The sequence below is a fragment of the Jaculus jaculus genome, chromosome 3 (genome assembly GCF_020740685.1).
Source record: "Jaculus jaculus isolate mJacJac1 chromosome 3, mJacJac1.mat.Y.cur, whole genome shotgun sequence".
NCBI classification, from domain to species: Eukaryota; Metazoa; Chordata; class Mammalia; order Rodentia; family Dipodidae; genus Jaculus; species Jaculus jaculus.
Genome location: NC_059104.1, coordinates 58312 through 163150, shown reverse-complemented (window position 1 = coordinate 163150; position 104839 = coordinate 58312). Strand labels below are relative to the sequence as shown.

The 104839-nt window shown below is 41.0% G+C and overlaps 2 protein-coding genes across 8 annotated transcripts; both read left to right on the top strand.

Annotated features, from left to right (window-relative positions):
• Window positions 1-9193: 9193 nt before the first annotated feature.
• Window positions 9194-52433, top strand: Cdc16 (cell division cycle 16). 3 transcript variants are annotated; one of them, XR_006636316.1, is made up of 20 exons: window positions 9194-9379; window positions 10750-10804; window positions 10894-10991; window positions 14748-14786; window positions 15665-15805; window positions 17662-17821; window positions 19145-19236; window positions 19719-19852; window positions 20684-20763; window positions 23911-23960; window positions 25146-25219; window positions 26334-26459; window positions 31446-31598; window positions 32994-33057; window positions 37277-37338; window positions 39032-39167; window positions 41698-41788; window positions 43848-44141; window positions 44228-44326; window positions 52283-52433. XR_006636316.1 is itself a non-coding variant. In XM_045146278.1 (19 exons), exons 1-18 carry the CDS (start codon window positions 9332-9334, stop codon window positions 44105-44107), a joined length of 1863 nt encoding a protein of 620 aa, XP_045002213.1. In that variant the 5' UTR covers window positions 9194-9331; the 3' UTR covers window positions 44108-44141; window positions 44228-44336. The 3 variants fall into 3 exon arrangements, 2 of the variants coding, with proteins under 2 accessions (XP_045002213.1, XP_004663487.1); XM_045146278.1 differs by lacking the exon at window positions 52283-52433 and having other exon boundaries at window positions 44228-44336; XM_004663430.3 differs by lacking the exon at window positions 52283-52433 and having other exon boundaries at window positions 43848-44336.
• A 315-nt stretch (window positions 52434-52748) lies between these two features.
• Window positions 52749-78078, top strand: Upf3a (UPF3A regulator of nonsense mediated mRNA decay). 5 transcript variants are annotated; one of them, XR_006636245.1, is made up of 9 exons: window positions 52749-52969; window positions 53213-53319; window positions 54172-54278; window positions 65156-65254; window positions 65378-65488; window positions 69890-69945; window positions 70036-70191; window positions 70803-70930; window positions 77501-77615. XR_006636245.1 is itself a non-coding variant. In XM_004663379.3 (8 exons), the coding sequence occupies exons 1-8, from the start codon at window positions 52769-52771 to the stop codon at window positions 77654-77656; spliced, it is 993 nt and encodes a 330-aa protein (XP_004663436.3). In that variant the 5' UTR covers window positions 52749-52768; the 3' UTR covers window positions 77657-78078. The 5 variants fall into 5 exon arrangements, 2 of the variants coding, with proteins under 2 accessions (XP_004663436.3, XP_045001600.1); XM_004663379.3 differs by lacking the exon at window positions 70803-70930 and having other exon boundaries at window positions 77501-78078; XR_006636246.1 differs by lacking the exons at window positions 69890-69945; window positions 70803-70930 and having other exon boundaries at window positions 69999-70191.
• The last annotated feature ends 26761 nt before the right edge of the window (window positions 78079-104839 follow it).

The following is a 104839-nucleotide window of genomic DNA, read 5'->3' as shown; positions in this document are numbered from 1 at the left end:
AGCTCTAATCTGTGTGAGGCTCTGGGAACCTTTGGCAGCCTGGTTACTGTGTTTCAGCCAGCCCAATAGTAGATAACATCACAGCACAGAGTCTCTGCACAGAAGTGACTGGGATGGATTGCCATGATATAAGCTTTTCTCTCAGACTTGTTAGCAAGGACTACTAATTTCCATAATGACAAATGCAACTGATTATAGTATTCAACACTCAGTATACATTTTAATTATAAGAATACATCAAGCATTATTCTAAGCAATTTATATAAATCATCCTGCAGATTTTTACACATATATACATTATTAAGCATGAGCTATTATTGTCCCCATTATACATAATACAGATAGGAAAAATGGAAATGAGGAACAGAGGTCTGAAAACTTGCTAACTCACTGATAAGATCAATCTTCATCAAGATAGCTTAACTCTGGGGCTCCACTTTTACCAGATACTATATGTTACTGGCCTCAGGTATGACCTCATGGTACAGTTCTGAGTTTTTCTTACTGCTTTGTTGGCCTTCTCTCTTCTTTCTATGCTACATTTTGGAGGTCTTTCCTCCTCACCTCATAGTTAATATCCAGTAGGTGTGGATGAGTTACTCAGCTAAAGTCTACAGCATTAGAAGAGGGAGATGCTCCTAGTAGGCTGATGAAGTTATTTCTCCGGAAGAAAACTGTTTTTTCTCTGATCTAGCCACACTCTTACCCTTTCATAAGTAAGATGTGCTGATGAAGTAAGGCAGGTCTGAATAACAACCCTCCAATCTCTGACCCTGGGAACATGGTAGTGCATGTAGCAAAATGGACTTTGTATGAGTGACCAAGTTAAACTTTGTTTGTTTGTTTGTTGGTAAAGTCTCCCTCTATCCTAGGCTAACCTTGAATTCACTATATAGTCTTGAACTTGTCTTGAACTAACAGCAATCCTCCTACCTCAGTCTCTGGAGTGCTGGGATTAAAAGTATACACCACCATGCCTGGCCAAGTTAAAGACTCTGAGCAGGAAATTATCCTGGATTAGTTGCATGAGTACCACCACAGAACCACAAAGATTCTTATGCATGAACAAAAGAGGCCAGACTACCAGAGTTAGTGAGATCTGTTGCTTTATAGACAGAAGAAGGGACTATAAGAAAAAAAAGTGGTACTTTCAGAAATCTAAAAAGGTAAGGGCCTGGATCCCTCATGGCCTCCACAAGGAAAATTGTCCTACTCATACCTGGAAAGCCTACTGAGGCAATTATAGCTAGTGATGAGAGATTAGGAAACAAAATTAGAACTCCAAGAAGTTTAAATGCTTAAGGTGGTTTAACTTATAGAGAAAATTGTTTTTATTTTCCTCTCTCCAAGTTGTACCCCAGTATTTGCTCTCAAGGACCATAAAGAGTACAGGGAAAGTAAAGATAATAAGCAGACCAATAAAATGGGTGTTTCTTGAAGAAGATGTGGGATTCTGCTAAAAGGAAAAGAGGAACATGTAAGCCCAACTTGAGGAGCTCAACTTTTTCTGGAAAAAATGGTCCCTGTATCATGCCAGTTTCTCTGTAAAAACATGAAGGAAAATAAATGCAGGCAAGAGAGAAAGGAGATTCCAGGAGAGACTGATTCATTACAAGGAATTGACTCATATAATTATAGAGGCTGAAAAGTTGGAGACCTTAGGCTGAGTGTGGTGGTCCACACCTTTAATCCCAGCACTCCAGAGGCAGAGGTAGGAGGATCACCATGAGTTTGAGGCCACCTTAAAACTACATAGTGAAATCCAGGTCAGCCTGAGCTAGGGTGAGACTCTACCTCAAAAATCCAAATGAATAAATATTTCAGTTAGGAACACAGGCCATAAGAGAGAACCCGCCTTGGCATAATTACAATTTAGTATATGATCTAGTTTTATCCACAATGGCTGCAGTGCCCCCTACTGCTTCTCTAATATTGCATATCAACCATGTGAGTTAGTCTTTGGGTCAGCCTACTAAAGAACCAACCAGGTCTCCCTTTATATACCTGAGACTGATGACAAAATCCATCCCAATAAACTATTAAGGACTTGTTGCTTGCTAACCTCTCTTCCCTATGATCTCGGCTGCCTAAACATGCATGTAAGTCTGTCCCTCTCCTTCTCAGCAAGAAGGAGAGAGTACTTCTCTAGGTCTGGATATTTCCCTGCTTGCCTTCTACCTGCATCTAGCTTTGGGGTGGCTTCTCACTTTGAGTATATGTATGATTTTTCTTTAATCTCTGAATCTTTCACTATTTCTTTTATTTGAAGGGGAAGGGTAAATATGACCTCTATTCCCTCTCTTGCTCCTAGGCGAATTGATTGTGTTTTTTGTTTTTTCTTTGTTTATGTTTCAACTAAATAGTGAATAAGAGTCTCTCCTCTCTCACAGCCTGCTAGGGGAAGACTCCTGTTACCTGTTTGGGTACTCTTCTGTTCAGTCTACACATGTATTCTGTTTCTAGATACATTTTAACTTTGTTATGTTTTTCTCTAAACTGGATCTAGCATATATGTTGTAGTAAATTCCTTGACTTTCCATACTACTCATATTTCAGGTATCTGAATTTCCCAGTCTATGCTTTGGTGCATTCCCTCTATTATCCTCCCTTAAGCTTTGAGTCCATCACTACTTAATCTCTTAACTTTCTCCTATGTGGAGGCACATATGTTCTTACGCTTTGCTCCCACCAGACTATGTGTTTCTTCTAAATTATTTGGCATGGGCTTCTAGGTCTTGTCTTCCACATGTGTATATAACAGCTCCAGTCTTTTCCTAGATACTAATTTCCCCTACATAAACCTCAAAATTCATAAATTTTACCTAAATAAACAATAAGTTCATAATTATTACTTGAGTCTGTTTTTATCAATTATTTGTTAAATAGTATAGGAATTTGGGGCAGGAGAGATGGCTTAATGGTTAAGGCACTTGCCTGTAAAGCCAAAGGACCCAAGTTTAATTCCCCAGGACCCATGTAAGCCAGATGCACAAGAGGACATATGCATCTGGAGTTCATTTGCAGTAGCCAAAGGCCCTGGTGCACCCAGTATCTCTCCCTTTCTACCTGCCTATGACTCTCTCTCTCTCTCTCAGAAATAAATAAAAATTTAAAAATGACCTGAAAGTTGGGGTTCACAGGCCTGAGGTACCCCTCCTGAACCTCAAAATCCTGCATCACCAGAAGAGCTAATCTTGATTGTCAACTTGACTAGATTTAGAATCACCATGGAAACACACCCCTGGTTATGTCTAGGAGGATGTGTCTAGAAAAACTTAACTAAGGAGGGGAAGACTACCTTGAATATGGGCAACAGCATTCTGTAGGCTGAGGCCTGGGTTAATAAAAAGGAGAAAATGTGCTGAGCACCAATATTCATTGTTTTTTGCTACTTGACTACAGATACAATATGACCAGGCTCCTCAAAGTCCTTTTGCCATCCTTCCCTTCCATGATGGACTATGTCCCTTCAAATTGTAAGTCAAAATAAACCTTTCCTACCATAAATTGCTTATTGTCAGATATTTGGGCGCAGCAACAAGAAAACTAATACAAGAACTGATGGTACAATTTCTAGCCCAAGCTAAAGTCTAAGTTCAAAGCAGGAAGACACTGATATTTTACCTCAGATAGTCAGCACTGAGTGAACTCTCTGCCTTTTTATTCTGTTCAGCCCTTTAAGGGATTGGATAAGAAGGTCCACTCACTATGGTGAGGCTTTCTGCTTTACTCATTCCACTGATTCAAATGTTAATCTCATCCAGAAACATGTCCCCAGATATACCTGGGTGGGATTTGGCCAAATATCTGATCACTCACTGGTCTAGTCCTTGAGCATTACAGTCACTCAGGCAAGCTATAAAGGATAGATTTGAACTGCAATATAACCCAGCATAATCCAATGGGTTAAAGAGGAAATATTTTAAATCAATAAGAAGAATAAAGTGGAAGGCCAGGCATGGTAACTGATGCTTATAAATGTTGGTGAAGGAACATATCTAGATCTAAAGTATGCCAGTGAGTGAAGCTAGTTGCAGAATGACATATTGCACCATGTCACTTTTTTTTAAAAAAGGAGATATTTGTAATTATGAACATATACAAAGTACTGAAAGGAAGGAGAAAATGTGCTTGATAAATTGCAAGCACTGTGTTTGGGAAGACAAGGAAAAATGGGAACTTCATAGTCTGTACTGTTCTTAGAATCTTTGGAGAGAGATCATTCATAGGAAATTCATATAATACACAAACAATAGAGAACAAGTGAGACAGATAGGGGCACTTTTATTCTATATTATAAGGGTACATTTGTACTTTATATTGTAGAAAGGAATATGCATGTACACACTGTAAATATCTCAGCACATACACTCTGATGGTGATTTGTTCTGTGTAAATCTATAACTCAGGTGTCTCACCAGGAGGAATTCAAGGCTCAGGGCTTTTGATTATGAAAACCCAGCTGTGCAGAGAAACAATAACAAAGGGAATATACAGGAATCTTAAGGAGAGAAGCACCTAAAGAATTTCAGAGACAAGCTAACTACCTGACCAAAGGGCAAGAATAACTTTGGAAGAATTGACTGCCTTTGTTTCTACTCCCTGTAAAGCCTGCTGGTTGGAGATGAGATGCAGGCAGAGTATTAGAGTTAATCTCTAGTGTCTCAGATTGCTGGCTCTCTGAATAAAACATAACTTTAATCTAACCACTCAGGAGACAGAGGTACCTCTGACTGCTGAGATTAAAGATATGTCACCATGCTTAGCTGCAGAAATTTTTAAATTGAGAAAATTTTTTCTAAATAAACCTGTCGTGATGCTCACACAAGTGCAATAGTGGCACATAGCCATGGTGGGAAATCAACTGCTCTTGATTTGGCTAACTGATCTGCTCAGTGGAATTGGATCCATAGCTAGAGCTGGGAAACAAGTCAGAATCATATCCAAAATGAGCCCACTCTCCATTATCAAACTACCACCAATAGTGGGCTACAAGAGGGCCTACACCTATTAAATTCTCTATTTTTTTTTTAAAAAAAGGTTTATCCCATTTATCTGGTGCTAACTTTATTCTCCATTGGAGAATCTGCTTATCTTTTTCAGACAGACAAAGATCCTAAGGAAAGAACCACCCCATCATACCTCAAAAGGGTCCCAGCTGAAACTAAGAATAATTGGTGAAACAAGCAAGGGTGCTGTTTTCTTGGTGAACCTGGCACCAGCACAAGGGTGAAGGAGATCTACGCAGAGAACAATAAACTCCTACCAAATCAGATATCCAGAGACACAAAGGCTCCCAACAATGATTGCTGAAGCAGATCCAAAATGAACCCATGGCTCAGGGAAATTCTGTGGAAGAGGGGCCAGAAAGAATGTCAGAGCCATACATTGGGTCATGATATGCAGACACATTTCTCCTACCCATAACTGTGGGCTAACTCCTCAATTCATAACCCATATACCTCAACAAGGAGGGGCCAGGGGATTAGGGTAGGACATGGACGAGGCTAACAATGGTACCAACCTGACTGTATTCACTGAGTATAAAACTAATTAACAAAAAAATTATTTATTTGCAAACAGAGAGATAGAGAAAAGACAGAGTGGGCACACCAGGGCCTCCAGCTGCTGCAAAAGAGCTACAGGTACATGTAACACTTTGTGCATCTGGCTTTATGGAGGTACTGGGGAATTGAATGTGGGTTATCAGGTTTTGAAGGCAAGCACCTTAACCACTGAGCAATCTCACCAGCCCTTAATTGAGAACTTTAATAAATGAATATACAGCAATTTCATCGTGGTCCCATCCATCCATTTATCCCCTATTTTTTTCTGTCCACTTTCCCTTACTCCCCATCCCCTGATGACTCTTCCCTTTCAAGGTAGTCCTTCCTTTGTGTTGTTGCCTCCTTTCTTTTACTTCCTTTCACCTCCCATGTGAAAATGTTGATGTCCTCAGAATAGTGCTGGTCTTGTGGGAGTATTGGTAACCACTGCGGGGTCATGAATGCACCATTCAGTTAATGTTGGGAGGACAGTACCCCAAAGTATGCCTTACATACCCTGTGGCTCCTACATTCTTTTCATCACCCTCTTTCATAATGTTCCCTGAACCTTGGAGAACATGACATAGTAGAAAGCTCCTCTTGTATTCAGTTCTAGACATCCACTTATCTTATACCTTAATGAGTTTTGAGGCTTGTCAGTGTCTACCACCATCTCCATAGGATTGGTTCTCTGCTAACAGTGAGAGAAGCACTCACATTCTTTCCACAACTACCTCTGCAATCTTTCCTGAGCTCTGGCAGATGTAATAGAGATGACTCTTCCAATGCTAAGCCCTGAGCCTTCTCGTCATTTTTATGAATCTTCAGTCTCCCCAGTCACTGCCATCTTTAAAAGGAAGGTTTTCTAACCAACAATGAGAACAGCATTAATGAAAGGGCTTAGACATATATACTTAAAAGGCTATTTTGATAAGAGACAGAAATAGGCTAGGCTGTTTAGGGGTGACATATCCCAAAAGTGAATAGCTTTCTCTTGGCTAAGTGCAGGAATTGTCCTTGGGCCTACAGGAAAAATCTAGGTCATTATACTACTACAGGTCAGAAACATCAGAAGAATCTGACACTTTCTTATCTCTGGCCCTTAGGGAGTCCTTCTATTCTCTTCCTAGAGAATTCCAAAATTCCTGACTCAACTCTTGGCATCAAGAGTAAAATGGCTAAACCGCCACATAACCATAGGGATCATAACAAACATGCAAACTTGGTCTTCCCCATGTAGCCACTCCCCATAAAAACCCAGATTTGAGTCTTGAGGTGGGCTTCTCAAACCCCCTCTTTCCTAGGAAAAAGCCCCACCTTTCTTCCTTCTCTTATGTTCTAGGATTAACCCCCCTTTTCTTCTTCCTCCTAAAGTTTTTAAAAATTAATTTATTTGCAAGCAGAGAGAGAGAGAGAGAGAGAGACAGACAGACAGAGAGAGAGAGAGAGAGAGAGAGAGAGAGAGAGAGAGGACATGCTAGGACCTCTATCCACTGCAAACCAACTCCAACAGATGTATGTGACACTTTTTATACCTGGCTTTACATGGGTAGTGGGGAATTGAACTCTGGTCATTACGTTTTGTAGGCAAGTGCCTTAACTGCCGAGCCATCTCTCCAGCACTCTTCCTAAACTTTTAAGCTATAATAAAATATTTCTGAACCTTATCCTCTGGTCTGTGAATTTTACTCTTCAAATTCCTAGGACAAGGATCTAGTAACACCCCAAATTTTGGTGCATTGGCATACAAGGAACCCAAAATTCCTATAACATTTTGATGATCATAACACCTCTGTTTAGTTGGACAGTGGAAGCTTCCCTCTGGAGTCTATGTCCTTTCAAGCCATAAGTTTTGATTGTCAGTGACCAGAATAGATTCTCTTCCACTGAGTAGGGCCTCTTACCCAATCAGAGAGCGGTTGATTACCCCAACTTATTGTGTCATTGGATACTTCGTGCCTGAATGGTTTATTTTGTAGCTTGCAGGATCTACTGCTTGTTCAAACTGTAGATGGTTTTTCTCTCTTGGCAGTTCACATAGCACTATGAATACAACTGTAGCCTATAGTGTCTTCAGCAGTAAAGTCCTAACACCTGATTCTGCTGGTTCTGGTGAGTGACCAAGCACTTTGGCAATAACTACAACAGAATTTTTGAGTGCTGCCATGTTTTTCTTTTTTGTTTGTTTGTTTGTTTGTTTAGGGAGGGTCTCATTCTAAGCCAGGCTGACCTGGAACTCACTCTGGAATCCAGTTTGGCCTGGAATTCACAGCTATCCTTCTAACGTAGCCTCCAGAGAGTGCTGGGATTGAGGCAGGGTTGTTGGAGTCCTGAGAGGGATTAGATGTCCATAAAGATGCAGGAAACTCTAGCCCTGTCGATCCTAAGTTTGGGCTCTGGTCCAAGTTATTAAAGAATAAAAAACACAGACCAAGAGAAGGGTAAATTATGAGATTTATTTTTGGGAGGGAGAGTTAGGATCCAGAGGGAAGGCAAGCAGAAAAGCCCAAGTTAAAAGAAGTTCTCTTCCTTCCCAGCCAGGCTGGAAAGGGGGAGGGGAGATGGAGAAAATCTCCCTCACATAGAGAGATCTCAGGGAAAAAGCCTCTGAGCAACTGGTTTAGACACATGAAATGCAAGCAGGAAAACACACAGGCTAAAGGAAATTCTCCCCACTCCCAGCAGTGCTGGAAGAAGATTGCCCCCATATAGGGAAAGAGCCAAGAGCTTATTAAAGTCACAGAGAACCAAGAGGGCTTAGGGGAAGGGAGGGGAGGAGGAGACACCAAGAGACATTACACACATGGCTCAGACCAATGTATATGAATCAAATATCCTATTAGGATGAGCCTCATCATCAGACTCCAGTGTGTGAGAGACCTGACTGGTTGGTGAGCTCACAGGTGTGCTAAGCTGAGAAAGAAGTAAGAAGCTATTACCGAGCTTTTGCTTGCAACCATCTTGGATGAGACTGAATCAGACCCTGATTCTAGTCCTTCCAGGTGAGGCAAAGTGGCATCCATGTTCCTGTGGGATAGTCCCTAGCTAACTATCTACCAAAAAAACGCTATCTTGCTCCTAATCCGTATAAATATTACAGGTGTGAACCACCTTGCCTGGCTGAGTGCTGTCATACTTTATGGTAAGTTTCATGATCTGTATAGTCCTTTTTGTGTTTGCTTACTCTTTTCAGGCTTTTATAAGAATAATACCTCCTTTAAAAACGGCAATACACATGCATGGAGCGAAATTCACAAAGCACAAGTAGAAGCCTACGTGGTAGCACAAGCTAGTATTTACAGCACCCAGAAAGTGGAAAGATCGTTATAAGTTCGAAGTCAGCCTAGTCCATATAATGTTTCCCAGGCCAGCCAGGGTTACATTTTTTGAGAACCTGTTTCTCAAAATAACAGGAAAAAAAAAAAAAAAGGAAGTATCTATTGCTCCTCTCCTTCTAACATTCAAGCTTCCAGATTCCCTTCCAGAATGAATTACATAATGCTAGCAGTCCAACCCGGGCACCACCAGAAAAGATGCACGCCCACCGCTGACACCCTGGGAACACCACGGAACCTGTGGCTTCGGAGCAGCGCGCCGCGCCGGAGAAGACACTTTGGCTGAAGACTTCCGGGGCGGGGTCTGCCAGGGCGGAAGTGCTGTGTGGCGCGCGGGGTCCCGGCGGAGTCGTGATCACCTGGCCCCTGTCTGTGTCCCTGGTCCAGCGGGGTACCTGGAGGTGCGCGGGTGGTAGAGACAGTGGCGGATGCAGGGCGTGACGCGCGGCCATGAACCTGGAGCCGCTTCGGAAGCGCGTCCGGCAGTACCTGGACCAGGTGAGTGGCGGGATGTTCGGACGCAGCTGGCCTCGGGTGTAGGGCTCGGGCTGTGGTCTGGGTCGCGCGTGGCCAGGGGAAGTGGACAAGGTAGGAGAGCTGCAGTTTGGCCTTGGAATCTGACAGGGCAGTAGGACGCTTCTGAGGGGATCGATTATGCTTCTTATTTGGCTGAATACGGTAAAGATATAAACACGCCGTCAAGACTTACTTAAACGTCCGATAGAACGTATGCAACCTCTGCACTACTCTCGAGTGGACAGCAAGGAGTGTTCAAGACGAGTTTCTGGATTCCACGTCAGTGTGATGTCGTTTAGCTTTTGTTACAATGCTGTTCTCTCAGTAAATAAGAAGCGGAGAAAAGCGGAAACAAACATTCTCAATACCCAGTATTCGGAACTGATGCAAAGTGATGTAGCGTCAGATGTTGTCAGCACGCTGGAGGGCTAGTTGATTGAATTAAATGCATTTGATTACTTTTTATTTGGCACTGTCATGCAGAGAGCGGGGATGAGCCTGGTTTTCATCCTGGGCACGCTGGTTCTGAGCAGATTTGCAGGTCCTTAAGCATTCCATCCTGCCCAACTGCTCTGGTTGTATCCTGAAGAATGGATGTAATAATTAGGGCTTGACACTAGTCAGGACAAACTTTTGAGTGGCTTACTGTTGTCAGCTTCATTTTTGTTAAGACTTGGCTAGAGGAGGAGACAATGTATATGTTGTGGGTTTTAATATGAAGTATTTGAATATAGTGCTGTCTCCTGAATTCCACATTAATTGCTTATTCAAAGTGCCATAAATGCCACTACTAGAAGTGCTCATGACTAGATACTGCAGAAGTTATTTACTGTTATAGATTCTTGCTGGTACATTTTTGTCAGTGTATGCATTCTTTAAATTTTCCACTATGAACTGTATATAAAAAAATATAACCCACAGGCTGGAGAGATGGCTTAGTGGTTAAGGCAATTTCCTGAGCAACCTAAGGACCCAGGTTCGATTCCCCAGTACCTATCTAAGCCATATGCACATGGTGGTACATGCATCTGGAGTTTGTTTACAGTGGCTAGAGGCCCTGTTGTGTCCATTCTCCCCTCTCTCTCTCAATCTAATAAATAAATAAATAAAATTAAAAAGCAAAAAAAAAAAAACCAACCCTAACCTTACTGTAATACAGCAGTGTATCATTGAACCAGAACTCACCCTTGCCAAACTATAAGATCAGTCATTGATAGACCCCTTAATACATGTCAAAACTTTCTGCAGTGAGATATCGATTTGTTATATGGCTTTATAATAGTAGATTTCTGTCTAGAAGTGTGGGAACAACAGTGCAATCACCACTTGATTTTTTTTTTTTTTTTTTGTAGCAACAATATCAAAGTGCTCTGTTTTGGGCAGACAAAGTAGCTTCTCTTTCTCATGGTGAGTGACAAATGCTAACTTTTTTGTCTAAGTAATCTTTACAAATCTTTCAGTGAATCTCTGACTGCTTTTGTAATTTTGCCCTTCAGAGGAACCTCAGGACATTTATTGGTTGGCTCAGTGTCTTTACCTCACAGCGCAGTATCACAGAGCAGCCCATGCGCTTCGGTCACGCAAATTGGACAAAGTGAGTATAGGAATTTTGTGACATTCAGAGCTTCCTAAATTGTACCAAAAAATTGTTAGAGTCTTATTTTAGGTGTATGTTGTATTTGTGTGTTAAAGTTCTTTAAAAGAATTACATTTTTCTTGAATATGAAGACAAAGTTTCTTATTTCCAATCTCTGACATTGTTTTCCCTTACTTGATCATCTTATCTAGTCATTAAGTTCTCAGTATTGTGTGTTGTAATTAATGCTGGTCTTGAGAGCTTAGGCTCAGGTGATCCTCCTGCCTCATCTTCCTAATAGCTGGCATTACAGGAGCATGCCGCCATGCCAGAATTGAAAATTGTGTTGGTAGCTCTGAAACCATTAGCATTCCATCCCATCTCCCTTGACACACAAGCTATTCTTTCAGTCTAACTTTATGGTTGAACTATGTATTAATTACTTTTCCCTTGTTGCAACAAAATACCTTGGGGGGGGGAGCAACTTAAGAAAAGGAGGGTTTGTTTATTATGGATCATTGTTGGAGGTTATAGTCCACCATACCAGGGAAATCATGGCAGCAAGAACTTGAGGCAGCTTGCCATATTCTATCTGCAGGGAGCAGATGAAGATGAATGCTGATAGTCTTTTTCTCCTGCACATACCTGTGTATGTGATGTAGGTGTGTATATGTATGTTTATATTAGTTTAGAGGCCAGAGGTTGATAATCAGATTTTTTTCTCAGTCACTCTTCACTTTATATTTTTGAGAAGGGTCTCTTTTACTCACCCTGCAGCTCACCAATTCAGCTAGACTAGTTAGGCAGTTAGCCCCAGGGATCCTCCTGTCTCTGCTTCCTAAGGGCTGAGATTTTAAGCCCACATTACCATACCTAGCATTTATGTGGGTGTGTGGGGTCTGAACTTAGGTCATGTTTGTGTGGCAGTTTACCAAATGTACCATCCCCTCAGCATTGTTTTCTTCTTTTCACTTAACTCAAGGTCCAAGCCCATGCACTGGTGCCATCCATATTCAGAGTAGGTCTTTCTACCATAACCCAATCTAGAAGTTTCCTCACAGACATGCCCAGTGTCCTAGATGATACTAGATACTGCCAAGTTGACCATCAACATTAACCATTACAGAGCCTTTTTCCTTTTTTCTTACTCTTTTTCCTCCCACCATGACTGAGTACAAACTTAACACGAGGGAAGTGCGGTGGTTTGATTCAGGTAGCACCCATAAACTTAGGTGTTCTGAATGCTAGGTCCCCAGCGGATGGAAATTTGGGAATTAAAACCTCCTGGAGGCAGTATATTGTTGGGGGCAGGCTTAGGGGTGTTATAGCCACTTTCCTCTTGCTAGTGTTTGGCACACACTCCTGTTGCTGTTGTCCATCTGATGTTGGCCAGGTGGTGATGTTTACCCTGTGCTCTCATGCTATCATTTTCCCCTGCCATCGTGGAGCTTCCCCTCAAGTCTTTAAGCCAAAATACCAAAATAAACCTTCCCCTCCCCCCATAAGCTGTTGTTGGTCAGGTGTTTCCTGCCAGCAATGTGAACCTGACTACAACAGTAAAAAAAAAAAAAGTGGGGTCATTGCTGTTCGACACCTGACTATGTGGCTTGTGACCTTTTGGAACTGATTTGTGGGAGGAATATGAATGATTTGAAACCTTGGCCTAAGAGATGCATTGTAGTGCTGTAAGTACAGCTTGACGGACTTTTCTGGTCAGAGTTGAAAGACTTGAATGCAATAAGAACTGTGGACTCTGAGGTTTGGCTTGTGAGGATGAGAAAGAGCTTTGCTTAGGTTGGGCTAGAAATAGTTTGCATGAGAAGCTTGCTGCATTCTGCTTGCCTGTGTCCTGGGAACTTGTATAGAGTTGCATTGCATAGAAATGGATTGTTGTGAACACAGGGATATGACACAGAAAGAAATTAAATCTTTGGGCTGAAACTTCTGCCCATTCAGCTGCAATTGTTTGAGAGATTACAACCTTTGAGATTGGGCCAGCTGACCTGCATTGGGACACCAGGAAGAATGGAGACCCTTTGTTGGGGTCTGAATGCTAGAGGAGTGTACTGTTTTTCAAAGTCTGCTTTATCCCCTACTGTATTAACAAATTGGTAGCCCACCTGGTATTATGGAGTATACCAAATGCAGGAAAGAGAGGATCATTGAATTTGCAACACAGTTTTGTATTTTGGAAATGGCCATGGGCAATGTGAAGCAGGCTTGTTGGATTACCTGCATGGAGGCCCAGTGGAGCCATGAGGATGAACTATGGGTTGCAGTGGAGACCCAGTGGAGATGCTAGGACTATGAGATGGCTGCCAAGGAGAGCTTTTAGTACCAGATGAACTTTCCTGGGACTGTGAATAGCCTAGCTGGAGGGGCGGAATGGGAACTCCAGAGATTTGTTGCTGATTAGAATTATCGAGTTGGAGACTTGTTACTGACTAGAGTTGTTGGACTTGGAGCTACAGAATTTGATGTTCACCCTGTTTAACTCTTGCATTAGTTGAATATTTTTTTGCTATGCTCAGTGCTATCTTTTGCAGTATGAATGTTTATTCTGTGCCTTTTTTTTTTTTTTTTTTGTATTATGGCTCCATTAAAAGACGGACTACAAGGGTATTTGAACGTCATTGGGATTGATAAAAACTATGGGGATTTAGCCGGGTGTGGTGGCACATGCCTTTAATCCCAGCACTTGGGAGGCAGAGGTAGGTGGATTGCCATGAGTTCGAGGCCACCCTGAGACTACATAGTGAATTCCAGGTCAGCCTTGGCTAGAGTGAAATCCTACCTCAAAAAAAAACAAAACCTATAGGGACTTTTAATGCATTGGATTTTACATCATATATAGTTATCAGTTTATGGGGGACGGGGTGGAATGTGATGGTTTGATTCAAATGTACCCTATAAACTTAGGTGTTCTGAATGGTAGATCCCCAGCTGATGGAAATTTGGGAATAAAAGCCTCCTGGAGGGAGTGTATTGTTGGGGGCGGGCTTAGGGGTGTATTAGCCAATTTACTGTTGCTAGTGTTTGGCACATTCTCCTGTTGCTGTTGTCCATCTGATATTGGCCAGGAGGACATGTTCACTCTCTGCTCACATGCCATTATTTTCTCCTGCTATCATGGAGCTTTCCTTCGAGTCTGTAAGCCAAAATAAGTCCTCCTCCCCTTCCTTTTTTCCCCATAAGCTGCTCTTGGTCAGGTGTTTGCTGCCAGCAATGTGAACCTCCCTGCAACATGAGGTGTTCCTAAAACACTGTAATTATGTCATCCACCTAGTGATTTCCCTCTGCCTATAGAATAAAATCAATTGTATTCATGGGTTCCTGAGATCCACCAGTAATAGCAAGACATACATCCTATCCTCTAGTTGTGTTGAGTATCTTTCAGTTTCTGGACATGCAACAAATATTTACATTGAACTCCTCTGCCTGTTCAGCTTTTTGCTAACTTGCACATGCTCCTTTCCTCTCATGCTGGTCTTCTACTGATGCTATTTACAACATAAAAATAAATATAATGTATTATACTATGCTTATGGTTTCTTACTGTAACCTTCTGAGGTAAGTCCTTATCTCTGAATTCTTAGTGCCTGGTCAACAGATTCTTGGTGAATATAAGCTAAAGAGACTTTTTTTCTTTAAAAGGAAAATTATGAAAATGGCTGCTTTTTTACTGTTATAGTTGTAAAATGAAGGTGCATATTACTTTATGCATTATATGTACATGTTACATGGGATTGACTTTTTGACTAATTTCTTCTCTAGTTGTATGAAGCTTGCCGTTACCTTGCAGCTAGATGCCATGTAAGTGTATTTAGCTTTTTATTTTGGTGAATGTTTGATTGTGTGAAACTTGTGCAACCCTTGTGAGTGTATGGCAGTTTTGGCCCTCAAGCCTGGAGCTTGGCTAGTTATTTAGTATTTCATAAGGAATGTCTTTTTCTTTAGTATTATTTGCTAATAAAATATTTATCCTTCCTTTATAAAAAGCTGATATGCATGAATGAAGTTTGTACTTTAGACATTTAAACAAAGGATTGGATAAAATATTTATTATTCTTGCGTTAGAGAGATGGCTTAGTAGTTAAGGCGCTTGCCTGCAAAGCCAGAGGACTCAGGTTTGACTCCCCAGGACCCACATAAGTCTGGTACACAAGGTGTCTGGAGTTTGTTTGCAGTGGCTGGAGGCCCTGGTGTGCCTATTCTCTCTCTCTCTTCCAGTCTGTTTCTCTCTCTCAAATAAATAAGTCAAAACAAAATATTGATTATCTTTTAAAAATCTTGGGGTCTCAAATTAAAAAGTAAAAAAATAAACTGGGTGTGGTGGTACACACCTGTAATCCTAGCACTTGGGAGGTGAGGGCAGAAGGATTAGAAGTTCAAGGTCATCCTTGGCTACATTGCAAGCTTGAGGACAGCTTGGGCTATATGAGTCCCTGTCTTAAAATTATTTTTAAAAATTAGAAGCTAAATATCCAGAAGTCACCTGCCGGGTGTGAAGGTGCATGCCTTTATTCCCAGCACTTGGGAGGCAAAGGTAAGAGGATTGCCATGGGTTCAAGGCCACCCTGAGACTCCATAGTGAATTCTAGGTCAGCCTGAGTTAGAGTGACCCTACCTTGAAAAACCAAGAAAAAAAGCTAGAAGTCTTGTGGCTGATGGTTCTTTTGTTTTCTACCTAGTATGCTGCAAAGGAGCACCAGCAGGCTCTTGATATTCTTGATATGGAGGAACCAATCAACAGAAGGCTCTTTGAAAAATACTTGAAGGAAGAAAGTGGCTTGAAAGACTCTTCCACTGACTGGGAAATGTCAGAGTCCTCAGTAAGTAATATTGCTAGCATGCTTTAGTAATATCAATGTTAGAAATACCCACATTACATGGCAAAAATAAATTACCTTCTTTTTATGTATCTTGTATTCAGATAAGTATGGTTGCCCATATACTTACTCACCATGTTGACTTGCTCAACAAATGAGACATTTTTGATTGAGCTTCAGTTGGAAGCCCCAGTGATGTCTTTTGAGGCTGCATCACTTCTCAAACTCAATACTTTCATCTATACACAATAGGTGGAACTATCTTGCCCTTCTTTCTGTGTTTTGGACCTACCCAAAGAGATCTTTATTTGTTTAAATTATTTCTAGGAGAGTGGTTAATTTTAGTGTTACTTATTTGATAGCACATTGTTGTATTGTTTGGTGTGTTTCAATTTACCTACTTACATACATATCTCTGTGAATTTGCAATAGAGATATGTAACTTAATGTATCCATAGGTTACTGAATTGTTATTCTTTTTTGTGTTTTTTTTTTTTTTTTTTTTTTTGAGGTAGGGTCTCATTCTAACCCAGGCTGACCTGGAACTCACTCTGTAATCTCAGGCTGGCCTTGAACACACAGCAATCCTCCTACCTCCACCTGTGCTGGGGTTAAAGGTATGTGTCACCATACCCAGCATGGATTGTTATTCTCTTTAGCATTTTATTGAGATATAATTCACACACCATGCAGTCAGTTAGCCCATTTAAAGTGTACAGTCCAGTGGTTTTTAGTATATGATAGAACTATGCAACCGTCACCATGACAGATCTTAAAACATTTTTATTGGCCAGGTGTGGTGGCACACGCCTTTAATCCCAGTACTTGGGAGGCAGAGGTAGGAGGATTGCCATGAGTTCGAGGCCACTCTGAGACTCCATAGTGAATTCCAGGTCAGCCTGGGCTAGAGTGAGACCCTACCTCAAACAAACAAACAAACAAAAAAAAAACCAGACATTTTTATTATTCATGAGAACTTGTTCTCCTTGTCTGTTACTGGCAAATCTACATGTCTTGCCATTTATTGTTTATAAAATGAGGGAGCTGGTACTTGGTTACTCTTTTTTACCTTAAAAATTTAGGAATATTACAAGATGTCTTTTCCCCTTTTTATATGTGTGTGTGTGTCAGAGAGAGAGAGAATATATTGAAGCACCCAGGCCTCCAGCCACTGTGTCATCTTGTATGTCTGGCTTATGTGGGGTCTGGGGTGTCAAACATGGGTCCTTAGGCTTTGTAGGCAAGTGCCTTAACCACTGAACCATCTATCCAGCCCTGTTTCCCCCTTTTCACAGGTAAGGAAAGTAAATTAAGTCCCAGTCAGGTTAAATCATCATCCAGAAAAATATGTAAGTGTCAGGTTCAGAATTTGAACTCTGGTCTCTGGGTTTCTCCTAGCCACATTCCTGATCTGTGACCAGAAGCTCCCTTGCTGCCAGTGTCTAATATTCACTAAGACCTCTCATTGAGTAAAGATTTGTTGAAATAAACTCATCAGAATCCAAAGAATGTAGACTAAAGCATTTATTTAATTTTTGAGATCAACTCACCAGATATCTCAGGCTAGTGTCAGACTCAATGTCACTCAGACTGACCTCAAACTCACAATCTTTCTCACTCAGCCTCCCAAGTGCTGGCATTACAGAAGTGAGCCACCATTCCTGCTGAGATTAAAGGTTTGCCTTGCTATTGTGTCTTTGTTAATTTAAACTGCTAACAGTTGGGCTGGGCTCAACTGTCTCATAGTAAGAACATCTCAGACATAGTAAGAGCATCCCAGCATTTTGATTATATTTATCTTTTGATCAAAAAAAAGTTTAAAATTTTTACTTAATATATGACTTATATTTTCTCAACAGATAAAGAGTTCTATTTGTCTTCTACGAGGGAAAATCTATGATGCACTAGATAACCGGACCTTAGCTACCTACAGCTACAAAGAGGCTTTGAAGCTTGACGTCTACTGTTTTGAAGCATTTGATCTTTTGACATCACACCACATGTTGACTGCACAAGAAGGTTGGGAGATTAACCTGATCTCTGCCTTTTTTAAAAAATATTTTTATTCATTAAACATGGTGAAACTTCAACTTACCCTCTTTTCTGAAATCTGTGTAATCAAGAGCAGGATACGTGCAGGCTTAGACCTACTAATTTCTGTACTGTTTTCAAATGTGAATTACATTGCAAAGCACAGTGTTGTGCAGTGCTTTTTGCCAACATAATTCTTAGGGGTTGTGAAGCCATGAAATCCATTATTAGAAGCAATTTGAGGTAGTGTTAAACCAAGATTTAGAATCAGGTTCAGTGATTCTCATCCTAATCAAACATTAAATCTCCAGGACTTTTGTGTTCAGTTTCCAACTTCAAACCAGTTCAATCATCTTTTCTAGAGGTGAGTCCCTGAGATCAGATGGCTTAAAGCTGTCAGATGATTTGAATGTATCCCAGGCACTAAGAACCACTGACAAGGTTTGTTGCCAGTGAAGTGGAGTAGGTAATCAAGAGAACTGAGGAAGGCTGAGGAGATGCCTCAATAGTTCAATGCACTTGCTTGCAAAACCTGCCAACTTAGGTTCAGTTCCCTAGCCACCCACATTAAGCTAGATGGGCATTTGTTTGTAGCAGCAAGAAACCCTGTTGCACCCATACACAAACACATGCACACAAATAAGTAAAAGAGAGAAGATGAAGTTGTAGTAATGGGGTTCAAACATATTTTAGACTAACACAGTGCTCTTAACTATTGGGGTCATTGACAGTGTCAACACTTTGCCATGATTTTAGAACAGAAAGAGTGGTGGGAAATTGCTGCTGGCGTCTAGCAGTGGAGGCTGAAGACCCTAACCAACCCCTTCTGTGCACAAGACATTTTCTTTCTTTCTTTTTTTTTTTTAATTTTTATGTATTTATTTGACAGACAGAAAGAGGGAGAGAAAGAGAATGGGCGCTCCAGGGCCTCCAGCCAGTGCAGATGAACTCCAGACACATGCGCCACCTTGTACATCTGGCTAACGTGGGTCCTGGAGAATTGAACCAGGGTCCTTTGGCTTTGCAGGCAAACACCTTAACTGCTATGCCATCCCTGTAGCCACACATGACATGAGTGATTCATACTATGTCCCTAGCATCAGGCATGTAGTTTTATTTTGTCTGGGTGATAGGAATTCTCTGGAGGCCTCTTGGCCCAAACCTCCCACTGGGAACCCCAGGTTAACATTCAATATTTTCATCCATTGTTTTCCCCTGAATTGATTTATTTATGGGAGGGTATTTTTAGGTGCCATTTTTCCCCCATAAATATTATAAGGACTTTCTTTTATTTCTCTCACCATTTTTAAGAAAAAGAACTTCTCGACTCACTGCCTCTTGGCAATCTTGGTGCTGAGGAGCAGGAATTGCTACGGTTTCTATTTGAGAACAAGTTAAAAAAGGTAAGGAAAGGCTCAGCTAGTTTTTGTTTTATGCAAACATCTTATTTTTTTTATTAAATTTTCCTATATTCTTTTATTAAATAAAAAAAATCTTTAAATTAATTTAGCACATGTGCAAGAGTAGTTAGATTATTTAGGTATATGAAATGATTTCTAAAAAATACTCCTAAAATATCTGTACTCACAAATATTCCTTATACTAAAAGATTGAATAACCAAATAAATGGGGTGATAATGTATGAAAATGAATTTTTTCACATGGTCCCATAACTTCTATGTGAATTATTTCCTATCATGGAATTTATGGTGAAATTTAAAGGAAAAACTTACTGTTAGGAGAGTTAATGGAACTTGAAGTTGATGAAGTCACCAGGGGTTAACTTGTGTCCAAATGTTTTCAGCACTTGGCCAAAACATGGATTGAGTCCATCTTTTGCTGTTACTGCTTGTTGAGTATATGTTTGAATTTCTCTGTGTTTCAGTACAATAAGCCTAGTGAAACTGCCATCCCTGAGTCTATAGATGGGTTGCAAGAGAATCTGGATGTAGTAGTGTCTTTAGCTGAGAGACACTATTATAACTGTGACTTTAAGATGTGTTACAAGCTAACTTCTGCGTAAGTATACCCACAGTATTTGTGTAGGGCATGTAGCTCAGTTTATACCTGTGTGATTCACCTTCTGGTAGTCCGGAATTGTTGATGATAGTTTATGTTACCTTACCATTGCAGAGGATTGAAAATAGAGTTCTTCTCTATTGAAAGAGCAGTTTACAGATGTAAGTTTGTTGTTATGTATATAGGCTTACTACAGTTACTTGGGAGATATATAATGCCCATCTTCCCAATCTTGATAGTTTTTAATAGGTCGAAAATATTTTAGCACATTAATTCATCCTTTATTACCATGGAGTCTAATATATTCCTGTGGATACCAGATGCTGACCCTTGAATACTTACTAGCTAAACCATCTCTCCTACCTATCAGTTTTGCTGTAAGTTAAATTTCACATTCTAACTGTTACAGGTCTTTGGATTTATTTAAAATATTTGAAATCCCCCAAATTTTAGTGAGTAAATAATATTGAATATTTCATATATTTATCCTTTTAACTAGTTGGACTGTATATTACATTTTGTTGATTTAGAGTTCAAGGCTAGCCTGGAACTACAGAGTGAGTTCTCGGTCAGCCTGGACTAGAGTAAGACCCTTCCTTGGAAAAAAAAATAATAAAAATTTAAAGTGAATAAATGTGCTAATGCTTATTATTATTTCTTCCAAATAAGGCAGTTGTCTGTCTATCTGTATGTATGTCTATCTCCCTATCTATTATCTGTCTAGTAGTACTAGAAGTTGAACTAAGGGCCTTTCACATTCTAGGCAAGTGCTCTACAATTGAGTTCCATTCCATTCCCCTTTTTAACATAATGTGTTGCTTTAACTTTCAGAGTAATGGAAAAAGATCCCTTCCATGCAAATTGTTTACCTGTACATATAGGGACCCTTGTGGAGCTAAATAAAGCAAATGGTAAGTGTTTTCTTTTCAACTAAAATCTGTAGGAATTAATTTAATTCCCCTTGCTTTCTCATGGACAGGAGCTTTTTATACCCTCTCCTTCCTTCTAAAGTCTCTCTAACTGTAGAAAAAATTCTTTTTTGTGTTTTTCTGGTCTTAGAGATTAAGCCCAGGTTTTCCAATATGCTAAGAAATATTCTATCACTGAGTTATATCCCTGGTCCAATAATATATTGTTTTATTGAATCTTTCTGTATTTGTTTTTAGATAGTGTATCATATAGCCCAGGATAACCTCAAACTCACTAGTTAGCTGAGGATGGCCTTCCTTGAACTTCTCCCATCCAAGTGCTAACCAGGCTCAACCCTGCTTAGCTTCTAAGATCAGATGAGATTGGGCATGTTTAGGGTGGTATGGCCATAAACTTCCTTGAACTTCTGATCCCTTTGTCTCCACTTCCCAAGTGCTGGATTATAGGAATACACCATCACAATGAGCTCTAATTCTTTATTTTTATTTTTACTTTATTTTATTTTAGTGACAACTTCCATAATTGTAAACAATATCCCATGGTAATTCCCTTCTTTCCCCCACTTTCCCCTTTGAAACTCCACTCTCCATCATATCTCCTCCCCCTCTCAATCAAACTCTGTCTTATTTTGATGTCATGATCATTTCCTGGTCTCAAGTAGGTAGTATCAGGCACTGTGAGGTCATGGATATCCAGGCCATTTTGCATCTTGAGGAGCACATTGTAAGGAGTTCTACCCTTCCTTTGGCTCCTACATTCTTCCTGCCACCTCTTCCACAATGGACCCTGAGCCATGGAAGGTGTTGATTGAGATATTTCAGTGCTGAGCACTCCTCTGTCACTTCTTCTCACACCATGGCGCCTTCTTAGTCACCTCAGGTCACTGCCATCTGAAAAGAGAAAGTTCTCTAACCAAAAGTGAGAGTAGCATTAATATATGGGTATGAACATTAAGAGTTACTGAGAAGTTTGGTGAGTATAGTACATATATACAGCCAGATACCTGCAGATATTATACCCCTAGGGCTCATGACTTACCCCTGTTGTAGGTTTTCAGTATCAGGGATATATTCTTGCCCATGGAGCAGGCCTTCAGTCAAATTAGAGGGCAATTGGTTTCCTCCATATCAGATGTACCACTATTAAACACGTTGGCTCGTTTGGCCTGGCTGGCCAAATAAAAGGCTTGCAGTGTCCACAGTTGGGTATCTTCACTGGTGATTTATCTCTGTCCTATTGAACTGCATGCATCATGGCTTTTTCCAGCTTTCTGGAGGAGGTTTTCAGCTCAGCTCTAACAAGGTTTCTCAGTGACCTTGTATCCCAAGTATGTGGAGTCTTAAGCAATAACCATCTATTCCTGGTGGGAAACCAAAGGCCTCAGCAATGGCCTGTAATGATTTGGGGGCATTAGGGACCTCCCTGGCCAGCAACTTACTGGAAGATATCCCATCCCTGGCACTGAAAATTTTCTAGTAACAATCTATGGCTCCTGTGTGTTCCATTGTTCAAAAAAGTAGGTTTCCATATGATTTATTTATATCCTCTCAGATTTTGATTAGCCCTCCCTCCACCTTTCCTTTACTCAATCTCTTCCCCTGACCTCACTTAGGCCTCTTCACCCCCATTTATCTGTTCTACTTACATATATACAATACTATCCTATTAGGTCCTCCCTGCCTCCCTCCCTCCCTTTCGATTCCCTTCATATCTCCTTTCTAGCTTACTGCCCTATGCTACTGAGGTTTCTTCCAACTCACACAGAATTTCAGTCATTTGTAGCTAGGATCCACATATGAGAGAGAACATGTGATGTTTGTTTTCTTGAGGTAGGGGCTCACTCTAGCCCAGGCTGACCTGGAATTCTCTATGTGGTGGTCCTCCTACCTCTGCTTCCGGAGTGCTGCAATTAAAGGTTTATATCCCCACACCTGGCTCTGAGCTCTAATTCTTAAGGCAAAAATAAAATCTATAGCTCTTGAAATTTTGTCTCACAGAGCCTAACTAGTTATGATTGCAGTGACAGCACAGTAGAGCTTCATAGCAGAAGTAACAGCTCCATTAGAGTGGCTAGTGGTCTGTTTCCTGACAGAACAATGCATTTCTCTATCCATGTTTCCTGCTTCCTTTTATATGTATTTGTGGTTCAAAGTATATTATATTTAGAGTTTGAAGTGTCAGTTTTGACCTTTTAATCATGTTTTTTCTGGTAAGTTCCTTAGGAAAACAGATATGGCAAGAGTCATTATTGGAAAATGGGAACGCAGCAACTGTTTTGCTTGGTTTTCCATGTTAACATTTAAGAAACAATTTAGTGGTTTGGTGGTATATTTGCCCTTAAATCTCTTAAAACGGAATAGTGAGTTTTGTCAAGCAGGGAAAAAACACAGAAATGCTCAAGCCCTCAATCCCTGCTGCATTCTGTGTCTTGGGAACAAGCAGCATCATGTCTTCTGAAAGTAAAAATGCAGGCTTCAGCCAGCTGTGGTGGCACATGCCTTTAATCCCAGCACTCAGGAGGCAGAGGTAGTAGGAGGTTTGCCATGAGTTTAAGGCCACCCTGGGATTACATAATGAATTCCAGGTCAGCCTGGGCTAGAATGAGACCCTACCTCAAAAAAAAAGGGGGGGGGGCAGGCTTTTGGCCACCCCACATTACCTCATTCAGAGATTGCATGTAGAACATGCCATCAAGAGCTGCTATTCACATATCTAAGGGGAAATGATCTCACTGATGTGAAATTTGTAAGCTTGGCCAACCCAATAAGTTTGTGGGTGATTAAGATGTTCCATTTCAGCACATGGCACAAGAGACATGAGTTTCTTGGATTGTGCTTTACAGAAGCCTCTGCCTTACCTAAAGTACTGTGCTGGGGACATCTGTTCCTATGTGGTCCACCATGTGCCCTTAATCCAGTTTTCTAGTCACTCAGCAAGTACTCAGTGCCTGCTTTGGGTCTGGGGAAGTATGTCTACCAGTTGTGGATTTGTACTTAAAGGGAAGGTAGGTATGACTTCATTATGTGAGAATGATTTCATTTTTTATAAAAGTTGTAAATAGGGGTAAAGTCATTTTAAATTACATTTAATATAAATAATTGAATTTTTTTCATTTTTCCCTAAAACAGAACTTTTCTATCTTTCTCACAAATTGGTGGATTTATATCCTAGTAATCCTGTAAGTAATATTATGTCTTTTTAATTACCTGAACTTTAAGGAAATAGCTAGTATTTAGACAGTAGCTTATATTTAAATTCAAGCAATGATGTTTTATAGTAAAGCATTGAACAGAATCTCCTAGTGCTAGTACTCATAGAGATCAGCCTTAGCTTCTTAATTCCATGAAGGCATTTTTAAATTTATTGAAACAATAACTTTGAATAAAAACTTCTTTTCCTGATTATAGAAACTATACATACTTCCTATTGAAAACTACTACTGAACAGAAATACAGAATTTGGACTGTTGTAGTCACATGTCCCATTAAGAGTGGAATTGTTGGGCTGGGGAAATGGCTTAGCTGTAAGGCATTTGCCTGTGAAGACTAAGGACCTTGGTTTGATTCCCCAGGACCTACATAAGCCAGATGCACAAGGGGGCGCATGCATCTGGAGTTCATTTGCAATGGCTGAAGGCCCTGGCACACCCATTTGGTCTTTCTCTGTGCCTCTTCCTCTCCCTCTCTCTCTCTCTTTCTTTCTCTCTCTCTCTCAAATAAATAAATAAAATTTTAAAAAAAAAAAAGTGTAACTTGGGAGGCAGAGGTAGGAGGATTGCCTTGAGTTTGAGGCCACCCTGAGACTCCATAGTGAATTCCAGGTCAGCCCGGGCTACAGTGAGACCCTACCTTGAAAAACAACAGCAACAAACAAAAGAGTGAGTGTTTAGTAGGTTTTTGCATTTGTGTGTCAGACATTGTACTGAGTTGTGCTCTGACTAGACAGACTTCCAGGGTTAGAATAGAGAACTAGGAACAAAAAATAGATTCAGGAACTGTGTCCTTAAAGGTAAAAACCTAAAAACAGGGTCTCAGTCTCAGAAGAGACAAGAATTTACTTCTAGCTACATGGGAGGACAGTACAGGAGAAGCCAACCTAGGTGGAAAATGAGCCAGAGTTAAACAGGGATTCATAGGTATGTGTGCTCCCAGCCTTATCTTCTGTGAAAGCCACATTAAAAAAACTGTTATCTATTCTCATCTAGGACCACATTGAAGAGATGAGCTCACAGAAATTTCTAATTCAAACTAAAATTCGTGACCTTGAAACATCTGTCTAGTTCATTTTCTATCCAACTTAGCTTGTTAAAGATTCCAGTTCAAGATTAAATATTTTTGATTATAGTGAATATTCAACTTTTTAGGTGTCTTGGTTTGCAGTTGGATGTTACTATCTCATGGTTGGTCATAAAAATGAACATGCCAGGAGATATCTCAGGTATGAATTTCTTTTCTTCCCCCCTGTGTAGTGAACCCATGGAAAGAAAATTCTTGCTCATATGCTTTAATTTGTAAGTAGTAAATACGTTAAAAGTAGAGTAAGAGCCAGGTGTGGTAGCTTGCCTTTTATCCTGGCACTCAGGAGGCAGAGGTAGGAGGATCTCTTTGAGTTGAATACTACATAGCAAATTCCATGTCAGCCTGGGCTAGAGTGAGACCCGACCTTGAAAAACAAACTAAACAACAATAACAACAAAAGTGCAATAAAAGAATAAGTCCTTTAGCAGATTCTGCTTAATTGCATTATTATGTTCTTCCTTCTTCATTAGGATGCTGTGAGCAGAAATAGAAGAAAGCAGTGGTATAGACTTTGCTTTGTAAGAGTGTAGATTATTTTCTATTTTAGTTATACGTAATAATGTATCAGAAAAAGAAGAACCTAGTTTGAAAAATCTGTTTTTGATGCACAAGGTGGCACATGCATCTAGAGTTGGTTTGCAGTGGCTAGAGGCCCTGGCATACCCATTGTCTCCCTTTCTCTCTCTGTCTCTTTAAAATAAAAAATAATAATAAAATATTTTTTAAAATATGTTTTCATTTACAAAGATACTATCAAATTTTGACTTTTGCTAAAAATGGTGAAATTACATGAAACTTTATATGAGATTAGGGGCACTCAGTATGACTGTGAAACAGAATACTTGGCAGAGTATGTAGGCTCCTATAAGAATCTGTTATGGTTTTAGATTATCTCTCAGGGGAATACCATGCATTCAGGGTGCCCAGTGTGGTACCTTGTACAGAATAGGCCCTTATCATGTGGTGTTTGCTACCTTCCTGAGTCACATTGAACTGCTGGCTAAATTGTATTTGTAAGGGCATATAGAATGCTAATGGGTTTAGCTATGTTACATTTCCAAAAAGGTATGAACTTCCCTCCTAAAATTTCTATATTGCTTTAGTTCTGCTGCATTAACACAAATCATTCTTTTGTGTTTAATATGCTGTCCCAGTTAATTTATTTAATTAATGTTCATGTTTTTGAGGCCATGTGCTTATACAAAAGTAACCATTAAAGAAACATATTACTTGAATGAGTTCTTTTGTTTCAGCAAAGCTACAACACTTGAGAAGACCTATGGCCCTGCTTGGATAGCCTATGGGCATTCCTTTGCTGTGGAGAGTGAGCATGACCAAGCAATGGCTGCTTATTTCACAGCAGCCCAGCTGATGAAAGGGTATGGCAGAATGACCTGACAAAATATTGGAAAAGGGACTATTGTTGCCATTTGGTTACTAAACTAGACAAAAATGTTACAGGTATCTCTTACCTAGCAGCTCTAAATTATAAAATAACCATGGAAATGAGGAGGACAGAATTAATGTTGTCATTTTCTCCCAACCAGTCCAAGCAGGAGCTAGGAATGGAGCCAAGGGAAGACTTGAACATGGAAGCCCTTTTTCATGTGCTCATGAAGATGAAAATATTTATAGTAAAATTACTGTGTTTTATCTGGCAGTTTTTACTATATAAGTATTTTGTCTTTGTGGGTTGAGCTTTTTATCATTAGAAAAAGTCCATCCTTGTCTTTTGTAACAGTTTTGTCTTTTTGTCTTAAAGTCTGTTTTACTTGATAGTATCCAGGTCACATAAACTCTTAATTATTGTTGCCATACCTTCTATCCTTTCAATTTCAACTTATATCTTTGAACCTAAAGACTATATCTTTTATTAACAATATCTGGTTAAGTCATGGGTTCTGTGTTTTTATTCAGTCAACTTCTTGATTAGAGTATATAATATTACTGATAAGGTAGGACTTAGGTCTGTTTTTTTGTTTTGTTTTTTACAGTCTGTTGGGTCTTCTTTGTTTCTCTATTTCTCATTAATGCATTATTTTGTGGAAGATGTTTTATAGTGTATTTTAGTCCCCGTGGTTTTGTTGTCTTTGGGGGGAGCAGGCAACTCAAGGTAGGCTGTCACTTTAGCCCAGGCTGACCTGGAACACTCTGTAGCCCCATGCTGGCCTTGATTTCCCTTTTTTGCTCCCTCTTTCCCATTCACCCATCCCCCAAGGACCATTCTTTTACAAAGTAGTCCTTCCTCAGTTTTGTTGTCTCCTTCCTTTGGTCCCCTTCTGTAAACTTCATGAAGGACCAATGACCATGCATGACCACTCTGAGGCAGGAAAACAGCTGTTTATTAGGGCCTGAGTTGCCAGGCTATCTCACAGGAGGAGAGAGAACAGGCAGTGTAAGTGTAGATGGCTTGGGTTTTTATAGCGATTTTCTTGGTGGGAGGAGGAAATAGAGAAAAGGACTGAGGTATTCAGGGGAGAGCCAGGACCAAGCAGAGGAGGTAATCAATCAGAGAATAGATTGCCATCAGAGGAGGAGCCAGGTTGTCTGGTAGGAAAACTGTGGCTGAAGTCATTTTAGGTCAGGAAAGTAAGGGTTAGGCAATGTAAACATCTAAAGTTGCATCAGTCAGGCTGCTGTCTTTCCCCTCCTTCATCTGGACTCCATCCTGGGACTCTTGTCCTACCTAACATTCCAGCATTGTGTTAAGGATAAGGGGTGGGGTTGTTTCTTATTACTGCTTCCTGCTGTGAGAGGGTGTGGTCAGGTGTTTCAGGGGATGCTGGTGTAGGCAGCTGGCAAGTCTAGTCTGAGAAGGCTAAAAGTTGGTATTGAGTGGAAGAGGGGTAGGTTAATAAAAGTTGGTTGAACAGTTGATTGGGTGGGGGGGGGGTAAGGAAAGGGAGAGTTTTTGCATGGGTCTCGGCCTAGAAGTGGGGCAGGGCAAGAAGGCATTATAAGGAAAGAGTGGGAGAGTGGAGTGTTTCAAACATTGCAGGATAGAGGGGCAGTCAGGTAAGGGGAATGGAAGCATCAGTCTACACCCAGCACAGAGATCTGGGGGAAAAAGTCTGGCTAGAGTAGGATGGCAGAACTGACCACGTGGCCCTTATATCTAATATAAATGAGACTGGCCTACCTGCCACCTGGACTGTCACCCGGGGCTCCTCCATGGGGATGTGGAGAGGCTTGTTGGGGTCTGAGGGCCCAGGGCACCATCAGTCTTTGGCCATTAGGCCAAGGAGATCACCGAGTGGTTCCTGTGGGGACTGGAGAGGAGTGGCTGGCCTACTTTGATGAGGCAAGGAGGGGCAGTAGACCTTTTTTTTCTTCCTTTTCTGTGGCATCCATGGCACCAGTGGCAGCTGGCCAGGGGCACACAGACCAGAGCAGCTTGGGGGACCAAGCCCTAAGTTGGGAGCTGTATATGTAAATGACAGTGGCTCAGTGGCCACTCATGCCTAAGGCAGCTGGGGCACAGCAGGTGCCTTGGCTGCTGAGAGGAGGAGAAAAGGGGAGGGGAAAGTCGGCTCCTCTCCTAGAGTAGCTGAGGAAGTTGGGAGAAGGGGAGTAGAAGGAAGTGTCCCAAAGCTAGCCAACCCAACCACAAAAGGTGCCCCTCAGTGCTCAGTGGGGGGGAGAGAGTCCTAAGGTGTTGATAGTTTATCTTTCTCAAGATCTGCAGAGCCCAGAACCCAGAGAGGGATTTGGCCTGACGTACCCGCTAAGGTTCCAAAGAGTGAGGGAGTTATGTCGGAGAGAACAAGAGCAGGCCAACCCGTAGTGGGGGACACTAACGGGAGAGGTCCAGGGACAGTTTAGAGGAGAGAGAGAGAGAAACATCTCTGAGAGGAAGCCAATCTGTGAGAAATACCATAGAATAGAGGATGAGGGAAGGAGAAGTGAAACTAAATTATGGTGAGTGAGGAAGCATGCACCTGGCAGATGGTCCAAGGCCTTCAGAGGGTTAGTGGCAGCTCAGTGGCCTGGTCGGGGGAAGTGAGGTCTGGCTGCCCAAGAGGGCAACCAGGAGCCTTCTATCCATGGCACCAGGTGTGAGGTTCCTGAATGACTAAAGACCACACACAACCACTCTGAGGCAGAAAAAAAGCTTTTTAATTGCTGCGAGGCTATCTCACAGGAGGAGGGAGAGAGAGAACAGCTGACCTAAGTCTAGATAGTTTGGGTTTTTATAGAGCTTTTCCTTTTGGAAGGGGTGTACAGAGAATAAAGGACTGAAGAATTCAGAGTAGATCAGGGACCAAGCTGAAGAGGAGCCAGGTTGTCTGGTAGGAAAATTGTGGCCCAGAGCATTGGTAGGTCAGGGTAGTAAGGGTTAGGCATTGTAAACATCTGAAGTTGCATCAGTTAGACTGCTGTTGGTCCCCCCATCTCGACTCCATCCTGGGACTTTTTTCCTCCCTAACACCTTCCACCCTCCTTGTCAAAATGTTGATGGCCTCAGAATCGTGGTGATCTTACGGGAGCATTGGTAACCACTGTAGAGTCATGAATGTACTATGCAGTTCATTTTGGGGAGGACTGTGCCCTAAAGTATGTCTACACACCCTGTGGTTCCTCCATTCTTTTGGCATCTTCTTCCATAATGTTTTTTTTCTGGTCCTTGGAGCACATGGTAGAAATCTCTGTGCTGAACTCTTGACATCATCTTTTTCTACTTTGATGAGTTTTGAGCCTTGAAAGCATCTACCATCTCCATAGAGTTGATTCTCTGGCTAGAAATGAGAGAAGCATTCATATTATTTCTGCAACAACTTGTACAATGTTCCCTGAGCTCTGGCAGGTGTGATAGAGATGACTCATCCAGTGCTAAGCTCTGAGCCTTCTCTTGTCATTTTGACGAGTCCTGAGTCCTTCTAGTATTAACTACCATCTGTAAAAAGAATGTTCTCTAACAAAGAACAAGAACAGCATTAATCAGAGGGCTTAAACATAAACACTTAGGAAGCCTTTTGATGAACATAACATCTCTGTTTAGCCAAAGGACAGTGGATACTTCCCTCTGGGGTGTATGTCCTAAGCCATACGTTTTGACTTAGATTGTCAGTATTTGGCCTGGATTCCCTTTTACTGATTGGGGGGGGGGGGTCTCTTATCCAATCAGAGCAGTTGATTACTCCCTTAACTTATGTACCACTGTTGCATCATTGGGAAATTCTTGCTAGACTGGTTGATTTTGTGGTTTGCAGGATCCACTGCTTGTTCAGACTATAGATGACTTTTCTCTCTAGCAGCTCACATAGTGCTTTCTAGCTCTATGGCAGTTATCAGCAGGGAGATGGCTTCCATCTTGATTTCTCAATGTCCTGCTACTGCAGCCTGTGGTGTCTTGAGCAATAGGGTCTTACTAACTGGTTCTGGTAGGAAACCAGGTGCTCTGGCAGTGGTTTTTATTGTTTGGGGGGCTTCATGGGCCTCGTTGGCCAACAGCCCACTGTGCGGGGGAGAGGTGACCTATCTCTGGCACTAGGATTTACCTGTAGCAACTTAAGGCTGCAGAGCAAAAGCCTTTTTACCCCAGCCAAGCTATCTTAAGCTATCTCTTTCAGCTCTCTTTTAAAAACAATTAACAACAAAAGGGCCTGGGAAGATGGCTCATTAGTTAAAGGTACTTACTTACAAAGCCTATTGAACCATTTTCAATTCCTCACACCCATTTAAAGCCAGATACAAAACATTGCATGAGTCTCTGGTGTTTGTTTGCAGTGGCAAGAGACCCTAGCTCATCCCCCACACACAAACAAATAAATAAAAATAAATCATATTTTATATTTTAAATTAGTTAATGAAGGTTTCTGTGGTGCTTATTCATACCATCTTTAGTTTGTATATCCTTCTCCCACTCCTCCCTGTCTTTCCTCTGTTCCCTCTTAGACCTTTCTACTACCTGTATTCTGTCCCACCACTTGCCTGTTTACCATCCTCTACCCAATCCCTCCCTACTTCCCTTCTCTCTGTTCCCCTCTCCACTCTCTCCCTCTCTGACTGAATATATAAGTTTGTTGTTCTTACCCAGAATTGACTGTTTTCTTGAGCAAACATTCTTCAGTTTTCTGTAAACCCTGGACCAAGCTCTCAAATTTCTAGGAAAGTTGATGGGAAGTTTTTTTTTAACTGTTAAATAGTGGAAAACAGTAGGTAACTAGATTGCTAGTAGATTCTAGAAGTAGCAGCTAATTGGCTAAATGCCAATTAGGTACTCATTAAATGTTAGTACATTGAGTTAGAAAAAACTAAATGTATTTACATATAAATTATTTTGCAGGTAGGATCTGAAACCTATAAATTTTTGTTGAATTACAAAGCTTTTGGTGTTGAATATATGAAAATTTCTGATATTTTAGGTGTCATTTGCCAATGCTATATATTGGATTAGAATATGGTTTGACCAATAACTCCAAATTGGCTGAACGATTCTTTGGCCAAGCTCTGAGTATTGCACCAGAAGATCCCTTTGTTATCCACGAGGTTGGAGTGGTTGCATTTCAGAATGGAGAGTAAGTACTCAAGGGCCTCTGCCCTATGTTGACTCTGTAAATTGGGTCTCAGTTCCTAGAACTCAGTTTACCAGAGTGACTCTCAATAGAATTTTATTTTTAGATGTAGGTAGTTAAAAAGTTTAATATGGGCATTTAGAAAATAGAAATTCTCATCTCAGATTCCTTTAGAATACCAAACCACATTCTGATCGTCCTTTTATATGGGTTGCCAGAAATTCTGACACTCACAGTGTGACCTGGAAACTCTGGAAGATCTTTATTCTTCTCTGTCAATTAGAAATTGTATATATACACTTAAAGTTTTTCCATAATTTTTGAAACAAAAATATCTTCCATTTAATTACTGGTAAGACAGAAAATTAAACTACTCTTGAAGTGATTCAGTCTCTAGTTTCCTGGTCAGTGAGGCTTTTTTTGTAGTTTTGGATATTTATAGAATAAGCAATTTAACATCACCCTTGAAGAAAAAACTATAATCCTTAATATTAGATTATACATAAATATAAACAGAGCTTCAGTGTCTTAGAAGTATTCTAGAAGTTGGATTATCCTTATAAAGATTATCCTTATAAATAAAGTTTAGAACTTTTTAAGCAGATAGTAATAATTTAATGCAGTCCCTCAGAACTCACAAGCTCTGTCTGTGAATTGGCCTATCCATTAAACTTTACTTATAGTCCCAGGGTGCTTGGAATCTAAGTATGTTTGAGGTGGGAAGAGACTGAGTTTCTTGAAGATCAGTTCCTGGATGATCTCTAACAAGGTCATGCTCAGCTCTTAATATAAACTGTCCTTTAGTTAATGATCTGTTTAGGGTCATGTGTTGCACAGTTTTGTGGTTTTTGTTGATGACCTCACTGTCTAAAATAATCCCCAAACTTAGTTCTGTCTATTGGTGAAATATGAGAAACCATTATGTACCAATAAGAAAATTTGTGTTAGGTAAGCTTGAATGATGGTGCTGTTGGCTGTGTTCAGTGTTAATGAACCTGCAGTATATGTTAAGCAAAGTTATCACTGACTAGTTGATGAAATGTTGTGACCAGTAGTTTGCAGGAGGCTCAATAACAGCAGTACTGAGAGTTTACTGTTTATTCTAAATCCTGAGCCCACATGATGTTTATGCTATAAGATTAACAATTTGTCTGACTTAAATATTTTCCCATATTTAATTAAATTTAGCATTCAGAGTGATAGGTATTATTATGGTATTTTCATACATAATGCATCATTATACTTTCTTCTTATTCCTGACTTAATCTGAATCAGTTATTTCTAACCACCTGTCCCATTTAATTTTAGCAGTATTAGAGATACTCATATTTTTCTTAACATGTTTGTGTATCTTTGTGAATTTTGAATAATTTTTAACCTTTTCCCTTTCTATTTTAGATGGAAAACAGCAGAAAAGTGGTTTCTTGATGCTTTGGAAAAAATTAAAGCAATTGGGAATGAGGTATTCTATGTAATGTCTGTACACATACACATATACCTCTGAGCATATTTGAGCATCTGTTCTATGTGGGGAATATGGACACAGTCTGTCTTAAGTAGAAGAGAATAACCTACTATTTGTCATTAACAAATAACTTGGTAATGTTATTGTTCTTGACAGTTGACTACTTTATCCCATGGAAAACTTGGGATTGTTTTTTACTATAGGGCTGATACAAAATGCTTGCCTCCTAAAAGACCCAAGCAGTCAGAACATAGGAAGTGATTATTTGATTCTTTGATGATTGGTGGAAATAGGGGCATTGCATCATAAATACAACATTCCTTCTCTGCAGCTTCAGAGAGACTAGTCTTTGGCTTAAGTGTACATGTAGTTTGGGAGCAGATCCACCTCTGCAGGGCCAGGCGTCATTCAAATTCAGACCTTTACTATATAACTCTGTATAGCAGTTAGTTACCTTCTTGTTGCTGGAATAAAGCACCCAACCCGAAGCAGCTTATGAGAGCAAAGGTTTTATTTTGGCTTATAGTTTTGAGGGAAAATTTTTTCATGGAGGAGAAAGCATGGCAAAAACAAACATCACATCTTGTCATAAACACAGCTTTCACCTCAAAGGGGATGAGACAGTTTATTCTGAAGTCAAATATGAGTGCCCATGGCCCAGGAACACAGATTTAGGTTACCCCAAACTCCATATTCTAATGTGTTAATAATTTCATGAAAATTTTATAATTACAGATCAAAAGAAAGCCATAAATCAAGGCACTTTTCAAGTACATTAGCTGACCATCAAGTAGGCGGGTTATAGCAAACCAGGGAAATCTCTACCATAGGCCTCAGATGCTATCTGATGACATTCTTAGCCCTTGAGTTGGTAGAAGCTGGGGTCTGTACTTGCATTCCAAAAAAGATTACCTGATCAACTGATAGTCACTAAGATGTTAATTCAGACACAGAGGTGGGCAATACCTGGCTATTAGGCGGCTAAAGATAGCCCAAGATAATTTGGCTTTGACTTGCAACATTCCATCTCTCTCTGATCACAGGAGCTTTATTAGTCCATTCAACCTTACTGGAATAAGTGCAGCAGACACAGCTGTTTTCTGGGAACTTTAGTTCACAATGCACTGCTATTACTTTAAAATGGTGATTTTATTTTGTTTCTTTTTTATTTTTAATTTTTTTATTGACAACTTCCATAATTGTAGACAATAACCCATGGTAATTTCCTCCCTCCCCTGCCCCACTTCCCCTATTGAAACTCCACTCCTTATCATATCCCCTCGCCTTCTCAATCAGTCTCTCTTTTATTTTGATGTCATCATCTTTTCCTCCTATTATGATGGTCTTGTGTAAGTAGTATCTGGCACTGTGAAGTCATGGATATCCAGGCTATTTTGTGTCTGGAGGAGCACGTTGCATGGAATCCTACCCCTCCTTTGGCTCTTACATTCTTTCTGCCACTTCTTCCGCAATGGACCCTGAGCCTTAGAAGATGTGATAGAGATATTTCAGTGCTGAGCATTCCTCTGTCACTTCTTCTCAGCACCATGGTGCTTTCTGAGTCATCCCAAGGTCACTGTTATCTGAAAAGCAAAGCTTCTGTAACCAAAAGTGAGAATAACATTAATATATGGTTATGAACATTAAGAGTTACTGGGCAGTTTGGTGAGTATAGTATATATATTTAGCCAGACGCCAACAGATGTTACACCCCTAGGGCTCATGACTACCCCTGTTGTAGGTTTTCAGTATCAGGGATATATTCTGTCCCATGGAGTGGGCCTCCAGTCCAATTTAGAGAGCAATTGGTTTTCCTCACAACAGACATGCCACTATTGTACACATTGGTTCACTTGGCCTGGCTGGCCAAATTTTTAAGGCTTGCAGTGTCCACTGTTAAGTATCTCCACTGGTGATTTCTCTCTCTCCCATTGAGCTGCATACTTCATAGCTTTTTCCAGCTTTCTGTCAGCAGGTCTACAGGGAGGGGGTTTTCAGCTCAACTCCAGCAGGATTTTCTCAGTGACCTTGCAGCCCAAGTATGTGGAGTCTTCAGCAATAGGTTCTTACCATCTATTCTTGGTAGGAAATCAAGAGCCTTGGCAATGGCCCGTAATGTTTGGGGGATATCAGTGACCTCTCTGGCCAACATCTCACTGGAAGGTATCCCATCCCTGGCACTGAAAATTTTCTAGTAACAATCTATGGCAAAATGGTGATTGTAGATATAAATGTGTAGGTTTCTCCTATCCAGGTACTAACCAGGCCTGACCCTACTTAGCTTCTGTGATCAGACCAGATTTAGTGTGTTCAGGGTGGTATGGCTATAGATATATGTGTAGATTTCTTTGTTGTAGGTAAGGGATTTAGGTGACTGCTCTTCTGATTTCCATTTCCTTAAATTGGCACCTATCTAGCCTTACTCTTTTCTGAATTTCATGCTCCAGTTTCACTTTGCTTGTGCACTTGTGCCCATGGGCTCTATTCCTTAACATTTATTTGCTCCTATTTTCTATGATAGACACAGCTCCATAGGCCTCTTCATCTGAACTTACAGACTCATCTTTCTGTATTTTACTCATTTATGTCTATAAGGCAGGCTTTTCCTGTGCTCAGTCTTGGTGATTCTGGATAATTCCACTGTTCTTATTAAAATAGGGTTGCCACTCACCACATTTCAGTTTTGAGAGAATTGAGTGCCTTTCTACTTAGACTGGCTTAGCAGTAGCCATTACCATCACCTGGAAGCTACTTACGGTAGTAGACCCTCAGGTTTATTGAGTCAAAATTTCAGGGCTGGAGAGATGGCTTAGCAGTTTAGGCCCTTGCCTATGAAGCATAAGGACCCAGGTTTGATTCCCCAGCACCCACGTAAGCCAGATTCATAGTGGCACATGCATCTAGAGTTTGTTTGCAGTGGCTAGAGGCCCTGGCATGCCCATTCTGTGCCTCTTTCTCTTATTCTCTCCCTCTCTAATAAATAAATAGAATATATAATAAAATATTTTTTTTAATTTCATGTTGGCAAAATCCTCAGGCAATTTTCATGCATAGAAAAGTTTGAGAAGTATGTCTTGAGCTAGGCCTTTCATTCAGAGGCCAATAGCCAAAGAGAAGCAGTCATGCCTAGGAATCTCTGAAGGATTTTTGTTTGTATGAACTGGGTTCCACCAGCCTATGTCAGTATTGAGTTGGAAAAGGTGGCCCAACTTTCTTTAATTTATTTAGGCTATGTGTTTGGTGAGTGCAAGCATATCCTAGATGCTGAGCTAGGATCAGATGAAACAGGAGCTAATTCCATATTTCCTGGCCTCAGATCCACTGACAAATACAAATAAGTAATTGGAGCAATAATTCAGTATGATTGAAGTGAAGGAGTCACCAATGAATACAATTCACTCAGATATGAGAGTGAGTGGAAAAGCTTTTGGGTTTATCACATGCTCCATCCTGAATGTTCAGACATAAGCTAAATAAAACTGAGAGAGAAATATTTCAAGTCAGAGGATGACCCAAGTAAAGATAGGAGCTGATTCACTCTGGTTTGGCATCATACAATGTCAAGAATTGGGGCAAGAAGGTTAAGTTTGGGTCATTAAGGACCTTGAGAATCGTAGAGAGTTGGTACTTTATCCTGGGAGAGGCAGACAAAGGAGTTTCAGAAGAGGACAGCATGGTCAGGTTTTGTAGGATAGGGCCCTGAGCCAGATACTTGGTATTGGAAGCTAAGGTTTACAGGGTTAGAATTACACCTGCAAGACAAAGGGAACAAGCCCTGAAGAGTCTTAGAAGGGTCAGGATGATCTGTTCCCATTGACTGGGTGGTAGGATACTCAGGATGAGGTGAGGGAACTAGAATGCTTAGGGAGATGAGTTGGTGTGGCATACTGAATTGAAAGTGCTTGTAACATTTCCAAGTAGAAATATTTAATAGTCAGTTAGATACAAAGATCCAGTATTTCAAAAAGAAGTCTGGGCTACAGATACACAATTCAGATTTCTTTGGTATGAATATCCTCTTGGACAAAAATGTGCTTAGGAAATATCATCTAGGGGGAAGAAAGTGGACACTGGTAGAGACCCTACCTTGTTGTAGAAGAAGCAGCCACCTGGAGAGAGTCCACCTTGCAGGTTGTAGGAAGTAAAATACTTCATTGGAGACAAATTGGGCTGGATAGTGACACATGTCACTGATGGGCTTCTTGTTATGTTTTAGATAACAGTTGACAAATGGGAACCTTTGCTGAACAACTTGGGACATGTCTGCAGAAAACTGAAGTAAGTAAGGTAGAGCATTTTTCAGAAATATAATTTGTAACTAAAAGTTTACTTGAATAGCCATTCTGTATTTTTATTTCATGATATCCTCCAGTCCTTACGCTTGGCTACTTACAATAGCAAGCATCAAAATCACTGTTTTTATTATTTATTTTAGTTGGTATAATTTTATTTTAGAAGCATTGAAAAGTACCACAGCTAACTTTCTTTTTACATTAAAAACTTTAATGTTCAAAATCAAGTTGGAAGAACTAGGACAATAGGACTTAATTAAAACCATGTCTGTATTCTAGCTTTGTTTCCTGTAAGTTTGATGGTTTAAGAAACAGCTGATCATTTTTAATTACCTCATTGGGTGGAGATGTAGCTTAATTGGTAGACTGCTTATCTAACATGCAAAAAATCTTGGGTTCAGTCCCTTGCATGACTATAATCCCAACATTCAGGAGGTAGAGTCAGGATCAGAAGTTCAAGGTTATATTCAGCTACATAGACTGAGGACAGCTGGGATAAATGAATATCTAAAACAAACAAACTTGTAACAAAAGAGGGAGGGCTCCTTAAGTAAGTTGTGGGAGCTATAGATTAATCAAAATTTAACAAGTTTGCTGGGTTTGATAACATCCACCTTTAATCCCAGGATTTGGGAGACTGAGGCTATAGGATTGCCACTAATTTGAGGCTAACCTGGGCTACGGATGAGACCCTGCCTAAAAAAAAAAAAAAAATTGTAGTAAACTTTTGGGAAAAGAATGCCCTTAAATACTGTTATGCATTACAAGAAGAGGATAGTTTGAAGCTTAAAAATAGCTGAAATGGCTGGGTCTGGTGGCACACACCTTTAGTCCCAGTACTTGGGAGGCTGAGGTAGGAGGATCACTGTGAGTTCAAGGCCAGTCTGAGACTACATAGTGAATTCCAGGTCAGCCTGAGCTAGAGGAGACCCTACCTAAAAAAAAAAAAAAAAAAGTTTTCTGTTGCAGATGTTGAGTCTTGATTATCTATAGAATGTCTAGACTTTAATTGAACATGAAACCATCTTTTTTATTTGTTGTTGTTTTTGTTTTGTTTCTTTGAGGTAGAATCTCACTCTAGCCCAGGCTGATGTGGAACTCATTCTGTACTATCAGGCTGGCCTCAAACTCACAGAGATCCTCCTGCCTCCCAAGTACTGGGATTAAAGGCATGTGCCACCACACCTGGCTGTGAATCCCATCCATTCCCAAAAGTATGAGCAAGTATTCCAGGAACTTTGGGGAAATCTGTTCTCAGTAATTTATGGACCTTAAAGTAAAACTTCTTGGTTGCTGTCATCTACCTTGGAGTAGGAGGGTTATATAACAGGGAAAGATGGTACATGATAAGGTTTAGGCTGGAAGTTGAGATCAAGGTTCTGGCTGGTGTTCTTTTAAACAGAAAGGAAGACAGCAGATCCATGCTCACATGCCTGTAGCTAACTAGCGAGGAGGCATCATACCAGGAAAAAAATGTTTTAAGGTGTTAAAATCCATAAGAGTAGGATTAGGATAGCTACTAGTCTAGTTGTTACTGTAACCAAGGAAAGTTTCTTATGTGTTCACAAAGATGAATATGAATCTTAACTTTAGAAATTTAGCTGTACCCATTAATTTACCATACCTAATAATTGTTTCCTCTTTTCTTCCCTTCTCTCTCCCTTATCATCTCTCAACAGAAAATATGCTGAGGCTTTGGATTACCACCGCCAGGCACTTGTGCTAATCCCTCAGAATGCCTCTACCTATTCCGCTATAGGGTATATCCATAGTCTGATGGGAAACTTTGAAAATGCTGTGGACTATTTCCATACAGTATGTCTTTTGTTTGCATTCAACTTTGAATCTGAGTAATATATGTTTCTTTTTTGAAAAAAAATCTTTTTCTAGGCAGTGTTTATTTCTTTATAGTTTTAAGCTTCAGGTAACTTTGCCCTTTCCTCTGCAGAATTAAGTATGCATGTATTCACAAAGTGCAGTATTCATCAAATTAGCAACAGACTTGAGATGTCCTACTGTGTGCAGGCAGGGATTGCAGAATTTCTCATTCATACTGAGAGCCTTTAGGAACTAACTCCCTGTCTTCTGATTTAAGATTCCTTCCCTTTGTAGATAGATAAAACTAATCCACGCATTTGTCACAGGAAAGAATATTTCCTTAGTTCATACACCTTATTTCATGTAAGCTAAGATCTAGACCTTGGGGAAGATGAAGATTTCTTTTTTAAAAATTATATTTTATTATTTATTTATGAGAGAGAGAGAGAGAGAAAAAATGAATATGGGCAGCCAGGGCCTCCTGTATCTGCAAGCAAACTTCAGACACCTGCAGTATATCCTGCATCTGGCTTTATGTTGGTACTGGGGAATTGAAACTGGGCCATCAGACTTTGTAAGCAAGTGCCTTTAGCTGCTGAGTTATCTCTCCAGCCCAAAGATTTCTTTCTTTCTTTCTTTTTTATTAATTAGTTTTGTGCTCAGTGAATACAGTCAAGTTGGCAGCATTGTTAGCCTCCTCCATGGCCTACCTCCTCTCTCTGGCCCCTCCTTGTTGAGGTATATGGGTCATGCATTGTGGAATTAGCCCACAGTTATGGGTAGGAGGGAATGTCTCTGCCTATCGTGACCCAATGTGTGGCTCTGACATTTCTTTCTGCCCCCTCTTCCACAAAACTTCCCTGAGCCATGTTGGGTTCATTTTGGGTCTACTTCAGTGATGAGGTGTTAGGAGCCTCTGTGTCTCCAAAGATTTCTTTATAAGTACCATAAAAGAAAAACCAGATCCAGGTGTGGTGGCACACACCTTTAATCCCAGCACTCTGGAGGCAGAGGTAGTTCGAGGCCACCCTGAGACACTACATAGTGAATTCCAGGTCAGCCTGGACTAGAGTGAGACCCTACCTTGATAAAAAGACAGAAAGAAAGAAAGAGAGGGGGGGGAGGAGAAAGAAAGAAACAAAGAAAGAAAGGAAGAAAAGAAAGAAAGAAAGAAAGGTAGGTAATAAAGATGGGAAAATGATAAATTGAGTTTTACTAAATAAGTATAATGACCATAAGAAAAAAAATACTGCAATTAAACTTCATAATCATTTATCATGTTTTTGTACTTAAAAGTACTCTTTTGAACATATTGAGACAGATTTTATCGTCATGCTAGTACATACATAACAAAGAAAATGTAAGTAAAATAAATGCTTTCAGTTTTCAACCCAGGTAGTCCATGTCACTGTTGTCCCAGTGTAGTGTTCTGGTGGCAGCACACATGGCTGTTGTTGAGCCTGGGTTTTCTCCAGCCATAGATCCTACTTTGTACACCTCTTGAAAAACCCTTTGAAGTTGCTGGCGTATCAGCACAAATCTACATATTATCATTGTATGGTCTTCACATGGTCTTTGTTGTCCCTTGACCACCAGGTACACAGTGCACAGGCAGGGGACCCACATCACAATTGTGCCTGGTGACAATAGTAATAGGAAACTCAAGTTTAGAAACAACAGAATTTAAGGCAATGTGGGCCTTTAAATCAATTGACTAATGGTGTCTTGAGAGAGAGGTAATGTAATATTTAAAAGATAAAAAAATTCTTATGATAGGTTCCTAGTAAGTTCTCCAGGGCTTATTAGCAATTTTCAGGAAACATATAATTTTGAAGTTATCCCTGTGGTTATCAGAATACTGAGCTGGTTAGAAGCTTCGATTAAGCAAATTTTCAGGTGTTATGTTATCTTTCAAATGTGTATGTTTGAGTATTATATAATTAGCCCTTTTTTTTTTTTTTTTTTTTTTTTTTGGTTTTTCAAGGTAGGGTCTCATTCTACTCCAGGCTGATCTAGAATTCATTATGTAGTCTCAGGGTTGCCTTGAACTCATGGTGATCCTCCTACCTCTGCCTCCCAAGTGCTAGGATTAAAGGCATGTGCCACCACCCCTGGCTCTAATTAACCTTTCTTTTGTGATCTAATAATAATGCAGAAGTCTCAGCAAACTTGTGGAGATTCAACTTAAGAGAGTTCAGTCAGGTATAAAGGAGCAAAGTAGCATACATACTTCATGATAGCTAGGAAGTTGAGACAATATGCCTGTTTTACTTACTTTTTCCCTTTAATGTTACCTGTGCCCCTAGCCTAGTGTGCTTGGCAGAGAGTTGGGAGAGGGCTGACTTCAAGGACATGAATGCAATAGTATGGTGTACCTCCCTTGACCAATACCTATCCTCAGCTGTCATCAGCTGATGTCTAATATCCTGACCCCCCCTACCCTTGGATTTCCTAGAATATTTTATGGGGATATTTTTTAAACAAAAGAAAAATTACACTTTAATAACTACTAAATCTTTTTTGACAGGCCCTTGGTCTTAGGCGAGATGACACATTCTCCGTTACAATGCTTGGTCATTGTATCGAAATGTACATTGGTGATTCTGAAGCTTATATTGGTAAGATTAAATCACTCTTATTGTCATTATATTCACCTCATCTCTATTTCTTGAAATCTCCTCCCAAATTTCTCAATTTTATTTTTGTAGCATTTTAACTATGTAGGTATCAAGAAACTTCCACTTAATTTTTTGGAATAGTTCAGTGGGATTTAGTGACTTGTTTCAAATTGAATACTTGATGCACACAGAGCAGTTACAGAGCATGTAAAGCCTTGTGCTACAGAACAAAAGGTGTTGGCCTTTTACAATTCAGGGCATAGCATAATACTCTTTACAGTTCAGTGGAACATTAAGATACCTTTCATTTACTTAATAGTAATACATATTTGAGCCTAGTGGTTGTTATGTAGGATAAGCCTGTGTAAAAATTCATCCAGCTATGTACCTGATGAGACATATATTTAGCTGTTTGTCTTATAGCTCAAGTCTTTAAGAAAAGCTTGAGAAAAAAAAAACTCTGTCACTCTGAAGACCCCAGGCTGAAACCTTAGCTCTACTAGTTAGCAGCCTCTGTGACTTTAGGAGCAAATCTAAGGTTTAACTTCTATATGAGATTTTTCATCACTATGACAAAATTATTTGATAGAAACAACTTGGAGGAGAGATTTGGGTTTGGCTCACAGTTTAAGACAGTTCAGTCAGGTATAAAGGAGCAAAGTAGCATACTTCATGATAGCTAGGAAGTTGAGAGAATATGCCTGTTTTACTTACTTTTTCTCTTTTATGTCACCTGTGCCCTAGCCTAGAGGATATTACTGCCCACAGTCATATCAGGTCTTCCTTTCTTAGTTGATCTTTTCTGGAAGTACCCTTACAGACACATTCAGAAGTGTGCTTTTAATTTCCCAGAAGCTTCTCAATCCAGTCATGTTGATAATAATCACCAAGACTCTCATTTGTTCATGGAGGATTCTTAGTGCTCAAATGTAAAGTCAGGGCTAGAAATGTTCTTATGAGGTAGATTTCTATGCCCTGAGGAAGTGATCTCAGTCAGATTTCCATGTTATTGTTCACTACTTATTGTTTTTATTTTTAGGATGTTTTCATCCTTGTCTGAAAGTCTTGAAAGCTATTCATTTGAAATGTATAAGATTTTCAGTTGTGTCACAAACTGTTGAACCTGTTACATCTGATCCAATCTGTGTGCAAATGCACATTTTTCTTAAGGTTTTTTGATATGTAGAAAATATATTTTCCTTATGTTAGTCCATGAACAGTAGACATCCTAACTCTATCCCCATCATCGTTCAAGACTTATCAGTACTCAAGGGCCTTTGGGAACAAATGGCTATGAAGCCAGCTGGGAGCCACAACTACATGTGCTTCTGAAATAAATGACAAAACGAAGGAAGAAATTAGCATTCCCCTGAGGTAGGGTCTCATTCTAGCCCAGGGTGGCCAGGAACTCACTCTGTAGTCTCAGGGTGGCCTTGAACTCATATTGATCCTCCTACTTCTGCCTGCCGAGTGCTGGGATTAAAGGCATGTGCCACCAAGCCTGGCTTTCATTCCCCACTTTTGATCCGTACTTGCGGTGGCTCTTCTTCTGTTTTTTTAAAAATATATGTGTGTGAGAGAGAGGGAGAGAGAAAGGGAGAGAGAGAGCGAGCATGAGTATGGGTATACCAGGGCTGCCTACCACTGCAAAAAAAACAACAACAAAAAACCTCCAGGCACATTTGCCACTTTGTGCATCTGGCTTTACATGGGTACTGGGGAACTGAACATAGGCCAGCAGAGTTTACAAGCAAGTGCCATTAACCATTGAGACATCTCTCTAACCCCTGTACTTGTGTTCTTAAAAGCCTTAAAAGATTGACGTACACTGGCTATGGTGGCGCACACCTTTAATCCCAGCACTTGGGAGGCAGAGGTAGGAGGATTGCCAAGATTTTGAGGCCACCCTGAGACTACATAGTGAATTCCAGTTTAATCTGAGCTAGAGTGAGAACTACCTCAAAAAAAAAACACAAAAGTTTCATTTATATGGTAGTAGACATGTCATTATGATCAATGATGAAATTTCTCATTTTCTAATTATGGTGTTTCTTTTTAGGAGCAGACATTAAAGACAAATTAAAATGTTATGACTTTGATGTGCATACAATGAAGACACTAAAAAACATTATTTCACCTCCGTGGGATTTCAGGGACTTTGAAGTAGAAAAACAGACTACAGAAGAAACGGGGCTTGCACCACTAGAAAACTCCAGGAAAACTCCAGATTCCAGGCCTTCCTTGGAAGAAACCTTTGAAATTGAAATGAATGAAAGTGACATGATGTTAGAGACATCTATGTCAGACCACAGCACATGACTCCAGATGTGGTCAAGGACCCCCATGTGCTGATGTAAGTCAGTATTTCCTCATATCCTTGCCACATCTTAATAATTTCCAACTTCCTAATGTGAATCCAAACTACATCTCTACATTTAGGACCAGCAGCCTGCTTTAAGAGATGGGATACACCTTGGCAGCAGATGTTTTCTGATTCTATGGACCTACAAAATAGTTAGACATAGTGGAATAAAGAAGGTAAACTGCCCATTGTGTCTTTATTTTTCAGTAATCTATTTTGGAATAATTTTAGGTTTACAGAAAAGTTGCTAGAATTAAAAAAAAATGTATGTGTCCCTTACCTGGTATATTTCTTATTAACATCTTACCCTTACTATGGGACATACTTCAAGGCTAAGAGATCTATACATTGATAGTTTTCCCTAAGTCCCTCTTCCTGTCCCAGCAGCTTATAGCACACACTGCATATAGGCATCATATGCCCTTTCGTATGGGGTAGCTTCTCAAACTTCCTTTGTGTTATGATCTTAGGAGGCCTGCTCAGCTTTTAAAGAGTGTACCTTGATTTGAATTTGATCTGTTGTTAGTGATTGGACTACAATTTTGAGTTTGGGTAAAATACCACAGAAATGAAGTACCTTGCCTTGACCACACTGTCATAGGTGCCACAGTGTCACCGTGCCAACTTCTGGTTCAGGAAGCTCTTTCCCTTTTCTTCTATGGGACAGAAGGGTTAAGCTCTACCTTCCATAGGGAAAATATTTGTTAAATTTTCATTATTCTCTTTTTCTCCGCCCTTTAGAAACTGGCTCTTTCTCACTAGACCTTCCTCAAACTCACCATCCTGCCTACTACCCAAGTACTAGGATTACAAGTGTGTACCACCATTCCTGCTCATCTCTTTTACATTCTTTTCGCTCCCATTCATCAATTTAATGAGTTGTTTATCTGTATGGACTTGTGAGCACTTAGGTCATGTTTTGAGTTGTAAACTTACAGTGCTACTCATTTTGTGGCTTTTAGTGTTTTCACTTTGGCCATTAGATGCTCTCTCTATGGCTTCTCTGTCTTTGTGAGATTTTGTTTGCTTTTCTATTTTTTTTCTATTGTAGTAAAGTATGTGTAACATACTCTTGGACTTTAGTTAATAATAGTATATTAGCAATGATTCATAAGTTGTAACAACTTATTTACCTATAAGGTATTACCAATAGGGATTACTGTAGGCAGAGGTATAGGGAAGTAGAGGGAACTCTGCTTTCTGTTCAGTTTTTCTATAAAGCTAAACTGTTGTAAGCAACGAAGTCAAGTAAGTATATTATGCATATATGAAAATATGAGATGCCAGTCAGAAGAGTATAGCTCAGTAGCATTAGTTACATTCATAGTACTATAAACATCACCCTGTTTTCTAAATTGTTCTATCACTCTCAATAGGAAATCTGTACCCCTTAAGCAGTAACTTCTCATTCTTCCCTTGAATTCTTAGTAATATGTAATCTACTTTCTTTATAAAATTGCCTGATCTAGATATTGAATATAGGTGAATCCAATTTATATGCTTTATTGTGCATGACTCAATTTTACTTAGAATATTTTCAAAGTTTTTCTATATTGATTTATCAATATTTCATTACTTTTTATAGCTAAATAATGTTTCATTGTAGGCAGATCACATTTTGCGTATGCATTCATCTGTTAATAGATACTTGGAGTGATTCTACCTAAAGCTGTTGTGAGCAATGTTACTGTGAACATTAGCATGAATAGGTTTTTGTATTTTTTGTTGTTGGTTGGTTGTTTGAGACATACATTTTAGGCTGTCGTCAAATTCACTATGTAGCCAAGGATGAACTTGAACACCTGATCCTCTTGCCTCTTACCTTCCAAGTTCTAGGAGTATAGGATTGTACCACCATGCCTGGCTTTTTATTTTCTTTCCTCATTTCTTTTGTTTTTCTTTTCCTTTTTCTTTTTCTTTTTCTTCTTCTTCTTTTTTTTTGGCTTATCAGTTTCTTTAGTTATATACATTTCAAGATCATATACTATGTGTAACTTTTTGAGAAAAAATTATGTGTGTGTATGAGAGAGAGAGAGAGAGAGAGAGAGAGAGAGAGAGAATTGGTGTGCCAGGGCCTCAGCCACTGTAATCAAACTCCAGATGCTTGCACCACCTGATGGGCATGTGCAACCTTGTGCTTGCCTCACCTTTGTGCATCTGGTTTATGTGTGATCTCAAGAGTTGAACATGGGTCCTTAGGCTTCATAGGCCTTAACCACTAAGCAATCTCTCCAGCCCTTTCTTTTTGAGATAGGATCTCGCTGTAGCTCAGGCTGACCTGGAATCCACTATGTAGTCTTAGGCTGGCCTTGGACTCACAGTGATCCTCCTACCTCTGCCTCCTGAGTTCTGGGATTAAAGATGTGTACCACCATGCCTGGCCAGATATAGTATTTGTGCTTATTCTCCTTAATATGGTTTTTTCTTTAGATGCTTGTACTTTGGCTGTTCTATTTAAGAATTCATTGGCAAATCAAAAATTATGCAGATTTTAAAAGTTCTTATCTGATTTCCTAAATATAAGCCTATGATCCATTTTGACTTCATTGTCTTCTACCTGATGAGAAATCCACCTGTAATTACTAAAGATCTTACATGTGACAAACTGCTTTCAAGATTCTCTCTTTGACTTTGACTTTTGACAATTTAACTGTAAGATGTCTCAGTATAGAAGTCTGTAAGCAAGCTTTTCCTGCTTGGAATTTGTTGGGAATTTATGGATGTCTTTAAGTCTGGGAAGTTTTCAGCCAGTATTTCTTCTGCCCTTTCTCTCTTCTTTGGAGGTCCTGTAATACATGTGTTAGTAAAAAAAAAAAAAAAAAAAAAAAAAAAAAAAAAAAAAAAATTATTTCTTTTTTGTTCATTTTTATTTATTTATTTGAGAGTGACACAGAGAGAAAGAGGCAGATTGAGAGAAGGAGACAGAATGGGTGCTCCAGGGCTTCCAGCTGTACCCCCTTGTGCATCTGGCTAACGTGGGTCCTGGGGAATCGAGCCTTGAACTGGGGTCCTTAGGCTTCACAGGCAAGCACTTAACAGCTAAGCCATCTCTCCAGCCCTTAGTAATTTTTTTTTTAATATCCTACTTATTTATTTGAGAAAGAAAGAGGGAAGAGGCAGATAGAGAGAGAGAGAATGGGCACACCAGGGCCTCTAACCACTGTAAACAAACTCCAGACGCATGCACCACCTTGTATATCCGATGTTATGTGGGTACTAGGGAATCGAACTTGTGTCCTTAGACTTTGTAGGTAAGCACCTTAACCACTGAGCCATTTCTCCAGCCAATGTCTTGGTAAATTTGATGGTGTCCCACAGGACTCTTGGGTTCTATTCATTTTTCTTCATTTTTCCTTCTTGGGCTGGGTAATTTTAATTGCCTAATTTTGTTTGTGGGTCCTTCTGTTCTGCTCACATCTATTGCTGAATGCACCTAGTGAATTTGCACATTTTGGCTATTACACTTTTTAGTTCTAGAGTTTCTGTCAGAAAAGTAAGTCCTCCTTAATCATGTTCTCTGTCCATACTTCATTCTTATTACCCTGAGTTCTTTGTGATGTCCATTAGTCCTTTGAGTATATTTGATAGAACTAAATGGCATCTTACTAGAAATTCTAGTCCGTGGCCTTCCTCAGTGGTAGTTCCTGTCAAATCTTGTTTTTTCCTATGACTCAGCCTTATTTTCCAAGTTATATATATGCCTTATGATTTTATATAGAGAAATGTATGTTAGTTCTGGAAACCAGATCATCCTCCTTAGTAATTGATTTATTATTTGCCACGGGCTACAGTCACCCATTTTTGTAGTGAATTTCCAAATTATTTTTGCAAAGTTTGTATTCCTTGTTATGTAGTCACTGAATTTCTGTTCTGCTATCTCTGGTCAGTCTGTGACCAGATACTAGCCAGTTTTTTTTTTTTTCCCCTAAATGTCTTAGTTTTTAAAAATAAAAATTATTTATTTGAGGTAGAGAGAGAAAGGAAAAAAAAAAAGAGGGAGAGAGAGAAAAAAAAATTAGAATGGCTGTGCCTGGGCCTCCAGCCACTGCAAACAAACTCCAGACATGTATCACCTTGTGCATCTGGCTTATGTGGGTCCTGGGGAATTGAACCTGGGTACTTTGGTTTTGCAGGTAAGCACCTTAACTGCTAAGGCATCTCTCTAGCCCTTGTTTTTTTTTTTTTTTTTTTTTTTTTAAGGATTATGTTGTTAAATTTGCCTAATACTGATGGGAAAATTATTGGTGCTTGAGAAGTTAAAGCAAAAGCCACCAGCATCTGCTAGTCCCTCAGAAAAACCAGACATGTAACATCAAAGGAGACACAGTCTGTGTAGCTTTCTTGTTGCTATGACAAAATATCTGAGAAAAAGTAATTTTTTTAGGGTTTTTTTTTTTTTTTTAAATGAGAGAGAGTGAGAAACAGAGGGAGAAAGCATACAAGGGGCTTTTAGAAGGTTTTTAGTCCATCATATCAAGAAGGGCATAGTGGAGCAGAGCAGCTTACCTCATGATAACCAGAAAGCAACAAAGTAAAAATGTGGGGACCAGGTATAACCTCTAAAAGCACACCCCTAGTAACATACATCTTTCTGTCATACACCATTTTCTAAAATTTCCACCATACTCTAAAATAGCACTACCAGCTGAGGATCACATGTTCAACACATCAGCCTATGGGTGTCACTTCATGTTTACATCCTAGCATGGTCATTGCTGAAGGTAGTGTGCATATCACAGCCTGTCACCAGATCTGCAGCCCTGTGTTTGACCAGGAGAGTTGCAAAGTAACATTCTGATAGTATTTCCCAGCTTAATGGTTATTTTGGCCAAGGGGTCAACCTCCCACTCTGCCATTTTCTGTGATGCCACTCTTGCTTTCTTTAATAAAGTATTTTGTTTATTTGAGTGAGAATGAGTATGGGTGTCCCAGGGCCTTCTACCACTACAAACAAACTCCAGACACATGCACTACTTTGTGCATCTGGCTTTATGAGGGTACTGGGAAATCAGACTCAGGCCATCAGCCTTTGCAAGCAAGTACCTTTAACCATTTAGCCATCTCTCCAGCCCCCTCTTCTGTCTTTTAAACTTTGATATTCAGGGCTGGAAAGATGGCTTAGTGGTTAAGCGCTTGCCTATGAAGCCTAAGGACCCCGGTTTGAGGCTCGGTTCCCCAGGATTCACGTTAGCCAGATGCACAAGGGGGCGCAGGCGTCTGGAGTTCATTTGCAGTGGCTGGAGGCCCTGGCGTGCCCATTCTCTCTCTCTCCCCCCACCCCTCTCTGCCTCTTTCTCTCTCTCTCTCTGTCACTCTCAAATAAATAAATAAGAATGAACCAAACAAAATTTAAAACTTTGGTATTCATTACGCAGGTGTAGTGGTATACATCATTAATCCCTGCACTCTGGAGGCAGAGGTAGAAGGGTTGCTATGAGTTTGAGTGTGATTTGGGACTAGAGTGAGCTCCAGGTCAACCTGGGTTAGAGTGAGACCCTACCTTGAAAACAAACAAAACAACTAAACAAAACCATTTGACATTGCTATGTTAATGGTGGAGTCATATAAAATTAGTCTTTTTAAAATTAAGGTTTTAAAACTCATAATACTTTACAAACTCAAGTTAACTACTAACTACAATTTTATGACTTTGAAAAAAATGCTAAAATATATTAGTGCCAGTTTGTGATTTTGTTCTATAAATGTGACTTGTTATTTTTGTGATTTTGTAAGTGTATGTGTACAGACACATGTATATGGAAATTAGAGGACAGCCTTGGGGTTCTTGTGCTCCCCTTCCATGTTCTTTTTCAGACAAGTTCTCTTTCCTATTGTGTCACCAGATGCGTACCAGTCCAGCTGACTCATAAGCTCTGGATTCTCATGGTTTCACTCCCATTACCATAGGCTTTATGTGGGTGATAGGGAAGTGAACTCAGACCAGCAGGCTTGCAGGCAAGCACCTTTAATCACTGAGCTATTTCCCTAGCCCCATGATCTACTATTCTTTATAAATTCTATTTCTTAATGTATATAACATGAAGTATTAGCTTTCCTACCTCTGCCTCACTTGTTTGATGACATACTTTAAAATTTTTTTTATTTTATTTATTAGAGAGAAGGAGGCAGATAGAAAGAGAGAATGGGTACACTAGTGACTCTAGCTACTGCAAACAAATTCCAGATGCATGCACCACCTTGTGCATCTGGTTTACTTGCATACTGGGGAATCAATCCTGGATCCTTAGGTTTTGCAGGCAAGCGCTTTCACTGCTAAGCCATATCTCTCCAGCCCTGATGACATGCTTTAAAAAATATATTTTTATTATTTGAGAAAGAGAGTATACAGGCATGCCAGGGTCTCTTGCCACTGAAAATGAACACCAGATCCATGCATATTGTTCATCTGGCTTTACGTGGGTACTTGGTAGTTGAACCCAGGCTGGCAAGGTTTGCAATCAAGTCTGTTTGACAACTGAGCCATCACCCCAACCTGACATACTATTTTTGTTGGTATGTGTGTGCGCGTGCACATGCGCAAATAAATAAGCGTGTCCCATGCAGAAGCCAGATGAAAACGCTGGATGTTTCATCACTCTTCATTTTGTTTCTTTGTCACAAAAATCTCTCACTGAACCCAGAGCCAGTGTTTTTTTAATGAGACTGCTGATCAGCAAGCTCTAGTGATTCTTTGATCTCTGCTCTTGCCCTAGCCCCAGCAATGAGATTACAAGCATGTGAGGTCATGCCTGTTTTGTTTTTGTTTTTGTTTTAGTGTGGGTGCTGAGGGTTGAAGTCAGGTCCTCATGCTTACACAGCAAGAACTCTTACATGCTTAGCTATCTCCTGAGCCGTAACATATTTTTAAAAGTTTGTATTAATCAGTTGAACATCCTTTATAGTTTCCTCATGTAGTATAAGACTAGAAACAATCCATGTGACTTAGCATATGCTTTCTATAACAATAAGTAATTTTTTTTTTTTTGGCTTTTGTTTTTTTTGGTTTTTCAAGGTAGGGTCTCACTCTCGCCCAGACTGACCTGGAATTCAGTATGTTGTTTCAGGCTGGCCTCAAATTCTCGGCGATCTACCTGCTGCCTCCCAAGCGCTGGGATTTAAGGCGTGCACCACCACACCTGGCTAACAATAAGGAATTTTTAAGATGTCATAGCTAGATTGCTCTTTTGTAGACACAACTGAAATCACTGTGAAAGAACTGATTGAAATCTTCCCACCCATTGTATTTTGAAATTCTTTTTTGTTTTGTGTTTTGAAGGTAGGGTCTCAGTCTAGCCAAGGTTGACCAGGGAACTCACTCTGTAGTCCCAGTGCACAGTGATCCTACCTTAGCCTCCCCTATGCTAGGATCAAAGGTGTGAGCCAACACACGCAGCCTGTAGTTTGAAAATGCAAGATTATTAAGGATTTTTTTTTAAGACAGGGTCTCATGTAGCCCAGGCTGAGCTTGAATTCATTATATATTGGAGGATGCCCTTGAATTCCTGATCCTGATCCACTGACTACCTCACAAAGTGCTGTGATTACAAATGTGATGTGCTCCACCATGCCCAGCTTTTAAGAGATAATTTAATAAAACAGCTGAATCATAACATTCTGTAATTTTTAAAAATTTTTGGGGGGTGGGGGCAGCAGTTGCAAATGAATGCCTATGTGGGTGACTGGGGAACTGAACTTGGACCTGTGTGTGGGCTTGGCAAACAAGTGCCTTTTATCATTGAGCCATCTTCCCAGTTCCCAAATTGTCTAATTTTTGTGAAATAATTTTTTAGAACTTTATTTGTAGCTGTGTTTCAGAGCGCTTGAACCAAGTCTTTGGCCTATTTAAGATATCACACTTCCAAGTGTGTTCAAGGATGAACAAACAGGATGGAGTTCATGAAACCTCTATAGAGTAAAAAAATCTCTTTGTGGATGTACACACACACAGCTGCACATGGGTGCACTTGGGGGCTGTCCACCTTTTTCTGAACTAGTTTCTAAACGTGTAGACTAGGCTGGCTAGCCAGAGATCCCTAGGGGGGTTACAAGTGTGTGCACAATGCCCAGCACTTTACATGCGTTCTGAGGATAAAACTTAGTTACTTTGACTTTTGTTTGTACTTAAATTTTAGCTGCTGAAGCTATTGGCCCAACTAAATACATCCCAAAGGTTCTTAAGAAAAAGTTGTTGCCTTGCTGTAAAAATAAACAAGAACTCGAGTTTCCGGTGGTGCTGGTACTGCGCTAGTAACTGAGTGGACTAGAAACTGATGGAGCGCCTGGAGAGTTCTATTCCCTGGCTAGCACCAACCCAGCCGCAACCATGGGTCGGAAGCAGGAGGACGCTGGTGCGTGCACTGGTCCCTACGTGCGCCGTCTGGCAGCACGGACTTCCTTCCCAGCCGTCACGGATGCAAGGAAGTGTTCAGGGTTCCTTGGGAAGAAACGTCCGAGCACTATCTAGCGTCCGAGCCCACGTGGGCGTGGTCAGCAGTGGGCCGTCTCGCTGCCTGGGGCCCGCCCGAGGGCGGGGACGCCGGGCCCCGAGCGCCCTGGGAGGGGCCACCGCGTCGCGCGAGGCTTCGTTCTCGCGGGTGGTGACTGGTGGTGGGTGCGAGATGCGCTCGGAGGAGGGGGCGAGAGGCCCGAGCGCGGCCGTTTCGGAGCGGGCTTCAAGCCGGAGGGAGAGTCTGTCGGCCGCGGAGGTCCAGGCCCGCCGAGAGTCTCCGCGGAGAGAGCCTGCGCGGCTCCCAGCCTCGTCCTCCAGCGGGGCCGGCGCCGGCCAGTCTCGGGAGGAGAAGAGGACGGCGCTGAGCAAGGCAGGGCGGGGCTGCCCTTTCGCGAGGCGAGGCTGGCGCCGCGCCTGGGGTGGGCGGCCCGGAGCCCTGCGAGGGCGTTGTCGCAGTGGGGCTGCGTCGCGCCGAGGGACCGGCGGAACCTGCATGGGGACCGCGGTCGCAGCGGCTCTTTGCTCCCAGGGTTCGGTGCGGAGGCTGAGCACCCCGTGTGGGCTTGGCGGGCGGCGGCGGCGGCGCTCGGGTAACAGATTCCGCTTTCTCCAGGTGGTTCTTCGGCGACTGCCCCCGGGCCTCACCAAGGAGCAGCTGGAAGAGCAGCTTTGCCCGCTGCCGGCGCACGATTACTTTGAGGTGGTCGCTGCCGACCTCAGGTGAGGGCTTTGCGCGTGACTGAGACGATAGATGGATGGAAACATGCACCTCGTCCCCACACTGCCCTCGAGTCCCATGGTGCACACCTGCGTTCCGAGTGGGACCCAGAAGTGGTGGGTGGGAGAGATGACACTAATCTAAGCCGGGGTAATGGGTCGAAAGGCTGACAGGCCGCCCCCCTTCAGTACACTTGGTCGTTAAGCATAAATATAGTTGTAAAAATACAGATGGCTTTCAGAGGACTAAAGTTTAGAATAACTAGGTTAAAAGAGAACAGACATTGGAGGAGGAGTGACTTCCGGTAGAATCCCAGTCCGACCTTGTGAGAAACTGCACACTGTCCACATTACCCAACTTCTCTGGGCTTCGGTGTGAAATGGGATTGAGAGTTCCTGCCTCTGAAGGGAATTGGTGACTGAGGTGGGAAAGGACAACTTAACTTTTTTCTGTAAACCCCAAGTGCTGCAGTTCTACAGTATCTGAAACTGGTCTGTACATAGAAAAGAACAGTGTGACATTCTCATCTATAAGTGAGTCAAGACTAGCTTTGTTCTTGTGTGTATGCATTAGGAATTACTAATGAATAACTTTACCTTTGATTTTCAACCTCTGAGGTCCAGTATTTTAACTTTGGCTCTGTACAGTAGAGTAGTACCTAAGTAAGTAAAAAGACTTAAGTTAGTGATTGGTTCTTTCTCAATTTTATTTTTCTAAGGAATATCTAAGTTGTTATAGTTAATTGAAAAGTGGCCCTTTGGCATAAAGAAGTGGCTTAATGTATCCAGAAAATAAAAATAAGGTAAGATTAAAGGGGTCTTATTAACTGTTTTTACTGTTATCTTACATTTCAGTCTCTATCCGCATCTCTACTCAAGAGCATACATTAATTTTAGGAACCCTGATGACATCCTTCTGTTCAGAGATCGTTTTGATGGATATATCTTCATTGGTAATAAAGGTTAGTGAGTTTTAATTACATTCTCAGACCTATTTAAAGTAAGACTAACACAGTGTCTCATGCATTGATACAAATGTTTTAATTGGGAAGTGCTTGATGAGTGAATTTTCTGGATAAGTGAACTTTACCTTTGTGTTCCAAAAGTAAATTATTTTAGTATGATTGATCAACTAATTTTACATTTTACATTTGCATTCATACTTTCTCAAACCAACCGAGTATTCTTCATGGTTATACATGTCTTGATGTCATGTAAGTGAGGAGTGACAGTAACAAATACCAGTCATGAGAGCAATGAGCAATATATCACCTACAGGACCTCCTCTCTCCTTTCTGTATCTGCTTTTGGGAGTTTTCTTTCCTTATCCTGTCACACATTGTCCTGTGTTATTTGTTCTGCCCTCCAGCACTTCTTCCCATTCCCACCCCCCTTACTGACTAGTTTCTCTCACTCTTCCACTGAGGTGGGTAACAAGCTAGAAAAGATTGTTAGTGACCAAACTGATTTCAGTGCCCAAAACCACTTGACTTTTTTGGTTTGTTTGTTTTTTCAAGTGAGGGTGTCACTCTAGCCCAGGCTGACCCGGAATTCACTATGGAGTCTCAGAGTGGCCTTGAACTCAGAGCAATCCTGCTACCCCTCCCGCCCCCCAGTGCAGGGATGAAAGGTCTGTGCCACCATGCCCCCAGCTCCAACTTGATAGTTGCTTCCTACTTTATTCATCTGTCCTTTTTTGTACTTCTAAATTTTCTGGTAAAGAGCCAGATGTGGTGGCACATGCCTTTAATCCCAGCACATGGAAGGCAGAGGTAGGATTACTGAGTTCGAGGCATCCTTAGACTACATAGTGAATTCCAGGTCACCCTGAGCTAGAGTGACACCCACCTCAAAAAAAAAAAAAAAAAATATTGGTAAGGGACTGGAGAGGTGGCCTAGCAGTTAAGGTATTTGCCTGCAAAACTTAAGGACCCCAGTTAGATTGCCCAGAACCCATGTAACGCAGATGCCCATTCTCTCTGTAAATAAATAAATACTAAAAGAAGAAATAGTTTTGAAAAATACTGAGGGCTGGAGAGATGGTTTAGTGGTTAAGGTGCATGCCTGCAAAGCCTAAGGACCCAGGTTTGATTCCCCAGTACCCATGTAAGCCAGATGCACAAGGGGACAAATTCATCTGGAGTTCATTTGCAGTATCTAGAAACCCTGGCTCACCTGTTCTCTCTCTCTCTATCTCTCTCTCAATAATTAAATAAATAAATGAAAATACTGGTAAAATGTACACATGTATTTTCTTTTCCTGTTACTGTTTTTGAGATAGGAACTCTCTTAGATCAGGCTGGCCTCAAGCCCTCGGTGATCCTCCTGCTTCAGCCTCACAAGTGGCTCATCTTTATTTTTTTAATTAATTAATTTTTTTTTTTAATCTGAGAGAGGGAAAGAGGCAAATAGAGAAAGAGAGAATGGGCGGCACACCAGAGCCTCCAGTGACTGCAGACAAACTCCAGACTCATATGCTATCTTTTGCATCTGGCTTAACATGGGTACTGGAGAATCAAACCTGGGGTCCTCAGGCTTCATAGGCAAGTGTCTTAACCACTAAGCAATCTCTCTAAGCCCCCCCCCCCCCAAGTGTATAGTAACTTAGTAATGTTAGGATTCATTCACCTTGTACAACTAATTGCCTGGGCTCCCTGTATCTTGCCAAACTTTACGGATTAACCACTAACTTCCTTTCTGGCAACCCCAATTCTACTTTGTTTCTACAATGTGATTTTGAGTATTCTGCCTACCCTATATTAGTGGAATCACACAGTATGCTTTGTGATTGACTTATTTCATTTATAGCATAATGTTCTTCAGTCCATCCTTGTAGAATATTGCAGAATTGCCTCTGTTTTAAAATTGAAGCACATTGTTGTATGCACGTACTACATTTCGCTTATCTGTTCCTTTGTCCATGGACACTTGGCACATTTTAGCTGTGGTGAACATGGATGTACAGAAATGTCTCAAAGACTATTGTCAGTTTACCTTTTGTATACCTGGAAGTGAAATTCATGGATCATATAATTCTATTTTGTTTTTTTGAGGTAGTCTCACTCTAGCCCAGGCTGACCTGGAATTCACTTTGTATTCTCAGGGTGGCCCTGAACTCATGTCAGTACTCCTACCTCTGCCTCCCAAGTGCTGGGATTAAAGGTGTGTGTTGCGTCCGCCTCAACCAGCAAGGAAGACACAACCACCAGTTCTTCTTACAGCAGTTTATTCAGGCAACATCAAGCTTCTTCCCTCCCCCCCTCCCAGCCTCGGGCGGGGCTTTCTTATAAGCGCACTCACTCCGCCCAATCACCCCAGGCTACGCAACCTCTCCAGGCAAGCATCAGAAGCCAGTGAGCAGCGGTGAGGGTGAGCTCCTCCAAATATGGACTTGTTTGTCCCAAGCATAGAACTTCTGTTAGGTGCCATCTTTAGGGCTTGGCCTGAGGGGCTCTCCACAGTTCCCCCTTATTTATTATTTTAAAAGGCGCAACAGCAGGACACAATGGGTGGGTGATCCCTGGTGTGTAAGTACCCTTTTCCCAGGGGAAGGAATATGAGTACAACCTTCATGCAGTCAAACGTGCCTCCCAAAGAGTTGCCCAACTGCTCGTAGGCAACCCCCTGTGTAGTGTTTTGCCTTGTACCCCGAGTGTGATGAATACTTAGGAAGCCACTATTTAAGGGCAGCAAGCCAAATCTGGGGAGATTGTCCTCCTTCTATCGCAGCAAAGGCCTGAGCTATTATGGCAGCGGTGCAGGCCTGTGCCCTTTTGAGGCGACAAATACACCACATGCACACCACGCAAGCTAATATCAGCATTCCCCCCAGGGCTCCTATGTCTGCCCACTCCTTTAGATGATTCACTGCAGCGGAGATCCATGTCGTCAGCCCAGTTGCCAGAGAAAGATCCCCTCGAGTAGAATTCACCGTCACTATTTTAAGCCATAGATCCTGTAACAACTGTTAAAAACCTTGAGACCAGCTTCCCTGTAATTGGGAGGATAAGAGCCTGTACAGATTAGTTGCTCTCGTATAATTTTGGTACTGAGCAGAGGTAATACGCAGTCCGGGTAGCTTCCATTCACAACCAAGTTGAGCAAGTTGCCATAAAGCATCAACTTGTTCCTGAACCAGGTCCACTCTTTGATTCAAAATCATAATGCCACCTTTTAGATACGAATTAAGGCTTGCCTGTTTGTCAAGGGCAGAGGCTACAGTTGCCGATAGGTTATTAAGCGTCATAGCAATGGCAGCCGTAGTAGTCCCCACTGCCGCCACTGTGATAGCTGCCACCGCAGCTGCTGTAATACCAAAGTCTCTCTTATTCCTAAAGAGGGTCATGGAGTTAGGGGCCAGGACAGGCACAGGGACAAATCTGGGCATGCGAGTCACTTCAGCTAAGGGAAATGCAGTCCCATTCTAGCATAAAGTATAAAAGCAGGTATCATTCTTACAGTCTAAATAAGTATCATTAAAAATAGTAGCATTAGTTCGATTTGTAGGAATATTGTGATTTTGATTACCTATTTTATCAAACAAAGCTGTGGTCTGGTTATAAAGCATGACACATTGGCTACTCTCACTAATATTACTAATAATATGAAAGCACAAATTCCCTTCTAGCTTGAATGCAATGCTTTCCCCCACAGGTGATATACTTTTATCATCTGGTATAAAAGGCAGTCCTAAAGTTTTATTAGTAGAGAAAAAACGGGGGAACACTTGCGCATCATGACGGACGGGCATCGGTTTCGCGAACACCAACAAGATCCCCCATCGCTCTTCCTGTTGTGTTGTCGGGGCTATCATCATCATCCATAGGACTAACAGGATCTTGGACTTCATGTTGACAACGCCGAACCAAGCGCTCAGGCACCCAAATTGGGTCAGTTTGATCCTGTGGAAATATGCAAACAGATCCCTTCACCCACGCCAATACAGGATTTGGTCCTTTCCATTGTCCTGAGAGAACATCTTTCCATTTTGCCATTCCCTGATTTACTGGGACATGATGAGCATGTCCATTAGCTGCTATCCGACCCTCCTTATCCAAATTTAAAAAATTTAAAGTATATAGTGCTAAGGAAACCCTAACCTTTGGAGACTGGCCGTGGCCAATTCCCCCTTTTTGTTTTTGCAAACATTCTTTTAAAGTCCTATTAGTTCTTTCAATGATACCTTGACTGTGGATTATAGGGAAGTCTATGTTTAATCTGTACCGCCATGTGTTGGCAGAAAGTATTAAAGGAATGTGCGGTATATGCTGGACCATTATCTGTTTTCAATTGTTTGGGCTTTCCCCATGCAGCCCAGGCTTCTAAACAGTGCTGTATTACGTGTGATGTCTTTTCCCCACTGAGTGGAGAAGCAAAGACAATGTCTGAGCATGTGTCCACAGATACATGAACATATTTTAATGTCCCAAATTCAGGAATATGTGTAACATCCATCTGCCATAATTGTAATGGAAGTAACCCTCTGGGATTGATACCAAATGAGGGGAGATTTTGATAAACTATACATTGTGGGCATGCTAAGACAATTTTTCTGGCTTTTGTATGTGTTGTATTAAATTTTAATTGTAACATTCGGGCATTTACATGGAACTGAGAATGGAATTCTCTGGCTAGTTCTAAAGGTGAGGCCAAAAATATAAACTGCATTCTAGAACATTTATCAACCACGTCATTTCCTTCACACAGAGGTCCAGGCAGGCTGCTATGTGTTTGGATGTGATGTATAAAAAAGGGATTTTTTCTATTCCAGATTAAAAGTTGTAATTTACTAATATATTTAAATATAACAGTGGAGGGTTTAATCTTTCTAGCTATTTCTAAATCTTTAACCAAATTGACTACATAATTAGAGTCAGAGATTAAGTTAAAGGGAAAGGGGCAATCCTTAAAGACTTCTAGCATTATCTGAAGCTCCACTAATTGTGGAGTGTTAGGGAGAAACTGCCTGATAACAGGGTCTTGAGAATCAACCATATAAGCACCACAGCCTGTTTTAGATCCATCTGTAAAAATATTTTTGGCCCCAACTATAGGCTGGGTTTTTGTCACTTTATAGAACACAACCGGATGCAATTTTAAAAAGGTCATAAGAGGATATTTAGGATAATGATTATCTATTTTTCCATCAAAGCAACAACTTAAAATGGCCCAAGCATCTATAGTTGTAGTTAAGACTCTGACTTGATAACTGTCATAAGGCACAATAAGAGTCTGTGGCATGAACCCAAAATGTTATAGACACTGGTGGAGTCCTTCAATAGCAAGAACAGCCACAGCCGTGGGGATATGCTCCACTGTTTTTCCAGGAGAGCTTTTAGGATGTATCCACAACAGAGGACCTTGCTGCCATAATACACCTGTGGGCTGTTCTATTGTTTGCAAGATGCAAAGATCTACAGGTGTTCCTTCTATTACTCTATGTAATTGGGCAGTAGAAATCTCTTCATTAACAACATTAATAGCTTTTCGGGCATCTTCTGTCAGGATTCTAGGTGAATTTAAAGCTGTGTCTCCCTCTAATATTTTGAATAGTGACTTTAAGACATAATTAGGGATTTTTAAATATGGACGAATCCAATTTATATCTCCCAACAGTTTCTGAAAATCATTGAGGGTATGTAAATTATCTAACCGTAAACTAACTTTCTGTGGCCAAACCATGTTAGGTGAAACCTTTGCCCCTAAGTAAAAAACGATTGATTCATGTTGTACCTTTTCGGGGGCTAAAGACCCCAACCTTTTATTTATTAGATTACTATAGGCTTCTTTTAAATAATACATTCCTTGATGCACTGTTCAAAAACTAATTGCTGGATAAGAGGCATTGCACTATCAGGGTCACCAAAGATCCTCCCTGCAGCTTCAATCATCCTCACGACAAAGTCTGAGAAAGGTTCAGTTGATCCTTGCATAATCTTGGTAAGATTACCCAATACTTCTCCCCTGTTGAGTAAAGCCTTCCATACCTTAATAGCCATGCCATTTATCTGTCCATAAACCTCCTCAGGATATTCTGTTTGTGCATTGGCGAATCTGCCTTGCCTCATTAATATATCCCTGTCCCAAGGGGCGTGCCCTGCAGCCTGACTGGCGGCTGCTTGTGCATTTGCAAACTCAAACATGAATGCTCTCCAGTCTAGATATTGTCCGGGAGAAAGACAAGCTTTGGCCAGCCTAGACCAGTCATCAGGCGTCATGTAATGTCTCTGCAAAGCTTCAACCTGAGCCACAGTAAAGGCAGCTGTTATGTCATATGTTTTCACTGATTTTGCCAAAGACTTAATGACTTTAAAATCCAGCGGCTCATGGAATCTGTTACCTGCCTGGTCTTGGAACACTGGGAACCCAAATTGTGAAGACCTAACTTCGCGCCAAACGTCTGGGCAAAATGAAATTTGCTGAGTGAAAGAGCTCGAACGCTCCACCCCATAAGCAGGGGGTGCCGCAGACATACTTTGAATGTCTTGTCCCTTTCTATTGCTGTTATACCCTAACTTAGTATTTGGTGGGAGTTTCCGGGGTTTTACTTCCTCTTTATTAGGCTTCCAATTTTCTTGGAATGGAGCCAAGGAGGGGTAAAGGCTAGTCCTTTCGAGCTGTTGCACGAGTCCCTCTGCTTCCTCTTCTGAATCTTCACTGGAACTACCAGAGGAAGAGACATTTCTCTCGGACTGTAAAGATCTTTCCTCTTTTAACTGATCTAAGGCTTGTCTTCCTGCCCCTAAAGTGCCATAGCACCTATCATCCTCAAGATAGCTCCTAACCATTTTCCAGACTGCTCTTACTCCTGGTTTTAATGTTCCATGTTCTCTAGCAAAATCTAAATTTCTTCCTAGTTTTTCCCAACTGGTCACTGTCAAGTTTCCCGACATGGCAAACCAGGGGGCTGCTGTATCACATTCCTTCAAGAAACGTTGTAGGGTGGCTCTACTCAATTCCAACCCCTCTAATTTGAGCAGTTCCTGCAACGCTGAATAGATCGGATGCGATGATGACGCACCCATAGTTTTAATTTTACCTTTCTAGCGCCTACTTCCTGGCGTCCTAAATAGCCTCTAATTTTCAATTTTACCTTTCTAGCGCCTGCTTCCTGGCATCCTAAATAGCCTCTAATTTTCCTGAGGACCTTCCCCAAACCCTGGGGTTGTAAGCCCAACTTACTGGGGACTTACCCTGCGTGCACCCCTGACTGTTGTAAGTTCTGAACTCTTCTGTGGGGGAGTCGGGTTCCCCATATGGGCCACCACTTGTCGTGTCCGCCTCGACCAGCAAGGAAGACACAACCACCAGTTCTTCTTACAGCAGTTTATTCAGGCAACTTCAGGCTTCATCTCTCCCGAGCCTCGGGTGGAGCTCCCTTATAAGCGCACTCTCTCCGCCCAATCACCCCAGGCTACATAACCTCTCCAGGCAAGCATCAGAAGCCAATGAGCAGCGGTGAGGGCGAGCTCCTCCAAATATGGGCTTGTTTGTCCCAAGCATAGAACTTCCGTTAGGCACCATCTTTAGGGCTTGGCCCGAGGGGCTCTCCACAGGTGTGCTCCACCATGCCTGGCTAATAATTCTATTTTTAAGAAATCCCCCTACTGATTTCTATAGCAGCTGCATCATGTTACATTACTACCAACAGTAAACACACAAAGCTACAACTGTTCCAGCTCCTCATCAATGTTCTTTATTTCATGGTTTTTTTTCTTTTGGTTTGGGGTTTTTTTTTTAGTTCTACAGTAGCTGGTTTTGTGTGTTTGAGATAGTTTTGTTTTATCTCAGTTTTTATTGTTTGGCTTGGTTTTTTTAAAATATTTATTTATTCATTTGAGAGAAAGAGAAAGGCAGATAGAGCGGGAGAGAAAATGGGTGTACCAGGTCCTCAGGCCACTGCAAAGGAACTCCATATGCATGCTCCACCTTGTGCATCTGGCTTAAGTGGGTCCTGGGGAATTGAACCTGGGTCCATTGGCTTTGCGGGCAAGCACCTTAACTGCTATTGGCTTGTTTTTTGGGTTTTTTTTTTTTTTTTTTGGTTTTTTTTGGTTTTTCAAGGTAGGGTCTTACTCCAGCCCAAGCTGACCTGGAATTCACTATGGAGTCTCAGGGTGGCCTCGAACTCATGGCAATCCTTCTACCTCTGCCTCCCGAGTGCTGGGATTAAAGGCGTGCGCCACCACACCCAGCTTGGCTTGTTTTTTTGAGATAAGGACTCATTTATCCCAGGCTGGCCTTGAATTTGAGCTCATACTACCTTAACCTCCCAAGCACTGGGATTATAAATGTGAACTACCATACCCAGCTTCATTGCAGTTTAGATTTGCATTTCTCTAATGTTTTTGCTATTAAGCATGTTATATACTTGTTGGCCATCTATAGAGCATCTGTGGAGAAATGTTCACTCACATCCCTTGTAATTTATTTATTTATTTTTATTTTTTCTGAGGTAGGGTTTCACCCTAGCACAGGCTGACCTGGAATTCACTCTGTAGTCACAGGGTGGCCTTGCCGATCCTCCTACCCCTGTCTCCCGAGTGCTGGGATTAAAGGCGTGCACCACCATGCCGGCTTATTATTTCTTTTATTAAAAACTTATTTAACCCGGGCATGGTGGTGCACGCCTTTAATCCCAGCACTCGGGAAACAGGGGTAGGAGGATCTCCAGGAGTTCGAGGCCACCCTGAGATTACAGAGTGAATTCAAGGTCAGCCTGAGCTAGAGTGAGACCCTACCTCAAAAAAACAAAAAAAAAAAATTATTTAGTTGAGATAAAGGATAGAGAGAGAGAGAGAATGGCATACCAGGACCTCTTGCTACTATAAATGAGTGGCTTTACATAAGTATTGGTGAATTGTACCCAGGTGGGCTGGCTTTGTAAGCAAATGCCTTTAACCACTGAGTCATCTCCCTAGCCTCTCATTTGTTAATCATGTTTGTGGCTTTGGCAGGATCTTGCCATGTAGCCTAGGCTGGCCCCAAAGTCAGTAACCCTCCTTGTTTTAGCCTCCCAAGTACTGGGATTACAGAGGCACACTGCCATTCCAGGTTTCCTTTTTTCTTTTTTATTTTTCCTTTTTCTTGTTGAGTTATAGGAGTTCTCCATAGATTCTGGAAATAAATTTCTTAGCAGATATATAATTTGCAGATATTTTCTCTGTTCTTACCCTTTCACCATATTGATTGTGTCCTTTTTTTTTTTTTTTTTTTTTTTTGAGGCATAGTCTCACTCTAGCCCAGACTGACCTTGAATTCACTATGTTTTATAAGGGTGGCCTCAAACTCACAGCAGTCCTCCTACCTCTACCTCCCAGGTGCTAGGATTAAGGTCCACACCACCATGCCTGGCTCTTGATTGTGTCTTTTGATGCTTGGAATGTTTTTATTTTGATATAGTCCAGTGTGTGTGTGTGTGTACTGTATACATACATACATACATATATATATACACACACACACTGTAGTTGCCTATGGATGTGTTGTCATATCCAAGAACCCATTGTCAAACCTGAAGTTACAGAGCTTTCCCCCTGTTCTTTTTTGAGTTTTTTAAGTCTTAGTTTTGAGTTGGTTTTTGTATATAATGTTGGGTAAGATTCCAACTTCATTCTTTTGCTTGTGTATGTCTTAGTTTTCCCAAAGTCATTTTTTGAAGTACCTGTATTTTCCTATTGAATGGTCATGTATCCTTGTCAAAAAATGATTTGAGGGGCTGGAGAGATTGCTCAATGGTTAAAGATGCTTGTTTGCAAAGCCTGTCTAGGTTAGATTCCCCAGTACCCACGTAAAGCCAGATGCACAAACCAGCACATGCATCTGGAGTACATTTACAGTGGCATTAGGCCCTAAGTATGCCCTTATTCTCCCTCCTTCTTTCTCTCTTCCCCTGCCCCCCTGCAAATAAAGTCATTTGTATATTCAGGGTTTTTTGGAGAGGGCCTCTATTGTATTCCATAGGTGTGTATGTCTTCTTATGTCAGTACTATGCTGCTTCATTATTGTACCTTTGTAGTAACTTTTGGAATCAGAAATATGTTAGCCATTTAATAGGCATTTACCGTGTACTGGGTATTGTGGGTATATCAAGAACTCAGCATCATTCCTGCCAGTAGTGTTTCCATTCTCATTTTGGACTTTATTCTGCATAGTTGAGGTTAAAACAAAATTTATTCTAGGTAAGTTTGACTTAGAACATCACAGTCGTGTAACCACAGTTAACAAGATTAAAAATTATTATTGCTCAATAGATGTACTACTAAGGTAAAAGTGTTCCATGTGTTCCTTAAGCATAGAACAGATTCTCTGAGTGAACATTTTTATGTTATGTTCACCTTCCCTGCTACACAATAGCAAACTCAGTTTCTATAACTTCTATGATCTTTTTATTTGAAACAAACTTTATACAAAACATAACATATGTCCTTAAAGTTCCCTGCTTAGCACTATATCTTTTGTAAGCACAGTACTTTTCCTTGACCTTATAAAACAGATCAACAATTAAATTAGTATCTTATAAAAATAATTATAAGTAAAAATACTGACTTGAGATAATACATTTATAAATTATTTGGAAGGGGCATGGAGAGGTTAAATTTAATGACCTATAAAATTGCCTTTTTCAAGTGGGCACTTTGATGTCTTGAATATACCCATCACGATGGACCATTTTGTACAATGAATGTCACTTTCTTGCCACCTGCTCTTCTGAAACATAGTTAGGACTGGAGTTGTCCTGTGTCTTCGTCATGCTTTATCCCAAGTAAGCTAGGCCATTGTTTCCTAAATGAATTTAGTAGTATTTCAGAATGATGTTTAGAACATGTCTCTGTTAAAGGCCTAGAGTACCCTGCAGTAGTGGAGTTTGCTCCATTCCAGAAGATAGCCAAAAAGAAGCTAAAAAAAAAAGATGCCAAGACTGGGAGCATCGAAGATGGTGAGTTCTTTTTAAAAACTAAATTAGAAACTGCTGGATTAAATACACTAATCAAATAATATTCCTCTCCGATAGCTGGAGACATATACATAAAAAAATTCATTTCTCTTTTTAAACTTATAGATCCAGAATATAAGCAGTTTCTAGAAACTTACAGTGTGGAAGAAGAGAAAACCAGTGCCAGTCTTGAGACACTTCTAGGAGAGATAGAGACAAAGACAAGAGAACTCCTTGGTCTGTTTTGTTTTTAAATTTTATTTATTTGTGTGCGTGTGTGTGTGTGTGTTTATGAGCATGTCAGGGTCTCATTACTGCAAATGAGTGTCTGGCTTTATGTGAATGACTAAAAAATTGAACCTGGGGATGGAGAGATTGCTCACTGGTTAGGATGCTTGCCTGTAAAGCCGAATGACCCTGGTTCAGTTCCTAGTACCCTGTAAAGCCAAATGCACAAAATGGCACATGCATCTGGAGTTTATTTGCAACAGCTCTAGGCCCTGGCATGCCCATTCTCTCCCTCCCCCCCCCCCTGCAAATAAGTAAATTAAAACTTAATAAGAGAATTGAACCTGGGTCTGTAGGTTTTGCAAACAAGTGCCTTTAACAGCTGAGTCATCTCCCCAGACCCTATTCTATGTTATTTATTTTTATTTTATTTTATTACTTTAGAATGGGCACACCAGGGCCTCAGCCAATGCAATCAAACTCCAGATGCTTGTGCCACCTAGTGAGCATGTGCAACCTTGCACTTGCCTCACCTTTTGGCTTACGTGGGATCTGGAGAGTTGAACATGGCTTCTCAGGAAAATGCCTTAACTGCTAAATTATCTCACCAGCCCTATTTTAGTTTTCTAATCACTTGTTACTTTAAATATGTTTCATTACTAGGTTAAGTTTTTATTTTGTTACAGGATTGACAGAAACACATTTTCTAGACAAAATGGTGGCAAAATAGGGAAATATTTCTGAGCCTTTGTTGATAAACAGCATATTTTTAGGGGTCACTTTGTTTAAAATGATAGTACTTCCAAAGACACAGTTTCTGCTTGGCTGTGTCTGGCAGAAGCTTTTGTCATAGAGCCAAATCAAAGCTCTTTGCAAATAGCAATGATGAGTGAGTCCTAGCAGCCCCCAAAGGTCAAATATTTGTTCATGTATGAACTCACCTTGCTGCTGTTCAGAATAGAATGTTTCCTGAGGAAGCTAATCATCATGTAAACCAGCCAGAACACAGAAGCTGGCCTGAAGCCCTTTTGGTCTTCTTCCAAAAATGGTATATTTTAGAAACATTTTATCTCCAGCAGCACAATGAAGAATACTCTCATATAGACTTGAAACACATTTATCACCAAGTACACTTAATTTAGTCTCATATATACCTGGTAATGTCCTCTCCTCTACTGGTCTCACTTAATACCAGCCTCTCTCCTCAAGGCCTGGTACCCCCTTCTTGAAACTGTGCCCTGCTTCACCTGTCAAGACTTACTGATTGATCTGTTGATCTCCACATACATTCCATGTTTAATTCTTCTCCTACTGCCCCAGTGAAACTATATTTTCAACTCTGCAGTTTCAGGACAGAGAGTCTTGGGAATTAAATATGTAGTGAATAAACAGGCCAGGTGCTGGAGCTTTGTGAAAGCAGAATGTAAGCATATGTGACTGGAGAGATATCAGCTCGATGACTTAAGTAAGGGGATTGGATTCCTTCCAAGGAGTGACATGGGCTGATTGATTTGTTCCCATCATGGTTCCATTCACAGTGGATGGTGAATGGCAGTAGAAGCATAGCACTGCACTGGCTGGAGGCTCAGGCTGCTTATATTAGGCTGAGCATGCTTTAGAATTCAAATGTCTGGGAGAATGGATAAATTGGTTTGGTAAGTAAGGGACAGAAAGAGCTAAGAGAAAGACAGAAAGACCAGAGTAAGATGGACAGATTAGTTGATTGTGCTCATACTGACATGGGAAAGATGGGGAGAAAGAAAAGATAAGAGGGGGAAAAAAATCAAGATTTCATTTTAGAGTATGTTAAATTTATGAATAGCTGGAGAAAGCATATTAGACAATGGTCTAGACCTCACTTTCCTGCTCTCATCTCTATTGTTTTAACTCCTTGTACAAGGTCTGTCACTACAGGACCATTTAAGGTAGTCCTTTTGTGGGTCAGTCTCCAGCTACATTCCTGAAGAGGGCCTGGCTTTTGTCCCCATCATCTCAGCTTGCAACACCTTGCTTAGTACCTGCTATACAGTCAGTAGGACTTAAATGTGAATCACAAGAGTTCCAACTACTTAGGCTCCAATAGCCCTAATATGAGCAGTTTGTTCATTCCAGGCCCAGACTGTGAAGCCTGCTTCTGTGGTTTCTGCTTCTGCTCCTTAAGTTTGAATCTTCACCACACAATTCATGGCAGTTCCCATTTTTTCTTAGCTTTTGTTCTTCAGTGGACTGTTATGAAGTGAGGGTTGAATAGAATCTCAAACTCTTATTGTCCGCAGTTCTGAGTTGTTTTTTTTTTTTTTTTTTTTTTTTTTTTTTTGCGGGTTAAGCAGTCCTTTGGAGCAGATGGACTGGGTTCAGCTCTGAGACTTGGCATCCATAGCATACCTTATAGAATTTTGTGCTGCAATTAAGTATGAAGCATACAGCACAGTGCCCGTGGGCAGTCACACAGTCTAGATGGGAACATTCATTTGTCTTTTTGAATTACTATTATATTGCATAGTTGTACATATTCCATCTAATAAACAAAACCATACAAGGTCTCATTTACCTTTCAGAGGACTCTTGGGGTAGGTAGCCAGGTGCCTTGTAGAAAAAAGAAGGCATGGGCTGAAGAGATGGCTTAGCAGTTAAGGCAGCCTGTAAAGCCTAAGGATCCAGGTTTGATTCCTCATCACCCACGTAAGCTAGATGTACATGGTGGTGCATGCATCTGGAGTTCGTTTGCAGTGGCTAGAGGCCCTGGTGTGCCATTCTCTCCCGCCTCCTCTCTCAAAGAAATAAAATACAAACAAGAAATAGGAAGGCATCATACTAAGGTGGTCTTACTCTCTGCTCATGGCCAGCAAGTCCAGAACAATTACAGATTAGAGCATAATACTAGCTGATCTAAGATCATTTGTCCATTTCAAAAGGAATACCCTAAACCAGAATTCATGGTCAACATAGGCCAACATTTGGGGGAGTAATTCTTCATAGTCATGGCATCTACCACAAAACTTGGGTAATCTGACTTACTGTATAGCTGGGTGTTATTTGATTTGTCATATCACAATGTCATGAATCATTAATTCCAGTTTAAGGACCTTCAACCAGAGCCTTTCTCAAAACTCTTGACTAGTTCCTGAACCTCACAATTGCAGAAATGTCATGTCACTGTTCAGGTATATTCAGGGATTCTTCCCAGCCCTATTCAACCTGACAATCCTAAAAGACCTGCAGAGTAGACTCAGACCAGTTACTGCCTTCCCACACATTTGGGGGCTGTGCTCAGGAAACTGACATCCAGATCAGCTATGAAGGGTGGAAAGGTGAGGTTGAAAGTGGCTTGTGGAAATACTCTTTAGACAAGTAGAATGGTTATCTTTTTGTCCACTGGTACTGTGTGGAATCTAAACTGCAATATTGGGAGTTTCTTTCCCATCATTGTGATTTTATGAAGTGTCTACCAATTGAATATCTTTTACACAGGATGCTTAGAACCAGATACATTCTGAATTTATGATTTTCTTATACTTTGGAATATATATATTTATATATTTTAGGAATGGAACCCACATCTAAACATAAAATTTGTGTTTCATATGTACATTAAACATATAGTCTGAACACAGTTCAACTGACCTGTTGCATGAAATCACACGTGCAACTTTTAAAAAAATTGTTTATTTGAAAGCAGAGAGATGAAGAGGATGGGTGTTCCAAGTCCTCCAGCCACTGCAAGGAACTCCAGATGCATGCACTACTGTGCATATGGCTTTACATGGCCACTGAGAAATCAAACTCAGGTCATTAGGCTTTATAGGCAAACACCTTACCCACTGAGCCATCTCTCCAGCCCTACATGTGGAATTTTCTACTTAGAGCATCATGTCAGTGCTCAAAACCTTTGTATTTTGAATTTCAGATTATCAATTTTGGAGATTAGGTTGGTTTATATTATAAGAAATTATAACAGGGCTGGAGAGGTGGCCAGCAGTTAAGGTGTTTGCCTGTGAAGCCAAAGGACCCAGGTTTAATTCCCCATGACCCATGTAAGCAAGAGGCACAAGATGGTACATATATCTGGAGTTTGCTTACAGTTGCTGAAGGCCCTAGTTCACCCATATTCCCCCTCCCCACTCTCTCTTTGTGCCTCTTTCTATCTCTCTATCAAATAAAATGAAATGAAAATGTTAAAAGATTAAAAATACAAAGAAATTATAGCATTGCACATTGCTTCAAACCAGTATCTAGAAAGTGCTGAAGGAAACAATTCCCGGAATATCCATGCAATGAAACTGAATATGAATGTTTAATGATTTATGTGGAAATTTGAAGATAAAATATTTGGGAAGCTTAGCACATCACACTAATTTTACTTCTCAGTTTAGAAGTTACACATAATACAATGTAATATTTGTTTTTCAGCTAAAAGAACCACACCTCTCTTGGAATATATTAAAAATAGGAAATTAGAAAAGCAGGTAGGTCTGGCATATTCCCTGATGAATACCTTTCCTGTACCTGCTACTTCCAGACACAAAATTTATACATGAGCTTGGTCGTACCTTTAGAGAATTCGAGAAGAAAGGCGAGAAGAACGGAGGAGGAGGGAGTTAGAAAAGAAGCGGTTGCGGGAAGAAGAAAAAAGAAAGAGAAGAGAAGAAGAAATATGTAAAAGGAAAGAGGCAGAGAAACAAAAGAAAACTGAGAAAGAAGTAAGGATTAAGGTAACTAAGAAAACATTTTGTTCTTTTTTTTTTTAAGATTTTTTTTGTTTGTTTATTTATTTGAGAGCAACAGAGAGAGAGAGAAAGAGGCAGACAGATAGAGAGAGAGAACGGGTGTGCCAGGGTCTCCAGCCACTGCAAACGAACTCCAGACATGTGCGCCCCCTTGTGCACCTGGCTAACGTGGGTCCTGGGGAGTTGAGCCTCGAACCAGGGTCCTTGGGCTTCACAGGCAAGCACTTAACCGCTAAGCCATCTCTCCAGCCCATTTTGTTCTTTTTTAAAACATTTTTATTTATTGTGAAGAAAGAGAGAATGGTCATACCAAGTATTCTTGCCATTGCAAACAAACTCCAGAAGCATCTGCCACTTTGTGCATCTAGGTTTATGTGGACAGGGGAAATCAAACCTTGGCCATGAGGCTTTGCAAGCAAGGACCTTTAACCACTGAGTCATCTTCTAGCACCAAACATGGGTTTTTTTGTTTGTTTTTTCCAAAAAAATAGTTGTGCTAATTCAGCCTTTTATATCTTAGTTCTTTAGAATTTTAAAAACATTTTCAGTTAATCTAATCCTTTATCATAGTTCCTTTTACCCTTTTACAACAACAGCTTTCAGACTGTGTTCCCCTGGGTTCCAGAGATTGCTTCTGACCTCCTGATTTGAAACAGGCATAGCACCTTGAATTTTCCTGACAGAAAGCTACACATCTGAGATCCACCTTGCTCAGCTTCTCTGTGTACGGTCAGAACTTGGGTTCAGAATCCTCTTATGACAGTAACCTCAGATTTTGCTTTCTCATGTTCAATTTCTCCCTTTATATATTCATTCATATGAGTTGAGTTTTTTCTTTTAAATAGTTGTCAGAATTGGACTCAATCCTTCTTATGACCTTATTTAATCAAAATTTTAGCCCAGTAAGGTGCTTTTGGGGGGTTCAGTAAAACTAAATAAAATAAAGTATCAGGACTTTAGGAAAGAGATGATGTACCACAAATAGTATTCACAACAGTCAGAAAAAGGAGAGTTGATCAGAAACATGCTTCTCTGTTTCTATGAGAGGTAGCAATTCCTCTGGAACTTTGTCCTGAAATCATCTCTCTAATAGGCATTACTAGTGATAATTTTTCTTTCACAGTATCCCATAGGAACACATAGGAATCTGTCAACCAGGATTGGCAACTTACGCTACAGTAAGAACTAGTCACCAAACCTCATTGGCTCAACCTGACCCATCTGTGCCCATTGTTGGATTGTGTATTGTTTATGGTATGCTCTGTATGATCCAAGCTGATGGAAGTTCCATCTTGGCTTTTGTCTTCACTGTCTTTAGGATGGAAAGGGAACATGTAACATGGCAAATTACAAATGAGTCCTTAAAGTTTTCATACACAGGTAGTACATGTTACTAATGGCTAGAACAAGTCCTGTGGCCCCTTCATTTCAGAAGACAACCCAAAACTGATGAATTGCACCAGTGACTTACAGCTCCTAAAGACTTTTTTTTTTTTTTTGAAATATTTCATTGCTATGACATTTGGGCAAAATTAAGTTCAGGGAGGTTGTAGACCACACCTCCACAATTTGTTCAAGTCTACCAGCCTCAAGGATAAAAGTGGATTTTATTCATTTATTTATTTGAAGACAGAGAGAATGGGTGTACCAGGGCCTCTAGCCATTACAAATGAACTCTAGATGCATGTACCACATTTTGCATCTGGCTTTACATGGGTACTGGGGAATCAGACCCCAGTCTTAACTGCTGAGCCATTTCTTCAGCCCAATAAAAGTGGGTTTCTAAGATCACCATGTGTTGCAGTCAGGTTCACATTGCTGGCAAAAATCACCCAACCAAGAGCAGCTTGTGGGGAAAAGGGTTATTTTTGTTTATAAACTCGAGGGGGAAGGACTTCCGGTTAAGATGGCGGCATAGGTACCACGCCAAAGCAGCCGGGGGGGGGGGGGGGGGGGGGGGGACCAAAAAACTCAGCAAAATACACACTTTTACTAAAAAATGAGGTGTATAGGAAATTGAAGCAGCAGCGGAGAAGTAGGAGAGATCCAGAGCCCACACAGGCCGGCAAAAGCGGCTCCGGCAGCTCGGCCAACCGCGGCAGTGGCAGCGGCGCACCAGAAAGCCGCCAGGCTCGGCTCCAGCCGCAGGAAAAGCCAGGTGCGGGAGCTTCCCCTCACACCGCGCTCTCCACAACTCAGGACACGTGAAGGGAGAGCGGCCGTGAGCAACAGAGGAGCAGACCTCGGGGTAGAAGAACACATGGAGCAGCGAGAGAACCAGAGCAGCTGCGGCTCCCTCCCCTCCCCCACCGCCTGAGCCCAGCTCCGGCGAACAGAGCAGCGGCCCGGAACCGGCCACGCCAACCTGAGCCAACAGCAGGACCCAAGCAGGAGCAGAGTTCGGCAGCAACATCAGCGGCTCTGGCACCGGTAACAGCGGCCCAAGCAGCAGCAGACCCAGAAGTGGCAACAACAGCAGACCCAGCAACAGAAGCTTCAGCTGCTGACAGACCCAGTGGGGGAGCTGATCTGCAGGGCCACAGTTGCCAGGCTCGGTTTGCCCTGCAGGAAAAGCCAGTGCCCAGCTCCAGAAATCACAACAGCAGCCCGACGACCCAGGCAGCAACTTGACTGAGACCAAACTCATCCAAGGTAACTGGGTTTGCACCAGGGAAGGGTCTCACTTGGTCACAAGCTGACTTGGATCCCTCAAAAGACCAGAAATCTTAATCTCTATGTTGATAGAGGATCTGGTTGTTATAATAACTACTCTGGCATACATACTTGGGGCTGTTTTTGACTGAATGGGTACAGTGTTTAGTTAACTTTTAGAATCTACCTGTATTTTATTCCACTCAGCCTACTTGAGTACCCCCATAGCAGGGAAACTCAACCCCTAGGAGCACCTTTGTAGATACTCTCAGAGTCTTAAGTGCCACATCTAACACCTCAAGCTCCTACCCTGAAAATATATAACGTCAAACCAATTGATACAGCTAAGAATACCCAGCTAGCTAGAAAATCCAAGCATTGACTTAATCCAAGATGCAAAAATATATACATTATAACACAAGAAACACTAAAAAGCAAGATGATATAAATCCACCTAAAAGTATTAATGCATCAGAAATGACCTCCAGTGAGAACGAGTTAGAGGAAATGCCTGAGAAAGATTTCAAAAGAATGATTGTAAATATATTCAAAGAAGTCAGAGAACAAATCAAAGGAGTCAAAGAGGAACTTAAAGAGGAAATCAAAGGAATCAAAGAAGATGCAGGACACCAATTTCATGAAATAAAGAAGGCAATACAAGACATAAATAAGGAAATAGAAATAATAAAGAAAAACCAGTCAGAATTACTAGCAATGAAGAACACAGTTAATGAAATAAAAACTCTGTAGAAAATCTCACCAGTAGAATGGATGAAGGAGAGGATAGAATATCTAAGCTAGAAGACCAGGTGGCAGATCTAATACAGGCCAACAAAGAGAAAGACAAACTTATAGAAAAGTATGAGTGGGAATTTCAAGATATTCAGGACACTATGAAAAGATCAAATATTAGAATTCAGGGCATGGTAGAAGGAGAAGAATTCCAATCCAAAGGCATAGTAGGTGTCTTCAACAAAATCATAGAAGAAAATTTCCCCCAAATTGGGAAAGGTGCCAATACAGATACAGGAAGCCTTTAGAACCCCAGCCAGACAAAACTTGGAAAGAACCTCTCCTCGCCATATTATAATCAAACTTCCAAACACACACACCAAAGAAAAAATATTGAAAGCAGTTAGAGAGAAAAATCAAGTTACCTACAAAAGTAAGCCCATCAGGATTACAGCAGATTATTCAACACAAACTTTTAAAGCCAGAAGGCCTTGGAGTGATATATTCCAAGTTCTGAAAGATAACAACTGTCAACCAAGGTTACTTTATCCTGCAAAGTTATCCATTCAAATAGGCGGAGAAATAAGGACATTCCATGACAAAAGCAGGTTAAAGGAGTATTTGAAGACAAAACCAGCTCTACAGAAAATACTTGATAGAATCCTCCATGCTGAAGAAAAGGAAAAGCACACATATAAGGAACCTAGAAAAAACAAGCAATACTCAAATACTAGTTAACAGAAGAGAGCACAGGTAGAACCAGAACCACAAAAAAAGAAAAAAATGGCAAATATAAACTCGAGGGGAAGCTCCATGATGGCAGGGGAAATGATGGCATGAGCAGAGGGTGGACATCATCTCCTGGCCAACATCAGTTGGACAACAGCAACAAGGAGAGTGTGCCAAACTCTGGCAAGGGGACACTGGCTATAATACCCATAAGCCTGCCTTCAACTATACACTGCCTCCAAGAGTTGTCAATTCCCAAATATATATCTGTTTATGGGGGTCACCTGAATCAAACCACCACACCATGCAAGCCATTTGTCCTCAAATAGCCATCCAAAGTAGTTCCTTTAAAAAAATATTTATTTATTTGAGATGGATAATGGGCATGCCAGGGCCTCTAGCCACTGCAAACGAACTCCACTTGCATGTGCCATCATGTGCATCTGGCTTATGTGGGTACTGGGGAATTGAACCTGGGTCCTTAGGTTTTGCAGGCAAATGTCTTAACTAATATGAGAAGTAGAGATCTTTCTTGGGAAGCCATTCAGAGCAGTGCTTTGTTTGCCTGTGCTTGTGACATGTATAAATACCATTTTCCATAGCACAGTTTGTTATTCCCTATAACAAAGGTGAAATCTAATGAAATGAAACCCTAGTGGTACAGGGAAGGTTTTTATATCATAGAAATTTCATTTTAAGCCTCATCTGCTGCCTCACCAAGGGGCTGAAGTTAGTCACCAGAAGGTGATGTCCTACTTAATCAGTCCATGTCCATCCTGAAGGTGATGAAACTTCCAGAAAAAGACCTCAAATGATGCTTCCAGGATGTGGAACATGTGGAGGTACCAGTAGGGTTAGGTTAGGACATAGAAATTCTGGGCCTTATGCCATACATGACATAGCTTATCCTGCATGTCTGTTCTCTTGGTTATTCCTGCGTTGTGCCCTTTATAATAAAGCAGATATCTGAAAGGGAAGGAATATTCAAGGTCATATTTCCATGCAGGTGGGAGTAGGAGTTATACACCAATTGAGATAATGCACATGTTCAATAATAGCTCCTGGACCTTTGCCATATGTTGTCTCTTTCATCATAAGTGAATTCATTTAATTGGCTGCATCTCTGTGTAGTTGTGCTGCACTACAATTTAAAATGCTTCACCTTTATTACTTAGAACAAAATTCTCATAAATATGCCTTCTCCTTCTGTTGCCTAAATGGCACAGAAGGAAAAAGCCCAAATGCAGACATCAAATTCAGTGCATCAAAGTAGCCTACTTATTGTTTCAAAAAAGAGAAAATATGGGCATGCTGGTACATGCCTTTAATCCCAGCACTCTGAGGCCTAGGTAGGAGGAGTGCGGAGGGTTTGAAGCCAGCTTGAGACTACATAGCAAATTCAGGTTAACCTGGCCTAGAGCAAGACCCTGCCTCAAAAAAAAAAAAAAAAAAAGGAAAAAATGTTTTGAATACTGTATTCTAAAAGTCATTAATATAATGCATCTGTTTTTTTTTTTTTTTTAAAAAAGTGGGGTTTTCACCCTAATTATAAAAATTGTACTTGTTTTTTTTCTGGAAAAACTAAGAGTCCATAGTTGAAAAACAATTGTGTCTTCTGCCACTGACAGATGACCTGTCCATGCAGTGTTGAAGGAAGTCCTTAGATAGTGTGTGTCATATGATGATTGTATTGCTTACTTTGGCATAACTATGACCAAACTACTTGAGCCAAAACAAAGAAATAAAGGATTTATTTTAGTTTCATCAGAGTCTTTGGCTCCATTGATTCAGGGCCTGTGGTAAAGCAGTGAGAGCATGTGGCTATGTTTATTCATTTCATGGTGGATAGGAAGCAGTCAAAAGATATAGAAGGGCCAGGCATGGTGACTCATGCCTTTAACCCCAGCACTCAGGAGACAAAGGTAGAGGAGGATCACCGTGAGTTCAAGGCCACCCTGAGACTACATAGTGAATTCCAGGTCAGTCTGAGCTAGAGTGAGACCTTACCTCAAAAAGTAAAAAAAGAAAAAGAAAAAAAAGATGTAGGAGAAAGGCAAGATACAGCCTTCTAGTGCACACTCTATTTCCTCCAGCTAGGCTCCACCTCCTATCATTTCTACAACCTCTTAAAATGCCCAACCAACTGGGGACCAAGCATTCAATAAATGAATCTGTAGGCAATATATCATACTGAAACTCTTTTAACACTTGGGCTGGGGAGATGGCTCTGCAGTTAAAGCTGCTTGCTTGCAAAGCCTGCTGGCTCAAATTCAGTTCCCTAGTACCCACATAAAGCCAGATGCACATGGTGGCACATATGTTTGGAGTTTGTCTATAGCTGAAAGAGTTCTTGGCATACCCATTCTCTCTCTCCTCCTCTTCCCCCCTCCCTGTATATATTAAATAGATAAAAGAAAACGTAATGCCCTCCTCCTGGCCCCCAATGGCTAGAGGCCATCTCATAATGTAAGATGTATTAGACTAGTCTATCTCCAAGAAGCTCCAGACTTTTTTTAAAATTATTTTTATTTATGTATTTGAGAGCAACAGACAGAGAAAGAGGGAGATAGAGAGAATGGGCGCACCAGGGCTTCCAGGCACTGCAAACAAACTCCAGATACGTGCGCCCCCTTGTGCATCTGGCTAACATGGGTCCTGGGGAATCAAGCCTTGAACCGGGGTTCTTAGACTTCACAGGCAAGCGCTTAACTGCTAAGCCATCTCTCCAGCCCGAAACTCCAAAGTTTTAAACATCTCAACATTGTTTACAAGTCCAAATTCTAAGTTATTCTAAGATTGAAGGCAAATCCCTATAAAATCAAAAACAAGTTAATACTCTGAAGGTAACAGTGCTACAGGTTAAACATGCCCATTCCCAAAGAGAAGAACAAGAGATGAACAAGGAAGTATCAGACGAAAGCAAGAGCAGATAATGTATCCTGAATCTCTGTGCCTAATACTTAGAATCTCCTAGCCATCTTCCCAGCCCTCTGAACATTATTATATTAAGAGTTCTTTTCATTGATGTACATATGGAGCCAAAAATTGATTTTTCTTTTTGGACCTGTAACCTAATTTTGCTCTTCAAACATTTGGCCTCAATATTGGTATAAATTTTTAATTATTTAACAATTTTATAGTATGCTCTTTAGTAATATTTTATTAACATTACAATTTTCAGCTTCTTAAGAAACTGGAAAAGGGAGAGGAAACAACCACAGAGAAACCAAAAGAAAAAGGTGAAGAAGTTGGTATTGGACATGAAAAGCAAGAAACCTGTACAGCTCTGAAAGCCAGGTGTATGGAGAGCCAGCTGGAGACACTTGGGGAGAAGTGAACCTGCTCTTGTTTCTATGACTTCCTCCAACATGGATTCATAGGCTGAATAGGAATGTGTACCTGTCACATTATCCTTGGAACCTAAGAATTTTGTCAGGATATGCAAGCATGCCTTTGTGTTTATATCCTGTTCAATGCCAGAATCTTAGTAAATGTTGAATCTGCAGTCTCGGGTCTGTCTTCAAATCAGTATTTTCTCTGTTATTACCTTAATTGTTTGTTGCCTCTTGGTATTCTTCCTTTCCCACCATAGGTTTTCCTCCCCAGGCTCCTGCACTTAGGTCTCCAGGGTCTGCCTTCTCAAACTCTCTTCCTGAGTGATCATCTGTTTTCTTCTGTCTTGTGATTTCCTACCCATTTGTTTTTCTAGCTTTCCTGCAGTTTATATACAATTAAAATTTAATTACATGGACTTGCAAATTTTGGAGTTTTTTTGGACGGGGGGCTGGCCACTTATTTTTGTTTTTGTTTGTTATTGTGGTAGAGCTATAGATCCTAAAGTGCTCAGTTCTCTTTAGACCTGCTTTCTCCTTATCTTGCCTCTTTCTTTGCATTTACCTGCCCATAGCATGGCTCCATAGAAGAGGTTTATTCATGAAGGGAACAGCCATAGCCCCCCTCCCTGACCACCATCTGCCACAAACAGCCAGCCTTGCCCAACCTAGGGCTTTTGCATCTTGTTGCATCATCAACTCCATAATCTTTTAGCACTGTGGTTTGTGCCGTGATATTAGAATCATTGTTCATGGTACAACAAACAGTGCATCTTTCTGTCTTTGGCATGGAGTCTTCACTGTCTCCACCATTCATGCTGCCAGTTGGACCAGCCACAGAGTGGGTCTTGGGCCTTATGCCTGTAGTTCAAGGAAGTAATGACTTCAAGAACCAAATAAGGCCGGCCAGGCATGGTGGCGCACACCTTTAATCCCAGCACTCGGGAGGCAGAGGTAGGAGGATGGCCATGAATTCAAGGCCACCCTGAGACTACAGAGTTAATTCCAGGTCAGCCTGGACCAGAGTGAGACCCTACCTCGAAAAAACAAAAAAAAAAAAGAACCAAATAAGGCCTAGGGAGATGGCTTAGTGATTAGGACTTGCTATGCAAGCAAAAGGTACTGACAGGGCCTGATTCACCCTGAATTCAATTTCCCAGTACTCATTTAAATAGCTGGATATGATCAAGCATGTCTGTAACTCCAGTCCTGTTGTGGGGTGTAGACTAGAGAATCACTGGGACTTGGTTATCAGCCAGTCTAAAAATGGTAGCTCTGAGTTTAGGGAGAGACTCCAATTCAAAGGAAACAAGGGGGATGGGTGGTAGGGAGGACACCTAATTTTCTTTTCTGCCCTCCACAGATATGCACACAGGGCACATGCATCTGCACATACACACACTACACCATACACACATACACACCTTAAGCAGCCATTTGTTTATTTACTGTTCATTTAATGATTGTGTGTGTGGCATGTGATGTGATATGTAGTATATGCACATATGTGTGCAGATGCATATGTCCTGTGCACACACCTGTAGAGGCCAGAGGAGAATGTTGAGTTATTTTGCTCATCCACTTGTTTGAGATGAAGTTTCTCGTTGAACCTAGAGCTGCTATTGTCACTCTTTATTTACCTTTGGACTAGCTCTCTACTTGCTGATTGCCTTCAGATCTATTCAAGGTGCTGTAGACCAGTGATTGACTTGCTTTTGTTCATTTGTATGTTTTCTTTGTTTCATGGTGATGTCTATTTGTATTTATTTTTGCCAGTTTTATTGCTGTTGTGATCATCAGCTTAGCCCTTGTACACATACTTTGTAATTTACAGAGTGTATAGCTGCTCCTTCTGTTGCTGCTTTTTTGTTTTTCAGTTTTTCAGCTTTTCACTCTCCAGAGTCGCTTGCTGCCACTGTAATAAGAGGGTAGCAAATGCCTTCAGCTGCTGAGCCATCCTGCTCAGCCCCTGATGGCCATTTTTAATGCTTCTAGGAAAGGCCAGGTGACCCAGAGCAGGTGCTCACAATCTCTTTTGTGCCCCAGAGGTTCATTCCTGTGGTCACTGATCATAGTCATGGTCTGTTTGGGAGGCATGCTCACTTGACCTCTTTCAGCTGACTATTTGTGCAATGGGGTGTTTTGAACACTTGGGTAACTCTAGATAGGGCTCACTAGGACTGCACTTACTAATTCTGATGTGCTGTGGAGATTTTGAACATGATCCCTCTTTTCCCAGGAGGCCTAGCAGGTAGTTTTAAAAGGAACAAACTGGGCTGGAGAGATGGCTTCGCGGTTAAGGCGCATGCCTGTGAAGCCTAAGGACCCGGGTTTGATTCTCCAGGTCCCACATAAGCTAGATGCACAATGGTGGCACATGCATCTGGAGTTCATTTGCAGTGGCTAGAGGCCCTGGTGTGCCCATTCTCTCCCTCTTTCTGTCTCTAATAAATAAATAAAAATTAAATCTTAAAAAAAAAAGAACTATATTTTTTATGTCTACATAGAAATCCCTGAACTTTCGCCAGGCTTCTTAAGGAACTGGCCTGCCCAAGAAAGGTACTGGCTTACCAATCTACTTTGGAGACTGCTACTCTGGTTGCTGTGCAGTTGTTTCTCTGGTCCCCTACCTTCGTTTAGTAAAAAGATGTCCCAAGGGAACAGCTCACAGTTCTGCCAGTGACGAGGCAAGAACAGAGTTGTCCCTACATTCCAAGATCTTACAGATACCAGAATCCACACAGATGATCAAGTTCATACATAAAATGCAGTAATTTCATAGAGCCTCTGTACTTGAAGTCATCTGGGTTGTGCAATGCAACTGCTGTATATAGTTGAACTCCACTGCTTAGGAACATTGATAATAAAAACTATACATGTCTATTAAAGTCATTTCTTCCCAAATATTTTTTTCTTTATTTTATTTTTATTTTTATTTATTTGAGAGCGACAGACACAGAGAGAAAGACAGATAGAGGGAGAGAGAGAGAGAGAATGGGCGCGCCAGGGCTTCCAGCCTCTGCTAACGAACTCCAGATGCGTGTACCCCCTTGTGCATCTGGCTAACGTGGGACCTGGGGAACCGAGCCTCGAACCGGGGTCCTTAAGCTTCACAGGCAAGCGCTTAACCGCTAAGCCATCTCTCCAGCCCCCAAATATTTTTTATCTGTAGTTCATTCAATCTGTTGGTCTAGAACCTGCAGATAAGAGAGAAGACTTAACCCACATGAAAACTGCTTATTACAGACATTAGTGTTTGTTGCAGTCAGGTTTGCATTGCTGGCAGAAATCACCCAACCAAGAGCAGCTTGGGGTTAAAAAAAAAAAAATGGTTTACTTTGCCTTACAGACTCGAGGGGAAGCTCCATGATGGCAAGAGAAAATAATGGTATGAACAGCAGGTGGACATCACCTCATCACGAACATCAGGTGGACCACAGCAACGGGAAAGTTGCTGGCAAAGGGAAACTGGCTGTAAAGCCCATAAACCCGCCCCCAACAATACACTGCCTCAAGGAGACATTAATTCCCAAATCTCCATCAGCTGGGAACCTCGCATTCAGAACCTAGGTATATGGGGGACACCTGAGTCAAACCACCACAGTGTTTTTGGAGTTCTCCATTCTAAAAAGAATTGTCAATCTGGGTGTCTACCCTGGGTTTCTGTCCTTGGGTTCATCCTGAGGCTTGAGATGAGCCACTCTTGTGCTGTACCCCACAGGGGTCTTGAGTAGTAGCATTTTCCCCAGATAACCAAATAGTATAGTCATTGTTTGCTACCAATTTCCCTAAAACTATTTTTAATACTTACTTAGGGCTAGAAAGATGGCTTAGCAGTTAAGGTGCTTGTCTGCAAAGCTTAAGTTAAGACCTAAGTTCAATTCCCCAGTGCCCACAAAAGCCAGATGCACAGGTGGCACATGTATCTGAAGTTTATTTGCAGTGGCTAGAAGCCCTGGTGCCCCATTCTCTCTATCTGCCTTCTTCCCTCCCTTCCTCCCTCCCTCTCAAATAAATAATATTTTTTAAATATTTATTTAGAGCTGGAGAAATGGCTTAGCAGTGAAGCCTAAGGACCCATGTTCAACTCTCCAAGTCCCACGTAATCCATACACAAGGTGATGCTAGTGCACATGGTCACACATGCGCACGAGGTGGCGCACACATCTGCAGTTCGTTTTTAGTGGCTGGAGGCCCTTGCATACCAGTTCTCTTGTGCACTCGCACACGCGTGCTCTCTCATAAATACACATACATATATATGTATGTATATGTATATACTTACTTTGTGCATGCCAGGGCCTCCTGCCGCTGCAAACATGAACTCCAGATGCACGTACCACTTTATGTCTCTTTTACATGGGTACTGGGGAATCGGAAATAGGCATCAGCCTTTGCAAACAAGTGCCTAGTAACTGCTGAGCCATCGTCTCTTCAGCCCAAGTTACCCTAAAACTTTATGCCTCAGAAATGAGTTAAAATGTTGAAGAAAGTTGTTCTGAATATAGCCATTTTCAATGGGAATTACAGGCATTCGTGAGGAGAGATCTCATGGGATTAGGAATAGGTTTTCATAATTCCTTAGCAACATGTTTTTTTCATATTCTGTTATTTCTTGTTTTATAATCTGAACTTTGGTTTTGGCTCCTTAGCAGTGTCAGTAATTTTGTTCTAAACCTGAACGCATGGAGGGGAGGCATTAGCTATCACTATCAGTTACTCAGCCTGACAATAAATTGAACATTTCTACCAACTGAAGTTTTTTCCTACATCTGATAATGAAACTTTACATTCATTGTCTTTGAAAATAGGCTTTCACTTGGTGACCGACCTGCTGAATAATAGAGTATACTCACTGAGCAGTCTGTCCCTACTTCATGAGCTCCATGGCAATGAGATGGCTGTGATAAAAGAGGCACTTCATGGGGTAACAGGCATGTTAGTAGCCACAGGATGTTTCTAGTGTCTCAGGAAGGGAACTTTTCCCTGAGAATAGATCACTTGGCCATTGGAAGCCACTCCAAATATGAAAACTGGGCTGAACACACTCCTGGGGTGGGAAAATTCTGCAGAGGACCCAAGATAGAAAAAAGGGTCTTTTTCCATTCCACATCAGGGAAGGACTTTCCTGCTTGTCCCTGTGGTTGAATTCTTTCTTTCTTTCTTTCTTTTTTTTTTTTTTTTTTTTTTTTTTTTTTTTTTTTTTTTTTTGAGGTAGGGTCTCACTCTAGCTGAGGCTGACCTGGAATTAACTATGTAGTTTCAGGGGCCTCCCAAGTGCTAGGATTAAAGGCATATGCCACCACGCCCGGCTGTGGTTGAATTCTTACATCAACATCTGTTTAACTATAATGAAGACATATGACATTTACCTTGCCATCTAGGATTGGATGTGACTCATACCTAATGGTTTAGTTCTGGTTATTTCTACTTTAAAGTCTATGCCAGAGATTAAAATGGAAAATTAAGTATTTGGTTTTTGTCAAAAGATTAATAGTAAAAAAACAAAATGATAAAGATAAGTTATGGCTTAGCAGTTATGGTGCTTGCTTGTGAAGCCTAAGGACCCAGATTTGGTTCCCTAGTACCCACATAAGCCAAATGTACAAGTGGCACATGCATCGGTAGTTTGTTTGCAGAGACTGGAGGCCCTGGTGCATCCACTCTTTCTCTCTCTCAATACCTGTGTTCCTCTCTCTCTCAAATAAAATGTTTTTTAAAAGATAAGTTTATTTTCAGAACAGCATTCCAGAGTCAAGTGGGCCTTATCCCCGAACATTTCATTTTCTAATTCAATCAATCCATAATGCCTTCAACTCAGTCTCAGATATCAGTAAGGTCTTATGAAATTTATTCCTTCAGTTGAGTTCAGAAAAATGCTATCTGCCTTCTCTTGGTGAGTTTCTGCTGGACTGCACTTTTATGGAAAGCTAGCAGTTTCTTATATATGGTTACCCCTGAAAGCTAGCAGTTTCTTTTATATGGTTTGGTTACCCCTATCTTCTTAGTATGAAGATGTTTATCTTGTAAGATTCTGAATTTCTCCCAGAATTCTTCACTGTTACACACCTAACAGAAAGAGAGCCATATAAGTAACATTGTATCACAAAAGGGACACAAATGCCTTGGTTGATTTACATGCAGCTGCCCACCTACTGAAGGAATGACATCATCATTGGCAGTGGTGGTTTTGTCATTTTAAATTACAATCGTGGGAAAAGTACTGTGGCCAGTCAAGAGCTATTTGCCACAAGTAACTGTCCTTGGTACAGACTCAAGGCCATCACCTACATCATTGGTCTAGACTTTCCAGGGGCAAAATCATGAACAACTAGTTTACCAGAGGGCTCTTGTGGCCCTTTGAATGTGGGGGAACTATAGGCATTTCTAGCCAACTGCTGGCATTGTTTGGTGGGGGGGATCTGGGTAGATGATAGAAGCCATGCTATTTAAAGGCAGGCTCTTACTAAATTGAACTGTTCCCCTCAAATGCATATGTGGATGCCTTTTACCCAGTGTGGCTGCATCAGTAATTTAGATCAGATAAGGTCAGAACAGTGGGTCCCTGGTCTAACCTGTTTGTGTCATTGATAAGAAGAGAGCAGCTGGGTTGGTGGCACACACCTTTAATGCCAGCACTCAGGAGGAAGAGGTAGGAGGATCACTATGAGTTTGAGACCCATATGGCACTACAGAGTGAGTTTCATGTCAGCCTGGGCTAGAGGGGCTTACAGTTCCAGAGGGTAGAGTCCATCATTGTAAGGAAAGTGTGGCAAGCTGGAGGGAGATCAAAGTTAGTTACATTGAATCACAGTCAGGAAGCAGAAAGCAAACAGAACATGGAGTCATGCTATAACACCTCAAGGCCCTCCCCCAGTGACACATTCTCCAGCAAAGCTTCACCTTCTGCAACCTTCTGGAATAGTACCACTAGCAGGGTAGCAAGTATCCACACATGAGCCTATGGGTGAAATTTCACAGTAGTTTTACTTTCACATAAGGATAAGTGAGAATATTATGTGTATGAAGTTCAGCATGTGGAGTAAGCCTGGAGTCGGGAGATGCCTGTTTGTGTACATATAGAAATATCCAGAAAGATGTGTAGCATTTATGTTAGTTCACTGCAGCTCGTTCTGAAATGGAGGCCTGGGAGCAGATCTGCTTCTCATTGTAACAACTTATTTTCTCAAATCTCCTTGTCATGGATTCCTGCAACATGTGCCTAATTCTATTGCCCTTTGCCTCCCTCTGCCTAACGCCCCTGTCCTCTGAGGATGGTTTCATGTCTCTCATGTTCTCTTGTTCACTTCCCAGTATGATTCAACAACTTCCTTGTTTTGGTACTCTCTACCCTGGTCTCTGCCAGTATTGTGAGTTTTGTTCTTGGCACTCATGACCTTTTCATCTCTGATTCTGTAGTGGTACAGTAAAATATTGCTTTAAATATTCAGGCTTTTAGGAAAAATACTGCTAGCAGATACACCTATCCACTGGGTGTTTCACAGGTGCTTGAAGGTTACATGTCCTCCCTGAAAATCCTCAACTTTCTCATCTTAGAGAATGGTATATTCCTCTTTCCAGAGGCTTGCTGGCCCTACCACTGCCATTGGGCTAAGCCTGCCACCCACCTGTTTCCTGGTGCCCTTCTCCCACTACAGGTGCAGCAGGCCAGGAGTCATGCCCAGATGGGGATCTTTCCTATGGTTTGAGAATCAAGGTAGTGCCCCCTTTCCATCTCTAGCCGTGGGTCTTGCTTCTACATTATGGCCCATGATTAAATCTTAGGAAGCCCTGGACTCTTCCATTCACCCTCATAAGTCTCCTCTGTCCCTAGTTTAGTTTAGGTGCCTCTTCTGTGGCAGTTTTGCTTGTTTATTTTATGTGGGGCATTGGCTTTGTCTGCATAGCCTACCCACTAGACTAGTAAACGCCTTGAAGGTGGGCAGAGTTGTTTCACTGCTGTGCACACCCTCTCATTGTACAGTGCCTGGCATGTGGAGAAATAGTGACCCCTGTTGGATAATGCAAGAATAAAAAGAGGGAGGGAATTACCATGGGATTTTTTTTTTTATTTAATTTATTAGTTTTCTTTTCAGCAAATACAGGCAGTTTGGTACCATTGTTTAGGCTCATCTATGATCTACCCCCTCCCATTGGACCCTCCTTGTTGATGTAAATGGGCCGTGCATTGTGGAGTTAGCCCACAGTTATTGGTATGATAAATGTCTCTGCAAATCATGACCCAACATGTGACTCTGACATTCTTTCTGCCCCCTCTTCCGCAAAATTTCCCTGAGCCATGTTGGGTTCATTTTTGGTCTGCTTCAGTGCTGAGGTGTTGGGGGCCTCTGAGGCTCTGGCTCTCTGATTTGGTAGGAGTTGATTTTTCTCTGCATTGGTCTCCTTCCCCTTTGTACTGGTATCTGGTTCACAGGAAAACATCACCCTTGCTTGTTTCGCCAGTTGTCCTTAATTTCAGTTGGGCCCCTTTTGAGGTATGTTGGGGCAGCTCTCCCCTTAGGATCTGCATCTATCTTTCTTTCCCCAGTATCTGGAGTGCAGCTAGGCAGCCGCCATCTTGGCCGGAAGTCCAAAAGGAGGGGATTTTTTTATAATCATGGAAAATGCTAATAAAAATTTTAAAAAAAAAGAATAAAACACCCTGCAACCTCCTAGGCATAAACAAAATAGTTTGTAAGGCAGTATTTATCTTACAAATAAAATAGTTTTGTCTAGAATTTCTTTTAGCTATTCTAAGTTATGTAATTTGAAACACCTTAAACTTAAGTGAATTTTTTTGGGAGGGGTTGTTGAAGACATGGTCTCCTGTAACCCAGGCTGCCTTGAACTCACTATGTGGTCTAGAATGACTCAACTCCTAATCCTTCTACCTCCACTTATCAAGTTCTAGGATTACCAGTATTGCCACAACACCTGCCACAGTAAAATATTTCTTTAAATATTCAAGCTTAAAAAAAATACTGCTAGCAAATATACCAAAACTTAATAGCAGTTGAAGAAGTAAATATGATGATTTTTGGTCTTCATTTCTCTGTTTTCTTTCAAATTTGAGGTTAAAAGTGCAAGTAAAAGAGATGATCATATTTCCTTTTTCCATATGGATTCACAACCTGATCATTACCAAATGAGTATATGTCTGAAATAACACATATAAAGTAACATGTCAGAAATGAGGAATCAGACAGTACTCATGTCTGAAGAGACACATTTGAAGTGAGGAATTTGAGGCCTTACTCTTTTTCCATTTTTTTTCTATAGATATTTCCATGGAAGGAAATTGTTAAAATATACATTTAGAGTTCCTGTGTTTTTTTTTTTTTTCTTCTGCCTTATCCCCTTTTCCACCTTCTTTCCTCCACATAGTTTACTTTGAAGTGCAGAGTGATGGGTTTCTGTTGCTATAATTAGATTTGCTGCTGCCCTATTTGACCTTATGCTTTGCAAATGACCAAGGTTGTTTTGCCCTTGAGTAAAAACAACCCACAATGCTATATTCATTTTCACTTGTGCTAATTTTTCTTTCAAAATAAATTAACCAGTTTGTTTGGCCATAGGTTACAAATTACTGGTGTTATATGAAACTAGGATTATTTATTTATTTAGCTAGCTTTAAAAGGGGTTTTGTTTGTTTGTTTGTTTGTTTTGGTTTTTCAAGGTAGAGTTTCACTCTAGCTCAGGCTGATCTGGAATTCACTAAGTCTCAGGGTGGCCTCAAACTCACAGTGATTCTCCTACCTCTGCCTCCAAAGTGCTGGGATTAAACATGTGTGCCACCACGCCCAGTTTAAAAAATATTTTTTAATAATTTTTTTTAACCTTTTAAAATTTTTTTAAATTTTTTTTAAAATTTATTTATTTGAAAGCGTCAGACACAGAGAGAAAGACAGATAGAGGGAGAGAGAGAATGGGCGCGCCAGGGCTTCCAGCCACTGCAAACGAACTCCAGACGCGTGCGCCCCCTTGTGTATCTGGCTAACGTGGGACCTGGGGAACTGAGCCTCAAACCGGGGTCCTTAGGCTTCACAGGCAAGCGCTTAACCGCTAAGCCATCTCTCCAGCCCCCTTTTAAAATTTTTAATTTTTTAAAATTTATTTGAAGGGGGAGGGAGATAGAGAGAATGGGTGCACCACGGCCTCCAGCTGTTGCAAACAAACTCCAGATGCAAGAGCTTTAACTGCTAAGCCATCTGTCCAGCCCTTAAAAAATTCTATACACACATGCATGCACATACACATTTTAGAGAGAGAGAAAGAATTGGCATGCCAGGGCCTGGGCAACTTCAATCTAACTCCAGATGCTTACGCCACCTAGTGCACATGTGCATCCTTGTGCTTGCATTACCTTTGTGTGTCTGGCTTACAAGGAATCTGCAGAGAGATCAAAAATGGGTCCTTAGGCTTCACAAGCAAGCATCTTAACCATTAAGCCATCTCTCCAGGCCCCTAAAATATATTTTTGATGCTGGAGATGGAACCCAGGGCCTTTTTGCATACTAACTACATGCTATGCCACTAAGCTGCATCCCTGCCCTAAAGACTTTTTACATCATTCCCTTTCTCCTTGATATCCTGTATGATATTCAGCAGGAAAAAAAGCGTTTTAAGGGCTTACCTGATGGAATTTTTTGCATGTTTTTGACAGCTGTCTAATGTCATTCAAATCAAGAAGAGAGAATATCCATGTGATTGTGTGATCAGGCATCTAAACCAACATTTTTCCTGGCTTAAGTTTAGAGAATAATCCAATACTTCTTTACCAAATATTTTCTGTATTTGCCCTGAATGTCAGAGAAGAAGGGCAGACACTAGATTATGAAGGCAAATACCCCTGATAGGAGACTGAAATTGGTTAGGCAGTCAGGGTAACAGAACCCCAAAAGTAATGGTGTTTTATTCCTTGACTAAAAGAAGGAAATGTCACTAAGCTTGCAGAAACCTGTATGTTAAACCCTCCAGCAAAGATTTCTAGATTAAGTCTGCATTCTTGCAAAAGGACAGAAACTCTGATCCTTACCTGAGATTACTGGCAAAGCTGTAACATCTGGTCTTTGTCCATAGTAACCTGCTGACCTGGTTTTCCTCACATAGTCACTCCCCATAAAAAACCCATATCTGAGTCTCAAAGTAGGCTTCTCAACACCCCCCCCCCTTTGCCTCTTTGGGCAAGGGTTTGCCTTCTTTCCTCATGGGGCTTCTCAAACTCTCTTACCCTCCTGTGCAAAAGCTCTACCTCACTTCCTCCTCTTCATTCCCCTGAAACTTTAAACTGTAGTAAAATCTTTCTGAACCTTATCCTCTGGTTCGTGGATTTCATTCTTCCAATTTATAAGACAAGGATCCAGGAACACCCAAATTATTGGTGCATTGGTATACAAGTAACCCAAAATTCCTGTGTCATTTTTGGCACGTTGGTGGGAATGTCAGAGGGTGAATGTTCTCTTGACTCCTGCCTTCTTCATGGCAGGAGGCATGATCTGTTCTTTCTCCAATTCTCCATGTTCTTCTCTGCAACTCTTCTTTGCTTGTGGACTGGGAAAATTTAAAATGTCATAAGTGGTAGATTTGGGAAATTTCTGTGGGAGACATGTATTAGAACTTTTGTTCTCTTTTTCCAACTTCTTGTAAGGCCAATAGCAAAATGTAAATGCTGTGTAGAACATCAACTGGGTTTTGTCAGGAAATAATTAGTGTTTTCTCTGTGGAACATTGACCTGAATTTCAGATACTAGTGGCCAATGCTAGTCTGTGGGCAATGCAGATTCTGGCTATGCTGACAAGTGTCTACAGCACTGAGCTACCTTGTGTCTGAAGCACTGCTATGAGACATAAATTCAAACTGTGTGCAGGTAGGGGCTGTATGTGTGACTCTGAATATTAGGATATGCTGTGGGGTGCACAGATACGGCAAGATGGTGGTAGAGAGATTCCATGCCACAGCAAGACACACAGGCTGAGACCCTGCTTCTGTGACTTACTAGGCAGATCTAGACTAGAGAATATAACATAGATAAGAAATTATAAATCTGACATAAATAATCAAAAATACCTTTAGGAAGATCTCAGAGGCTCAACCTGTAAGAATTCTAGGACCCTACCTTCTCATGTAGACCTTAGAAATTATCATACTTTTCTCGGGCTGGAGAGATGGCTTAGTGGTTAAGCGCTTGCCTGTGAAGCCTAAGGACCCCGGTTTGAGGCTTGGTTCCCCAGGTCCCACGTTAGCCAGATGCACAAGGGGGCGCACGCATCTGGAGTTCGTTTGCAGTGGCTGGAAGCCCTGGCTCGCCCATTCTCTCCCTCTCCCTCTATCTGTCTTTCTCTCTGTCACTCTCAAATAAATAAATAAATAAATGAAAGAAATTATCATACTTTTCTGATGCCTAAAGGCTTAATCCAGAGTTTTTGATGATGATTTCTATGTGGATAGGCAAAATCCACAAAGAGGTCAATCATTGTGGGTGTTAATGAAGGGTCACAATGGTAAAGAACGGCTCAATTCCATATAGGCTCCATTTCCCTATTGTGTCACCAATGAGGGGGTCAAGGATACAGGGTGTTACAAACCACATTAGTAATGGGTGACTAAACCCAAACATCTTGTTTCCCCTTGTTGCTGCACAAAGGAAAAACTAAAGAGGTTCTGGAGGACACTCTGGGGCACAAGATAAAAGGGATTTGGAAGATGTTCTAGTATATCTTTTTGTCTTCAGAATGAGTAGTCATCTGTCTTCAGCAAAGGCTCTCCTAAATTGTATTCTTACACACTGGGATCTTTTTGATGCAAAGAAAAAGAAGTGGGGGGGGGGGGGCTGGAGAGATAGCTTAGCAGTTAAGGCACCTGCCTAAAAAGCCAAAGGAACCAGGTTCAACTCCCCAGTACCCACATCAGCCAGATGCACAAGGTGACACATGCATCTGGAGTTTGTTTGCAGTGGTTGGAGGCCCTGACACGCCCATTCTCTAACTGCCTCTTTCTTTCTCTCCCCCTCCCTCTCTCAAATAAAATATTTTTTAAAAAAGAAGTGGGGGCTGGAGAGATGGCTTAGCAGTTAAGGCGCTTGCCTATGAAGCCTAAGGACCCAGGTTCTACTCTCCAGATCCCACATTAGGCAGGCACACAAAGGTGAGGCATGCGCAAGGTTGCACGTGCCCAGTAGGTGGTACAAGCATCTGGGGTTCAATTGCAGTGGCTGAGACCCTGGTGTACCAGTTCTCTATCTCTCCTTTCTCTGTCTTTCTCTTTAATAAAAGAAAAAAATGATTTGAGGCCAGCATGGAAGGAGCTTGTCTCCAAAAAAAAAGAAAAAAAAGTTCCTAGTATTCTTCTGTACCAAGCCTGGCCCAAATATAAACTAAAGGATACAGAGAAATGGCCTGTAGTGGGAAATATTAATTTTAATATGATTTTACAGTTAGATCTGCTCCAAGAGAAAACCCAAACATAGGGAGTACAATGTAGATTCAACTCTTTAAGCTGCCCCACATCAAGACAAATTCTAAAAACCTCTTACAGGTACAGCCACCTCTAGAACAGAAAGAGTCATCTTTGCCATCTTGTCCTCCTTATTCCAGCACCCACAGCATGCTAAGGCTCCCAGTCCTCCTCAAATGTATCCTTCTATCCTACCATTACAGGAGACAGGTATTGAAACAAGATTATAGTTGGGTAGGAAGCTTGCATCACAGGCTTGAAGAACAAGTTGGGTCCCAAAGTCTGCCAGGTAAAGGCTGAAAGCCAGCCACCTAGAGACTGGTAGGTTTTACTCAATAGTTAGAGATACTTGCCAGTGACTGATTCCACCTCACTGTCATATAAATTATACTAATTGTGATATGATGTAATAGAGATGGTAAGCTGGATTCTGAGAAATAGATTTTCCCCCCTAACTCAGACCCCAACCATGTTTAAAACCATGTACCATCCACACCTTGTCCTTAGGCAAGTTATCCAGTTGTCTCTTGGCAAGGAAAGGGAGAGAATAACAAGCAGCATATAGTTTTGGCTCTCTCTGTTTCTCTCTTGTCTAAGATCACTTAAACCTTGTTATAATACAGTTCTCAGACTTTTGTGAGACAGAGAAAATGAGCAACAACCAGTTAGCTAGGGGTTACAACACATTAGCATATTATGATTTGACAATATTTGAATGGGAAATCTTTGTTATAACATAATTCATATCTGTCATTACTAATTAAACCATTTCTAGGTATGTTATATTATCTTCAGGACATTTATCAAGTTTAGCTTGCATTTACAAATCCATGCTTTTAAAATGTATTTCATAGGATTTATTTTAAAAAGAAATGTCTCAAATCAACAGGCTATAAAGTCTAAAATTAAATACATGGATGTTGTTTTGCTCATGGTGACAGTTGTAAAATCTTCCTTCAAAACATTTAATCAATTGGTGATGTTTCTATGCCAATATTTTAATTACTAGAGAAACTGAGTCCTGATATGATCAAGATTTATTTAGTAGCTGTATTTATAACTTAGATTTACAAAGGAAGCAATCTAACTTCACTCACTGTAACTTTTGTTCTTAGGGAAACAAGGAAGTCTCTCCATATTCTGATAGCTATGTGCTTTCTCAAGTTTTGAGGCACTCCATTCACAATTATTGGATGAAAATGAGTAAACCCCAAAGTTGTAATGCTAGAATCTGTTATTTACAGTGTGATTTAAACATAAACTATTAGATATATGGTCAAAGCTTCATCTGTTTTTTTTTAATATTTTTTTGTTCACTTATTTATTTATTTATTTGAGAGTGACAGACACAGGGAGAAAGACAGATAGAGGGAGAGAGAGAGGATGGGCGTGCCAGGGCTTCCAGCCACTGCAAATGAACTCCAGACGCGAGCCTCAAACTGGGGTCCTTAGGCTTCACAGGCAAGCGCTTAACTGCTAAGCCATCTCTCCAGCCCGCTTCATCTGTTTTAATAGTCATGAGTAACAAGAATAGTGAGACCTAAAATTGGTTTATGTTAGTCAGAGTAACCCTAAACAAGATACATCACGTGAGCCAGATGGACATGGGGCCACATGCATCTGGTATTCATTTGCAGTGGCTAGAGGCCACTATCTCTATCTGCCTATCTCTCTCTTTCTCCCCTTCTCTCTCTCTCCCAAATAAATAAATAAAGGCACTTGTTTGCAAAACCTGACAACCAGAGTTGGATGTGAGTTTATTTGCAGTGGCAGAAGGTCCTGGAACTTCCAAACTCACTCTCTTCCTGTCTGTCTCTGTCTCTCATAAATAAATAAATAAATAAATCTTAAAAAAACTAAAACCCTAGATTGTAAAAGCCATGTGTCTATGTTGTTTACAAAGGTCATTGCTATCTTTAACATAAAACCATACTCCTACTGAGAAGAAATGGTCACCAAGAAATCCATGACTGCATAAATGAAGTGAAGGTGCCTTTCATTTATGATGTTCTTTACTCTCCCTGATAGCTGTCAGAGTCTCAGAGATATCACTCATCTCCCTCTCTCTCCTCTACTACCTGGCCATGCTAGGACCTGGGACAGCCACCAGTATGGAAATTGAGAATACCTTTGGGCACAATCCTCCCAAAGTCCTCCCCTTTGTAGGTCAGTCTTCACCTCAACAGCATGAGCATAAAAGCTCTTGACACCATTTTCTTCCTCTCTTCTGTCCTTTCCTGAAGTAAGGTGCATATTCTCTGATTATTTTATCTCTCTCTCTCTCTCTCTCTCTCTTTGTGGCTCATCTAACCTCCCCCCACACACACACCTTCTCTCTCATTCTCTCTTTCATTCTTCCCCTCTCCCTGGGCTTCAGAGTCCCATCTGTGCCCTCTCCCAGCCCAGCAGCTGTGCACATAAGTCTTCCCACTGTTCTTTCTCTAGTAGTTGTGCAGCTGTGGTTTCCCCAGCATTGTCTTCTGCTTGCCTCTCCCTCTTTGTCTGCATACAGCTTCTGGGCTGGCAGCATGGTATCAACCAAGTTTCCAGGTCACTATAAGCTGCCAATAATAAATAATCTCTTATACACCAACAAAGGCATAGTCCCAGGACCTCTAGTTTGGACTTCTGACATTGGTGAGTCTTTGAAAATATGGCTGTTCACCTCAAGTTCATTCCTTCACTCTCACTAGGTGCCTTTCTTGGTACTGAGTACATGGGTATGAGCAAAACAAGCTAGTCCCTCGTGTTACAGGGTCATACTTTGTTTCACATCAAGCATTTGGACCCATAGAAGATTAGGTGTTCTGGGCTCTTTCCTCCAACTTAGATCTACTTAACCCAAAACCCTTTGGCGTTCTTCTCTATGGATATTCTGAGGATGTTTTTTAGCACTTTGGCTTGGCCTCCCAGTTTTTAGTCGACTTGGTGAAGTGTATAGGTCCTCTACAGTGTTTGAGTTTGTTAGATTTAGTGACGTTCATTTGTTTGTTTGGCTTTTTAAGGCTTTGTTTGTTTTTATTTAGTTATTTTAGAGAAACAGACAGAGAGAATGGGTGCTCCAGGGCCTCCAGCCACTGCAAACAAACTCCAGATGCGTGCACCCCCTTGTGCATCTGGCTAACCTGGGTCCTTCAGAATCGAGTCTCAAACTGGGGTCCTTAGGCTTCACAGGCAAGCGCTTAACTACTAAGCTATCTCTCCAGCCTGTTTCTTTGTTTTTTGAGGTAGGGTCTTGCTCTACCCCAGGCTGACCTGGAACTCACTGTGTAGTCTCACGGTGATCTTGAGCTCAAGGCAATCCTCCTATCTCTGCTTCCTGAGTGCTGGGATGAAAGCCATTCACCACCATACCCGACAGATTTGCTGATGTTCTTATAGCCATTCAAGGTCGCCCAAAAATGTATGAGTAAGCATGTCACATTTTTCTATAAAATGGTCTATGTTGCATCTTTTATGTTTTAGTTAACATATAGAATTTTAGTCATCATAGCATTTTCAAACACAATTTGTTTTAGTTGATTCTCTTGCCCTCCTCATCTTCCCCATTTCCATATTCTCCCTTGTATGTGCCCCTCCCCTTCTGTTTATATGTTATGTGTGTTCTTTTGTCCTTCCCCTACTCCTTCCTCAGATCTGAAAAGGAATGATCCTTAAAAGTTTCAATTTGAGCCAAGCATGGTTGTACATGCCTTTAGTCCCAGTACTGAGAGGCATAGATAGGAGGATTGCCATGAGCTTGAGAACATCCTGAGACTACAGAGCTAGAGCAAGAAAAAAAAGAGTTACAATTTGTTCCACATTAGGTTGTTCAACACTGTCTTCTTACATAAAATCAGTGGACCAACACTGTAAGCAATAAATTAAAAATCAACTAAAAAACAAACACCATGTGTTCTCTCACTTCTCCTCTGCAGTCTATGTGACTGATGGAGGATGAGGACTTGCTAATTAGTCAAGGCACTGGACCTGAGCAACCTGCTTACTTTGGCCTGATGGCTGTCTTTGACTTCCAGTCTTGTGAACTTTCCTGTATGTTCAAAGAGGCATGAAGGGAACTGCCTGAGAAGCCAGTGATGTGCATGGAAACTACAGAGATGCACAAAGCCTGGGACCCCAGCGAGAGTGGCATTGCTCTGTTTTAGTATGTTCCACAGAGTGATTCTCAAGTAATAGTTCTGTTGCAGTCTGGTTCACATTGCTGGTAGAAATCACCCAACCAAGAGCAGCTTCTGGGAAAAAAAGAGGTTTATTTTGGCTTACAGGCTCGAGGGGAAGCTCCACGATGGCATGGGAAAACGATGGCATGAGCAGAGGGTGGACATCACCTCCTGGCCAACATAAGGTGGACCACAGTAACAGGAGGATGTGCCATACACTGGCATGGGGAAACTGGCTATAATACCCATAAGCAAGCCCCCAACAATACACACCCTCCAGGAGGCATTAATTCCCAAATGTACATCAGCTGGGGACCTAGTATTCACAACACCTAAGTTTATGGGGGACACCTGAATCAAACCACCACAAGTTCCCTAACCCAACAGCCCCAAGGCCTCTTGGGAACTTGTTAGATTCTTCTGCCCCACTTGGAACTTTTTCATTAGATGTTCTGATATGGGGCTCCTACCCTTACACCCTCTGAGGCACTCTAATGTAAAGGACCTATACACTTCACCAAGTTGCTTAAAAATCAGGAGGCCACACTAGAGTGACAAACGAGATCCTCACTTAGAATAACCACAGGGAAGCACTCCAGAGGCTCAAGTCTTTAGAACTGACTGACAGATTTCATGCTGTAAAGCATTGTTTCTTCTTGAAACACTTAGTAAACAATTTTAGAAAAACCTTTTTTGGGTGTAGGGGTGCATGCACATGTGTGTGTACACAGATGCATGTGTCCTGTGCCCAAACATGCAGAGGTTAAAGGAGGATGTCCAATACCCTTTATCACTCTTCTGCCTTATTTCCTTGAGACAGAGTCTCTCCCTCAACCATGAGCTCACTATTTTTTCAGTTTAACTGGCCCCTATGATACTCTTGTCTCTGTCCTTTTCGGCATTGTGGTTAAGGCTTACACAATCATGCCTGGATTTTTTATGTGGGTGCCAGGGATTGAATTCAGGTCCTCGTGCTTGTGTAGCAAGTGCTCTTACCCACTGAACCATTTCCTCAGTCCATTAAGTCCTCCATGTTTTCCTGGAACTAACTTTTATACTGGAGACACTTTAGTAAGCCTCTTGTGTGCTTCTAATAGGCAAATGGCAGGCCTTCTCTGAAGAATGATAGCTGTAGACACTACAGCCAAATCAAAGGCCCTTATCCCCAAGATTTACTCATAGTAGACAACCCAATGCACTACTGACACATATTTTGTACCAGACAAGGGTGCCAGATGCTCAGGGTACAAATCACGGGATATGACTAGAAAGGAGCCATCTAATGGCAGGGAGATACAGGGCATAATCAATTGTAATTCTCTGGGATAGGACTGAAATAGGTGTGGACAGGAAACATATATGGACACTATATTATAGTCACATTCTCCCCAAATACACTTATCCATGTGGGAAGAATCCCACTTTAGGGATCTCCTTAGGAGATAGGTCACCCATAGGTGAGTAACAACCTCCTGTAGTATCAGGCGATTGGAAGATCCTTCCTGTGAGGGATGCAGAGCTAGAGGACAATTTAGGTTGCTTTCACAGCAGCAGTGTGATTGTGTGATTCCACATATTTGGACATGGGTGGACTTCCTCATGCTAATCTGGTGGTTCTGAGCCTTGCTTCTCAGGCTTCCAGTTGACTGTGGGCTACTTGATATCCTTCTGGTGATTCCCTTTAAGCCAGAGAAGATCTGTTCCTATGGCTTAAAATCAAGACTCCAAAAGATAATTGATTTACAAGGAGGGAGAAAGAGAGAAAAGTGACAAAGAAATGTTTGAAAGGAGATTATAGCTGCCTGAGTTCAAGCCCACTAATATTCAGGAGTGAGAATTTGGCAGCTCACAACCAACAGTGGCAAGTCTGATTGCCTTGTTATTTTAAATATCCGAGAGAGGTTCTAGTTGCTTTCTTAACTAGTTAAATTCAGAGGTAGACCATGCAAGTGAGGCTGAGATGGCAAAACTTCCCTCAGGCTTCAGTGACTTCTGGGAGAGTGTCTTGATATCTTTTCTCATTGCTGCCGCTAAATATCTGAGACACAACTTAAGGGAGGAAAGGTTTATTTTAGGTTACAGTTGCAAGAATACAGTCCGCCATGGTGGATAAGTCATAGTGACAGGAGCAGAACATAGCTGGTCCAATTTGCATCTGCAGTCAGGAAGCTAAGAATAATGAATGCATATGCTCAGTTCACTTTCTCCTTTATATGCAGTCTGGAACCCCAGATCTTAGAATGCTACACCTACATTTAGGATGGGTCTTCCACATCAATTAACCTAATCTAGAAACTGCCTCACAGACATGCCCAAAAGTTTGTTTCTAAATCTCATCAAACTGACAAGGTTAACTATTACAATTCTACCCCTTGTTAATTAGACACCCAAACATCATTTTTTTGACCAAACCTTCCACCTTTTGTCCCCATAAGCTCATGGCCATTTTATAAAGCAAAATGCATTCATTTCAAGTTAAAAAGTTCCCACAGTCTTTACCACTTCCAACATTGTTCACACATGTAAGTGCAGAATGTCTCCTGAGATTCAGACAAACTCTTAACTGTGAGCCCCTATAACATCAGGAGGCAGAGGTAGGAGGATTGCTGTGAGTGCTAGGCCAACCTGGAACTACAGTGAGTCCTAACCTGGAAAAAAAAAAAAAAAAAAAAAAAACTTCCGGTTAAGATGGCGGCGTAGGTACCACGCCAAAGCAGCCTTGGGGGGAAAAAGACCAAAAAAACTCAGCAAAATACACACTTTTACTAAAAAGTGAGGTGTATAGGAAATTGAAGCGGCAGCGGAGAAGTAGAAGAGTTATAGAGCATCCAGAGCCTGCACAGGCGGGAAAAGCGGCTCCGGTAGCTCGGCCAACCGCCGCAGCTGCGGCACGGCAGAAAGCCGCCAGACTCAGCTCGAGCCGCAGGAAAAGCCAGATGCGGGATTTTCCCCTCACACCGCGCTCTCCGCAACTCGGGAAACGTGAGGGGAGAGCAGCACCGAGCAGCGGAGGAGAAGACCGCGAGGTAGAAGAACACGTGGAGCAGCGAGACAACCAGAGCAGCCGCGGCTCCTTCCCCTCCCCCACCGCCTGAGCCCAGCTCCAGCGAACAGAGCAGCAGCCCGGGACCCGGCCACACCAACTTGGGCTGACAACGGGACCCAAGCAGGAGCAGAGTTTGGGAGCAACATCAGCGGCTCCAGCACCGGTACCAGCGGCCACAGCAGCAGCAGACCCAGGAGCAGCAGCAGCGGCAGATCCTGCGGCAGCAGCTTCAGGGGGAGCAGCAGCGGTGGACACAGCAGCAGCAGCGTCAGCAGCACTGGTGGCTCCAGCAGTGGCAGCTACGGCAGCAGCAGAGGCAGCAGCAGCGGCTCAGTTTGCCCCGTGGGAGAAGCAAGTGCCCAGCTCCAGAAATCGGAACAGCGGCCTGACGACCCAGGCAGCAACTTGACTGAGACCAAAATCACCCAAGGTAACTGGGATTGCACCAGGGAAGGGTCTCACTTGGTCACAAGCTGACTTGGATCCCTCAACAGACCAGAAATCTAAACCTCTTTGTTGATAGAGGATCTGGTCATTATAATAACTACACTTGCATACATACTCGGGGCTGTTTTTGATTGAATGTGTACAGTGTTTAGTTAAATTTTAGAATCTACCTGTATTTTATTCCACTCAGCCTGCTTGAATACTCCTATAGCAGGGAAACTCAACCCCTAAGAACATCTCTGTAGATACTCTGAGAGTCTTAAGAGCCACACCTAATACCTTAAGGTCCTACCCTGAAAATATATTACATCAAATCAATTGATACAGCTAAGAATACACAGCTAGCTAGAAAATCCAAGCATTAACTTAATCCAAGATGCAAAAATATATACATTATAACACAAGAAACACTAAAAAGCAAGACGATATAAATCCACCTAAAAGTATTAATGCATCAGAAATGTCCTCCAGTGAGAAAGAGTTAGAGGAAATGCCTGAGAAAGAGTTCAAAAGAATAATTATAAATATGTTCAAAGAGGTCAAAGAACACATGAAAACAATCAAAGAAGAAATCAAAGAGGAAATCAAAGAGGAAATCAAAGGAATCAAAGAAGAGGCAGGACACCAATTTAATGAAATAAAGAAGGCAATACAAGACATAAATAGGGAAATAGAAATAATAAAGAAAAACCAGTCAGAATTACTAGCAATGAAGAACACAGTTAATGAAATAAAAAACTCTGTAGAAAATCTCACCAGTAGGATGGATGAGGGCGAGGACAGAATATCTAAGCTAGAAGACCAGGTGGCAGACCTAATGCAGTCCAACAAAGAGAAAGACAAACTTATAGAAAAGTATGAGTGGGAATTTCAAGATATTCGGGACACTATGAAAAGATCCAATATAAGAATTCAGGGCATAGTAGAAGGAGAAGAACTCCACTCCAGAGGCATAGTAGGCATCTTCAACAAAATCATAGAGGAAAATTTCCCCCAAATTGGGAAAGAGGTGCCAATACAGATATAGGAAGCCTTTAGAACCCCAGCCAGACAAAACCCAGAAAGAACCTCTCCTCGCCATATTATAATCAAACTTCCAAACACACACACCAAAGAAAAAATATTGAAAGCAGTTAGAGAGAAAAATCAAGTTACCTACAAAAGCAAGCCCATCAGGATTACAGCAGATTATTCAACACAAACTTTTAAAGCCAGAAGGGCTTGGAGTGATATATTCCAAGTTCTGAAAGATAACAACTGTCAACCAAGGTTACTTTATCCTGCAAAGTTATCCATTCAAATAGATGGAGAAATAAAGACATTCCATGACAAAAGCAGGTTAAAGGAGTATTTGAAGACAAAACCAGCTCTACAGAAAAAACTTGATAGAATCCTCCATGCTGAACAAAAGGAAAAGCACACATATAAGGAACCTAGAAAAAACAAGCTATACTCAAATACCAGTTAACAGAAGAGAGCACAGGTAGAACCAGAAACACACACACACACACAAAATGGCAAACATAAATACACACCTTTCAATAATATCTCTTAATATCAACGGTCTCAATGCCCCAACGAAAAGACATAGATTTGCAGACTGGGTTATAAAGCAGGATCCTACAATTTGTTGTCTCCAAGAAACTCACCTTTCTACAAAGGATAGACATTATCTTAGGGTGAAAGGTTGGAAGACGGTGTTTCAAGCAAATGGGCCTAGAAAACAAGCAGGGGTTGCTATCCTAATATCAGACAGGGTAGACTTTAGTCCGACGTTAGTCAAGAAAGATAAGGAAGGTCACTTTATATTGATTAAGGGCACACTCCAACAGGAGGACATTACAATCCTAAACATATATGCACCTAACATGGGGGCTCCCAAATTCGTCAAACAAACACTATTAGAACTAAGGTCACAGATAACACCAAACACAGTGGTGGTGGGTGACTTTAATACCCCACTCTCATCAATTGACAGGTCATCCAGGGAAAGAATAAACAGAGAGGCATCTGGACTAAATGAGGTCATAGAAGGAATGGACCTAACAGATATATACAGGACATTTCATCCAAAGGCTGCAGAATATACATTCTTTTCAGCAGCACATGGAACATTCTCTAAAATAGACCATATATTAGGACACAAAGCAAATCTTAACAAATTCAGGAAAATTGAAATAATTCCTTGCATTCTATCTGACCACAATGGAATTAAACTACAAATCAGTAGCAAGAAAGGCTATAGAGCATACACAAAATCATGGAAACTAAACAATACACTACTAAATGATGAGTGGGTCAATGAAGAAATCAAAAAGGAAATCAAAAAATTTATAGAGGGCTGGAGAGATAGCTTAGCGGTTAAGCGCTTGCCTGTGAAGCCTAAGGACCCCGGTTCAAGGCTCGGTTCCCCAGGTCCCACGTTAGCCAGATGCACAAGGGGGCGCACGCGTCTGGAGTTCGTTTGCAGAGGCTGGAAGCCCTGGCGCGCCCGTTCTCTCTCTCTCCCTCTATCTGTCTTTCTCTCTGTGTCTGTTGCTCTCAAATAAATAAATAAAAATTAAAAAAAAAAATTTATAGAGTCAAATGATAATGAGAACACAACATACCAAAATCTCTGGGACACAATGAAGGCAGTTCTAAGAGGTAAATTTATAGCCTTAGGTGCCTACATTAAGAAATTAGAAAGGTCACAAGTAAACGACCTAATGCTTCGCGTTAAAGCCTTGGAAAAAGAAGAACAAGGCAAACCAAAAATCAGTAGACGGGAAGAAATAACAAAGATTAGGGCAGAAATTAATGAAATAGAAACAAAAAGAACAATCCAAAGAATTAATGAAACAAAGACTTGGTTCTTTGAAAGGATAAACAAGATTGATAAACCCTTAGCAAATCTGACCAAAAGAAAGAGAGAAGAGACACAAATTAATAAAATCAGAGATGAACAAGGTAACATCACAACAGATTCCAGAGAAATTCAAAAAATCATAGGGACATACTATAAAAGCATATACTCCACAAAGTATGAAAATCTGAAAGAAATGGATGATTTCCTTGATCTATATGACCTACCTAAATTAAATCAAAATGAGATTAATCACTTAAATAGACCTATAACAAACATGGAGATCCGAACAGTTATCAATAATCTCCCAACTAAAAAAAGCCCAGGCCCGGATGGATTCACTGCTGAATTTTACCAGACTTTTAAGGAAGAGCTAACACCATTGCTTCTTAAGCTTTTCTAGGAAATAGAAAAAGAAGGAATTCTACCAAACTCCTTCTATGAGGCCAGCATCACCCTGATACCAAAACCAGGCAAAGATAGAACAGAAAAAGAAAATTACAGACCAATCTCCCTCATGAACATAGATGCAAAAATTCTCAACAAAATATTGGCAAACAGAATACAAGAGTATATCAAAAAGATCATTCACCCTGACCAAGTAGGCTTTATCCCAGAGATGCAGGGATGGTTCAACATACGCAAATCTATAAATGTAATACATTACATAAACGGGTTGAAAGACAAAAATCACATGATCATCTCATTAGATGCAGAGAAAGCATTTGACAAAATCCAACATCCCTTCATGATAAAAGTCCTACAGAGACTGGGAATAGAAGGAACATATCTCAATATAATAAAGGCTATTTATGACAAGCCTACAGCCAACATATTACTAAATGGGGAAAAACTGGAAGCTTTTCCACTAAAATCAGGAACAAGACAAGGGTGTCCACTGTCCCCACTTCTATTTAATGTAGTTTTGGAAGTCTTAGCCATAGCAATAAGGCAAGAGACACACATAAAAGGGATACAAATTGGAAAGGAAGAAATCAAGTTATCATTATTTGCAGATGACATGATTCTATACATAAAGGACCCTAAAGACTCTACTAGCAAGCTGTTAGAGCTCATCAAAACCTACAGCAATGTAGCAGGATACAAAATAAATACACAGAAATCAGTAGCCTTCATATATGCTAACAACAAACACACAGAGGATGATATCAGAGAATCACTCCCATTCACAATTGCATCCAAAAAAATAAAATACCTTGGAATAAACCTAACCAAGGAAGTAAAGAACCTATACAATGAGAACTTTAAAACACTCAAGCGAGAAATTGCTGAAGACACTAGAAAGTGGAGAAACATCCCTTGTTCCTGGATTGGAAGAATCAATATCATGAAAATGGCAATCTTACCTAAAGCAATCTACACATTTAATGCAATCCCTATCAAAATTCCAAAGGCTTTCTTCATGGAAATAGAAAAAACAATCCAAAAATTCATTTGGAATCACAAAAAACCTCGAATATCTAAAATAATACTGAGCAACAAAAAAGAGGCTGGTGGTATCACCATACCTGATTTTAACCTATACTACAGAGCCATAGTAACAAAAACAGCATGGTACTGGCACAAAAACAGACATGTAGATCAGTGGAACAGAATAGAGGACCCAGATGTAAGCCCAAGTAGCTATAGCCACCTGATATTCGATAAAAATGCCAAAAATACTCATTGGAGAAGAGACAGCCTCTTCAGCAAATGGTGTTTTGAAAACTGGATAAATATCTGCAGAAGGATGAAAATAGATTCTTCTCTCTCGCCATGCACAAGAATTAAGTCCAAATGGATTAAAGACCTTAACATCAGACCGGAAACTTTGAAACTGCTAGAGGAAAAAGTAGGGGAAACCCTTCAACATATTGGTCTTGGCAAAGACTTTCTGAATACAACCCCAATTGCTCAGGCAGTAAAACCACAGATTAACCACTGGGACCTAATGAAATTACAAAGATTTTGCACCACAAAGGACACAGTGAAAAAAGCAAAGAGGCAACCTACAGAATGGGAAAAAATCTTCGCCAGCTATATATCTGATAGAGGATTAATATCTAGGATATACAAAGAACTCAAAAAGTTAAATAATAAGGAATCAAACAAGCCAATCAAAAAATGGGCTATGGAGCTAAATAGAGAGTTCTCAAAGGAAGAAATACGAATGGCATATAAGCATCTAAAAAAATGTTCTACGTCACTAGTCATCAGGGAAATGCAGATTAAAACTACATTGAGATTCCATCTCACTCCTGTCAGATTGGCCACCATCATGAAAACAAATGATCATAAATGTTGGCGGGGATGTGGAAAAAAAGGAACCCTTCTGCACTGCTGGTGGGAATGCAATCTGGTCCAGCCCTTGTGGAAAACAGTGTGGAGGTTCCTAAAACAGCTAGAGATTGATCTACCATATGACCCAGCTATAGCACTCCTAGGCATATATCCAAAGGACTCATCTCATTTCCTTAGAAGTACATGCTCAACCATGTTTATTGCTGCTCAATTTATAATAGCTGGGAAATGGAACCAGCCTAGATGTCCCTCAACAGATGAGTGGATAATGAAGATGTGGCACATTTATACAATGGAGTTCTACTCAGCGGTAAAGAAAAATGAAGTTATGAAATTTGCAGAAAAATGGATGGACCTGGAAAGTATTATACTAAGTGAGGTAACCCAGGCCCAGAAAGCCAAGCGCCACATGTTCTCTCTCATATGTGGATCCTAGCTACAGATGACTGGGCTTTTGCGTGAGAAGGAAAATACTTAGTAGCAGAGGCCAGTAAGTTGAAAAGGAGACATAAAGGGTGGAGAAAGGAAGGGAGGAGGCTACTTAATAGGTTGATATTGTATATATGTAATTACAATGATTGTAATGGGGAGGTAATATGATGGAGAATGGAATTTCAAATGGGAAAGTGTGGGGGTGGGGAGGGAGGGAATTACCATGGGATATATTTTATAATCATGGAAAATGTTAATAAAAATTAAAAAAAAAAAAAGTTGGACGTGGTGGTGCACACCTCTAATCCCAGCACTCATCAGACAGAGGTAGGAGGATCATTGTGAGTTCAAGGCCAACCTGAGACTACATAGTGAGTTCCAGGTTAGCCTGAGCTAGAGTGAGATCCTCCCTCAAAAAAAAAAAAAAAAAAAAAAAAGCTATGTACTACCAATACACAGTGGCACAGAGCACACAGTCCCATTCCAAAAAGGAAAAAATGGAGG

Excerpts from the sequence above, each read along its gene's own strand:
- Cdc16 (XM_045146278.1), top strand. The coding sequence starts at position 9,332 with ATGAACCTGGAGCCGCTTCGGAAGCGCGTCCGGCAGTACCTGGACCAG. Across the intron at positions 25,220-26,333 it reads CATGCCAGGAGATATCTCAG|CAAAGCTACAACACTTGAGA; the intron begins GTATGAATTTCT and ends CTTTTGTTTCAG. Across the intron at positions 39,168-41,697 it reads CTGTGGACTATTTCCATACA|GCCCTTGGTCTTAGGCGAGA; the intron begins GTATGTCTTTTG and ends CTTTTTTGACAG.
- Upf3a (XM_004663379.3), top strand. The coding sequence starts at position 52,769 with ATGCGCTCGGAGGAGGGGGCGAGAGGCCCGAGCGCGGCCGTTTCGGAG. Across the intron at positions 54,279-65,155 it reads TATCTTCATTGGTAATAAAG|GCCTAGAGTACCCTGCAGTA; the intron begins GTTAGTGAGTTT and ends TCTCTGTTAAAG. Across the intron at positions 65,255-65,377 it reads GACTGGGAGCATCGAAGATG|ATCCAGAATATAAGCAGTTT; the intron begins GTGAGTTCTTTT and ends TTAAACTTATAG.